Raw genomic sequence first — 104,682 nt, forward strand, 5'->3', positions numbered from 1 at the left:
TATTCAGATCACCTATTTTTTTTTCAAGCACTCTTTTTTCACTCCTGTTTCTGATACACATGTGATGCCAGACTCATAAGAAACACTTACGCTGGGCAGAAATCTTGGGGTATTTTCCTGGACTACCTCCTTCCCAGTGCCAGCAAAGAGATGTCACTGTGCTTAAAATTCTGACAAGAAATACATATTTGTATATATAAAATAAGCAAATACTATTAAAAATAATTCACAAGAAAAAATTCATCAAAAAAATAAACAAAAACATAAATAAATAAAAAGTAAAATTTAAGAAAAAAAAAAACAAAACAAAACCAAGCCCTAACCACCTGGAAACATCTGCTTGGAGTCACATTTTATCCAAAAGTCTAATTCAAACGAACTGCCCAACTGCCACTTCCTGAACCACTCTTGTTGATGGTGTCTGATGTGCATAATTCTCCCCAAGAGTCCCAGTTTCATGTCAAGAGCTCAAATATGAGGAAATGCAACAATGCAATGTCCTTTATCTGATCCTCCAGGACTGCTGCAAGTTCTGTTTGGTTTTACCATGTTCCACACAAAATATAAACTGTATAAAGAATGCTGCTGTTGATAATTATCTAATCTTTTGGATCTTGACACTTAGTGTGAAGGAATTAACACAGAATTTGGCCATAGTTGCGAATACTTCACCTGCTAAGAAAGATGCTACCCATGAGGAAGCAGAGCTGTGCATTGAAAAGATTATTGCTTGATTATTGCTTAATTCTTTCCCTCTCCCTCATAGTGCAAGGACTCCGTGACAAGTGAATTGTTAGGCACAAGTTAACACCTTTCTGAGGCTTTCTCTTTGTCTTGACATGGAAAACTGCCTTCAGGTGGTAAGGCCTAGTTTGTTACCAGCAGTTGAGCTTTTTCCAGATTTGGAATGAGATGAGGAAACAGTATAACTCAAAGCAAATACACCTCAGTGACTTAAGGCCCTCACTCTCCTTGTTCTCAAGAGGCACAGATAGACCATGGCAATTAAGTTCACATGTATTGAAACAGAAACTGTTTAAACAGGAGTTGGAAGCCTTAATATTTCAGGGATGTGGGTCAGAAGGACCATTTTAAGTCCCCAGAGGTGCTTTACTTGCAAAGGGGCTGTGAAGGTTAAATTAGTTACCTTGAGGTTGAGACCTCCTAGACTTGCTATTGCACTCTAGTGCATAGCAGAATCATAGAATAAAATCACAGAATGGTTTAGCTTTGAGAATATCATCAGGTTCCCTCCAGCACTGCCAAGGCCACCACTGCCCCATGTCCCCAGGTGCCACATCCACACGGCTTTTAAATCCCTCCGGGGATGGGAACTCCAACACTGCCCTGGGCAGCTGCGCCAGGGCTGGACAGCCCTTTGAGTGAAGAAATTTTCCCTTAATATCCAACTTAAAGCTCCCCTGGTATATCTTGAGGCTGTTTCCTCAAAGCAAAATAAAAAAAAAAAAAAAAAACCCTCAGCTTCATAGCGCTCACCATTTAGGTTGGAATATACCTGTAAGATCATTGGCATGAGGATTTCCCACAACAAATTCAAACTCTTAGAAGGTAGCAACAAAATCAATCCTGTCAGCAAACAGAAGCACCTATGAGGGAAAATACAGCTCAGCTGGACTTGGAATACTGGAGCAATTGCTTCTACTTTTAGGACCAGTGACATCATCAACAGTAATTTTTTGAGTAAAATAAAACTACGTATGCACAGATGCATAAATGGGAGTTCAACTGCAAACACTTTTTTAGGAAGTCTGTATTTTTTTCCCTTTTGCCTCTCATGAAAATATATAGATTAGAAGAAAATGGACAGGAGCCATGGGCTTAGGAAACTGACTAACTACAAATCCCTTCACTTTAAATTAAACATTCTTGGATTGGTCATCAGTTTAATCGGATAAGGCTGAGATCAGTGGGAGGTTAAGGATCAGATTTGCTAATTAGAACACTTAGAGAAATAATTCTAGGAAAAGTGTGCCCCTTTTCCTTTCCTGGGAAGGAAAAGAAAGAATTTTTTCAAGTGGAATTTTCCAGCAAACAGTCCTGGTGCCCCAGTCATGAAGCAGCTACAAAACTCATTGTAGTGTATAGTTTTGGTGGGGGAGGGTGGGACACTCTGTAGGAAAGTGCAGGTCCAGAGGAGACCATGGAGATGCTGCAGGGCTGGAGCCCCTCTGCTCTGCAGCCAGCCTGGGACAGCTGGGGGTGTTCAGCTGCACAAGAGAAGGCTCCAGGGAGAGCTCAGAGCCCCTGGCAGGGCCTAAAGGGGCTCCAGGAGAGCTGCAGAGGGACTGGGGACAAGGCATGGAGGGACAGGACACAGGGAATGGCTTCCCAGTGCCAGAGGGCAGGGCTGGATGGGATATTGGGAAGGAATTGCTGTCTGTGAGGGTGGGCAGGCCCTGGCACAGGGTGCCCAGAGCAGCTGTGGCTGCCCCTGGATCCCTGGCAGTGTCCAAGGCCAGGTTGGATGGGGCTTGGAGCAACGTGGGATAGTGGAAGGTGTCCCTGCCCATGGCAGGGGGTTGAACAAGATGAACTTTAAGATCTAATCCAACCCAAACCATTCTGGGATGGATTTGTTTGTGTTGAGATGCTAAAACCAAAACAGGGCTCTCAGCAAGCAGCCAAGAGGTATCTGTGCAAGGCGTCTTCACTGCTGGTGTACAGAAATGCTTTCATCTCATCTGGCAGCCCTCATGAACCGGTTATTCACCTCATTAGACATCCTGATGTTGATCACCTTCTGTGTGGGTAAAAAGGACAGATGAGGTTTTGTTAGTAACGGCAAAGAGACCACAAAAGTAGTGGCTGGTGTTACATCTGTCTCCCCACAAACCCTCTTTTGTCTGCAGAACAAGAAAATAAGAACACTTCCTGTATCTGGAATTGTGATATATTTTTCACTACACATTCCCAGGTCATCCACATCTTCCCTTTGTTCTTTGTTGCTTTCCTCTACTCACATGACAGAGAACACCTACAGCAAGTGGAAGCAAATGCAGGACACTTGGCCACATCCCACTGTCTGAAATGTCCTGGCTTTCCTCTCAGCCAGAGGAAGATACAGCCCCTCCCTGTGCAAAAAGCAGCAGCTTGGATATGAGAACCCAGGAGGATAACTCCACTGGCACACCTCTCCGATTCACTTCAGCATAACCCAACACCTCACTTATCTTCAGCTCACCTTTATCCAAACTGTGTGGATGGCTCAGCCCTGCCCACACAAAAAATACCTTAAAACACAAACTCTCCCTCCCCACAGGGAGAAATCCCACTCACCAGCAGGTGTCCTGTGGTGGTGGCTTAGCAACAAGAGGCACCTCTGTGTAGCTTTTCTGCCAGGCACTTTGAGCAGTGAGCAAGATTGCTACATGAATAAACCAAAGTTCTATCCACAGAACAAACAAACCCCCTGGGGGATATTGAATTTCTGTTCTTTGCCCCAAGAAATACCTCCTCTTTTTGGCTATCGCATCATGAATGGTTCTTTGAGCCATCATTCCCTTTTCCATTTCCCCAATCCTGGTTTGCTTGCAGTGCATTGCTGGTGATGGACATGGCCACCAAGCCCTCTGGGAAAACATTCTATCTTCTCCAGAACCACTAAACATTTCAAACTCGCTAATCCTTTGCATTCTTTAACCACAACACCCTCCAGTTCCTACCAGAGCTTATTCAGTGACTCCTTGCACCCACGTCCCTACCACAGCATTGTCCCTCCACAGGCATCCATGAGCAGGACCCTCACTGGAGTTCACTCCACCCCTGCTGCCCTCAGCATCTTGTTGGAAAGTACATACCATTCCTTTCTCTCCTGAAATACTTAAAGGCACAGAATTACATTTCTGTGGGAAGGAGAATGATGAAAAACATGTATCCTGTCAAAAGGCTCCACAGCACCAGCAACTTGCTCCATCCAGGTGCAGGATCAGCATTCCCCAAAGATCTGGGAAATCAACAAAAGTATCACTGAGGCATTCAGAAAGGGCAGATTACATGTCATCTCATACATTTCAATCTCATGATTCAGAAGACACTTTCAGATTACACTCATTTAACTGGAGAATACCCCAAGAATGGATTCAAGAAAGAAAGGATCCACACAGAAGTGTAACAAAAGACCAAAACATAGTGGGATTTAAATAAGAGAGCAGAAGATTACACATAGCCAAAACATGAGTTGCAGAGGTACAACTTTGAGATGAATTTGACATGTTATAGTTTTTTATTTTACTCAGACAAAGGTGAATGCTGATTCAAGCTAGAGAGAGGAAATAGAATAGTTTTGAAAGGGCAAATGCCCCTAATAAACCAAATGAGAGATGTTTGACATGGCCTCAGGTTGTGCCAGGGGAGGTTTAGCCTGCATACTGCGAAAATTTTCTTCACAGAAAGGACGGTAGGGCACTGGAACAGGCTGCTCAGGGCAGTGGTGGACTCTCCATCGCTGGAAGTGTTCAAAAGGCATGTGGCACTCGGGGACATGGTTTAGAGGTGAATTCAGTGCTAATTCAGGTTAAGGGTTGAACTCTATGATCTCAGAGTTCTTTTCCAGCCTTAATGATTCTATGATTTTACATTGTGAACTGAAAGCCCTGCCGGGGAATAAGAGCAGAATAGCAGGAACAGAGCAGAAAAGGAGATCTGTGCTTGTCCCTGAGGTGTTGGCAGATGTGCTGAGAAGCAGCGAGGGAGGTGTCACAGAAATGAGTTACATCTAACATGCAAGAGACACAGGCTGAGTGAGACTGAGACATCCAAGCTTTCCCCACTGAGTATCAAAGGCTTTTTTCTTTATTACAGAAGTGTTCATTGTTTCATATTTTGACTTCAGTGAAAATTCCAGAAGAACATTTTCCCCCCGACTCAAACCTCCTGAAAGCGGGAGCTGTCTCTCATCTTCAGCATCAGCAAGTGTCAAAGGAGGAATTACACACGAGGGATGCAATCTGCACAGCTGCAGCCTAAACTCTACTGATACTTTGTGGGATGGTCCTTCACAGCAAATCAAACCATCCATCAGGTCCTTCACAGTGCTGGAAATCTCAGCTGCAAGCACGTGACTGCCTCCCAGGGTGGGAACTCTGCAGGGAATCCACCAGGCTCACATACACCATCCAGACAAAACCAGTGCCACCCCTCAAGCTAGAGCATGCGGCAGGCCAGGGAATTTTGAAGCCCGAATAGCTGAGGAGGAATGTCCACAAGAACTCCGTGCAGGAGAGTCACATTGTCCATACAACAATGCTTGTCTCAGAGGCGCCTCCTAACTTGTATGCAAGGTTTAGGTAATAAACCTAAGGAAGCAACAGAAGCCCCATTTGTGATGATGATAATCGTGCCAGCAATTTTTGCCCATTCCTTTGTTCCATTTTCCTTCCAAAGAGGGATGGTTATTTGTAAGTCTTGCAGAAATGTGTGCTTTTAGATGAAGCTGTGAGGAAGCAACAAAAAAAAAAAGCACCCAAAGAGTCTGACCTCAGACATGTGGGGCTGCTCCTGTGCTCCCCATGTACACATAACCAAATTTTCCACTGGTCACAGGAGGGGTAACCACAAACCTGAGTACAGGAGAAGACAGCTACCTACAGGCATGTTACAAATCCATCCAAGATTTAAGTTCTCCTGGGAACTTATCCAAAAGCATTCAAAAGATAACTCAGAATTGTTTATATACTCAGAGAAAAAAGGGCAAAAGCCCTGACTATTCAAAATAACTGAACCTGACAGACAAATGAATGATTGCACCTCAGAGGATGTACATGTCTGTTCTTCCTCTCCTTGCTAAATCATGGGCTAATCTTTCCACAGTATGATTATCTGTTACAAAGCAATGCCCTTTTTTTACAAGAACTTGGCTCTGTTTCATCAACGTGGGCTTAATCAAAATTTCTCTCTATGACCATACTGGCATGGGTTGCCCAGAGAAGCTGTGTCTGGCCCAACCCTGGCAGTGTCCAAGGCCAGGTTGGACGGGGCTTGGAGCAGCCTGGGACAGTGGAAGGTGTCCTTGCCCATGGCAGGGTGTGGGACTGGATGAGCTTTAAAGGTTCTTTCCAACCCAAACTATTCTATGATGCCATGACCTGCATTCTACTCCTTAAAAGCCTGCCTGTGGATGGCCTTAGTCACCCAGCTCCCCAATGGAAAGAGAAACCTCCTTTCCCGTCTCATGTGGTGGGAAATACAACGTGGGCAATCCAGGTTCGCATGTTTTTAACTGTTTGCATGCTTAAGGACATACTGCAACACGGCAGAGGGATTTTCCAGCTCCCCAGGGTAAGCCCACACCTAACCCACTGGATTGTGGAAACCCCAGGAAGAGTTTTCCTCCAGGGACTGCAGAGCCTCTCTGGTTAACTGCACCAAGGTCTCTGAGGATGTCACATGAGAAGCAGAGCGTTGTGAGAAACCTGCCTGCCCTGTCTGCCAAGAAGTGCCATTAACTGCTCTTTCCATCCATCATGTCCACTCCTAACCAGCACAGTCCCTTCACCACCTGCTTTGCCTGACCCCAGCTTCAGACTACCAGTATTTTATCTACCCTGCAGCGTGACAAAATTTCATCGCGCTGGTGCCTTGGCTCCATCCTGCTGTGCTTTAAGGCAGTCTCTTCACAAAGGTCACAATCCATAAAGGGGGCTCAGGACCAGAGAGCAGAGAAATCACTATATGGAAATGGCAGGCACTGATCTCTGCTCTCTGTGAGCAGGGACAGGACCCAGGGAACAGTTGGAGCTGTGCCAGCAAGGTTTAGGTTGGATGTCAGGGAAAGGTTCTTCCCCCAGAGGGTGCTGGGCACTGCCCAGGCTCCCCAGGGAATGGGCACAGCCCCGAGGCTGCCAGAGCTCCAGGAGCATTTGGACAGCGCTGCCAGGGATGCACAGAGGGGATTTCTGGGGTGTCTGTGCAGGGCTGGACTCAATGATCCTGGTGGGTCCCTCCCAGCTCAAGATATTCTCTGAAGCATCCTCCTGCAAGGGTCCATCCTGCCCTCAGCTCCCAGGCTCTGCTGTTCCCTGACACTGCAGCATCACCTCCAACCCCAGGCTGCACCCTCTCCTTCACCCCACTTTCCCACCACGCTTCCTCAGCTTCCCTCATTTTGCCACCTCTCTGTCAAGCGTCTTCCCTCCTCTGGTGAAGCTTCCCTTTCCAATCCTGCCTGGACAAGAACACAGGGCTTCCAGCAAGCTGCTGCCAGGGAGCCAACAGCCCACGTGCACACACGGTTGTGAGCTGGGAGTATTGAGGAATGTAAGTTATCTATTGTTTGCTCCAACCCGCATGAGGTGAGAGCTGATATGAACAATGCACTCCCCACAGCACTTCTCTTCTACCTTATCAGCCTGTGATCTTAATCCCAGGAGTCAATGCCATCATCCATCACTGTTAATGAGAGCGAGCTCCCCTAGGCAGGGGCCTTATCTCACTCTGTATCTCAAGAGCTACATGAGGTTGTGTCAGTCGTGCAATTAAGTAAAGGTTACACTGGCCTGAAAGGGTTAGCACCGGCTTTTTGGGAACACTTCTGTGCCATCAGAGACCAGAGGAAGCAAAAGAAAAAATGAAAAGTTGTCTTCAAACTGAAAAAGAGTAGGTTTAGGAAAAAATTCTTCCCTGTGAGGGTGGTGAGGTACTGACTGACATAGGTTACCCAGATAAGCTGTGGCTGCCCCCTCCCTGGAAGGGCTCCAGGCCAGTTTGGATGGGGCTTGGAGCAACCTAGACTAGTGGAAGGTGTCCTCATACCTGGCAGGCAGGTTGGAACTAGGTGATCTTTAGGGTCCCTTTTACCCTAACCCAACCCATTCTCTGAGTCTATATATGCATTGTTACATGCTACAATTCACATGTCACTTCAACTTCTGGGACATCCTGACCCAGCAGATACCAGTACCAGCAACACAGAAACAGCTGGATTTGGACACTTACCCACATTTTGCCATCTACTCCCTCTAAATTTTCCATTTTCTACCAGAAATGTTTCCTGAGGCTAAAGTAAAGAAGTAACTCTGATTCTGTGAATCCATATTTCTGTGATTTTGATTTAGTATGTCCTCTGTAGCCCTGCTGCCTGTATCAGTCAGAAAATCACACCCACTGAGAAAACCAAACTCTAAGAACAACCCCAAGGAAAGTTAAACTGCAAGAGAATCCCACCATCAAACTGCTTTCTGGGGAACCCCTGCCATGGGGCAAAAATTACTCCTTCTCTTGGCTCTGCCAGAGGCAAATAACTCCATCAGGGCAAGGGAAGTTGATGCCTGCATCTCCCTCATCTAATTCCTGTCCCAGCTAGAAAGGAGCTGATCTTGCACTGACAGGCTCTGCCAAGAATTGCAGTCAAGGTCTCCTGCTTCAATAGTAGTTCAGAACACTGCTTACTCTTCCCCCAGGTCATGTGCTACCTACAAAAATTATTTGTAGTGGTCTCCTTAAAGGCACAAGTCTCTACAATGCCATTAAAATACTCTTGCCTCTGCTTATAACTCAGCTGCAGATTTAACAGCAGCATAGACGATCCAGGGACAATCAGGCCAAGGCTGTCAATGAATATTGCCTCTGGACACAGTCCCTGGGGAAGAGTGGTCACTCAGCCTTGCCTCATTTGTTATCTCAACAGCTTGGCTTCAGGCCTGCAGCTTTCCTCCCACACTTGCCCAGTGCAGGGGCTGTGGGAGCTGTGCCTTTCCTCACTCCTTCCTACCGCACATGCTAACTCAACACCCAGGTCAGATCCAAGGTTTGGAATTCAGTTCAGGAGAAAAAGGATGAAAACTCTCTATGCTATGCTAGAAATTACACAGCAGAACAGATGCAGTGGTGTCCGCTGGCCTTTATTAGTTTCAAACACATGCTGGGTCATATTTAAGAGTAGAGATGATGGTGAGGCAGCCTTGCAAGGTGGAAAACCTGTGGATGATGCTTACAGATGCTGAGGAGCAGTCAAAGCACTTGTGGAGCCACACAGCAACAGGTAATGCCAAGTGGAGAAATTCAGCTGAAGTTCACCAGCAAGGGGAAATGGCTGAACAGCCCAGATTTAACCACCAAAGTTCCAAAAAAAAACCCAAACCCAACAAAAAATCCCACAAACTAAGGAACAACAACCAACCAAAAACCGTGACAACATTCTGATTAAATTTTGCCTTTAAATCAGTGAAAACACTACAGGCTACCACAGATTAGGAAGGACAAAGGACAACAGGATGGAACATTTCTCAGAGAAGATGCCACAATAAATGTCACTCTAAAGGGCACAGGATCTCAGGCAAGGCAGGGTCTGAATGAGCGAGTGACAGCAAGAGGTGTAAAGTTATTCTCCAGAGGCACATCCTAGACAGGTGCCCACATTCATCACCACAGATCTCATTCTAAGTGCTTTTGAATCTGTTTAGAGCCTGTGAAGCAAGGCAGTACACAAGTGATCAAAGCTCAGACCATGCACCAGACCCACCCCTTCACTGACAAAGAGTGTCCTGTCAAGGGAAAGTTCAGGATGTGCTTCAGATATTGTGTGGCCTGGTGGATAAAACCAGCCCACGCTCCCTCCCAAAGGAGAGCAGCTCTCATCCAAGAGAAGAGCTATGGAATCTACAACCAGAGGAGCATAAACCTCTTAAATCACCAGCTGTGCCCATTCAGCAGGGAAAGACAGAGCACAAAAATCTCCAAAGGCTCTCTTTCAGCAGGAAGGGTGGGCAGGGACTTCTGTTCTGGTGGCATTTCAAGTGCCTTTAATCAGACACGTGATTTGGATTAGTCTAGAGGGATGTGCAGCGTATCTGTCCTGCCAGCTTGCTCAGCCCCTGGCTCAGGCTAATCCCAGCGTCACACAGAGACCAGGCCAGACCCTCTGGGTGACAGAATGGCCAGGCCAGGAGAGGACACTCAGTGGCTGGTAAGCTGGCAGGGGTCTGAGGAGTGTTGGCAGTCCTAAAACGTTCCACAGCTGTCATTAAGCAAGTTGGTACAGATCCCTTGTGAGTCAAAGGTCTCTCTGCTGCGGCCACCTCAGGCTCGTCAGCGTGAAGCAGTGGTTAGAGCAGGTGTATCTACACTGCTGGCTGGGCTCCGGACCAGGACCAGTCTGGAGGAGGTGAGCACCAGCACTAACTCGGCCCCAGGATCATTCCCTTAATGGCTCTGACCTGTCTTGGTATGGGCAAAGCAGAGACCACCAGGCTACTGCCTGTCTGCGGGTGTTCCGTGGTCAGAGCAGAGCAGAGGATGTCAACAGGCAGCAGCAGGGACAGAAATGCAGCAGTTTGGGAGATCAGAGCTGTTCATCCACCTCAATGGATGTGACCGAAGAGTCAACAAACGACTTAGAGAGAGACACTTCTCTTGTCTTCTTCCACCCGCCAGGCTCTGCCCATAACACAAGCTGTTTTTTGCCGCGGTGCCGTGCGGCTAGCACGCTGTCCTGGCACCGGGCAATCTTCTGCCTGCACTGAACGGGGGTGGACGGAGCCGACTGCGGCACAGGAGGGCAGGAGAAGCTTCGGGTCGGGATCACCTTGCCCACCGATGGTGAAGGTGCGAGAAAGAGGCAGGAAAAAAGCAGAGGGACTTTCTCCTGGGGGAAGGGGTTTATTGAAGAAATGGGAAATCCACGGAGAAAGCCGAAGAAATGTGGCTTGCAGGGGGTCTTGTACCCCCACAATATGGGCATGGAAACCACACAGTTACCAATGGAACATCAGCCAGGGGTGTTACGGAGGTGGGAAGAAGGAATTACAGCAAATGGGAGAAGGGATAGGCGGGGAGGGATAACAAAGGCCAATTAACTACCAAGGCACATAGAACTCTCTGGAAAGAGAACCAAATATGAGAAATAAGGGGAGGGGAGGGCTGCAGCCAATGGTAAGGGACAGATTTATATGTTTTTCACAGCCTTTTGAATGCTCAGGGCTTTTGGGCTGGGGCAGCATCAAACCAATGGACCTTTGGGTCCACTTGATCCGGCTGACCCTGGCTTTGGCCGTGGTTCACCGCAACAGTTTTTCATGCATTAATTGCCCACTAGGTGCAAATTACCCACTTATACACTTAATTTGCTTTAGTTGATGTTCACCAGAGGCAACAAGGGCTCACCAGCACCCCTGTTACAGCTCCATGAGCCTGCCAACACAGCTTCAGTGATGGAACAGCCCCAGACCTTGGAGCAATGGGATGACAGGCAGGAGAACTTCCCAGGTCAGGAGCATGGGTGAGGGGCTGAGCAAACACCACAGGCAAGTGACTGAACCTGTAGACTTTCCGACTGGATCATCAGGAGCTTGAGGCAGTGGTGACAGTGTTCTGCAGCAACACTCAAAGCCAGGAAGCAGGATCAGTGTGGCCATCAATAATGGTGCCTGCACTTTACACCCTCCATCCCTTTCTTTCCCTGCTCTGTAGGTTTACCCATAATTTTTTTCCTGCCTCTAGCTTGGTGAGGATGAAGTGGATGCAAAGGGAAAATGGGCAGCCCACAGCAGCTTCCCAAAAAGGGGAGCGTGGCTCCACTTTCTGCTGCTGACCGGGACTAGACAGAGGGAAAGCCCCTCTGGCCTCCCAGCTTCAGTTCCCAGTACTTCACAGAGCCAACCCCTTCAGGTAAGAAAGCCAGATGTGACAAAACACGAGGCTTTTGCTTTGAATATGTGCAGGTTGGCACTCTCGGTGGACTAGGAGCACACATGATGCTGAAGTAATTGAAGTAGAAAACCTTGGAGCTGAAACTAAGACCTAAAAGGGAGGGAAGTGGGAACACCTGCCTTCACTCTGGTCCCTGAATTAGTGGGTGCATTGTCAGCACAGGTACAGCTACACAAATAACTCCTTGCTTCAGTCCTCAGTGACAAACCTGGGACCAGGAGGGACGAGTTCTGCCACGCTCATCTCCAGCCACATGTTGCAACCTGGGTGCAGATCACCACCCAGCCACAGAGTCTTGGAATAATTTAGGCTGAAAAGCCCTCTGAAACCATCCAGTCCAGCCACTCCCCCAGCACTGCCAAGGCCACCACTGCCCCATGTCCCCAGGTGCCACATCCACACAGCTTTTCAACCCCTCCAGGGATGGGGACTCCACCCTTGCCTTGGGCAGCTGTGCCAGGGCTGGACAACCCTTTGGTGAAGAAATTTTCCCTAACAGCCAATCTAAACATCCCCTGGGGCAATCCCTCAATCATTCGTCACAAAACACGGCAGGAATTTCTTAGGGAGACAGGAAAAATGTCATTTTTTGCAGCCTTTAGATTTACCAGTACTAAAACAAGTATTTGATAAATATGGATAGCATCCTGGTTTTGGTGTTGGACCAGAAGCAGGCTTCCATACTGAAATCTCACATATTATTTAAGCACAGACCAGGGAAAAAAGGTCGCAGAGTCTGTGGATCACACAGCAATGGATGATTTTGTTTGCAACATTTTTTGGCTGATTCAAATAGTTGTAAATTTTTTCAGCTATACATTATCAACTCTGTATTTTAAACACTCAAATGCCTCATTCCAATAGTCATGGTCCAAAAAGAAAATCAGTCCACAGATAAAACTCGAAGGGTTTGTAGTTCTGCTCTCATTTACCAGATACTTTTCTAGGAGATGCTGCAGTAAAACATTAAAGAGGAAGAGGATCATACTGGTGTTAACTGCAGCTATCCTTTACATGAATCATTTATGCTGCACTGTAACAAGATGTTTTTAACATGGATTTCACTTTAATCTTTTACTTCAATCCACTGAGTCCCACTGTGCCATGAGTGGTGAAATGCTTAAAAAGAGTCACACCACCAAAAACTTTACATCACAAATAGATAGAATCAAACCACACATAGAGGAAGAAGGGGGAGGTACACAGAAAAGGCACATATCACAAATGTGATAGGGATTACAGGTCTCTTGCTTCCACCACCCTTGCCCTCAGGTTTCTCAGCTGCTGCTGGCATGACTTACGTTTTACAGCTGCTAAGGACAGTTTGCAAAGTAATTAGACCACTGGGTCCTAATGCTCCTACTCAAGGATGACATGCATAGGGACTGGGCAGGGATCTAAGCCCGTATTTGAAATAATAACACTCTTGGCCGAGTAGCAACAGGTCCAAACAACCATAAATAAGAGCTGCATACTCTCAGAGCCTCCTCCAAAAAGCCTGGGGAAAACAGAAATCTCTCTCTTCACAAACACTACAAACAGAAGAAAGAAAGGGATCAAAAAGCAGCGAACACACTTCCCACTATCACATCTCAAGGTCCCTCTTCTAGGAGGCTTTCCTCAAGTTCAGAAGGGAACAGGGCGCTGGTTCTGGGCACAGAGAAAGTGGCAGCGGCGACTCAGCAGCATCTTATCCTGGCTCTGGGAGCCCTCCAGTGGCTGCCGGCAGCGGGTATCACGGAATGCTTTGGGATGGGAGGCGCCTGGAAGCTCATCCCGTTCCACCACGGGCAGGGACACCTTCCACTATCCCAGGTTGCTCCCTGTCCAGCCTGTCTGTGAATCCTGCTGCTGTCCCCGTCCCCGTCCAGGAAGGAGGCAGAGGGGGCCTACAGCAGCATCCCAGACGAGGTGAGATTAGTCAGGACACACCATCCCTCCCTCCCTCCCTCTGGCCTGAAGCAAAGGCAGCAGACCTCAAGCTAAACCCAGACAGGGAATTCGTGCCCCAAGGATAAACTTAGTCCCGGGATCACCATAAGGGGGATGACGAGGGGGAAAACACGGTCAGCTCCCCACAGGCCCCGAGCTCTGCAGATGAGCAAACTGCACAGTTAATTTGCTAAAGCTAAACCCAGAAGGAAAACAGCGAGCATTTGCACAAGGATGCTGGGCAAAAAGCTGGAATTCAGCTAATTTCAAAGGAGGGAATGACTCATCGCTCATCGGGGTCATGTGAGTGTGAACAGAGCAAGGTGCCAGGGGACAACAAACCACTCATCTACCAGTGAACCTTGGCACAAGTGACTTCAAAAGAAGAGTGGTTTGAGGTTTTTTTCTATACCTAGGGATGAAAACAACCAGTGAGCACAAGGAGTAAAGCACAGCTAGTTTGCAGGCTCCAGGTTCAGGAGGAGGAACTGCCTGAAGCCAGGACAGCAAGAGTCTTGCTTGTCACACCCTCAGGCAGATTGCAAGGATTTCCTCCAGCCTGGTGAGTTGGTAGCACTGCAAGGCCATCCCTTCTTGCCCAGTCACACACATGGCATGGGTGTTTGCAGCCCCAATCTGCAATCCCCTCCCTTTAGCTGGAAAATGGTTAATACTGTGATTCCTTCTGGTGTAATTTTCATATGACTGACCACAGAACTATTAATATCTGAACCCGGAGCTGGTTCAGCTAAATGACTCATTCACTCCAAGGAGAAGAAAACCACAACTTCTTCTACCCCTGGAAAAACCTTTTGTGACTGCAAGACCAGTAGCTCAGATGTAAGGAGATGGTTCTGGTTTGCTGATGCCCCTCAGGGGAGAACATCAACCAGCATGAGAGAGCTCGGCTTGGTTCTGCTGTGCCTGCTTCGCATCTCCAGGAAGGGTGAGTTCTGAGCTTGCTGTCAACCCCTGTCTGATCACAGCTTCTCCTCTCACTCTAGTCCGAGTGCCAGGGAACTGCCTGCTACAACAAACTCTCCAAGAATTGCACCCTCCATCACGCTGCTTAAAAGCATCCTGAAATTCCAAGTGCATGTGACAACCCTGGGAAACTCAGACTCAGAGAGGTCCTCAGTTTGTGGGGGATTTTTGCATTTTTTTTTTTGTTTTTCTAACTTGTGCAGGGAATTCATCTAACTTTTCCCCAGCTTTGTCAGGTGGATGCAGCATTTTCATCACCACCCTCCTTTCATATTCCTTAGGAGTTATTATGCAACAGACGCAGTATTTTCCAGTTCCACTGAGCACTTAAGCTCTCATTTAACTTCAAATATGCTCTTAAATTCCATTAAACTCTCTGAGATTTGCTAGAGACACTGTTAAACAGCATTTTCCAGAGCAAGGGTAGTGCCTGGGCTGGACCCCAGCTCTTGCTGTTGTCTTCATGACCTTTCCCACTGACAACCAGCAGATTCACTCACCTTGACAACCCTTTTTTGGGAGTTACTTTCTGTAAGGTGGGCAGGCTATTTGCCTCTCTGTTTCTTGTGAGAGCGTCAGTTCCAGGAACAAATGGAGCCTGGATATAACAAAAGGAATATGGCAGGCCTACCACGCTGAAGCTTTAGAGTTAAGGGTAAATTATACACAGAATGTTGACAACTCCCTCCACTCATAACTAGGCAAACTGTGTTTCCATGGAAATGGGCGGAGATGTTAGCATTAAAAGCACTTATTTTTAACATTATTTTTCATCTGGAAGGCAAGGGGGGGCTTATGTGCCAAAAAAAAAAAAAATGTTCTTTGCTTAAGATTGAAAACAAAGAAAAAACTAATCAAAGGGGTGGCAGAGAGAAGCAAGTTGTACTCAGAAGCACATAATCTACAGTTCTCCCAAAGTAAAGGTTGCAGTGACATGCTGCAAAAAAGCTAAAACAAGAGCAAATAAGCTAGAAAGCAATAGCAATTACAGTTTTCAGTGCCAGGTCCTTGTGCTCCAAACCCATGAGCTTCACGAAGCTCCTGCAGTGCTGCAGCATAGTTTATTAGATTACCTGGGCTGGAAAAGGTGCCCATATCGTTATTGTGTATGACAGGGCAGCACAACTCCAGATCTCAGTAATCAAAATACTGGCTTGGAGCTGACTCGATGTAAATACCTGAACAGAGAACTGGCCCTAGGACGGCCTTTGTCCATTGTGTAGCACACAATAGATGAATACAAGCTGCACTGCCACAGAGATATTTGTCAAGTGTTATGGTCCACAGATACAGGAACAAAAAACAAATCTTATCTTTGAGTCTGCAGGAGTAATCTGACAGCTGAATGCCCATATGGTGAAGCCAGCAAGACCAGGAATGGGTGGAACTACTTACAGGACACTTTTACATTTCACAGGTATCCCCAGCTACTGAGAGCCCCTGATCTAATGAAAGGAGTTTTTCATAAGACAGGAATGCCAGCACAGATGTTTCTGAAGCCACAATCTGCTGCTACAGCTGGTGGTAGTAGCAGAACAGTGGGTGGATAGACGTGTCTATATATTAAACTGAAAGAGGGGAGATTTAGATTAGATATTAGGAAGAAATTCTTGGCTGTGAGGCTGGGGAGGCCCTGGCACAGGTTTCCCAGAGAAGCTGCGGCTGCCCCATCCCTGGAAGTGTCCAAGACCAGGTTGGACAGGGCTTGGAGCAATGTGGGATAGTGAAAGGTGTCCCTGCCCATGGCAGGGGGGTGGAATGAAATGAATTTTAAGGCCCCTTCCACCCAAACCATTCTGCAATTCCATGATCCCTTCTTGCTTGTAGGTGTGCAGTGCAATGGCTGGTCTGTCCACGTCCCCTCTGACGTTACTGGAGAGCTTGGGAAGATGGCTATCCTGCCCTGCACTTTCACACACCCCTACAAAACATTTGACCGGGCCCTCACGGCCATTTGGAGGATCAAGGAGCCTTACAATGGCACGATAGTCTTCAAGTGTGTGAGCCAGAGCAGCAGCGAGCTCTGCAAGACTGCCATCAGCCACAAGAGCAAGTACAAGCTGCTGGGCAACCCCCGGCACAAGGACCTGTCCATCAGGATTGACAACCTGACCTGGAGCGACAGCGAGAGGTACTTCTGCCGGGTGGAGCTGGCCGGAGACATCCACAACAAGTATGAGAGCAGGAATGGGATAAAGCTGCATGTGATTGGTAAGAGGGTGCGAGAGACAAAGGAGGCAAAGCCACCCTCTAGGGAAGAGCCACAGGATGTGGGAAATGACAAATGGTAGCAGAAGTTTACCTGAGATGGTTTTCCAAAGGGTTGGCTTTTCTTTCTCCGTTATAGCAGGGAATATTCACTGTGCTCCTCAGTCTTCCAGCATAAGACAATGAGCACAATGCAGGGAAGGGAATAGGAACACAACCAGTAAGGAAATGGCGAGGCTCTGGCAGTTGGGGTGAGAGCCCACCAAAAGCTGAGCATCCCACTTAGTCCCTGCAGCACAGGAGCAGGGCACGCAGCAGAGGCAAGCTGGGGTGAGCCAAGATGGGGTTAAAGACATCCTCTCCATCAGAACCTGAACTGGACAGCCCAGGTGCTGACCACACGTTCACAGGCGCTAGCACAACAGGGCGTGGGTGGTAGCAGGGGATTGGAAAGACAAGATACCTGGTACCCAGGTAAAATAAATCCAGAATCCTCTGGAGCGTGAAACATGAAGTACAAATGTCCTGGAAAGCCAGCTCAGAGCAACAAATGTCAAATACTAATCCCACTTCCCAGGGCAAGCTCACAGATCAAGGGGGAGCTAGGAGAGAGGCCTCAGAAGCAGACTCAGATCTTACCCAGGCCATGAGGTTGGGTGATTTTGCTTTTGAGAGGGAAGTTCCTTACGCCTGCTGTGCAGCGTGGGTGTCCAGATGGGACCCAAGGATGAGCTTGGTTGTTTCTTGAGAAGTTCTGCACAGTTGAGGCTCTCCTTCAGTTGCCCCAGCTCATGAGCACCCACACACAGCAGGACCAGGCCAGGATGGCAGCAAGACCTGTCTCTCAGGGGATTTTAACACCAGAGGAATGATAACACACACACAAACAGTACCCTGCTTGGGAATGGGCCCTGACGCTGTGATTGGGAGGGGTTAATTAATGCTTAAAAGGTTAATTTAAAAACCAAAACACAGAGACCCATGACACACAGCCTCAGATTCCTCTTGCACTGTGTGGACGAAGGGGAAGACGTGCTGTAGGTGGTTGTAAACTCTATTTTTGTTGTCTAGTCTGAAAAAAAATGAATTCCTGCTCTTCCTCTGTAAGGATACTCACTTAGTGCCCTTCATTTTCTGTAGCACCTTTTTGAACACTTCCAGGGATAAGAGCTCCACCATCTCCCTGGGCAGCCCCTTCCAATGTCTAATCACCCCTTCCGTGAAGAAATTTCTCCTAATGTCCCACCTAAAGGTGATCTGGTCACTCTGGGGCTGGAAAAAACCACCAAAAATAGGTTGTGGCAAGAAGCAGAAATTTTCCTATAACTAACCTGCCAAATCTGGCAAGTCCCAGGCACTGAGCAAAGGGCTCACACAAATGGGTCCATCCACGTGCGCTCTGGAGGTCAGGAATTGAAGGAACAGCCAAAAAATACTTGTGCAGAACACTGTGGTTGACATGTCCTGGACCACGTGGACTTGCAGCCAAGTCCAAAAAGGTCACCAGCTGCACCTGTGCCTACAATGGTGGGTGGTACTTCTCTGCCTTCTGCCACCAAGGAAGGGCACAACAGTTGAAGTTGGTCAAGGTTCAGAAAAATGAGTGAGGCATTACTGGGATAAAACAAACAGAGTACACATGCTTGCATCCAGGCTTTGCTGGGTGAATCCTTTTGCCCCTCTATCCAACATGGGCTGGGTGGGGGAATCTAGGGGAAGAAAGTGCCAAGAAAAACAAGGAAGGAGAGGGCTGATCCAGACATCTATAGAGTCATAAAACAGTTTCAACTGAAGAGAATCTTTAAAGCTCATCTCGTCCAACCCCCCTGCCATGGCCAGGGACACCTTCCACTAGACCAGGTTGCTCCAAGCCTTGTCCAACCTGGTACTGGACATTTCCAGGGGTGGAGCAGCCACAGCTTCTCTGGGAAACCCCTCTTTTCAAAAAATTTCCTCCTTACATCCAATCTAAATCTCTATTCTTTTAATTCCGAAACATTAATCCTTGTCCTGTCACAGCAAGTCCTGTCCCTATTTTGCTTGGAGCCCCTTTAGGCCCTGCCAGGGGCTCTGAGCTCTCCCTGGAGCCTTCTCTCGTGCAGCTGAACACCCCCAGCTGTCCCAGGCTGGCTGCAGAGCAGAGGGGCTCCAGCCCTGGAGCATCTCGGTGGCCTCCTCTGGACTGGCTGCAGCAGCTCCAGGTCCTTGTGCTGTTGTTCCCCAGGGCTGGGGCAGCTCTGCAGGTGGGGTCTCCCCTGAGCAGGACAGAGGGGCAGAATCCCCCCTCCCCTGCTGCCCACGCTGGGGATCAGCCCAGGGCACGGGGGTTCAGGGGCAGGGCAGGTCCAGCTCTCCCCCACCAGTGCCCAACTTCACCCTGAGAGAACAATGCTGAGGGTCCACCAAGACCAAAACTTCACTCCGGGTGTTTTGCACCAGACCTGCCTTTGCAGCCTGACCCACTTTCCCTCCCCTGTTGCGATTCCCACAGCCGCCCCCAGGATCATTAACATCACGGTCAGCTCCAACAGGGACCACACCTTCCAGGCCCGCTGCACGGCCGAGGGGGAGCCAGTGCCCGCCCTGACCTGGACCGGACCCCTCTACGGCAACCCCAGCTCCACCAGCAGCTCCGGCCACAGCGTCACCAAGGAGCTGCGGTCCCTGACCCACGACGGGAAATACACCTGCACTGCTGTCAACAGCCACGGCAGGGCAGAGGGGGCCCTCTACTTCTACAAACTCAGAGCCTCCGACAGCTCCTCCTTCATGATCCTGATCTTTGTGCCGCTGGGAATCAAGGTGCTCATTTTGCTGTTGATGCTGAGCTTCACCGTTTTCTCCAGAGAAGGTCAGTGTCCTGACTTCCCTCCAGCCGACTGGCAACCAGGGATGGATAGAGCAGAAACAGTCAGGCAGTGTGTTTGTTTGGGGGGGGGGGGGGGGGGGGGGATATTAATGATTTTATTATTTTCTACCCTAGGAGGATAATTCTAGCAGGAAGAGCCAAGAGCTCTTGGCTGGCTGGTCACAGCCTACTGACACAGGGGGCCTTTGAAAATTCAGAGGGGGCAGGAGTTTCCCTGTGCCCAGGAAGAAATGTTAATAAACCAACAGAGGGGAGATTAGTGGAGAAGCCACGGCCTACATAACCAGATTTTTTTTTTCCTTGAAGCAGGCTAATTACTTCCCCTGTAGCTCACAGCCAGGATTTCCCTTTGCTGCATCCCACACAAGTTTAATCTCTTGGGATGAGCACCCTCATTTTACAGATCGCCCTTGTCAGTCCCCCAGGGTCTCACTACCCAGTAGCCAGCATTTGAGAAATCCCACCTTCCAGCCACACCAAGGCTGTGAGATCAGGGAATGCCCAGCTTACAGGAGATGAGGATCAGCCCATGGACTGACGGATATGACATCCCAAGCAGCCAGGAGGCCACTGGCCCCCAGCAGCACTCAGTGCTGCTGGGTGGTGGCATCGACAGGAGGGGACTGAGGGGAATGAGATGTCCCACCGCTGGGACTCATCTGTAGGGACAATCTGATGTCACACTCATGGAAGCCACCACTTGATTTGAACAGTAGAAGCTGTCAAACCAACCAAAAATGCTTTTGTTCCTTATATTCCAGTGCCTAATTCCCAAGAACATGAAGAGGGCCACACACCTGACATCAGGGCTTCTTCCCACTCACTGGAGTGTCACAACCACCCTCCAGTGCAGCTTCCCAACAGCTCTAGGTCACTCCTGGCTTCCCAGCCCACTCTGATCTCATTGCTAACCCACATCACCCTTCCCACTTCACAGGTTCCCCCTCTGCTCCATCCAGCCTGGCCAGGTAAGGATGTCTTGCCTTCTACTCATGTTATCCTGCAGGAGAGTGAGGATGGCCCAGGTGAGAAGTGCAGTGTGTCCTTGGTCTTGGTAACAATTCTCTGGCCTCAGAGCAGGCTCCTGGGGCAAGGAAAGGGTTCAGCTGATGGCCAGGTGAGCCAGCATGAGGGAACAAGGACTGGACACTGCTGGGAGGAGGTTCTGGCTTGGGCACAGCTGAGAGGAGACCCCAGTGGTGTGAGGACAAGGGACTGGGCAGCAGTGTAAAGACCACAGCACACGGCTGCTACACCAGCAAAGGGCTAACACAAGTTTGGATGTGCCTTAAGCCCAGAGCATGGCTGGAAGGCTCCAGGTAGGCTGGGAGAGCTGGGGGTGTTCAGCTGCACAAGAGAAGGCTCCAGGAAGAGCTCAGAGCCCCTGGCAGGGCCTAAAGGGGCTCCAGGAGAGCTGCAGAGGGACTGGGGACAAGGCATGGAGGGACAGGACACAGAGAATGGCTTCCCAGTGCCAGAGGGCAGGGCTGGATGGGATATTGGGAAGGAATTGCTGTCTGTGAGGGTGGGCAGGCCCTGGCACAGGGTGCCCAGAGCAGCTGTGGCTGCCCCTGGATCCCTGGGAGTGTCCAAGGCCAGGTTGGAGGGGGCTTGGAGCAATCTGGTCTTGTGGAAGGTGTCCCTGCCCATGGCAGGGGATGGCACTGGATGAGGTTTGAATGATGAGGTGCCTCCCAACCCAAACCATTCCATGGTTCTGTGATGCCACGTTAAACTAACAATGGATCATCCACCCAAGGGAAAGGCCAGGGATGGGGTCTGTGCTGACACTGTCAAACAGAAATCTTCCCCTCCCTCTACACCCCAGTTTGTAATGGAGCAGAAGCAGCTGCCACACCAAAGCTGATGAGCTCAGCCAAGTGTGCAGGGAAGGTATGGAGACAGCAAACAGCCCAGCTCGGGTGTGACAGGGCCTGATTCTTGGGCTGGCATCCACAGCATGCTCCCACAAATCCCTGGCATTTCCCATTACCCAGCACAACACTGATCTTGGACACTCCTGACAGATAGGGTGGCCAAACTACTGGGATGGGAAAAAATAAATTTAAAAAAAAAAAAATTCCCACCAGAAACAACCTTTGGTCTAATGGTACAGAAGATGTATCTGAGGTCAAGGATAATTACATCTGCATGGGGCTGCCCCCTTTCAATCTGAGTAGTTTCATTTCTTTGTGATACCGCCCTCCTGAGTTACCCCTACATGTCTCCTTCCCTGACCTTACCCAAGAACAATGGCCATGGCCATCCCAGCAGGACAGTCAAGCATACAGGGCACAACCAAAGAAACAACAAGGAATTTAATCCTACAGTCAAATTTGTAACTACTTGTAAAAAGGCATAAAAAAAGCATAGTTTTGCGGATTTATCAGGGTAAACCACACTGCACCCTGGGTTATATTTGCATAGATACTTACATAGATAAGAAGGCTTAAAGCCAACACTTACATAAGAAGATCCTTCACAGGAGAGGTTTGTGACAACCTCCCGAGGCTCTGAGCAGGACAGTAGCACAGTGGATGCTAAGGGTGCAGATTGTTCTGCATACTTTAAGATGTAAAAGCTTTTAAGCTGTAAAACAGCAGTTGCAACTCAGACCCTTAAAAACTACTGTGAAGTAGAAGAGGATCTGTCTCAGAGTGTCACAGATGCTCTGACATTCACTGGAGCCACTCGCAAAACCCGCAGCAGCCTGAAACGTGCCCTCACCTTTCCCACATCTCCTCCTGCCAGGCCACAGCTGCCAGAGTGCACCTACGAGAACTTTGACCGCAGACACGGCGGCAGCCAGACCCTGCCCACAGGAGGGGCCATGCCGAGGCACAGCTGAGCAGGGGACGTGGATCCATCCCCACCCGCTCCCCCCACGGGTGTCCTTCCCCAGGGAACACAGAGCTGGCCTTGGCTGAGGCACAGAAGGTCAGACCAGCCTCGGGGAGGTTGGAACTGGATGATCTCGACGGTCCCTTCCATGATGCTGTGAGTTCCAGCCCTGCTGCTCCTCACAAGTGAGAGCAGCCTTTAAGGGGAAACAAGAAAAAAAAGAAGGGATGGAGCTGGAAGAGCAAAGCACAGGATGTCAGTTTTACCCTATCTGTGTGTTTTTAGCCCGTATCAGATATTTAGCAAGCAGGTGACAGTATAAAATTGTTTCACAGCTTTTTGCTTTGGTATTTTTCAAACATCACTCCGAAAAGCCGTTTTCACCACTCCACTTGTCCAACCACATCCAAGTGGGCTACTGACATGTTTCAAATACTAGCTGTGGCAAAACACTACTGGAGTTTCTGATGGGGTTTGTTTCCTTTTTTAAAATTATTATTATTATTATTCCTAAATGTCCAGAAGAGTTTATTTAAGAGTTTAAAGGAAACCTTAACTTTAAAGAGGCATCCAAGCAAAAAAGGAAGATGGTTTCTAAAAACTGGTAGAGCTGAAGGCAGGACATAAGAAGTCTAAACTAGTCTGTGTTCTAACTTTACTGCAGCTCTGAGTGCCCAGAAACTCAGAGCTTTGTGATAAATGTGCTGTGAAAATGTTCCAATACACCCAATTTTTGGGTCTAAACCATTTCCATCCCTGTGTTACACAGAGAAGTTTTTTTAAGGCCTGACTACTCATCTCTTAAATCTCTCTTCTGAGATGAAGTCACTAGTACAAAGTCACAAAAAGGCCAAGCACAGACAAATCTCTAACCCAACTGTAAACATCCTCCAAGGTGAGGTGAACAGGCCCAGCTTATGGTATAGGGCAATGTGGGTCAACCTGGAGTCCTGCAGAGGCAGACAGATGCCCAGGATAAGGCTGGAAAGAGCAATACATTGGCTTAGATGAGGAGGAGGAGAAAGAATTAAGAAAGAGCAAGTGGCTTGAACCTACTTTCACGTTTCTACTGCTGGATTTGATGCTCTGTGCAGCCATCCCAGTGCAGCAGCTCCAAAACTGTTCCGTGCACAATCCTGCCCCTGGTAACAACCACCAAACTGCTACTGAAATACCATCAAGCCTGCAAGCTCAACCCCAGGCTGGGAATCATTATTTTAAAGTTCACCCCTTCGTAATATCTGCACTGGAAAAGCAAAGCAGAATTTTAAATTACTTGGCCAGGATGATAAGGGGAGAAAAGAAAGAAATAGATGCAAGGATATACTTGAACCTGATCTTTTAAATCCCAGCTTAAAATCCCAGCAGTGACAAAGCCAGATTTAATAAAAGTAAGAAGAGATGCAAAGAGAAAAGGGAAGTTAGAGTAGACAGTGTAGTCACAGATCTGTGAGCTCGGTTTCACAGGTGTCACAGAGGAAAGAGACCTCAGAGATATTAGCTGGACAAATTGAATTGGATTTCTGAGCCCTTATGATTTACAGACAGAGTAATGAGAACACACTTCTACCTGTGCATGAGATTGAGGCTTGGCTTTCTGAATTTTTCTTTCAAAAATTACTTCTTTTAACTCAACTAGTTTGGGTCCAGACAGAAGCATCAGACCAACTCATCAGACCAACCCAAAACCAACTCATTCCCCCTGGTCCTCATGGGAGACTCAAACACCCACTCAAACCAGTATAAACTGGAGGGACAGTGCACACACCAGGAGGCTTCAGGTACTGAACTCATCTGGGAGGTGCAGGGAATGCCAAAGTCTTTCCAGTAAAACTAGAAAGAATAAAAAGTCAATTTATTGGTCACCACTTGGAAAATAAGGCCTCAAGCTCTGGAGTTCACACTTGCACAGAGAACTACAATTCAGGTTCAGACTTCAGCCACTGCCACACTGATCATGAAGCCAGAAGACTGGTCTGTGGTGACAGATACAGCAATTATGTGTTATCTGATGTGGATCCTTCTACCAGGTTGAAAATACCACAGTGTCTGTTACAAATTGCTTGATTTTCCTTTTTTATTTTGCATGGTCTTTGCAGACAGAGCATGTTATAAATACAACATTTGTAAAAACTCAACAGCTGAAACAATTCCTCATTTTGAAAGTGCATGTCAAACACATATTTTCTGACTTCTTCACATTTATATGCAACTGATCAATAACATTGAGCCTAATAAACCCAGTGGTTTTAAGTCTTTGGGGGCAAAAGCAGCAGAATGTATTCCTCCAGACATGAATTTTCCAAAAGAGTCTGTTAAAAACCATGCTGCATTGGTATCTGGTTACTATATAGGGGGATGTACATATATATATTTATTTATAGGCTCGCAGATAGAGCAAAGAACTCTAAGACCACATTAAAATGACGGTGATCTAATGACCCAGCTGGCATAATTAGCAGAATCTGCCAAGAAGGAAAAGGTGATCTGTCCTCTAGCACCAGAACCATGGTTTAAGAGCAACAGTTCAAAGCATCATTGACCAGACAGCAGGTAGCACATTTCTATCCCCTATTGACCAGAACTCATGTTTTAACGTGCAACCGTGTCATAAACACAAAGGCACAATTAATGGAGGAAGAGAAAAAGCGATCAGTTCCTTCACAGAGCTGTAGGGACTGGGACTGCAGGACCTTGGGACAGCTCAAACAGATCAGTGATTAAAGGGACATCAAACAAGTACCGGGAAAATTCTCCTTCTGCTTTTCCTAAACAAAAGTGCATCCTATGATCAGACAAGGCAACAAAAGCAGTGATCATTCAGATGAAACAACAGATTTACAGGCTCATGGTTCATGCTTTGGCAACAGAATTGTAACAAGTGATCACCAAATTTAATACAACAAAAATGCCTCTTCACAGTGTCATCTAAAATCCTGTCATGTCATGCCCAGCTAGGCAGAAGAGAATAAGCTTAAGTGGTGGTTGTTAAACATTTCCTAAACAACCAGACTTTAGTAATTAAGGAATCCTATTTAACGTGATCATAACTGACTGTTCCCCTCTCAGACACTGGAGATCCAGAAAATATGTCTCTGGATTTAAATCCCCTTGAACTTGGCTAGAAGTTACTTGCATTTAATCAAGCAATATAGATGCAGACACACTAATATTTAGAAAACAGGAAAAAAAAAAAAGTTCTTTAGTTCCTATTTTTGTTGGTATTTACAGAAGTGGTCAAAGATTGTAGGCATGCCTCTAAACTACAGATTTCTGTGGGATAGCAAAAAAGTCAAGATTTAAAATACCATCTTGTCAAATACAGGGATTTCACAAAAATCACTAGACACACACTCAGGTAAGACTCAGAGGTATCCTGGTTAAGAAAGTCAAACCTCTTTTACACACAGTCCTCCATTCACTTTGAACTGGTCTGAGTGATGACACACTGGAAAATAAAAAAAGGCACCAAGCAAAAATTTCAGACACTACAGGATGAGCTGTGCTGACTAGTGATTTGTACACCTATCCCCAGGCACCCTTCTCTTCAAAGGGCACCACGCACAGAAGATACTCAAGTGCTTTCAGTCAAAAAAAAAAAAAAAAAAAAGAACAAACCACCAAAAAAAGCCCCAAGAAACCCAAACCATTAAGCAATTCCACAGGTCTAAAATTCAAAAGGAAAGCAAGAAAACCTTGAAGTGGAGAAAACTTGACAGTGTGCAGTTCCTATTCACAGGTCTGACTTAATTAAAGTGGAACTCTGAAGGTAAAAATCAGTTGTGCAATAAGGACGCTGTTTGTAAACCAGAGCCGCCGCCGGCCCCGCGCGCCCAGCGCCGCTACCGAATGCTGTCCAAATAATGCACTTCTGGGTACAGCGTGTTCACGAGCAGGGACAGGAGGTTATTGCCATCCCGAAGGCAGTGCTCGGGGTGCTTGATGAACAGAGAGGCCTGGGAGAGCTGCTCTTGGAAATCCATGTATTGTTTGTTGGATGACATGGCTTCGAGAGCATTCAGTGCCTACAGGGAGAAGGGAAGATGCTGTTAGCTGTGTGTACCTCGATCCGTAACACACCACCGTCTGCACAATTCCCCTAAAGGATCCTCACCTCCACAGAGTACTCAGAACAAAACAACTGTAAACTACAATCCCATAACAGTGTTTCAAGTCAACTTGTATTTGTCAAGCTGTTCTCTCCCCAAGATCAACACAAAAACTGTCCTATTAAGGCTTCCTAGGATTCTGTAACCCAAATGTTGTAAAATATTTACTTCATGAACTCAAGACATGGTTTCACAGAAATTATGTCAAACTACAAGCTGCAACACACTTAGATCTTCACTTTAGGTTGTTCTGAATATACTGACTTTCATAAAAGTATTGTTTTGTTCCCATTAATAGTATTAAAGTTAGATATTAACTGTCAAGTTAAAAATTTTATGTAGAGAAGTCTACGTTGGCAAGTCTAGCAAGGGAAAATGTAGAAAATATTTCTGAACAAGTTTTGTTCTTTTCTTAGAGAAACAAGTTGTACTGAGCTACTTTGCTTTGGTTTCCAACCAACTGCTCCTTCCTCTTCTCAAGAGCTTACTGAAAGAACACCACGGTCAGTGCACATGCTAAAGGAGGAATGTTTATTTGTCACAGGACTTTTAAGCCCTGACTGCACATAAACAAATGTCAGTGTGAATGTAGCCCTGCTTTATCACTGAAAAGCAGTGCAAACCACAGCAGCACTGTTTTTTCCTGTTTGTTTTAAATTCCTTCTACCTGCTATGTTCCAAACTTTCTGAAGTCGGGTTTTACAGACATATGTTCATCCTTTAATTGTGTAAGATTAGAAAACGGTGCCTTCATATTAATGCAAAACACTGTAAGTTTTACCCAGGATCACTTTAGGACAGAGTCAAACACACAGTCCTGCTGCCGAAGTTCAACAACAAGGTGAGAGCAGGATTTACCTTGAAGAAATGCTTGCAGTGACTCTTACAAAGTTCACCCCAAAAGCTAAACAAGCATGCAGAGAGGGCACGTCAAGCAGCCAGAGATGGGCACACCTCACCTGCTGAGCCTTCTGAGACAGCCTGGGCTCCGACCCAGCCTTGAGGCGCACCTGGCTCTCTGCAGGGATCTGCACCAGGAGGAAGGTGGACAAACTGCGGGCAACCACCCGAAACCTGCACGGGGAGAGCACAGAGGGACAAGGTGACACCAGATTTTCACATCTCAGCAGCAGATAAATTGTAAGATCTAACCATGAGGTATCTACTGCATGAGGAACGAAGTAAAGGCTTGAGAGGATCTATTCCAGTGCCACTTCAATATCACAGAATCCCAGAATGGTTGGGGTTGGAAGGGACCTTAAACCTCATCTCATTCCACCCCTCTGCCATGGGCAGCAACACCTTCCACAAGAACAGGCTGCTCCAAGCCCCGTCCAACCTGGCCTTGGACACTTCCAGGACTGGAAGGGGATCCCAGCTTCTCTGGGTATACACACAACAGGACACAACACATACTAGAAGATAACAAAATACCCTTCACATGAAAAGTTGCATCAGTTTCAAGCCTAGCTGAAATACTCCTCACCTCACATCTGAAATACTCCTCGGGTGACAGAATATAAAACATTATTACAGCCCAAATCAAGGGATGAGTTGAATGACACCAAAAATTCAGGGCAATTTGAACAGCACTGCATCCCAGAAGGTCTTTATAAACACAAAGTTATGTTTAGGTGCAGGGTTGAATTGGTGTTCCACAAACAATTATGGGATTTTTTCTCAGCATTCTTTCCACAGTGAACTTGATTTTGACACCTAACAAACTTAGTGTCTCTCTGTAGAAGGTAGACCGAATCACAAGCAAGCACATGCTCCTTTGAGCTTCTCTTAACATTTCCAATACCTCAAGGTTAGGACAGAAAATGCAATGTGTCTGCTTTTAAACAAAATCTTGTGAAGTCTGTGTAGAAAGCTGAAGCAGTTTTCTACAGACCAGCTGGAAGTATCCCTCTAACTAACAGTTCAAATACGAAGTTTGTATCTGCCTACAAACTTTGCTGGAGGTGGACAGAATCAGAACTGCATTTTCTTTCCTTTTTCACCACCTTTGCAGAGGTTCATACTCGCTTCTTAACCTGATGAACACACTCTCTTGTGCTTTTTCTGTGATAGGTCCAAACAGCTTTACAGATCTGAAGGCAGCCTGGATTCTGATCACCTTCTGACACTGCACTGGACATTCTGACCCAGGCTGCAGTTTCTTCAACACCATGACTCAAACCAATTGACTCACCACAGTCTCAGCCCTCACCTGGGTGACAAAGGAGACCTCCTGCCTAGCCCAATAGCACCAAGCAATCCAGAAGTGAGTCTCTCCTCAGCCAGCTGGCTCTGCCGGCCCTGGATGGACAGCAGGGTTCGGATGACAGATTCAATCAGAACAGGGTCATCTTGCTCTAGCTGCACCAAGGATAACTGCATGGCTTTATGCCACCAGAGAAACAGCTTTGCCTCTTCCTTTGCTGAGCTTTAGGGAAGATGTACGGAGAAAAATTAGAGAAAATAAAAAGAGTCTGATGCATAGGTTAAGAAGTTTATTTCTCTCCCCATTAGATCCATGAAGAATTCAGATTGTTAATTAGTGACAGCTAATTTTATTACATGAGGATAGCATAAACTATACTAACCCACCAGTTATTATACTGCTGTAACTGCTACTGTTAGGGATTTGATCCACCAGCTAGCAGGTTTTAAGGGCCTGTAAGAGGACAAAGAACAGTGCTTCCTTTTAAGCTTTACAACTGGAAATAAATGATACTGCGGTCGTAAGTGGATTTAAACTTGCCTAAGACTTGGCACAAAAGGAATTAAGCTGTATCTTTACTTGTTTGTTCTTTTTTTTACTTACGAATAAAACACTTTAAGAAGCACTGGATGTTGTTACCACAACAATTTAGACTTTTAATATGATCCTTGAGATTAGGAAACATTGAAGATTTTTGTTGAGTAAAGCCCAAAATGGAGTTCCCCCTATGCTATTTTTAATCTTTCCCCAAACAGCTGGCAGTTCAAGTTAACAAGCTCAGATTTTCCACATAAAGCACCAGCATGAGTTTCCTGCATCAGACTATCCTCACATTACTCCTCCCAGTCATTTCCTATCCCAGGCAATCTCAGATCTGATGTTTAGAGCAAGGTTTAATCTGCTTTATATGGTGGCTTTGCTGTCTCCTTCACACCTTGGCAATCAAATTACTACAGTACGTACCACAGTGAAAGTGTTTTTTGAATTTCAAGAAACAGTGGGAACATACCTTTTCCCAAATTGTTCTTTTACAGAAAATATGAACATTATCAACGCTAACACAGAAAAATGGTAATCAGGATTGCTAAATCCTGGCAACTTCAGCAGCAACTCTAACTACAGTTGTTACATACGTTAAGTATTTTTATTTTGACCCCAAGGCTATGCATCCTTTCCCCACAGAACCCAGTTATCTGAGAAGTTTTACAGCAATACAGGCCACCAACCCTGGGCATCCCACCAGATCCACTGGCTCCAGACTTGGTTCAGAGCTGCTGCACAGGCCCCATCCAGCAGCTTTCAGCACCAGGTCTCTCAGAATGCCAGACTGAATATTCAGCACATAACACATCCCACCTTGTGGACACGCTGGGAAGTGGAACCCAGAGTGATTCAGGGTTTGCTTTTGGTCATTTTAACTGAGCGCAAATCCAGGCTGTCATTGAAACCGAGCTCATCTGACTGAAAAATGACTGAAACTTACTAATTTGCTAGCAAATTAAATTTCTTCTTCTCTTAAACCACCACAACTATTTTCTGTTGGCACTGCATATGGGTAGACTCTGTATTAGTAGATAGAGAAGGACAGGCCATTTCATCCAGCAGCCTGTTGAAATTAACTTAATTAACCAGGGCCACCTAATTATACCAGCTACACAACTCTAAATAAACTTTAATATAAATAATAATAATCTAAAAGTTTGGGCACATTCAGAAGCTTCAAGTTTCATACCTGGGGTACACTTGCTCCAGCCATTTGCTGATGGTCAGCAGGATTTTCATTTCATTGGTAAGGGTTTGGTCAGTGTTCAGGCATTGCAGCAGGTAGACATAGAGGGTCAAGTAGCTTCCTAAAGACAGGCACTCCTGCAGGAATTCTTCCATGGTTAGCTCAGGAACTTGGAGGGAGGCAAGTATAGGGCCCCAGCCTAACTCCTGGTGATGAGGGGAATCTTTGAAGAAAGCAGAAGAATAAAAAGCGTGTGAGAAAGCAGCACTTGGTAAAACCTAAGAACCAGGGCTACTAGTTAAGAGAATCTGGGCTGGTTTAGGTGTTTTTCAGGGAATCAGCATATCATGCAACTGATGGAGAGGAAAGAAAAATTCCACTATCATAGGGCACCTCCTTGAGGTCAAGGTGAGATTATTTTCTCAGCATTCAGCCAGGACTAAAATTTGAACATTTTAGCAATGGAATTAGAAGTATTTCCCTCAGGTGTACTGAAATCTTCCACAGAGTGAAAGAAACAGAAATGTAGTTCCACAAGGATTATGTAAACAGAAAAATAGAAGAAAAAAAAAACCAAAGAAAACCACGCACACCACACTTACAGAGTTTTACCAAACCAGAGTATTTTTTTCTTAAATTAGCCTACAGAACACCCTACAGAGAAGGGGAAAAATGTCTTTTGTTCTCCTGGGGTGATTTTTTTTTTATGAAGTCCTCCACTTTAGCTGGAAAAACAGCAACACTACACAGAGCAAATCGGTTTTCACGGAGACAGGTATGGATATTAAGGAAACACACAATTAGAGCAGCTGTAAAACCCAAACCACAATCACAGAATCACAAAATAGTTTGGGTTGGAAGGGAACTAAAAGACCATCTTATACCACCCCCGGCCATGGGCAGGGACATCTTCCATTAGACCAGGTTGCTCCAAGCCCCATCCAACCTGCCCTTGGACATTTCCAGGGATGGAGAAGCCACAGGTTCTCTGAGAAACTTGTGCCAGGGCCTCAACACCCTCACAGGGAAGAATTTCTCTCTCATATCCCATCTACCCTGCATCAGCATGAAGCCATTTCCCCTTGTCCCTACCCATGGCAGAGGGGCCAGAACAAGGTGATCTTTAACACCCTTTCCAACCTCAAGCACTTCATAATTCCAGACGATTTGTGCACAGTGGCATCCCAGACTGATCAGAGGCAGTGACACAGAGACAGGCTCCTACCCTTGCTGAAGTAGGAAGTGATGCAGGCCTCTGTGGTCTCGGCCATGTGGCGCACGGAGGCCAGGCTGTGGCACGCGGCCGTGAGGAGGGGCATGGCCAGCAGCCCCTGCACTCTGCTGTTGATCCACTTGCGCAGGCTGCCCCGCAGAGACTCGGCCGTGGTGATGCTGGAGTTGTTCAGCATCATCAGCGTTTCCGTGAACAGGCTGCTGAGGGCCAGGTGGCGCGTCTGCAGATCCATGTCTGCAAGTCAGAAAGCAGAGAAGCATTTCAGTAAAGAGACACTGGAACCCAGGTTCATCTTCACCACTGGACACTTTGTGTGGACACTGGTCTTCCTCGTTACACATCTTTGTGGGCCATGGGCAGAAGAGACACAGCCCCTCACAACCATTTCTGCGGACTACAGCGAGACACAGTTTTCACCTGAACTCACAGTTTGACAGAGGAACCTCAAGATAGTACTGGTACTAAAAAGGAGATCTAGATAAATCCTGTGTGTCTGGACACACCATACCACTAGGGTACACCAATATACCTCTTCTATGTCAATACTGTCAAGTTTTACTAGTTTTATGATTTAGAACCATTTGTGAGAATCCACTCATAGAATCATAAAATGTTAGGGGTTGGAAAAGACCTTAAACATCATCTAGTCCCAACCTTCCTGCCATGGGCAGGGACACTTTCACTAGACCAGGTTGTTCAAGGACTTATCCAACGTAGCCTGGAGCACTGCTAGGGTTGGGGCATCTACAACCCCCCCTGGGCAGCCTGTGCCAGTGTCTCACCACCCTCAGAGTAAAGACTTTCTTCCTAACATCTAACCTAATTTTCCCCACTTTAAGTTTGTAGCCATTACTTCTAATCGCTCAGGACCAAGAGAATGGATTTGTGTCATTCCTCCCTTTAAAAAAGAGGTAAATGACAAGTAAAATAAAAATTAGAAAACACCCTAAACCACCAGATGACAAAGAAATTTATCCCTCAAGCTCCTGTGTATCAGCCAGTTTTATTCACAACACAACCCCTGTTTTTAATGTTGGTTCTGTCACTCTTGACAGCTCCGTGGAGTAAGATTCATATTTTTGCTTTGTGCTAATATACCACTTATATATACATCACCAAAGCACCATGCCCTGCTGCCTGTAAGGGACACATGACAGTAATGCAAATAATTAAATCATCACAGATCAATCTACTCAGCAGAACAAAGCATTGAACAGCTTTAAGGTGATTTGCCATTTCTTCAACACAAACCTGGGGGACTAAAGATGACTACATCATCTAGCAACTTGGCCATTTCTTGTTCCAAAACTGCAAGGGTTATCTTTCCACTTTGTTCTAAGGTGCTGAGGAACTGAACCACCTGGCGAATGTATGCTCGGCACTTCAGTGTTGCATCCTGTCAAACAAAATTAAAATCAATTAGGGGACCAAAAAAAAAAAAAAAAAAGAAAAATCACACCTAGAACTCTTTCCTTATTCTGTAATATACACAAGCAGAACTTTGCAAAAGCCAGGAACAGCATGGAGATGCTCCAAAACTAGTTCAACTCACAAGGTGTATGTGACTATCCGAAGATGCCCCAAAGCCTGCTGAGATTTTCAGGAGCTTCACGATCAGTTCAGCTCCAGCATCCTTAGCAAGGATAACAGAGGGAGGGTAGTGACTGTTGCAGTAGCTGATGATGCTTTGGTAAGATGAAATGCCCACAAGCTGCCAAGGAAGGGAGCTGGTCTGTCCAAGAAGATTTATGAGTGGAGATTCCTGAAGATTTAAAGACATCGGTTTAAGCTACACCTTCTTTGCAGTTTTCAATTCATATGCACCGTACTCAATACTGGAAGGAAGATCTGGCTTCAGAATTTGAAGGAGATGGAGCAGAAAAGCCACAGAAATAGATGACCATTGGGAGTCTGTCTGAAAACCAATTCCTTATTCAAGCAGTAAGCTAACACATGTATTTCATCTCTAGCATTTGCAAAACTGTATGCAGACTGTTGCAGTAGCTCTAATCAAGCATGAAAGTCAGTGGAAAAAAATGTTAAAATCTGACATGTAAAAACGTAAAGATGGCTAGAAAGATATGGAGACCCTTCAAGTTAAAGTCACTTCAGTACAGGTTTAAAAGAGGCATTAAAATATTATTTTTAAAAATAGGTTCATCTAAGTTCACAGTAGAAATTATGTCCCTAATTTTTGATTCAGTGAATCATCCACCAACCTGGGAGACTCCACATGTGCTTTTTCTCATAAACACCATCCTAAACAGCACAGCAGGGATGGAGACACAGCTCACATAGGCAGTGCAAGTCAGCAGATGGAAAGCTGTCTGTTTACAAGCAGCTCTCATCTATTCTTAAATATCTGCAGTAAAAAAAGAGCCCCCTGGACACAGAGAAACACCAGCTGGCATGGAGCTGAGTCAGGAGAGGTGCAGGATGGGTATCAGGGAAAGGTTCTTCCCCCAGAGGGTGCTGGGCACTGCCCAGGCTCCCCAGGGAATGGGCACGGCCCCGAGGCTGCCAGAGCTCCAGGAGCGTTTGGACAGCGCTGCCAGGGATGCCCAGGGTGGGATTTCTGGGGTGTCTGGGCAGGGCTGGGAGTTGGACTCCATGACTACTTCCAACTCAGGATATTCTATATCCTACTCTATGTTTCTACAGGTTTTAGAATGAACAAATACTAGAATTGTGCTGACAATCCAGAACTAACACAAATTACACTACTTCTACAGGAATGTGACACTGGTACAACAAGTACTTCTCAAGTTGCTCATGCCCTGGAACACAGGGCTGAGAAAGTTTGAGATTTAGATCAAGGCGTCACAAGAGTGCTCTGGGAGGCAAAAACCTCCTGACAGTGTGTCAGTTTAACACACTGCTGGAGGGAAGGAGGGAATTCCTGAGGCTGACTCACACCATGTGCAAACAGCTATCTTCTGAAGCTTGAGAAGGTTCTGATAAGCAAACACGTTCAGGTCAAAGCACATGAACTCTGGTAATTTTCCTAAACTGAAATACAATGATGGTCAAAGGCTGCTGGTGACATCTTGATGTGGCATCTTGTAATGCCTCAGAGGAAATGGAGAACAGAAGATGCTGCAAGTGGAAGAAAGCTGACAGATGTGAAATGGGACTTCTTGAAGACAATCAAGACCCTCTGCAGAGTCCTCCAGAAGCAATGAACTGGACTTAGTCACATTGCATGTCCCTTCTAGTAAAGGATTATTTTTCTTTTAAGAGATGGGTAGGAACCTTCACAAAAATTACCTCTTTGCCTATAAGCTGTTCCTCCTTTGCCAACAGTACCATCATATACAGCAAACAGACAATCATGTTGTGAGTCTGAGGGTGAGGGTTGGGATTCCAAGCATCAGAGAGGACACTGACCCAGTTTATTTCACATAAAACATAACCCAAGAACAAGAAACAACTCTTGGGGCTGCCTCTTTCAATCTAGAAAGGAGAAAGGGAAAAAGGTGCGTAAAACAATGCAAGTACAATGTAAGATGTAAGTACTTTCATACTTTTTAGTTCCCTAGCCAACTGTAAATCTACAGCAGCATTTTAGGTCAGCAGAAGAGTAGACAAATGTCTTCTCTCCATCATTTCATTCCCCCTCTTGCAGCTTTACCTTGTCTCAGATGACTTGGAAGTGAGAACAACATGGCACTAGCAAAATATATTAAATCTAACTAAAAACATTATATACATAAGCAATAAATGAGACATTCAAGCACATCAACGAAAAGGGAGCTGTACAGCTCCCCACAACTTTGTCTAGGACTCAAAAGCACTCCTTTTCAAAAATCCATCACAAACTGAGCAGCTGTGAATGCTACAAACAAACTTTAAAAGCCTACTTGCTAAAAGAACTGTCTCTTGCTCTCCAGCTCTTTTCGAGGGCAGCACTGACTACAAACTTAATTCAACAGTTCCCATGAACTCACTTTAAAGAACTCTTCCATAAGCATCTGGTCGGGATGCATTTCCTTCCATGGAAGCCTTCTGAACTCAGTGTGGAAAGCATAGAGAATAAACTCTGGCATTTTGGGGGCTGTGCAACATTCACAGTAATGCATTAGGTGTAACCAGAGAGCCCCATGGTGGCTTGGCAACAGCTTTTCTAGAATCAAAGAAAATTGCTGAATTAACAACAGAAAAAAATTCAGATAAAACTTGCTTTCAGAAGAAAGTCTATTTCTGAAGATGAAAACTTGTGAGTTACACTAAAATACACTCAAAGAAAAAAATGCACACTAAATTTCTGTGGTTTTTTTCTCCAAATCAGAAGTGAGGAGGTTAGGATTTCATGCTCACCTTTAAAGCTCTCATGCAAAAGCTTGATGCAATCTGCAAACAAACCGACCACGGTGGAGGCTACAGGAGTGTCACTCTCCAGCCAAGGGTAGCAGGGCTGGCTACTGAAAACAGGCACAACACAAATTTCAGTGTTCAGTTACCTGATCATAAACATTTGCAATTTAAATATTCTAAAGCAGTGAAGTACAAGTATCAGCAGTTCTCCCACTTTCCGCTCTTTGGGACTCTCTTCTTCTTCCTTAGAAGAGCTACATAGTTTACTATCCCACTGAAGAGTAACCAGAAATTACTTGTTTGGTATTTCATGATGGAATTACAACAACAGAGTTTCTCAGTGATATTATTCAGCAACTGCAGACAACCTTCTAACTTCAGTGCTGATGGTGCATTCACAACTCCAAAAGCTTTTAATTTTGAAAGAAAGCACAATTTGAATGTATAGTAGCATAACTAACTTTTCACGTGAAGGCAGAGGTACACAAGGCAATAGATCATCACAGCACTGATTTAGCCTGAAGTTTCTTTACATACCACTGGCATTTGGGGTTATATTTGTTTGGCTTTTTTGTTTTCTTTTAAACAGGTATTATAGATATTATGGAAGCTAAAAAAAGGGAATCTGAAATTCAAGTTTCAGTGTTTTTAAAACTGAGTGAAATCCTTCACATAATCAAGCTCTGCTCATGTTATTATTACAAGATCTTTGTCATATCTAAAATAATTATTCTATCCAAACCTTGGAAAATTTGATGTAGGTCATTAATTAGTTCTGTAATTATTAAGGAAATGACAAAGTGAGACCTATTTAAATGGAAGGCAAGACAGTCACAAATTATTAAAAACCAGGTAATAATGACAGTCATTCTTACAGGACTAAAGTCCCTACTTTAGCAAAAATTAATTTAATTTTAAAATGCAATACATACCTTGCATCTTCTTTATCCAAGACCAGTATCCATGGTTTAAAGAGTCCAGCAATGACTGAATACAAGGACTGCAATGCTAAAAGGATACAAAACAAAGTTGCTTTTTTCTTTCAAATCAACAACAGTGAACATATTATACTTTTCTAAATTTGCATATAATATCCTTTTCTCACTCTAACATTCACAGAATTATAGAATAATTAAGACTGGAAAAGACCTCTAAGATCATTGAATCCAACCATTCAATCAGTCCTTTCTAGTCAAATAAGAATTTAAAATACAATATGCTTGATAATAACTGTTAACAATATGGCTGTATGAACAACCATCACGAGCATTTTGCATTGTTAAGATGTTTTATTAGTATAATTTTAATAATACACCAGAGATTGTGGGGGTAATGATGATCCACACTTTAAACCTCCACATACTAAAATGTTTTAATTAAAATTTAAATTAAAATTAATTAAAAATTAAAGTAAAAGCCAACTTTCTCCAGATCTAAATCATGCATGATGAAATTCAGTAGTATCTCCTTCCAAACCTCTGCTCAGTGCAAAAGACTATTTTTCTTGAAGAAAGTGCAATCACCTCATAAAATAATTTTGAAGCAAGCTCAAATATAAAAGAGCTTCCTTCTCAGATTATAAAGCATAAAGTCCTACACGGCCACAAAGTAGCATCAACATTTCCCATCTGTATTTTAATACAAATGCAAAGTAAAAAATTTTACTGTTTATTTAAATGGCCCTTAACAGGCAGAATTAGAGAAATTAGGTACTTAAGTAATTTGCTTTTAAGACACATTACCTGCTAAAATTCTGCTACTCCCAATAGGTTCTTGGGCTAAATTGTCAACTTCAGTGTCAATAAGTCGTTTAATGAGATACTCCAGGAATTTGTTCATTTCAGCCACATAAGGAGTCCATTTTGAAAACAGGCCGAAAGTCCTGAAGTCCACCGAGGCCAGTCGAAGTTTGCAGAAGGATGTAGAAAGCCATTCTATTGTCTCTCTGACCTGTAAAAAGAAGGAAGCTGTTAATCAGCTGCAGAAAGGCTGCACAGCAGTGCTATCTGTCACTGGAGGGAAGCTGTTTCACCTGAAAAATATCAATCAACCCAAGAGGCACCCACCTGTTCTGTAGAGAGGAGAGTTTTTGCAGCCTCCCTCACCACAGGAGCTTCAGCAGAATCACTTCTCTTGACACTGCCCTGCTCAATCGCCAGTGAATCACACCCCAAAGCTCTAAGTGATGCCTTCCAGCAGTCAGGGCTTAGAAGCTGCTCTGATGAGCCTTAGGAGAAAGAAGGGAATGCACGCGTGAAAACCACAAAGTTAGTCCCCTTCTCTCAAAAAAGGCTGAAATTAGAGCTCCCTGCTACACGAAAAATTAGGTAACACGGGAGTTTGAAAGCCCCAAGTTTGAGAGTGAGAGATTATCTCTAATTTGCAAATGTAATCAACTTAACATTTCCTTTTGGCATCTACATGTTTCTCTCCTTAGAGATCTTCCCAGGCACTTTGTACATCCCTGGCCGCAAACACACATTTAGAGACAGCTGGTACCTCAGCAGGTATGGTATGACAAAGAGAAGTACTTTTGCTCTCATTTGAGGGACACATCAGATTATGGGTGGCATCAAATGTCAACCAGGACATTTTCAGCAGATTTCAGTGTCAGTTCCAGGTCTTCGTATTTCCAGTTCTCCACCTGATATTGAAGGGTGATCAAAAACCCTTTGGTTTTGGTTTCTGCATTACAGACTGTGGCATAACCATAATTAATAGGTGCTTCCATTAACAGGAGACCACTCCTCCATCCTTCTCCTGCTACATGGGCTGAAAAATCTGTTGTCATGGATGTGTGTGCCCTGAGCCACAGAAGAGCTACAATATGTCTAATAAAAATACATCACATAGCAAGGCACATGAAAGTGCCCACAGAAACCTAAGGAAGTCTAAGTTGTACTGCATTTGTTGCTGTTTAACTCTACTGCACAGAGTTCACTTTTTTAAGCCAGAAGGGTTCTGCACAAGGAGCTTAAAATGCATCACCTCAGATACTTACTTTGCACAAACAACCTTAAGAAATCACTGTAGTGGTCAGGGAACTGATACTGGAGAAGGTTAGTCCAATGCTTGCAGAAGATATTAAATGGCATCAAAATATCTTCTTCAGGTTCCAGGCCACATGCATTGAGGGCCAAGTGAATGGACTCCAGGAGCTGGGTGCGCTCCGAGAGAGGCGGCTTGGCCACGCTCAACCACTGCGTGAGGTCAAACTAGAACAGAGCACAGGGAGCATTCGCAAGCACAAGATTTGACAGCCACAACACTTCTGGGAGAAGGGAGAAATCGCCAGGGAAATAAAATCATGACATTTTTATGTGTTTAAGAAAACCCTCATGAATGTGCATCTTGTTAGCCCTAGCTCCAAACCTCACTCTCCAAAGGCTATGATTTAGCATACCGCAGAAGTCCCTAGATTTATTAAACAGCCCTTGGCAGGGGGGCTCAGATTAATAAAGATGCATATGAGTTTCCACACAAGCATTAAACTGGACCTGATGTCCATAGTCCATAAATTTTTAGATGGAGGAGCAAAGCTTTCGTAGCCTCTTGAGCAGCTGCTCAGACCTCGGTCAGCAGGGACAATGCTGGCCACTGTCACCACGGACAGCTCAGAGTCCTGCCCAGGACAGACTCTTTGCTGCTTCCAGCTGTCACCCTGTAACTAAAGAGGAGAATCAGAGCAGTATCAAAGGCCAAGTGTTACACTAATTTCTCCACTGGCAGTATCATGAGTAACACGATATGTGTAAATCACTTGCTATTACCTAATTCAGTTTTAAGACAGGCAGGAAGGACGTGGGTGCCAAACAGAGCTGGCAAATGCAGACACTGTTCCAAATTTTGTTATAAGATACCTGGCATTCACTGGCTACTGTGATGAATGTCGCTGCAGAGATAATCAGGCAGAAGAAGCCATCAAAAGATGGTTTTAATTTCAGCACTAAGCCCTGGGAAGCACATACTGATACTATGTGTGCTAGAAAAGGCTATTTAAGCTATTCTCTTTTGACTCCAGCACCTCTTGAGCTTAAATTACTATTCAGTATGACCAACACAGCTCTACAGAACCGGTCAATGCTATTTTAAAATACCAGATTTGCACTTCTTTCCTCTTTAGCCCAAAGACAAGGTCTTCAGGGGAAGAACACCCACAGACCAGACTTTACCTTTGTCAGCAGCATGAAGACAACATCACTATTATCCTCACTCAGAAAGGCCACAACTTTTTCGTATAAAGTCACAAATTCACTGGGAGAGGCAACAGGAGTGAAGTAAGGAGAAAGGAGAGTACAAAGCCTTCGATTCTGCAGGATTGTCTGGAGCAAACGCTTGCACTCTGATTTGGTCCCACTGATGAACACCTGAGAAAAGTGGGAATGGTGGAAAATATAACAGCCAAATATGAGCCAACTGGGAAATACATCTCTTAAGCTAGTTGTTTCGACAGTCACAGTTTTGGTCCTTTTATAAAAGGGAAGATTTTCTCAAAAACAAAACACTGTATGAGATTAACATCAGCTAAATGCTGTTGGTCCACAAGATATAGCACAAAATAAACACATCTCCCTAGCACATTTTAAAACAGCATTTATGATCACATATGTTGCCTGGAAATACCATTTTTTTCTGATGGAATAGTACAAGAAAATGAATCCTGATCTGACCAGCCGTGCTTGATAATAGGAAAAATTTAACTGAACTACAGCTCTGAAGAACTTCTCATCACTTCAGCTGTTAGAGGTGCTCAAGGACAGCTGCACATGGAAATAAGCTGCATCTAAGATAAAAATAAGGATCTTGACCCAAAGCAGAGGCTAATGATTTTTCTCAGTGCACAAACACAGCAAACATTATCACCACCAACAAGCACTTATCTTCTCTTCCAGCATACTTCTGGTATAACTCACTACACAGAGAACACTGCAAGGCTGTAGAAGAAAACGTCTAAATACAGAAGTTGACAAGATGTACATCAACCAGAAAGCGACAAGTAAAAGCAAAGTCTATGCTGAAACACACTTCTATGAACTGAAAGTATCCAAACCCTAGTTATCTGCCAAACTCTAGCATTTAACTAGCACAATGACAATTTATTAACATTAGGCAGGCACCTCAGATCAAGTTTTTATTTTGCTTAAATGCAAGCCTTGCCTTTCCTGAAGACTGTGCATATTACACAATTAGTTGAAAAGAAAATGGGATAGAAGCTTAGAAATTAACTTTCAGGCTTCTGAACATGTTACACCTCCCAATGTCAGCAAGCAATTTGAATAAGAATAGGCATCCAAAAATCAAATTTTAAAAACTTAGAAAAATATTTTCATATTCAAGAAGTAAACTCACTTGGCCCAGAATCTCAATGCAGGACGTGAAGAACTGTCTTGTGGGAGGATTGCGTTGAGTTTCATCACACACATATTCTACCAGTGTAAAAAACAAGCCAATTCCAACTTTCTTGATTGCAGGCATAGGCTGCACCTTGTAGATATTTATGAGGGCCCTAAAAAAATTAGGTTAAAAAGGCAAATTAAATTTACACACGGAGAATAACCTGTGACAATAAAGAAAGGTTTCTTGCCAATATATAGCCTTGAGATGGGTATTTGTGATATCCCAAGTATCCCTCCTTCTCATATCCAGGCTGAAAAGTCACAGATTTAGCTCATGTAATTTTGCTGCCTGAAATGGATACTTCCAAACCTTAGCAAGTCTCTATAACCACAGTCAGAAAGTGAACACTGAAAGACTTCCACAGCAGAGTTCCACTGGATTATTTCTCCCTCTAATCAAGTAATCATCATATTCTGATGGCATCTCAACTACCTTTGTACTGCAAGAAAAATTACCTCATTTTATTTCACAGGCTCAACAATAAAAGAATTAAAACAGAATCAATCTTTTCTTGTGTATTGCCAAGTAAATGTTTTGTTGAGATTAAATCCCTGTCTCCACTGAGTCTGAATTAAAAGAGCTGAAGAAGATGCAGTTTCACAGATGTAAATCCCAAGGACTAGTTCATCCACAGAATTTTTCAAATCAACGATCAAGAATGAACAAGTAGAAGTAGTAAGTAAATCCTTTTACTTGTACAATCATTACACTCTGTAGCGAACCAGCTACACTAAGAGAATCCCAGCAGAAATTTGGAAAATTGAGAATGAAGTTGCAAAAGTGGACCTCTGGAAAGAACTGTAAAAGATCTTCAAGTGAGCAAGAGGGCCTTGGATGACCCCATTTTATCCACACTCCCTAAAAGAGTGGTATTATCTAGCCTGCTTCCACTGCAACATTTTGTTTCACAAATTGAAAAACTACTTCAAATTATAGCACTCTATTAAAGAATTATGCTCTGCACTATAATACAGAAAAACCCATAGAGAGTCACACTGGAATCATGTAATTTAGCCTATAGCTGAGACAGCTGTGGTACAAGTTTGCCACTTCCTGAAGTTTAGCACAGCATCTGTGTCATGACTCAAGTGTGCTTTTACAGGATTAGGAAGGCTGTTATAAGGCACAGAACAATAAAAAGAAGTAGAAAACAATAAACAGAAGTACAACACAATAGTGTGTGCCCTGTTGAGCCTCAGTGACCCTCTGATAATAAGAAATACTCCTTTAGAGGTCTCAGGATTGTTGGCCCAAGCTGACAAGCATGAGGGAAAACACATGAACAGATTCCACATTTTAACTCCAACATACCAAAATGGAAATACAAACACCCCTGCCCAGAGCAGTGTCTGAACAACCTACGTTATGAAATTCTCCACGTGAACAGCTGCTTCCACAACACCCAGAGAAGGTGGCTTCATGGCTTCTGCCTGCAGTTGTCTCACTTCTTTGCGCAAAGCATGAAGCTGCTGGCTCACTGCTTCATTTTTGTGCTTCCCTTCAAACTAAATGACAAAAGGACACATACTCATTTCAGAATTAACACGGTTTTGCTAAAACTCTTCCATGTTGCAGCTATTCATAAAAACAAAGCACAGTCTAGTCAGAGAACTCTGAATTTGGATGGTTTTCCCCCTGAGAGCTTTGATCAGATTCAGTACATTGTGCCCAAGCACACATCTTTGGACATGTTCCTAATTAATTATCATACGCACTAATATAATTCATGTCTTTTATCTAAGGCTTTTAATCCACAGGGACTAAAACTTAGAGGGGATCAAAAAATTCATTTACTAAGCAACATCTTTAAACATTTTCATGCTTCTATTCCTATCAGCAGGCAAATTCCCACATCCATACACTGGGAAGCAGTTTAGAATGGATACCATGAGCAAAAAAAATCATGCTACAACTTATTCTTCAGCTCTTGATCTGCTTCTCCTTCTGAGCATTACACATGAGGTGTTTCAGATCACTAAGATGTCTGTGGATTTATTTGGTCACACACTACCATTTTTACAGTAATTCAGCCATTTCACACTCATCCTCTATGTCCAACAGCCCCAAAACAGAGGTGATGCTGTGCCTCTAACCTGGATGGTGAGCTGAGCTGCTCCCTGGCAGCCTTTATTTGAAGTTCCCCTGCACTCCAGGTGGAGGGTGATCTGCTCCTCCCTGTTGACATACAGCTTAGGCACCGTGTCCAGTATCTCACTGTTCAGAGCAACATGCTGAGACTCCCAGAGAGCTGCAGTTCTGAAAGGCATTTATTAATAAAATTACCACAATCTTTCCCGGAAACGGCAAGGCTAAGATTTTATAAGCAACAGAGGAGACTTCAATTTGATGTGCTGTACAAAGACTCATGACACCTTCCTGGAAAACATAAAAGATTATTAAATGAAATTGAGCTAAAACTTCAAAGTAATAGCACTTCAAAGTAATAAAAAAAACAGGTTCATAAGAACAAAAATACTCAAGTATGTGTGAGTTCTTTTGAATTACTTTAGATGACAACCTGGAAGGACACTAAACAGAATAATCTCTGTAGGAAACGTAATTTTCCACCAGACAAAAAAAAAAAAAAAAAGCTGGAGTGTGATGATTCAGTCAGAAGAGGGAAAAAAGAAAGAAAAAAGAGAACCCACCTAAAATTAATGCTGGAATTGTTTAGACACAGCCTCTCGTGGGCTTAGTAGTTTTTGTTCTGGTTCATAATATCGTTATTAAATGACTACAATGAGTAAGAATGACTACAGATTGACCAGTTGTGATTGAAAACAATTCAGCTGGATATCTGAGTAGGAATATTAAAAACAGAAAGTCTCTTTCATTCGCAAAGCTAGCAGAACCAGAAATCAGATTTCTCTCCTGGGTGCTTCATATTGCAACTACTACATCAGTGCCAAAGGGTTAAATAACTCGTTGTCAACAAATCTAGCCTAAAAGGAGGCTTTATTTCAGGAAATACGACAAATGAGAAAAGAAGTTAGATGCTGTCTGAGGTAATCTCGGTCATTAGATAAGACTTGTGCACTCTTATCTCAGTTGAAGAAGTAGAATAACAACATGATAGACCAGAAGAAAGATAGAACAAATGGGACAAGAAGCAGAAATCAAGTATTGACAGTCTTGTGCCAACACCACAAATGAGGCTGCTGTGAAGGGCATCTTCAGGAAGAAATTGTTCCCTCTGAGGGTGCTGAGGCCCTGGCACAGGTTGCCCAGAGCAGCTGTGGCTGCCCCAGGATCCCTGGAAGTGTTGGACATTGGGGCTTGGAGCACCCTGGGATAGTGGAAGGTGTCCCTGCTCACAGCACGGGGTGGAATGGGGTGAGCTTTAAGGTGCCTCCCAACCCAAACCATTCAGAGACTCCATGATCATTTTAAGGCACTGCTGGACACACTGCTGAGGCACAAGGAACACAGACATGACTCACCTGGCGTGTTGCTGCAAGATGTTCAGGTCCGTGCGCATGAGCTGGATTGCATCTTTCTGACTCACGAGACTGGCAGAGGAAATCACCGGCACAGGAGCCTTCATCATCTGCAGTGGCAGAGGGGGCTTGGGAGTATCAAACTTCTTCAAATTATTCATGATCCTCACTTTGGCTACAAAAAAAAAAAGGAGAAACAAGTTTGGTCAATAAGAAAACTAGGAGAAGCTGAACAAAAACATTTATTTGCATGAAGCATTTTTAACTGTGGACAAATATTTCTCAGGATTCCCCCTTTTAAAAAGAAAAAAAAAAAATCACTCGACTAATCTTCCTATTTTTGCCAAAGTTTATTTCACACAGCTAATTTTCATGACCAGCTCTTCCATCACACAAAGATTAGGATCAAAAGACCCAATGGTTTCCTTGTTTTCCCCAAACACTCCTATCGTCCGGTTTTCCTGTCACCCCATTTATTTTACTCGTCTGACAGAGGCTCCCAAACAAAATTCTAAGCAAAATTCATGTTCCTTTCCCTACAGCTCATCCTCATCTTTAGTCTTGTCAGTGCCAATTCCTCCTCAAAGCACAGCCTCTCTCCGGGTCTGCCCTCTCCTCCTGCTGATTTGCATTCAGTTTCTTTGTCCAAACAGTGCCACTTCACCTATGGAACTATTCCAGTTCCCTTCTATTCCCTCACTCCTTCCCCTTCTTTGGATCAGCCCCAAATCCAATCTCACCACATCCTTAATATACCAGTCATGACTATCACCCCTTCTGTGCTAGAACAGCACTTTTACCACACCAAAATTCCAGGGAAACACACTGGGAAAAACAACACTAAACAGAAAACAAACAAACAAAACAAAACTTAAAAAAAACAAAACAGAGAAAATATGTTTTCAGGTACAGCTGGTTTTACCTTTGCTTGTACCTGTCGCTGTCTGAACTTTGGGAAAATGTCTGGAGCATGCTCTGTGCAGAGGAATTTTTGGGGAGCTTGCCCATGAAGCCCTAGCTCTGCTCTATGACATGGCAAACTTGAAGCCAAAAAACATCAATGTTAGCCTCTCACACAAGAATCTTAGTGAGAAAACTGTAACAACTTCAAGGAAAATACTGTACCCATAGAAAACAAACCATATTAATAACTTTATTGACAGGCATCATCAAGCTCCTAAAGGAACCAAGGCTTTGACATCCCAGTAAGTCTTTAAGGCACGTTTCCATAACAGTATTTTCATCTCTTACCTGACAAAGGATTGGTGAAATCTGTTTGCCCTGCAGAAGCACAGGTTGTATGGGACTCAAGCTGAACCTGCAGCCAAAGGTTCAGAGCTTCCTGAAACTCATGGTGTATGAGTTCCACATTGACATACTCCATCCACAGATCCTGAAGCACAAAATAATTAAATTATCATCCCCATTTTGGTCATGTATCATGTGCTGTCCACCCATCCTAGGACCTGGGGAACTAAAGCAAATAAATAAAAATATACCCTGCAGTTTTAAGTCACACGAAATTTATTATTAAGGGCAAAAAATCTAAAATTAAAAGAAAAACTGAACACTTTTTATTACATATATAGATATCGACTGAAAAGCACTTGTGACACTTAGAGATGAAATCTAACACATGGTATAATTTCTGATAAATAAGAGGCAAAGGGAAAGAGAGATTACTAAAAATCTGTTCCTAAAAAGGGAATACAAGAGACCAAGATAGTTTAAAAGATCATGGCATGATTAACTGCAGCCAGGCTAAAGCAGGCTGTATTTCCAGCAGTCACATACACTGTAGGAGAGAAAACAAAGCAAGCATAAGGAAATGCCCTTCCAAAATCTCCCCTCTTGCAGGGTTTTGCTTATACTAAGTCTTTAGTCTTCAAGAACAGAATAATACACACTCACTAACTTGTATTTGAACCTTTGACATTTTACAGACTACCAACACAAGCACGTTTTGGCTTCCAGTCATTTGTTATTTAAAGTTACAAATTAAATTACCCTCTAATACTAATTACAGAGCAGTACAGAAAAAGTACTGTGCTGCAAGAAATGACAGATATGCAAGAAATTTACATCTGAGTCCTCTTTCAAACATAAAGGAAGGCAGTTTGGGATAGCACAGGGTTTTAGGAAAAAGGTTAGAGCCATGAAGGTATCATACATGCTGTATGTGTATTAAAGACCAGTGACACAAGTCACCCACTGACTTCAAGGACTCATTTTAGCAAGTAGATTTCAGATTGTCAGTGTTATTAGCAACTCACCTGTTGATTCTGCATGACTTTAGCAAGTCTGTGTGCATCATACTGCTTTGGTAAAGAGGGAATGTATGTATCTCCTTTCTGGAAACTCTCTTCTTCCAACCACAAAATTAAAACATTACAAAGCCTGAGGGAAGAAAAAAAAGGGAAAAAAAGGAAAAAAAATAAAATTAGTGTGAGTTTGATTGTTCTAAGGTTTAGAATTAAGGCAACAAATAATGCTACAAGGTAACATGGTTAAAAACAGGTACTTCAGGTGCTTTTTCACTCGTTTACTGTCAAGTTAAACACCAGCGGTGGAAAGAAGCTTCTTAGAGAAGTATGAACAGCAACAACAAAGGTAATAGGACAAATTCTGAAAAAGAAAACATTTATGCAAACTAGCATAAGACCCAGGACTGACTGTCTCTTACGTCAAGAAGTATCACCACAACCCCACTCAAAAGACCAAAGCAATAAACAGATTACATGTGAGCAAGATTGGCTTCTCACCCCACAACCTCTCTGCAGTGCCCGCTCCAAAAAGTCATGCCTGAGTTAAGCCACATCTTTTAATTTCTTTTCAGAGTCTCAATCATGGCTAGTTCATTCTCATTTCCTCCTCTGTTAAAATTGTAACATAAATACACCTTTTTCTTCAGCTGACATCATTCCACCCACGGGTACCATTTTCACTATCACACCATCCAAGCCTTCCTGACAAGGAAGGAGTAGAATGCCATTAAATCTTCACACTGTGGTATTAAATATCGCTAGCAAACTCCTGCTTCCTTCATCAGCGTCACTGGTGAAAAAATGGAAGTACACCAGTTCCAAGAATCAGCCCCTATAAACCCTACCAATAATTTCGCTCCTGTCTAGGAAACTAGGCAGGTCATTAAACTTCCTGAGCATAAGATTTATTTGGGTGCAGAGCAGTCTGGCTCTCTGTTGGAGTGGGAAACATTTTTTAAATGAAAGACTGAAAACATTAATCAAGTTCACCCAATGAGCATCTCTGGATTATTTTTCACAGGCAACCAGGTGGGATTTATGATCCCCCTTGTTTGTTTGTACAGTACCTACTGATTGCTGAGGGGAGCACTGAGCAGGAGCTCAGATTCCACACATCCAGGGTCCCTGAACAAGGGACTCTCTTCAAATCATCTTTTCAACTAGCTCCTGGGAATATTCACATACTGCCTCAAGTTTAGTGTGCATGAGGTATAGACAGCTCTTAGGAGCTACCATCCCTCAAAAAAGTGGGCATTCAGCAGCTGAGTGGCAGTGAGTGACTGTGTCCCTCTCTTTAGCCTACTCCAAGACAAAAAGGGAGTCTTGTGGCGAGGTTTTGGTAAGCAGATTTACCATTTTTCAGGTGGCACAGAAGACACTTGAGAGAACTCACCTTTAGGCTGCTAACTAAGTAAACTGCACTGAACCATGTGCTGAAGTCCCCAGTAAATTTCCTGATGAAGTAATCTTACTCAGACCAATTCAGGTCCTGGTCTGTGACAAACATGCATACACACCAAGTAGCCTTTTACATTTATAGCTAGTGACGTACATGCGAGTAGCAGATATGCCTAAATAATAAATATTTTGCCAGCATGGGGCTACCATTCATTAAAAAGCAAAGCTTTTTCCCTAAGGGGAGTGACAAATCTATCAATAATGTTTTATTTTTAGAAGACCAGCCCCCTCTCAAACAAGTTGTGCAAACAGAAGAATGGATTTGAGCACACCCATGCACTTGGGGACATGGGTTAGTGGCAGCCTTGACAATGCTGGGTTAAATGCTGGACTTGATCTTGGAAGGCTTTTTCAACCTGAATGGTTCTGTGATTTCATGCTTTTAGTAAGTGCCTGCAGTACATCTAAGGTCACATCCCTTCATTCCTCACACAGCTACAACTACGCTGTAGCAGTTACTCAGGCAGTTGCATTGATTAAGATGGAACTGGGCAGGCTTTTTTTACCTGACAAGTTCCTTATGCAGCTCAGGTGAAGTCAGGTAATCAGGTGAGCAGCTGGCCTTCTCTGGTGACCTCTCACTGCCCTCAGGACTCTCCACTCTCAGTGCTTTACTGGCAGCGTGGTGGAAGTCTGCTACCTCTGTCAGCCGCTGCTTCATCTCAGTCAGCAAGTTAACATGAGCTGCACTCTGGAAAAAGCGTCTTCCAATACAGCCACCTACAGGTAATCTAAAAATGAACAAAAAAGCACAACTAAGTCTTGTTGCAAATGTCAAATCAGCATCTCTGCAGATAAATTGGCTCACCATAGAAGCTGCTGGTACCCACTGCTTTCAGGTTCAGTCAGTGTAACGCACTTACTTTCACTTTCTTCTGTGCACTTAATGAGTGCTTGCTAGCTGCTGGAGCAGGTCAGACTCACCCATACTGTGGTCCTGGTCGGTGAAGGTACAGGAGGAAGAACTTCTGCCAGATCAGAGGCATGAGAGGGTGATCTGCAGGGGTAGCAAGGGCCTGGTGAGCCCAGCGGTAAATCATGAGCCTCTGAAGGGAAGGGACGATGGGCAGCTTCAGCTGGGTCTGGGCTTTCTGCAGAAACAACATTTCCAGACAAGTGTGGTGCTGTAACAGGCTGTCACAGGCTAACTGAGTGGATTAACACAGCGTGAACACTTGGTAATTACAGAGGAGAAAACTTTGGAAGCCGTCACATATCTGCTATGGGCCTTGAAGGATGAGCTGCCCATCTCACAGTTACGTTGGAGAGCAGACCTACACCTCTGATGTTTACAAAAACCCAGCATGATGGCTCTGACACCAGGCCAACATATGGGCCACTGGTGTTAATTACAGTTAATTACTGTTCTTCCTCACAGAAGTAGATGTCCCTGGTTTAGATCTCCAGCGTGCTACTTTTAGCTTTTTCCAGATTACATGTAATATACCTCTAGTGAAAATTCTAAATGCAAAGTATAACTAATGTGAAGAAAGAACACAGAAGCAAAAGCAGAACAAAGACAACGCAATGAGTAGCAGCACCCCATTTCAGCAACACCACAAATCCAGTAAATCATTAAACAGTCCCACTCCAAGCTCCCCTGGACTGTGCCTGAAGCAGGGGAATGGGAGGCTCTTCTGAGTTCCCAAGTCTCAGAGCAGACCCTGGCACTCCCTCATCCCCTACACCAGACTTCTGGCATCCTTTTCCACACACTGCCCACACCCGATTTGTTTTCCAGCTGAATCAAGCCATGCAAGCTAAAGAACAAATGTTTTCCAAACCAGCTCCAAGGATGCAAGACATGTACTGGACACAGCCCAAACAAACCTATTTTCACAGAGCTACCTCCTTCATTAAAACACACTGAAACAGCTGAGATGAAGGATGGGCCAAAAGTTACACTTTGAGAATGGACAGTTTTGGTTTTCACTTGCTTCACTCCAGAATTTATAACTGAATTTGGGCAAAGAAGCTGGAAAATGCTGCAATGTGGCCTGAAGTAGAGCTGATTAAGTGCCTTCTTAAAGGAGAGACCTGAACAGTTTTGAAAGCCTTGGAAAATAATTCAGAAAACAGAGGAAAGTAAAGGCCAGTCTCCTGTAAATTCATGTCATCTGAGAAATCATCTGTTTGAAATACAGACATGTTTTCCCATCTGAAAAATAAGCACTCCCCATATCAGGGGATAAATCCACTGAAGCTTGTGAGGCATTTAGATGACCCAGAAACTCATGTAAAAGCACAAATTAGTTTTCTGTAAATATTGATATAGTAAAATCAGATATTTCCATGGTAGCTTTTAAACATAGAAGAACTCAATCATACTCAAAATGTAAAAGAAAATTTCCCTGAGGTACATTTTCTCCTGCACAGCCAAGTAAAGCATTATTTATGCTTTTATCCTGGTAAGAAAGTAGTACATAAGAAAAAAAACTAAATGACACAAGGGAACCCTATTCCCCAGCAGTTCTCTCCAATAAAATAATAAAAAGGGATGAACAGTTCTCTCACCTTCAAAGCTTGATCAGGAGTTAAAGCATTGATAACCAGCTCCCCCTCCACAACTCTGCGAAGCTGTGAATCTTCTTCAAATATTGACTCCACATTTAACACCGTCCATGCAAACCAGACCTGGACAACCCAGAAATAAGAGAAATAATTGGTAACAAAATGGCAGGGGGCAGCATCAGGAAGCTTGATGCTCTCTTAAGAGGAATAGGTGTTTGACAGATTCTCACTGCAGAGTTGCAAAAAACAGTATCACATCTCAACAACAAAACCTCTTTACCCTTAAATTCAAACTTCCCCTTCGTACAATCTTGGGAAAGAAGGGGAAAACCAGAGAAAACTGACAGAACTACCCAGAGAGTCTCTGTAAAACAAGATCTCCTCTCTTCCACCTGCACTACACATCTCTGTCTGGGGTACTTCAAGGGTTTTTTCCCTTTTTGCTTGAATAAGGAGCTCACTTAAGCAGAGAGAAAGCAGCTGGAATTCAAAACACTTATCAGATAAAGACTGATCTAATAGAAAAGTCTGGCTTTACAGATTTTGTCTTCTTAAACAGATCAAGAATAATACCAGATTAGAAGAAAATTTAACTATCCAATCCTATTATATGAATTCTTGGATGCAGATTAGACAAAACTCTACCCATGTAAAATATCCATGTTCCTTTTAGTGCAACAAACCCACAGTATTCTCTTAGGCTAAAGCAGGATTTCCTCGCAAGAAAACTCTGGGATAGGAAGAAAAAGTGACCAAGAAAGAGATCTTAAAAAAAAAAAGATCCCTAGACCAGTATGCTGCTTTTCCCATCACACAACACCATCATGGCACTCACCTGAGAGGAGTTGGCATTGCCCTCCACAAAGGATGGTGTGACATTGCCTGCCACGATCCAGCTGACGAGAGAAGACAGCAGACCCTTGTCACAGTGATAGCCCAAAGCGTTCTGCATAAAACAGAAAACATCTGGGGTTTTTTTTGTGAGCAGGTAATTTAGAAGCTACAGGTGCACCACTCAATCTTCATCCAGGTTCCTTTCCACCTCCTGTTGCTACTTTCCAACCTCAGCTCAGCCAGGCACCACTGCTTGGACTGTCTTTTTCAGTGAAAACATCCCGTTACAGTGACAGTGTCTGGTTTTTCAGAAGAAGCTCCGTTTTTGTTCTAAACAACCAAATATTTGAAATGCAAAGAAGACAAACTACAACAGAACTCATATGAATCAAAATTGTATAGCAAATTGGTTTTATTAATAATTACTATCATTATTATTAAAATATCAGACATTTCATTAATTTTGACCCACTCAGTAACAAATCAGATAACCCCATCATCACTCATCATCACGACTGGTTGTCCAGAGAAGTTGTGGCTGCCTCATCCCTGGAAGTGCTGAAGATTAGGCTGGACAGTGCTTGGAGCAACCTGGTCTGGGTTTCCCTGGAAGGTGTCCCTGCCCATAGCAGGAGTGGAACTGGATGGGCTGTAAAGGTGCCTCCCAACCCAAACCATTCTAGGATTTCACAGCCATTCTTGTTGCACTTCAGGAAAATACATTCACCTCAAAATCAGACTGTGCAACACACGAACTGACCATTTACTCAACAGCCACACCAAAACACCACAGCTATTTACCTTGTGCTGCTGGTAAAGCAGCTTTTGCACACAGTCCTCTTGGCTGTACTGAAAAGCAGCTTTGCACAAGTCATCCAGCAGGCAGAGCGTGGCGCGGTCCCTGTGCCACAGCTGCTGGCTGGTAAGGACCTGCACCCAGAACTCCAGGACTGCAGCTGGCCCCACTCCATTTGGCTGGTCACTTAGAAAGATGTGAGTCTGACAAATTAAAAGGTAAAATTAGTCAACAGATTGCAGCTTTGAGTAAAGCTTAAGAATTTATTGGAGAACTATATGACTTGCTTGAGGCTGTGGGCCAATCCTTAAATTAAATAATTTACAACAACAGTCTCTGTACCCAAGTAAGGACAGCTTTGTCATCTTCAGCCTCCAATTTTCTGCAGATTCTGAAGTCTGAAGAGCAAAGGACCTTGTGCAATCAGCAAAAACAGACACAGAAGCCTTAAGCAGGACCCCTGCAGGCATAAATAGCACCTATTTCTAAAGTCCAGCCTGCTGTTTCTGCAAAAGGACTTCCCAGAGTAGGTGTGTGTTGGAACCCTGGATTCTGAGAATTTCAGCCTGTCAGTGCTGAGAGGCAGTGATCCTCAGAAGTACTCCATCCAAAACCCTGGGAAAAGTTTCCCAAATTGTGTGATAACACTGAGGTTATTGCTGTGTAATTAGAAGTCTTATCACTGGGTGAAATATGTAGAAATGTAGAAAATTAGGTTTAGGGGATATAGGTGATAATAGGTTACAATATGGAGGATTTTGGGTGTGGATTTGTCTTCTTTCTCCTTCTTCACAAATCTGAGTGCTCTGTCATTGGGTCAAAAGTTCCGCACTGCAGAACATGAAAAGTTAGTAACTGGGTTGTAAGTAAAAACATATTACTTAGCATTTCATAATTGGTTAATTTAGACTTTAAAAAACCTTGGAAATGAGAACTCACGGCCATTTTCCACCCTGCCAACCAAGAGGCACACACTGTGCAGCTGTATTACTGCTAAGATGTAATAAACAACTAAGACCAAACAAGAGTTCTTGATCTTCTGCATCTTAATTCTAACTCTGAGTAAAGGAACTCGAGATACAAAAACAGAAGAAAAATAATAGGTCTGTTTCCATTGCCCCCCTCTAATCTTGGAGAGCTTTGGGTTTTGACCTCTCTGAGCTTAAAAAAATACTACTGCTCCCTAACTCAGGAACATTTTTCCATTCCAGAGCCCACATTAATGGCCAAAAGCAAAGCTTTCAAACATTAATATATCTGCTGCATTCCTCAAATAACACAAACAAGAAAGTAGTGCTGCATATTACATTCCCTTTTTTAAACAGTTTTGACCTGGTATTGGGATATGAATTTTCCAAGAAGTCTGAAAGGCAAATATTGTTGTTAGTGTCACATGCACGGCCAGATTTAGGCAAGTTTCAGCAGGAGAATTTCAGGAAACCAAGCCCAACTACTAATATTTGATACCAGGTACTCTGTGACTGAACTGCCAGGTTTAGTATCCTTTCTAACCTTTAACACTAGCTCAGTCAAATAAGCCTGCTTTTAAACACTCTCCCCTCCTTTTCTTTTTTAAAAAATCTTTTTACCTGTATCATACTACTGAGCAGCTTAACGTTTTCTCCATACTTCACTCCTGTCAAGTGCTGTGTCACTTTATGGGTAACCTGCTGGGTCACTCCTTGAGGGACTCCACTATCCAGATGAAGGAACAGTTCAACGTAAGATAAAAACCTAGGGATGTCAACAAACGAAATTAAAATATCTCCTACTGAATAATAAATAGAAAACCTGCTTCCAGAGAATTTTAAACCAGCTCAATAGCACCAGTGAGATACATATAGAAAGGCTTTGATTCACAACCACAGTGCAGATTTAATTGCTCCAGTTTAGCAATACAGTGGGCACAGTATGAACATTTCACAGCAGACTGTAATTCAAGGCAGCTCATCAGGACTAAACACAGTTCTTGATCTACATCAGCACCCAAATCTTACTCAGAATTTGTCTGGGAGACTGTCAGGTGGTCTAAACCAAAACATTATGATTAACTTCCGCTGCAACTATTAATAAATTAAGTAAATAAATATATAAAATTTTTAAATGAACATATTATGAACATATCATGCTTACTGTTCATTCTTCAGGAGGTAATACTGGCAAGAATAAAACATGGGTAAAATTTTATCCAGCACATGGACTACTGTTCTCAGATGTCTATTCTGGACAAGTACACCCAAAAGAGGGATCCCTTCAGCACAGAACTTCTCAATGCTGTCAGAAAACAAACAAAAATAAAATTAAGAAAAAAACATTGACTATCAGCAGAAAGGAGGACAAGGTTTTGATTTCATTTTTATGAACTGAGATGTAAATACATTCATAACTTTATACTTTATTTTGAAAACCTAAGTAGCTAAATCCAGAGGTTTTTTCTTCAGCTGCAGGAGTCACTCAATCGCTGAGTGATTTTCTTAGTATTTCCTTCTCAAATATCTGCTAAGTATCTCCTTCCTTCACAAATTCTCTTCCAGGCATCAGTGTCCTGTCTTCCAAAACTCACTGGAGATGCAAGTCTTCATCAAGTTTCTATCACTTTAAAGCTCACTGTTCTTGCCTAACCTGGACAACTTGCCTCTCTCTCCAGGGAAAGGGAGAGCCAAAGGCCAAACACAGAAGGTGCACTGGAACAGACTAAAGAGATTCTTTGGTTTTTTATTCCATGCTCAAAGTTATAGAAAAATTTCCACTCTCAACCCAAAATACCTTCATATCAGTCTCAAACTACTCCAGTGCTTGGAAGTATCTATGACACAATCTTACCCTCAAGCCATGGCTTTCTTGGGTAAGGAGAAGAAAGCCCAGATAATTTTTCATTTAAAGAGTAACATAATATTATATGTAGAAAACAAGTTAGTGAAAATTTTGAATAGTATAACGCATAACTACAGAGATCACAGAGTCAAGGAAAAAAGTTCTGGTGAGAATTGATCAAATTTTGTGTGGCTCTGTACCTTAATCAACAAGTACATTTGAATACATCCAAAAGCCTTACTTACAAATTTGCTAAAAGCACTGGAAAAGACTGTGTTGGACACAGTCATGGCTAAGAGGTTCACTGCTCTTACAATGCTCTTTATTTACCATTCCCAGAGTGAGTGGGTTTTTTCTCCTCCCTATTTTCTGAATGCTGTGCTGCCCTAATAAAAGAAATGACCTCCAGAACAACCCTTTCAGTAAGTGTGGTTCAAAGCTACTCCTGTCCAGAGAAATTACGTTAACCCCTAGTTTCAGTCCTATTTCTTATGACCCTAAAGTGCAGAAGGCAAAAAAAACTGTTAGTAAAATAAATAGCACGTTGTTTGAAATAATTCAGGAAGAATTTCTTCACAGAAAGGACTATTAAGCAGTGGAACAGCTGTCAAGGGAGGCAGTGGATTCCCCATCCCTGAAGGTGTCTAAGGAATGACTGGACATGGCACTCAGTGCTCTGGACTGGGTGACAAAGTGGGGATTGGTCACAGGTTGGACTCAATGACCTTGGAGGTCTTTTCCAACCTAAGTGATTCTGGGATTCTGTGCAACTACAGTCACAGAAGCACAGAGCATGGGGGTTGCAAGAGACCTTGAGATTATCCAGTCCAAACCCCTCCAAGGCAGGGTCACCCAGAGCAAGAGACAAAGGAACGAGTTCAGGTGGGTTTGGAATGTCTACAGAGAGAGAGAATCCATGACCTCCATGGGCAGCTGTTTCAGCTCTCTGCCATCCTCAATGCAAAGAAGTTCTTCCCCATGCTGAGCTGAAACTTCTTGTGTTTTAGTTGTGGCCATTGCTCCTCATGCAGTTGCTGGACACCACTGAAAAGAGTCCAGCACCATTCTCTGGACACCCCTTTGAGATGGCTATCTCCATTAAAGAGATCCCCCTCTCATTCTTCTCTTCTCCAGACTAACCAGGCCCAGCTCCTCCTCATCAGAGATGCTGTCCCTGACAAGCTGCTCGATCCCTTGCATCACAAGTCCTTCACTCTTTAAACATGCACAGAGTTGTTAACAACCCTCAGCTAAGCATTAGAGAGGCTGCTCAGTCCCTGGGGCCATCCACCCAAGGCAAACACCCAGAAAGCCCTCACCTGTGCCCCAGGGTGGTCATTGCCAGTGCCAGGTAGCAGCCGATGGGGATGTTTGCCTTCACAGCCTTGAGCAGGGGGTGCAGCGTGACCGAGTCGGCCGTGTCCAGCGCAGTGTCGTACACGGGGACAGCCAGCCCACTCTGCTGCACCCCACGGTCATTCCTGTGCAGCTTCAGCCTCAAAATCAAACTCCATGCCCACTGATTGAAGGAAGTCTCTGGTGTTTCCCCGTAGCGAACGATGCTGGCCAGGTAGGAGACCTGGAACAAAGCAGCAGGAGCAGGAATGAGAGGAAGCACAGCTGTGACACAGCACGTGTGGCACTGGTCTGGGACTTGGCCCATGGAAAGGGAACTAGATGACCTTTGGGGTCCCTTCCAACCCAAATCTTTTAGGATTAGACTAACAGCAATCATTTTCTAGACATACCATGTAGTTTATCTAAACACTCTTCCTGTGGCCTCGATTTCTACCTCCCTCTCCTACCCCCCATCTCTTCAGATAAAGGCTATCGACTTACACTGTCTGCTTAAATTTTTCCAAGCTAGATGTTGACCTTGAATTAAATTTTAATTTTAATACAGGAAAAAAAATTAAAAGCCAGACACAACCTTCCATAATGCTTAAAACATTTAAGACTGCTAGTGAAAGGAAACATAAAAAACCTATGCAAAAACACTATCTGTCAACAAAAAGCCTAAAACCTGGCAGCCTGTCCCTAGAAAAAAGCCTGCATGTGGACAGGCAGAGATATATGTATACGTGTCCACTGTCACAAAGACCCTGTCTAGGTCAGAAGGAATGATAAATCTCTGGGAAAAAAAATACTGTACATGCTCTGACAGAGCAGTGTAAATTGCAGAGCTGGAGGGCAATGCAGATATTTCATCCTCTCTGAGTAGCGGTACAAGAACCTAAGCACTATTTTCTCTCAAATTCTAGTTATAGGCTCATGCAAGTAAGGACTGATTCACCAGCACAAGTGGCAACTAGGGCTGACACAGGCTTAAAAAAGAGGACTCATCTGGCTGGCACAGGGAAACAAATCACGGTTAAGTAGTGCAGAGAAGCAAGTCAGAACAGAGCAGACAACAAAGAACATTCAGAGTGTGGGAAGAAAAGGCTGGGGGAAAAAGCCACAGAGAAGGAGAAAACACCGCACAAGAAATACTGAGAAGACAAAGCCCAGCACAGTGCTAAAACCTCTGAGTAAATAAATAGAGGCATCTTGGACTGAATATCTGAAACAGGGATTTTTTAATCTTGACTTTTCTATCCTTCCATTTGCCTTCTGTAACTTGGAGCTATCACTTCGCGAGTCCAGGGTGCTGTAAAACCAATTTAATAAATGTTTGTGGTGTGCTCAGGTCACACAGTGCTGCCCACTGCTGAGAAACTCCTAAAGGGATTAACACTTGAATCTTCAAATAAGGTTAAGAGCTGGACTGAGTTTTCTTATGCTCACCAGCAAAGGAGAAACAGCTTTTCATTAATCAAGTACTGTCCACCTCTGTATGAGTAAAGGAGGAGCAGTGTGTGACTATACACAAACCTGCAAGTGGGTCAAAATTAAAATGTCTATTTCAAGAGAGACAGAGAGAGACTGTTTATAAGAGCATGGAGTGGCAGGACAAGGGGGAATGGTTTCAAACTGACAGAGTAGATTAGAGCAGATATTGGGAAGGAATTCCTCCCTGTGAGGGTGGGGAGGCCCTGGCACAGGGTGCCCAGAGAAGCTGTGGCTGTCCCATCCCTGGTAGTGTCCAAGGCCAGGTTGGACGGGGCTTGGAGCAGCCTGGGATAGTGGAAGGTGTCCCTGCCCATGGCAGGGGGTGGAACTGGATGAGCTTTAAGGTCCCTTCTACCCAAACCATTCTGTGATTCTCATACAGATGTGCAACAGAAGCCTAACAGTATTTTCAAATAGCTCTGTGGGTGCAAACAACAATGAGTGTTGGTATGTTATGAAATTCTATTTGCACAGAGAACAGCTTTAAAAAGAAGAAGAAAAAAAAGAGAAAACAAGGTCTTGCCCTGCAGCTTTTCCCATTTATAGCCATCCATCCGAAACATAGATTTAGAAGAAACATAAAGATTTTAGTTATAGGCTAGCTGTGTTGGTATTAGTTGGAATAGGAAAGAACTTGGGCCCAGTGAGAGTTAATTAAAATAGTTAGGAGAGCTGGACCTGAAATGGGTTTTAAGATGTTAGTAACTGATTGCCAAATAACTGATGATCTGTCATTTGTATGTTTGCTTAGCTGTGCTTAGAACGAGGAATAGAAACATCGATAAGTTGGTGTAGGGAACAAGGACAATTACCAATTTCCTCCCTTTGTGGGAACTCGTCCAAAAGTCACGCAAGAAGAAACTTAGAGGTCACTGAAGTAATTAGGATTGTTAAAACTCAGAAAGGCAAAAAGGTCAAAGTGAGGAAGAGGAGTTACTTCATCTTCCTTAGGACCACTGACCCAATTCAAGACCATCGACTCAATTCAGAACACACACTACGCATGCCTAATGACATGTAAGCTCATTTCCCTATGAAGTGGAGAATGGGAGGTGTTAACACTATGAATATGCATTTGTATTTTGGATATTCATAATATTTGGGAATAAAAGGTATCACGTTTGCTTGTATCGGGGCCTGTGTCTTAGGGAGCTATCCCACGCAAAAATAAAACATACACTTTCTAACTCTAAACTGTTAGAGAGTTTTTGTCTGTCTCAGTTGGATATCGATATTAGATCGATATTCATATTTTGGTAAATCACATAAGCTATTCCTCGTAATTCAGAAGAAGGGATACCTGTTTTATGCTTTCAGAAAGCAGCCCAGCATATGGTTTCTGGGAGAGATATTTCTGATATGCTTCCAGGACCATCAATGCAACTTCAGAATGGACAGCCGGATCCAGGTGAAGAGTATTCTGCTAAAAACAGCAATAGAACACATAGCTTTGAGTCATTTACAAGGTCTCTACAACTGTACATTCAGCTGCACTACAGAGAAATAAATCCTAATCTCTTCCTGGATCTTCAAATTAATTATTGCATTATCTAGGCAAAAATCTTGCCCAGTGAAAAAAATTCAGCTCAATGATAAGAGTACCAGGCTCACACAGGGCAATACAAAGCCCAACAACTAGATTATTTTTTTTAAAAGGCATCATAATATTCACTTTCCATGTGCATTTTATGAACATATAATAATTAATCAAAAAATCCACAGATGCCATTTTAAATTACATAATACAGACACGTGAACTCTTCCTTTTAAAAACAAAACCAAATCACATCACCATCTTTTTTGTAGGAAAACATAGCAATTCCTCCATCAATTGCCATTAAAGAGCCATTTTTCCCCACATCAAAGGGAACAGACATGGCATTGCTATTCCACAGCGAAGAACTGTGTTAATTTTCCCTAACATTCATTTTTCTTTACACGTTCACAAGAAACAGGGAGAAAAAATAAATATTCATGTAAAACCATCATCATGGCAAAGAGAAGAGTTCAGGATGATCAAATGCACAGAATGCAATGCTAAAACTGTATCACTGAACACAGGCAATAGGATTATTCCCCCAACCTATTTCTGTTTTTCTCTGAAACAGCATTCACCCTCAACTGAATCCTGAACTCATGGACCTCCTGGAGCAACCCAGTATTATGGAATAAGTTCCAATAATTTAAATTATGCTCAGGGTTTTGAAATGTCTCATTTCAATCATTACTTTTCTTGCACTGTAAAAAACATACCTAGATACCAGCACACAAACTACAGTCACACCACTCTCCTACACATTTTTTGGAGGATTCCTCTGTTTCTGAAGCCAAAAGCATTTTATTCATGTGACTCATAAAAATTGTCTGGTCAGCTGTTTCCTCTTGTTTAGAGAGAAAAAATTCCTGCTTAAATATCTCTTTTAAACTCAGGTGCAGCACAAGCAAATCCTCAGGCAGAGTGCTGTAAAATTATTATGAAATTCACATTTTGCACCATTAGGTGTACAGCCATAATATAAAAGCATATCATTAATTAACTGTTTTCTAATTCTGCTCTGCTCCCAGGTCGAGTTAAACTTTTGCTCTGAAAAACTGAGGAGGTTCAAGGCTCCTGTTTTCAATACATACATGCTCACCAAATCCCCAGTTCAGCCCTTCCAAAATAATGCAGGCCAGTTTATTCTCCACTGTTGTAAGGCTGCAATTTAACAACCAGTCACGGATCAGGGCTATCTCAGATGAAGAAGGCTTCCACAGGTACAGTGGCAGTTCTTTAAACAGATATAAAGAAACCTTTGAGGAGAGAGAGCAAAAAGTGCAAATCAGGACTCAGCACACAACAATAATCAGCACTGTGCCCTGCTATCTGAAAGGGTGGTATGACCAAAACACCCCACAGACAGACCTTTTAACACATCCACTCATACCAAGCCATGTCTTATCACACAGCCTGGTATGGCCTGTAGGTTTAATTAGGTGTCCGATTTAAATGATGGACATCAGCACTTACCATCCCCACCTTCTCAAGGGTCTCTCTAATCCGATCCAGCAGTATAGAAATAATCTGTGTGTGGATGCTGGCAATGGCTCCCAAGAGTTCTCGACCAACCTTGGAAAATGTCTCTCTTGTGGAAAGACTAACGTAGGATACCTGAGAAGATGGGAAGATGAGTAGGGAGAAATTACTGCTTCTGGCTGACCTCCACTGACACAGAAATAAAATGCCTTTTGGAAACTACAGGACTAAATTGCTCTTGGTCATCATACAAAGTTGATAAATGCCAATATGAAAAGAGAAACTGACTGGCCTAGAAGATCAGGAAAGTTCTATGTCACCATGCCAAAAAAAAATGTCCAAAACTAAACACAGGAACAACATGGGCACTAAAAAAAAATCCTACCAAAAACAACAGAAAAAACACCAGGTAAGGAATTTCATAGCTATCAGTTAGGCCTGCATGAGAAAAATAGAACAAAAGAAATATATTTTTGTTCATTTGCTTCACTCTTGCTTTGCCTACAGAAAAGCTGTTCTTTTTGCCAGAAAAAAACAAGTACTTCAGGCAATTTTAATTCAGTACTTTTTTAAAGTAGCATTTTCTTAATTCCATAGTAGAATGAACTACAGAAGCCATGAAAGTTTCACACCTTCCACTGTTACAAATAAAAAGAGAATTTTCCTTCTTTTCCTGAATGGACCCAGTAACATTACTAACCTCATATATCTCCAAAACAATGATTTTGATAAAATCCTCATCAACATCAGCCCGTTTGGTTTGTGCCATCTGAGCAAATGTGGTGAGCAGACAGATTTCTTCTGAGCAGTTCATTGATTGGAGATACTTTTCAAACTGTTCAAGGTGCTCCGGATCTAGAAAGAAAGTCAAGTGAAAGAAACATTATAAAAGTGCAATAGGACACACATCAGCAGCATCTATAAAGTTATTCACTCAAATCCTAGAAAAGTGATCTGTGGAGATCATTCCATGCCAGCTACAAATAAAAATTCTGCAAGGACCTAGCCCCAGGTCTTGATTATGCCCAAGAGCTACAAGGAAAGGCAAGTTTTAGTTTCCCAAATACAATACAAGAAAAAATACTGGATGCATTTGTTTGGAATCTATCTCTGAAAACAGAGAACTGAACCTGCACAGGGGGAAGGCTAAGAGATGCTTTCACTCAAATTCAAGGCAGGTTTCCTTTTTAAAGCCAAAAGAGATACTGCCAAAAGCAAAAAAATATTCCATTCCTCGGGGTATGGGACAACAGGAAGGTAAGGATACAAAAGAACCTGTAAAGGGCTTCAAAATGTTTTTTGGTTTTTATTTCTTCCAAATAAGTTTAAACAGAGACTGTGCAGCAAAACAAACACTGAAAGCAGGATTTGAGCTGTAAAAAGTTTTGGAGAGTGATCTGCCTTCTCTGAACCACAACATGCCAGAAAACACTGCTTACAGTGATTTTATCGTGGCAGTTGAATATACAGAAAAAGCACCCATTGTGGCACTCAGCTACCTAACCTGAACAGGCATGTGCTCACCGTGCTTGTGATCAAACACTTGCACTTAGGTTACATTCTATTTTAAGGGCTTTCAAGAATTTTGCAACTGTACTCCAACCTGAGAAGGTCAGGCTTGTATAGGCAAAACAGTTCATGGAACAGCATGTTAGAGGATTGTGCAACTTAGGAAAACAGTTTCTTCCAAACAGTAAGACAACCTACCCTCCTGCTAGATACAGCAGACAAACAGGGGGTGCCTCATCCATTCCCCTCCCTTTCCTAATGCTACTTTTTTATTCTTATGGCAGAAGTTACAGACAACTGTGTTTCCTCTTGTACTTCAAGGTTTTTTCAAGGTGATGCAGAAGGACATCAAAAATGACCACACCATCACTGTATCTAATAGCATAGCAGAGTGACCCACAGTGAGGAGAAGGGGTCACCTGTGGACTCCACACCAAGCCATAGCCTGGGACTGAAGGATAGGGACAAGAAATAAGGAAAGCAGAGAGACTCCGCCTAAACCCTGTCGTCTCACCGTGGAGAAACAACATCTTCACCATTTACTTGCTACTTGGCCCTATTCCCTTCCAGAGACACACTAAAAATCAGTGGCTCCTCAAATCTTGGTACTGGCAGCAAGGGAACTGTGACCAGAAGCAGAATCATAGAATCCTTGGATTAAAAATTATCTTAAATATTAACTAGTTCCAAATCCCTGCCACAGCAGGGATGCCACTCACTAGAACCGCAACTATGTTCCCACCCCTATGGATTTGATGCCAAAAGCTTCCATCTATTACCAAGGCTTCATTCCACCTGCAGATTCACCATCCTTTTCTCAAGCTTAATTTGGGAAGGAAAATCATTAAAAAAGGTCCTCTCCCAACAGAAAATTAATGTCATGGTCTTCCAGGGTATGAATTACAGTAAATTAAGCATTAATTCATTAAGTGTCGGTTAAAAGAAGATATTCCAGAAGATTAGAGGGATTTCACTGAAAGAACTGCTGATATTCCCTGTCTAGACACTGGTGAAAAACAGTATTATGCTGACATAACCCACTGAGGAGAATGAAGAGGATAAAGAAATTCTGCATCAGCATACCAGGGATTTTGAAACATAAAAGTTAGCTAGAAGCAAAACAACGCCTGAAAAAAAAATTATATATTTAAAAAAAAAAAAATCTGTGTTTGTTACTGCAACACGTGATAGATACAGTAAAAAATTTCTAGCAAAACCAAAAATAAACACGTTCTACAGAAACAGTGTAACAGTTACTGTTTTGGCTGGCAAGTGCTTATCAGATCAGCACTTCATCAAGTGTAAACAACTATAGTCTTGGTATCTCTCTCCCACTCTGTGCAAATTGCCTTAAATATTAGCTGAGCTTGCACAGTCAAGACATTCAGTAACGTCTCAGGACCACCATTGTCTCCTGCTTCTCCATCAAAAGACTTGGCAGATGGAGTAACAGCTACCTCAGATACCAGACAGCTGAGAAATCAAACTGACAGAAACAAGATTTTCTCTCCCTGAAGACCACAAAGGAGCCATGAAGTAGGGAGTTACTGCTTGTTTACCTGTCCCCCTGTCAATCAAGTTCTGAAATATTACCCATGAATGCAGCAGCAAAGGGAAACTAGCATTCCAGCTGGCCTCTAAATAGCTCTGCTACAGCTGAAGACACCACAGTCACTGTGAAGATCAACATGGGACACAAGTCCAGAGGAAATAAAAATAAAAGGTGCCACTTAGGACAAGAAACGTATCAAAAGAAGGCTTGAGATAAGGGAAACATCATTGTGGATGATAATGTGAGTTACTGAAACCAAAACTAGCAAGTTTAGTGGAAAAAAAGAGGACTCTAAAAATACTTTATAGAACTATCAACAATTCAACAGTCAACCAGTCACAAAAAAAAAAAAAAAAAAAAAACAAACAAACAAACCCAACCAAAAAACTGCCACACCAACCCTAAGTGATACAGAACTCTGCACTTTAGGATTTAAACCTCACTCTCCAAATACTATTGAAGGTCAAGATGGGAGGTGATATGAGAATACATGAGGTACCTCCTACATGTCACTCTTGCAGCTCTGAGGCAGCCAGAGAGAAAACCAGGACAGTAAATCTATCAATTGCTGTTACAATGACGACTTGGACAAACAGCTACAGGAAAACCATGAACTGCCCAAGACATTTCTAAGGCCACTGGACCAGTCATGCTCTCAAGGGTGTATTTAACAATGCAACCTGCAAAGAGTTAAACCCATAGCTGACGCAGCAGCAGCTGAATGGATTAGAATTGGTTCTGTGTGGGGGCATTTTACCTTTGAGTCTTTGCCTGTAGTCAGCAGGCTGCAGAGTAGAGCAGAGCTGCTCCAGGTGCTCGTTGTCGGCACAGTGCATGACAAAGAAGAGCCTCCAAAGCATGCTGCTGGACAAGGTTCCGTAAGGCATCTCGGACATGAACAGCCAGACTCCCAACCTGTTGGATTTGAAGAGGCAGATAGGAACAGGTTCCCCCTGATAAATCCCAACATTTGAAAAGGAGACATCTCCTGCCCACACCTCTGCTGTGCAACAGAATGAGGAATGTGAGGATGGGTATCAGCACCTCAGATTCTGAGCCAACCTCATTCTGAACTGACCAAGACTTCAGAGCTTCTGTCAGATGCTACAATCCATGGCATAATTCCTCCTCATCTTGATGCTACCAATGCACTGAAAAATCCTACTTATTTCAGTCTTGTTTAAACCTTTAAGTATTTAAAGCTACTCCAAAGCCCAGTTTCAAGTATTCAACTCCTCCAAGATGAAGCCAGTAATGGGACAACCCACCTTTTTGCCTTCAGAACATGTAGAACAGCTCTAAAAAACAGCTCATCAAACTCCAGTTGCAATTTTTCCACGGAGTAGGGGTGTTCTAGTGATCCGTATTGTTTATTGCCACTAACATACTGGGCCCAGTGGTCACTGACATGACACAGTGTCATCCTACAGAGCAGAACAAACAAGCCAAAGGATCATTAAGTATGTCACCACCCCATGAAAACACAGACAAGGACAACCAGATCAGGGTCTAGCCACAAGAGACATGCCCAACATTCTGCCCTCTGGGTTCCAGAGGTTTCTATATAAATTGCATCAGTCAGATTTCTGTGTTCTCCTTCCCTGGTTTTGCAAGAAAACAAGGCTTAACATTCTGTTACAGCAAATTAGTTTGCGTGTGACCTTTGGAGCCTTGAGGTAACTATACAGGATGAAAGCTCATACAGGAAAAATTACACTGAGAAAGTTACTCCCTACATAACACAAAGAAAAAGATTTTGTTTCTGATTTGACTGTATTCCCCCTTAAGAACACACTCACAGAAGCCATACAGAGGGAATGCTAGAGATTTAAAAATAAAGAGCAACTTTTAGATTTCAATTACATTTACTTACTGCAAAACCAGGATAATTTGCAGGAAGCAAATTAAAAACCCCAAAGCAATTCTGGGCAACAATGGAAATAAAGCAGTAACATTGGTTATAGACAGAGGAAATTCAAAGAATTTCTGTTTGTTGGGTTTCAGTGACTACCCAAGACAAACCTAATCACATCACTGATGGAAGTCACACTGGTGTTCCACAGCTCACCTGGCTCCTTTGTACCCACAGGATTCAGAGTTTGCAATTCCCCGTTTCAGATTCTCAGACTGGCTAACCCTGAACTGACCAACTGTCAGAGCAAAACCTACCTGACAATTGTTTGGGTGGGGTTTGGGTTTGTTTTGGTTGTCTGATGGTTGGTTCTGGAGCTTTTTAGCAACTCTGAATAGCAAATACATGTATAAAACAGATTAAATCACACTAGAGAGAAAAATTCTCTTACTTGATGAGTTGGCCAATTCTCTTCACAAATTGTCGGTACCGTGCTCTGTTAAATGTTTCTAACCCCACTGACAGAAGTTCCACTAAGGAGTTTGCAAAGGCAAAAATCTTCATCATCTCCTGGGGAGATGTTTTTTCAGGAAAATAAGCACCTAAGACGGAGACACAAAAATAACAGTAAAAAAAAGAGAAGTGTGAATTATGGATTTTTAAATAATTTGACAAGCACTCAAAGCAACAATTCACCATATAGTGAACTGAAATGTATGCCTTGTTTATGACATGAACAATAAATACCTGCTAAGTATGCAACTACAAATAAACTATGGAGGTAATAAGACCTCTGGCAAGCAATTGTCTTCGTGTACTTCCCCAGAGATTTCGAAAAAAAAATCAGAGAAAAATCACAGTAACATTACAACTAAGAGACAAGGGGGAAAAATGGTTCTGAAAGCACTTCTGGCAACCAAATCCAAACTAAGGGAAAAGACTCCAATGTTTAGCATGCATATTGCTACAAGGTTTTTATTTTTCCCATACACATGGCATATACTTCCATCTCATCTCTTTAGCCTGTGACCTGTTGCACAGGTTCATTATTACTTCTCTCAGAGAGTTCCATGATGCAGTAGCACTCTCGGCAGTGGTAGTCATTAATATAATTAGCATAAGCATAAGGAAGAATAACTCTTTAGCAACAAATTTACCTCCAGACTTAAACCCAAGGACCTGCTGAAAGAGTTCATGAAATGGGAACTGTGACAACAGAGCAATCAAGTCATCTTCCAAGAGTAGAATCCAGCTTGTTTCGGGATCCTCATCCTATAGACAAATACAAGGTGTTGTCAGTAGCTTTACAGTAAAACCAATAGTAAAGCGCTTCACTACTGTATTAATTACAGCTTTGTAAGGAGTAACTGAAATATTTGAATTCCCTCTGCTAATACTCACTACTGGAAGCTCCACTCTCTACAGTTATACCACAGAGATAGAAGGAGAGTAAAACAGAAGTAAATTTCAAATCACGCTTTTTATCTTAACAAGTCAGAGTTTCTTCACCCATTTCACAAAGATCAATAAGCTTGAGCAAAAGCATAAAGGACAAAAAAAAGAGAAACAAAAGAAGTGTCTGCTGTACCTCTTCTCCTCCTTCATCTACCAGAGTCCAGTTCCCAGATTCCTTCCCAGATGAAGAGGAACTTTTCCTTTCACTTGGTTTCATATGGCACATGAAGTCCACACGATTTCTGGTTTATAGTAAAAATCAAGTGCAAAAGATTAGAAAATTAAAATTTTTGAATTAATTAGTATTTCAGTTAAGGGAGGATATTAAAAAACCCAAATGCAAGAGGAAGAAATTAGCAAGTAAAGCAGAAAGGCGCCTGGCAGAAAAGGCCCTGGGGGTGCTGGTGCCAGCAGCTGGACATGAGCCCAGGGGTGTCCAGTGGGCAAGAGGCCAGTGGCCCCTGGGCTGTCCCAGCCAGGGTGTGGCCACAGCCCCAGGGCAGGGCCCGTCCCCTGTGCTGGCACTGCTGAGGCACCTCCAGTGCTGGGGACAGCTCTGGGCCCCTCAGGACAAGAGAGACATGGAGGGGCTGGAGCGTGTCCAGGGAAGGGAACGGAGCTGGGAAGGGGCTGGAGCCCCAGGAGCGGCTGAGGGAGCTGGGAAAGGGGCTCAGGCTGGAGCAAAGGAGGCTCAGGGGGGACCTTGTGGCTCTGCATAACTCCCTGACAGGAGGGGGAGCAATTGGAGCAACTGGGCTCTGCTCCCACATTACAAGTGATAGGACCAAAAACAGCCTCAAGTTGCACTAGAGGAGATTTAGGTTGGGTATCAGGGAAATTTTTTTCCTGGAAACATGGTCAGGCACTGCAACTGATTGTCTGTGGCAGTCGTGGAGTCAGCATCTCTGGAAGTGTTCAGAAGGCTCATGGATGTGGCACCAGAGGACATGTCAGCAGTGAACGCAGTGGTTCTGCATTAAGGGTGGACTCAACAACCTTAAAGATCTTTCCCAAACTAAACAATCCTGTGATTTCAAATGACTCTAGGATAACCTGGTTCCTGACATTCAGGACCGGAACAAGATAAGATAACACATAAGCCTCAGCTCTTTCAGCAGTAAGAGCAGACCCTGTGGAGGCTCTGAGTTCTGGTATCAACATTTACAACGTCAGCCCAGACACATTAAGTTAGCCCTTGCTCCAAACACAAGTATCAAAAGGCACTGGCAACACACATTCTCTCAGGATACACTGGTTTCCCCAGACAGAAAGGAAATGTGAAAATAAAATCCTTTAAAGTAAAAGCTTTCAATAATCAAGACTCTCACTTAAGTAAGAGACAGACTATCAAGATCACAGTGACAACCCTAAATACCAGCAGTTTGATTCCTTGACCTCAAAATTTGGGCAGGGGGAGAGGCAAGTTGTGTATTTTATCTGGAGAACATAACAGATTTCACTAATGACTAATGTCATTAACTAGCTTCCCCATGCACCACATTCCTTCTACATTTTAAAAATTAAAAAAAAAAAATAAAAAGGATGGAAAATAGATCAAGAGGTCCAACCAGTGTGTACACCAGCTTAACACCTTTACTCAGGAGATTATATTGCAGAGACAATATAAAAAACAGGCCATGGTGCAAAGCAAGAGATACTTCAGAACCCACAGTAACAAAACCTGTGGGTCTGTCAGCCTTCACAAGCTATTTCACAGCTGAAAGAAAGCTGCATCATACTGTGTACAGCACAAGGAGGTACTGCCAAGGCTGAATTTTAAGATGAATGAGTAAAACGAGTTTGAATTAAACTGTGAATCTATTTGTGCCCACTTTTATGACTTTACCTGCAATGAACTTTTGGAGTTTTACAAGGAGATTGTGTTGCGTTTTCTACTCTTAAATAATCAGAACATGTTTAAAAGTAAAGTTCATACTTACTTGACAGGAGACATAAGCAAGGCAAGAGACTGCATGAAATGAAAGACACCTGATGGGTTATCCAAGACTTTGATCTGAAATTAAATGCAAAAATCTAAGTAAATCAAAATAAGCAAAGGGCAAATTAATCTTAGCAGAGAAATCCACAACTCACTACGTTTTTGTTAACACTAAAAAGAATCCGTAACAGACAGCACCACACCCTGGTGAAAGTATTGCCATGGCAAAATATTGTGACTTGTCCAAAAGAATTACTTATAAGAAGTAAAGGAGGGGGGAAAATAAAAACAACACATCAAAAAAAAAAAAAAAAAAAAGACAACCTCTCTCTTTGTTCCACATGTAGGTGTGGGCACCAGGGCTAATTCAGACACTGAGCACAGGTGAAGTCGAAATCCTACCACATTAGGTTGATTGGACTCAGTGACATTAAGGGTCTTTCCCACCCTAAATTATTCTATTCCATACTTTTATTGCATTGCTTGCCTTTCCTCTCAGTGTATTGAAGCCCTTTTCCTCTGGCTGTATTTCCAACATTATCTCCTCTTAGAGGAGCAAATATGTTCTTTGAAAGAACATCCTGGTGCCTTTGGATATCTGCACTCCCTCTGACCTAGACAAAGTGAACCCTTTCCTTTGCCTCTGAACTTCCCACGAAAACCAGTGCCATTTCAATGTACAGGATATAAAAACATCTGCTCCTCCTGATCCCTCACACATCACAGACCTGATTCCAATCTCACTTCTCATATACAGCTGCTGCTTCAAGTCTAAATACACTTTCCACTTTTTGGAGAACACTCCCAAAACCTGGTGCATGAGGCCTTGACTCCCTTTCATATGGAATCTCTCCATTAAGAGTGCAGTGTGTTCTGCTGTTACCTGCACATGGCTGGCCTAACATCGATAAAAGCTGCCACCATGATTCCACACACCTGGAAAGGCAGTGTGGGTCATGAGAGATTGAGCACACACAAGACACTCTCCTCTTCTACCCACGCCTCTCTCACTCCAACCTGCTGACGATAAAGAATTAAACATTCACACCTGAATGAATGGACAAGCCCAGTCGCTGATGCCAGCCGGACACCGAAGGATGTGGTTGAAGAGGAAGAGATGGTCACCTGGACAGCCAATTCTCTGCAGCACAGACACCTAAAGGGATGTATATAGAAATCAAGTAAATAATTTCGAAGTTCATTTTCTCACAGTTTTGCTAACTAGAGTAATACAGCTCCTTTCTTTTCTCACACTTTCTAACAAACCTAAATTTTCAGAGCATGTTACAGGAGAACAATATTTAAAATCTGCTTGCTTGCCTTATGAGCCACAAACCATTTTCTTCAGTGTAATTATTTTTTCTACACCTGCATTAAAATCTAATTTATTTAGAAATTGGCAAGAACAAAAGTTTCTCAAACATGACAAGTCTGAACAGTTCTACTTTCAAAATAAGTGAAAGCATACTGAGTATTATTAAGTTCACTTTGAGCAGTGCTGGCTGCTCAGGTGCCAGTCCTCACTAATGCTGCTTGACTTTATCAGATAAGGGAATCAATTCTAAACGTCTGCTAAGATATTTGGTTCCTCAAGTAGAACAAACCCCACCAAAAAAATCATTGCCCATGTGACAGTAAGAGAAAGAGTAACACTTCCAGAAATTATTCTCCAATTCATCCCGTGTGCTGGATCAGACATATCCATGTATACTCCCTCACCAGTCTCTGCAGCCACATGAGAAGGTCACTGTGAAACTGAGGATCTTCAATAACCCTGCGAGTGAAGCTGAAAAGGACACTGATACATTCCTTCAAGTGGCTCAAGTCTGAAGAGAGATTTTCTGACTGCTTTGAAACTGTAAATTAAAAACAGAATTAAAGAAGCTTTGACAAGAAGTAGCAACATTAACAGTGGGTTTGGGATTGCATAAAAAATTGGTCTCTGTATCTGTAGATACCAATATATTTCAACACAGCTGCTTACTAAATCTGTAAGAGAAGAATACTTAAGAGTACTTTATTTAATCTTATAATTAAGCTCTGGACACTAATTATAAGAAGAATATATTATGGTTACTCTCACAAGAGGCCTTCCCTCAACATCAGCTTTGTAAGAACCACCATTTACTATGCACATAAACTATCTGGGAGTGCAAAGGGAAGAGCACTAGGAAAGAAAAATATCTGGGGCAGGAGAAGGGGAAATACTTTAGCTAAAAGATTATATTGGCACAAACTCAAACCAAACACTTAGGATGAAAACCAAAAAGATTAATTCTAAGCATTAATAGTTTAAGATGTCAAATGGCCTTCCAAGAGGAAGTCAAGCAGGAAAAATATCCAGCTCATTTTAGAATTAGGAAAAAGAACTGTATTAGATATCGCCTTGGACAACAAAAGATTGGGAGTTTGGGTGTCCCATCCACACAGTGTTTCTGTACAGTAATCAGTGTCAGTCTACATCTCAGACAGCAGAAGTCACTCCTGCATTCAGCTTTTACTGCCCAGATGATAAAGTTAAGGGAATGGGAGATTTTCCTGTCAGAAAAAAGTTTCACTGATCCCTACATAAGATCAACTGTTTTTTGTATCAGAAGACAAACACTTCAGTACACAAATTCCACCACAAGACTCCAAAACTGCAGCTGCACAAGATGCTGGGCACCCTGACCAGGACTGGGAGCAGTCCAGACCAGCAAACACACCTTGTTCTTGCTGCTGCAGGGCCACAGATCTCAGCAGGGACGAGCTGCTGAGCAACCTGTAAACATAGGACTCCACTTGCAAGCGGGACAGCACCGAAGTGTAGGAGTGCAGTGCCAGGGTCTGGTGCACGTGCTCTGCTTTGGCCTCAAACAGCTTCTTCAGCTCCCCCAGCACGCTGTCGTTCAGCTCCACTGTCTGGTAGCGGTGGTGACCCGTCACTTTGCACTGATCTGCACACACACCCTGAAAAGAGAGCAAATATTTTATGTCAGCAGTTCTGACATTTTGCCGGGTCACCGTAACAGAAATCAATCATGATATAACCCTCTCCTAAACGGATTTCAAAGCCTTCATAAGAGGGGACATTTCATAAATGGAAAATACAAACATTTGGCAATATCCTCTGTGCTACTGATTACTGAAGATTCATATCCTTGGCTTCTGAAGAAAAAATATTTTATAAACCCTCAGTAACTCAGGTTTAGAAACAGCCAGAAGTTACATGCCTGCAGCACTGAGAGATGTGAACAAAACCAGGTGTCTCACTCCCAGTGAGTACACCTGCTTCTTAGTTTATAGATTTTCATAAACATTTGGATCTGCTGTTTTAAAGCTAAAACATGTACTGGAAAAAAACAAGTATTTTCATAACTCCCACAACTGATAATTTGCAACAATTCTCCACTGCATGTTTAAAATGTTCAGAAATTACCTACACTCTAACCTTTACCCAAACTGAAATTAAAAGCTGAAGTCAGTTTTCCTCTGCCGTCTCTAATTCTTCAGCAAAAGAAAACTACAATAAGTAACATTCTTGCTATTCTTTTCATAAATAACATTCCTGTTAATCTTGTATGCAACCAAGAAACACTCCTCAGAACTAGCACTTTGAAAGCTTAGCTTGAAAGCATCCCTGTGTTTCCTAAATCAGAAGAATAAGAATTTTAAATTGGTATAAAGACAACAATTATTCTGGACATAAATATATGTTGAACTGGGATGAAATAAAGCAAGTAGAAATCTTAGACAACTCTGTGATGACCTTAGAGGATGCAAGAGTAAAGCCAAAATTGCTTTCAGTACAAAAAATGATCCCTGCAAACCTGAGAATCCAGTGAGGCTCAGTGTTATTCCCCAAGAAAAAGGGAAGAATTGAGATCAGTTCAATTCCTCAACTCTGATGAACTGCACTCGCAGAAATAGTAAAATCTACCCTATGCATAAGTGTTCAGCATCTTCAGACAATTTTGATGATGTGTGGGCTATAAACAGCATCAGAACATTTTCATTCACTCCCACTGTAATGCTGAGCTCTGAAGGGAAGTGTCACAGGAGGAGTCTGGGGGAAACTTTTCTGATGTTTGCCCCAAAGAGCTCCATAAACCCCTCTGTTTTGCAGACAAAAATGTTACAGAGTACCATGACCACTCTGGAAGTAAGAAAAACCACAGCTACACTTATGGAACAAGTTACTGCAAGTGGATGGGCCTACACACCCTCTGAGCTACGGGGCTGCTCCTGAGCATGACTCGAGCTCCCCTGCAGCTGCCACTCTGACAGCAGGAATGACATCAATGGAAACTGTCCCTACAGTTGGCAGCAGGCCAGATGGGACATCACTGCTACAGTCACTCCACCACGTGTCCCCCACGCCTGCACGGAGTGCTGTGGTACAAACTTCACCTGACACCACGGGCAGAACTGGGTGTACACAGCTCATTCTTTCTGACCCCAAAAGAGACCACCAATACATCTCCCTGCGCCCTGCACATGTCAGAGGTTAAAAATAAAACAACAAACTTAAGTCTCAAGAGGATGATATTCTGAAGTATTGAGGGTTAGTGGAGAGACAGAAAGCATACGCAATAATCTCTGGACATGGAACTGTTAGAGCAAGTCCAGAGGAAGCAAAGAAGCTGGTAAGAGGACTGGAGCACCTTTCCTATGAAGACAAGCTGAGAAAGTTGAGACTGCTCAGCCTGGAGAAAAGAAGGAGCATGGAAACCTCGCAGCACCTTCCAGTATCTGCAGGGGGCCTACAGGGAAGCTGGACAGGGACTCTTTGTCAGGAACTGTAGTGACAGGACAAGGACTAAAAGGATTAAACTGAAAGAACAGGAAATTTAGGTTAGATACTAGGAAAAAAAAACTTTACAGTGAGTGTGATGAGACATTGGCACAGGTTGCCCAGGAAGGTTGCCCCAATCCTGGCAGTGCTCAAAGCCAGGCTGGATAAGGCCTTGAACAACCTGGTCTAGTGGGAGGTGTCCCTATCCATAGCACACAGGGTTGGGATCAGATTTTTAAAGTCCCCTCCAACATGTAACATTCAGTGATTCTTTTACAACAAAACAGCTTAAGTACAATAAACCTGGCAGCAAGTAAATCAATTTCCTATTAGTTTGGGTTCAAAAGTAGGTTCAGCAACAGCACCTGCACAGTTTTCTGTTGTTCCTTGAAAGTCCATAATCTCCCCTTCACATTTTGGCAGTCTGTTGTCATGGCCTGCAGCTCTGCCTCAGCCAGCAGCAGCTGCTTCCTGCAGCGCATGTAGTTCAGAAGCAGCTCGTAGAACTCGTGCCTGTCCTGGTGAGCCACACTCTCGAATTCCTCAGCATAGGAGTCAACGTTCTCCAGCCACGAACAGGGCTCAAAGATTTTCAGCTGCTCCCTGGTGAATGGCACCAGCTCTGGCTCAGAGGGGAGCTCTGGGTATAGCCTCTCGTGGTGCATCAGGGGTTTTACTGCCATGATGGTGGGTCTCTCGTAGGACAGTTCCGAGGACAGGTCTGGATAAACCGACCTGAATCCCGGCCGTGGAACACGTGACTTGGATTTCTCAGAGCGCTGTGAGGTGCTGAGAGGAAGCTTCTCTGAAGAGCAGACGAGAGGATTTCTAACATCTTGTAGGTTTTCAGCTCCTCTGTCCCGCACAAAGCCCAGCACTGTCTGAGGGCCAGCAGCACTGGACTGAAAGGTACTACTCAATAAATCAGAATTTCCTGATCCACTAGCAGCTGCCTCCACAGGGCTGTGAGGTTTGTCCAACTTGTTCTTCTCACTCTTCTCAACATCCCCCTCACATTCCTCCTGGGAAGAACCAGCTTTGACCTCTTCTGCATGTTTGGGAGGCTCCAGAATGACTGCCAGACCCCCTTCATTTGCTGAAGATAAATGACTTTGGGGGATGTCAGACACATCATTTATAGTTTTCCTATTGTCTACTTCATCTCCAAGTTGAATTTCTGTAAATTCTCCAGGATGTTCCATTTGCACTCTCCCGGCTTGAGAAGACCCTTCTGCCACAGGAGGCAGGAAGACATCATCAGGCTCTTGTACCTGGGGCTCCTCAGTACTTTTTTTCTTTTTTTCCTAAAAAACAAAAAAATTAACAGTGTCACTGCCAAGTGAATCTCTCCATCTTGCATCCCAAATCCCACCAACACCAAAAGTAGCACTGGTCAGCATTATGACTCCAAAAGCCCTTTTTAATATACTAATTTTTGTAATATTAAAGATAAAAACAAATATACCAAGCAAGTCTTTGTTCTTTAGCTGCCTGCTGAAGACTGCCTATCAATGTGTATTTTCTCGGTCAGCTCTTGCACAAGGCTTCAACATTTCTAAGTAAAAATCTATAAATATCACAGGACAAACTGTTTCATTAACACAGAAAATAATCAACATAACAGGACCCTGATACCTAAGAAGAGTCAGTCAATTTCACTGTATTGCTAAAAAAAAAAAAAAAAAAAAAGTTACTCTGTGATCCAGATCCATGAAAAATATTTTCAAAAAAGTAATTTCAGAACAAAGTGAGTCTGGAATGTAACCCCTAGCTACATTCTAAAACCATCATGATATTTGAACAATTACTGAAATACCTATTTTCAGCAGGCAATACACACTAGAGATGTAGAAAAATTTAACAGTGCCATTAAAATTGTAAATCAATTGAAAATTAAAATTAGTTTGAGGGTAAATAATTCCCATAAACCTAATCTAAAGTGTACATTAGCCTCCTTCCCAAAAGCATAGCACAGAAAATGAACAAAGATTTTGATAATCCGTAAATCATGTGCCAACTTGTAAAACAAAAACTTGGCAAAGTGATTAGCCAATCTGTAAACTGTGTAGAACTAGCAGTTTATTAGGAGCAAAACTGAGGAGTTAGGTCACAGCGCTCCAGTTTTGGATGACCCAGATAACGTAACAATGAACACAGGTGAAATGAGTACAAGCTTTTAATATGGGGAAATAATAATGGGGAAAAGACAACAGTTTCGGAAACTTGCTCACAGTATCACATGTATTTTTACTAAACATCTGAATGTCTTTGCCTTAAGAGAAAGCATAAATGAACACAGCTCAAATCAAGGCACTAGTTCACCTTGATCTCAAGACTAATTTTACTCTGAACGTATGGTCACAGATCCTTTACAAAAAAGGAATTACTCAGGCTTTGTTTCATACTGTTTTCTGGTATATTAAAACCTGTAAACACTTCTGATCACAAAACAGCTCTGACTCACTAACTAAAGCTGCAGGTGAGAGGTTAAAAATACATCAGCGCAATTTTTTAAAGCTGGGACTTGTCATAATTAACATCTCCTGACAATTACCTCAAAGTCAGTAACTTCCACAGGATACTGTATCAGTAAATCATATTTATACAGGGTATTGATCCACACACTTTACAAACACATGCTGGTCCTCTCCCCTCTACAATCTCAACGTTTCCTCTTGCAGTCCTCATACAGAATAAACTCCCTTTAGCTCTCATATCAGCCTGCACCCCTCCCGGACACAGCTGTTTTTAAAATTTATGAAGTGCCTTTCAGTTCTCACTCTCCTAGCCAAAAAAAATGGCATAATCATTAAATGGGATTTCATCTGAGAAAGAACGAGAGAAATCAGGTTCTGAACTAACATGGAAGCAAAATCTGCTTAACCCACAGATCAAAGAATCCCAGAACGGTTTGGGTTGGAAGGGACCTTAAAGATCATCTCATTCCAACCCTTTCCATGACCAGGGACACCTTCCACCAGACCAGGTTGCTCCAAGCCCCATCCAACCTGGCCTGGAACATTCCCAGGGACAGGAAGATGGCACCTGCTCATTAGCCTTGCCCCATGCCTGACCACCCTCCTCTCCTTGCACATCATCAGTGACCCTCGAATTCTAAGGACACTTACCACTTTTCAGGAAATATCTCTGAAGTAACCTGAGTGCCACCCACAGAAACAAACAGACAGAGAGCCTCCTCATCACCTTTTCCAGGTGCACTGGCATTGCCACATCACTGTTTGAATCAGTCTGGTGCTTCACAAGTTTAACTTTGGGACTACTATTGTCAGAAAGCCCTGGGCTCCATTCCACCACTTGGCAGCTCCACAGCTGAGCCAGCCTTTCTCTCAGCTCACAAGAATTCCAGCATTTCAAAGGATTACAGCTTTTTCTGTGGCATGGGAATGGAAAAGTCCTTAATGTGACTGACCCACAAACTGTATCCTCAGGCACGCCCGGGTATTAACAGAGGTGAGCACAGTAATAGCAATAGAAATACCAGAAATGGGTCATGTGTAGTACTGGAGAATTCAGGGTTCTCACATGTGACACCTCCAGTGAATTGTTTCACAGTGAATTTCACCTGGCAGAGATGGCTAAAGACTGGAGTCACCACACACGTCCTTAACGAAATACCAGCGTGTCATCCATGACTCACCACCTTCCTGCAGGGAACCAATTCTCTTAGGCAGCAGTTTGAAGGTTTGACTGCCTTGCCCACGCCAGGGCGCTGAATCAAAACCAAAACAATGACACAGTATCTCTCCTGGGATTGCTTTTCCGCCAAATCTTTACTTGCCTTCTATTCAAGAAGCACACCCACACCTGACACTTAGATTTAACCCTTGTTTTACAGAACACTGGTCAATTAATTCAGTGTCTTCAAAGAGCTTTGACAGTCATTACTTCAATGCCCTTGCTCTATATGGTTGTCCGTAGGGACAACAAGAAAGAGGGAAACATTTCCACTTTGTGAGGTAGTTCAGATCACTCCCACAAACATTCTGTGTGAAGAAAACAAAGCTTTCAGAAAGCTGTCAGTACTAATACCACGAGCAAGGAACACAATCAAAACAGGATAAAAACCTAGGAAGAGTGATACTTAAAAACTGCAGCACCAACTTAAGAAGAAGCAGCACTGTCATGAGTTACACGCGGCCTCGTGTTCTCAGCATTTCAAAGCCAAACCTAGAGGAGATGTAGTATCACAGAAGCACTGAATGACTTGGGTCGAAGGGAACTTAAAGACCATCCCATTCCAACCCCTGCCGTGTCCAGGGACACCTTCCACTATTCCACGTTGCTCCAAGCCCTGTCCAATCTGGCCTTGGGCACTGCCAGGGATCCAGGGGCAGCCACAGCTTCTCTGGGCACCCTGTGCCAGGGCCTGCCCACCCTCACAGACAGCAATTCCTTCCCAATATCCCATCCAGCCCTGCCCTCTGGCACTGGGAAGCCATTCCCTGTGTCCTGTCCCTCCATGCCTTGTCCCCAGTCCCTCTGCAGCTCTCCTGGAGCCCCTTTAGGCCCTGCCAGGGGCTCTGAGCTCTCCCTGGAGCCTTCTCTTGTGCAGCTGAACACCCCCAACTCTGTCAGTAGGACTGTCACCTCACAGTACACTATAACACTGTAAATGCACACAAGTTCCACTGCTGCACATTCCCCCAGCTCTCCCACAGGACACGGGACCCCTCAGGAGGCCGTAGGACAACATTAAAAAAAAACCTTGTTTACATCCTGCTACAGCACAAGGCCTATCACACCCGTCACCCGCCCGGCAAACACGACAAATCCATGGATACGGAGTGCAGAACAGCAGGAAGCAGCAGTAATCCTTCTATGAAACAAAAAAAAACTCCCACAGCAGCATCACCCACACACGCTCCCCCACTCTCCACCCTCCACCATGAGAGACCGCACAAACACGGATGTAAACACGGCCCGGCGCGGCCACCCCCATACGCGGGACACCTCCTCGCCGCCCCCTCACCCCCGCCCGCGGGTGACGCCCCTCGCCCCCGTCGGTGCCGCGTTACCTTGGCGCGGGCGCGGGCGCGGCGCGGGGGTCGCACGGCCTCGGCCATGGCCCCGCTGCCCCGCGCTGAGGCGGCACCGGGCCGCGCAGGGACGGGCGGCGGGACACGCCCCCCGCGGCACCGGCCAATCACAGAGAGCGATGGGCGGCGGGACACGCCCCCCACGGCACTGGCCAATCACAGAGAGCGATGGGCGGCGGGACACGCCCCCCGCGGCACTGGCCAATCACAGAGAGCGATGGGCGGTGGGACACGCCCCCCGCGGCACTGGCCAATCACAGAGAGCGATGGACGGCGGGGCACGCCCCCCGCGGCACTGGCCAATCACAGGGCGCGGCTGCGGTGGGGGCGGGGCCGCGGCCGTGAGGGCGGGGCAGGGTGAGCAGCTGAGGGAGCGGCTGAGGGAGGGGCGGGGGGCGAGAGGGGCGCAGGTGGATCGTCCGTGGGGACACTCACACTGTCCATAGGGACCCACAGAGCACCCATGGGGACTGACAGACAGTCTGTGGGGACACACAGACACTCCGTGGGGACTGACAGACCGTCCATGGGGTCACACAGAACAGCCATAGGGACCAACAGATCACGACAGGGACTGACAGAGCGTCCGTAGGGGACCCACAAGAACGTCCATGCGGACACACAGAGCGCCCGTGGGCACACAGACCGTCCGTGGGGGCCCCACAGACCATCCATAGGTGAGCGGGATCTGCTGTAGGGACCCAGAAACCATCCATAGGGATCCACAGACTGTCCATAGGGACTGACAGACACTCCATGGATGAGCAGGGTCCACTACAGGGACCCAGAGATCATCCACAGAGACACACAGATCATCCAAAGCGACTGATCTATCGTCCACAGGGGCAAACAGACCCTCCACAGGGACACACAGACTGCTATAGGGACCCACAGACTGTCCATAGGGACCCAGAGATAGTTTATAGTGAACCAGAGACTGCTATAGGGATTCAAAGACCATCCATAGGGTCAGCCCAAGCTTCTGCCAGAGGGAACGTGGGATGAGAAGCCAAGCCCCACTAGCAAGGATGGGGAGTGTGAGGTCGCTTCTGTCTGCCCCAGGGCCTGAGACACCTCCAGCACAGCGGGAATGCTGGCTCAGCCCCAGGCCTGGAACTGCTGTCCCTCAGATCCTCCCAGTCACCCCCAGGGAGCAAAAGCTGGAGCAGGGCCTGAACCCCACTGGGACAGGAGTGACTTCTCCCAGTCCCCAGGAGGATGAGTGCGCCCAGCACTCAGTGGCACCTTGCAGAACACATCACAGTCCAGTTAATGGCCTTGAATAGGCACCGTTCTCTCCGTGGGACCTTGTACTTAGGGCTTGAGAAGTCCTCATGTTATTAGCGTAACCTGGAATTTGTACTATCTATGGGAAAGGTAAACTGTATGTGGGTCTAGGGAGAAACCTTCCCCAGCACCCCTATTTTGGGATTACTTCTGTGCTCTTAGTAAATGTGCAAGCCAAGTTTCAGCCTCACTGGGGACCTCTACATCCAGAAAAGCCTAACAGCAACTATTGTGCTCAGTTAGTGGAAAAATCCCAGAAAATAAACCATGCAAGTTATTGCAGAGCAGACACTCTTCCAGGGCAAACAGCCTTGCGTGGTCTGCAGCTCATGGCTAATCATAAGCACTTCTCATGCCATTCTCTTTTGGGGTGTTTTCTCACACTACTGTGTTGGTATTGAGCAAGGTATTGAAATAAAGGTAAAGGATGTGATCTTGTAGGTTTCCTTCTAGAAGAGACTAGGATGCTTTGAATGGGTCCCAAATCTATCCCCAACAGAAAGTGAACATGACAACTTTTAAAAAGAATGCATATCCACAACACAAGACTCAAAACTTATTTTTTAATATATATATTTATAGAACTAAGACTACAGCAGGCTCCTTCAGAAGAGTATTTGTGTCCTTGGTCTTTCAGAAATAAAATAGGATAGTCAATTGCTTGGCAAGTGCACTTCACACAACTCACTGTGAGGCAGCAGGGCAGATTTTAGAGCTCGCTGTCATCTTCCCCACACAAATAAATACAGTAAAAGACCCTAGGACTGATGGGCTAAGGCACATATTGAAGCCATGCAGATGCAACTTGAAAAACATCATAAAAACAGCAAATCCTGTTGCTCCAGGTTAGTGACCTGGCACCAGGTTTAGACAAGTAAACTGTGTGTTTATCCCCATGTCCTGTGTCCCTGTGTGCAGTGTCATAAGGCAGTGAGGAGCAGTGAAGCAGCACTGCACACAGGGACATCAGAGAGACCAGCAGCCCTGAAGCACGTAAGCTTCTGAATCAAAGACATAATCATATCTATATATATATATGGTACCAACAAGGGCAGAAACTTTCAGGAGATCTGCTCAGAAAACAAGTTTCACGGCTCCAGCAGTAGGTAAGTTTGTTTCCAGTGGTGCATAGCCAGAACAAGTCCAAAGTTTAGAGAATCACAGAAGTTAATTAAATCATGGAATCAGAGAATCCCAGGACGGTTTGGGTTGGGAGGGATCTTAAAGGCCACCTAGTTCCAACTCCCTGCTGCTATGGGCAGGGACACCTTCCACTAGACCACGTTGCTCCAAGCCCTAGTCTCCAAAGCTTACCAGGGACAACCTGATGAACCTAAAAGCTCACAAGAACCTCATGGCAGAGGTGGTTGGAAGAGTTGAACTAATTCCTTCAGATCCTTCCTGGGACCTCCCAGCAGGTTGGATGTGGTACAGCCCCTCCCTGGGTAGATGCAAATCAGCTTCGAGTGTCAGCGCTTAAGCCTGGAGCACACCTACAGCTAAGCCAGACATGCAGTGGAACGGCTGGTGCCCCTCTAAGTAAGATTTCTGAGAGATACGAGTAAAATTTGATCTAAATGACAAGTTTAATCCCCACTAATGAAAGACTTAAGAAACAGGCAAAAGACTTTAGGAACACACAAAACCTGAGATCTGAGAGGGATGTACATACCCTGAACACAAGCCAGTGTGCCCAAAGCATCATGCAGCACTGCTCTCGGCACATACAACCTCTTAGTTATCTACAGAGTGGGAGGCTCCAGCCTTTCTAGATGGCTGCACTTTAGAAGAACTTCAAATAAAAAACTTCTTCTGACACAGATCACCCCTGGTGATCTGGTCCTTTTCTTCCTCTGAGTGTGAAGATCCATCCAAGGAGTTTGCTGATCAAAGGCACAGATTTTAGTAAGCACTTTCTGAATGTAAAAATAAATACTGGAGTCCTCAAATATTCTCTTTAAAAGCAGAAGAACTTCAGCTCTGTGTGTCTGGAAATAACTGGAAACACCACCTCTGCCATGCTGGTCAGACCAACAGTGTCTTCTGCCTTCTGGAAAACCTAGAGAACAGGATCAACAGTGTCTAAACCACAGCTCCAGCTCAGATAAGTGATGGGAGGGCTGACAGGAGCATCACTTCCAGTCACCTCAAAATGTCATCCCTTAACCAATGACCTTTCTTTCTCCACTGTCCCTCTTCTGTGTAGTTTCATCTCATTTTAAATCCTTTCTTACAGAATCACAAAATGGTTGGGGTTGGAATGGACCTTCAGGACCATCTAATTCTAAGCCCCCTGCCACGGTCAGGGACACCTTCCACTATCCCAGGTTGCTCCAAGCCCCATCCAACCTGGCCTAGAACACTTTCAGGGATGGGGCAGTCACAGCTTCTCCGGGCAGCCTGTGCCAGGGCCTCACCACCCTCACAGGGAAGAATTTCTCCCTGCTAACTAATCTAAATCTACCCTCTTTTAGTATAAAACCATTCCCCCTTGTCATTTTACTATCTGCCCAGGTAAAAAATTCCTCACCCTCTTTCTTTTATGCCCCATTTCTTCATCAAAAGTGGGTACTTACTGTGACTGTTAGAAATGTACCAAGCTGTAGCCATCAACTGTGGCATAATCAGGCTCCCCTGAAACACAGAGCACAAAAAAACCCCTTCAGGTTTCCCATGAAAAGTGCTCATTACATGACTTTAAATGGAACAGAAGCACCACACACTGGCCATCCATGTTAAAGGGATGGAATGCAAGAGTGAATGAGGCTCAAGTCAGGGTGAGAGAGCTGGGGGTGTTCACTTGGAGAAGAGAAGGGTCCAGGGAGACCTCAGAGCTCCTTCCAGTGCCTAAAGGGGGTTCAAGAGAGCTGGAAAGGGACTTTGGGCAAGGGCTGAAGAGAGAGTTCCTCTGTGGGGCCAGAAAGCCCACAAAGCAGTAACTCACCTGGTGCGCTGGTCGGGGTGGGCAGGGGTCCCCTCCTGCAAGAAGGAAACACAGAGCTGAGGATCTGCGTGGCTAAGGGACTCCCTTTGCCCTGGTTCTGCACCCCCAGCTGCCCTCGCAGGGCTGGTGGGAGGGCAAGAGGTTTGGCCAGCCTGGGCTTTATGGAAACCTGACAAAGCAAGTCATGGTGGGCTCATCACCCACACGCCGCTTGGCAAACATGGGAACTGAACCTGATACAGAGGGGGAGAGGAAAAAATAACCAGAAAGCACTAACTCAAGGAAAAATTCATGAGTGAGCCTCAGGGTGCATCTTTGTACATGCCTTTGCCCAGAGTGAGACATCAGGAAGCCATAATTGAACATGACTCCTCTCCCAGTGTGGCAGCCAAAATGGCAACTCATCCTTAGCATGAGCCTCGGCCCCAGTCATTATCTTGCCCCCGGCAGAAAAACCCTTCACCGTGTCCTCCCTGCCCAGCTTCTGTCCCACAAGACTGAATCCGGCTCTGCAGTTCCTCCCTCCACCCACAAATGCTTTTAACTCCCCTCAGACAGACAGATCACACCAAGAGCCATGCAAGCAAACATTTTTCTCTAATACCCTCAAGGCAAGCTTCCAATAGACTGAAAGGAACAAAATATGCCTGTTTTGGGGGAGCGAGCATCATTTGCAGTAACAATTGCAGTTGTACATGTTACACTCCTTACCTTGATATAGGTACAGGAGCTGGACTTCTCACTGGAGTCACATTTCTCTGGGCATTATAGTAGTTTTCATAAACAACAGGAGCTAGGAAAAGTTGACAGCAGTAAAGTACAGGCCTCTTATAGACATAAAATACTTTTTATACCAACATTCAGCTGCTAAGTCTTTCCCCTCTCTGAGAAAACACCTGATCAGGAAACTAAAAAAACAGGACTATTATCTCCAGGGGCTGTCAAAAGTGACAGAGACTAGTGCTGCATGGCAATGAATGAAATGCAAAATGAGTGTTTTCTGCACACAAAAAGATGCTGACCAGAGCAGCCAGCTCCATGAGGAGTACAGAGCAGTAGCACTACTTTGTCAGATTCTACTAAGCTCTTACCTGGAGCCAAACTTCCAGTTTTGCGTAAATTTACGAAAAAATCAACATCCTTCTCAATGCTGCACATTTCTAAACTCTTGCGGATTTCCTCATATTTCTGCAAAAGGGAAATAAAATGCATTTCTATACATCAGGTCAAAAAATAAGGTTTTTTCCCAATTGCTTCCCACACACAGTGAAAGGCCAGTACTCACGCAGCACACAAGCTTCAGTGTCACAGGAATCACAGAATCCAAGAATGGTTTGGGTTGGAAAGGAACCTTAAAGCCCATCCCATTCCACCCCCTGCCATGGGCAGGGACACCATCCACTGTCCCAGGTTGCTCCAAGCCACGTCCAACTTGGCCTTGGACATTTCTAGGGATGGGGCAACCACAGCTTCTCTGGGCACCGAGTGCCATGGCCTCACCACCCTCAAAAAATGTGGGAATCCCAGAGGAAACCCCATTTGCAACAGTTTTGGCCAATCCTTCTGCTTGCCCGCTCATGCTGGTATCTGTGGTCAGTCAAGGGCCGCAGCCCAACTTGGACAGAACACAGCTTAGGTGCCCAGGAAAACAAATTTGACTTTGCCTCCCATGCAGAAAAATTAAGATTTTCAGTTGAGGTACCTCATCATTCTGGACACAGCCCAGGGAGAGCTGGTTGACGTGGAGCCAGAGGGCATTACGGAAATAGTTGATCCGCTCACACTCCTGAGTCTCAAAGAACTGAAACGACACAGACAAAACTGTCCAAAACATCCTTAAAACGAGGGCAAATCTCTTTTGTCCTGATTGCTTCTCACCCCCACGTGTCACAACAAAGATAACTGCCTAGAGCAGTTGGTGTCGGTCTTCTGCAGGAAACAAGGAAGCCATGAGTTCTCTGGTTCATCCCGAGGAGCAATGATCCCTCTATGCAACCAGGTAATTCAAAGGTGAGTGCTAAGCTTGAAAATCTGCAGGACTGATGTGGAGGGGACCACCCTGCACATTGCTACCTCTGGGGAGACCAACCCAGCTTCCTAAAGGCAGTACAGGTTCCCAAGGTACCCTGTGCTCCTGTGGTCCCAGCCCACTTCCCTTACACAGGTACCCTTGTGTCACAGAATCATTTAGGTTGGAAAAGCCCTCTAAGATCATCGAATCCCACTGTTACCCCTGCACTGCCAAGGCCTCCACTAACACATTTCCCCACGTGCCACATGTACTTTTTTTTTTTAACATTTCCATGTTCCAGTTATGGAGCAATATAAAAAGCACTGGGGATGTATGAAAACACAGAATCACAGAATCACAGCATCACCAGGTTGGAAGAGACCTTCAAGACCACTGAGTCCAACCCATGCCCTAACACCAGCTCAACTAAACCATGGCACTGAGGGCCACATCCAATTTTTTTTTAAACACATCCAGGGATGGTGACTCCACCACCTCCCAGGCAGACGATTCCAGAACTTTATCACTCTTTCAGTAAAAAACTTCTTCCTGACATCCAACCTAAATTTCCCCTGGTGCAGCTTAAGGCTGTGTCCTCTTGTTCTGTCAGTTGCTGCTTGGAAAAAGAGACCAAGCCCCATCTGACTACAACCACCTTTCAGGGAGTTGTAGAAAGTGATAAGGTCACCTCTGAGTCTCCTTTTCTCCAGGCTAAAGAACCCCAGCTCCCTCAGGCGTTCCTCACAGGGTTTGTGTTCCAAGCCCCTCACCAGCCCTGTTGCCCTCCTTTGGACACGTTTGAGCATCTCCACGTCCTTCCTGAACTGAGGGGCCAAGAACTGGACACAGCACTCGAGGTGTGGCCTCACCAGTGCCGAGCACAGGGGAAGAATGACCTCCCTGGTCCCGCTGACCACACTATTTCTGATCCAGGCCAGGTGCCATTGGCCTTCTTGGCCACCAGGGCACACTGCTGGCTCAGGTTCAAACAGAGGTGTATTGACTGGTTGGTCTTCTTGCTCTTTCCAGCCCAACCCTTTTCCAAGCAGGTTTAAACCCTTTTGAAATCTGCTGCCTGGTACACCTCAGTTTCACATGCTTTTATATATTTCCATGAACATACACACTTGCTACCGCTTATGACCTTTTCAACACGTGGAGAGGAAAACCTCCATGTGATCCACCTGCAAAAGTGAAACTGCTGCTTTCCACTCCCCACCACAGAATCGTTAGGGTTGGAAAAACTGTCTAAGAGCATCGAGTCCCACCACTAAGCCAGCACTGCCAACCCACCACTAAACTGTGTCTCCATCCTAGAGACTTCCAGAGAAGACATCAAAAGTACACCAGCACAGAGACACCCACACACACCAGACAGCAAATTCCAGTTCAAAAGGGAACAGTAGAATAGCAGCCTGATGAGAGGTAACTTGGAAAGGGATCAGCACAGCTGGGAATGGGAAAGCTGGTTGCAAGCCTGAAGCAGATCTGGGATAAAATCTCAATCTTCGCAATCCCTCCATCCCCAAGTCACAGATCACAGGCCAGCAGCAGAGCAGCTGCTCAGCCCTCTCGCTACCAGTCTGGAATTCCCCAGCATGTGCTAGAAATCCCTGCTGGACCACTTCTCTGTGAGGCAGTCTGCTTCAGGCTGATACACCCACTCAGAGGGTTTCCCACACTACTGCACAGTCTGTGAGACACAAGCTGAACAACTCCTGGCACAGCTTGCATGTGGAGATGGCTTCACCTGCATCCCCCACCACCACCAGCCTCTGCTGAGAAGTCATCTAAAGTCTTCCAGAGTTTCAGACAGACTCTTCCAGTTGTTGTTGAGGCTCTAGGATGTACTGGCCTGGAGACACTGAGTATCCAGAGGTGACCACAGCTGTTCAAGATGACAGCCACACCAAACATGCACGCAGGTAATGGGCAAAAATGTCACTACCTTGACTCTGCCAATTTTAAAAGGTGGTGGAAAATAAAAATAATAAAAAAATAGTGGAAACCTTGAAGCAGTGGGGCCTTGAATCCAGAAGCCAAGCTTGAGACAGACACCCAGGGTTAGCTGCAATACATCCTGCTGCTTCACTGCCAGGGGAATACTCAGAAGACAAATCTGCACTGTCCCTGAGGCCTGCAGCCAGTATTGCAAACCCAGAGGACCACCCTTGTGGAGGTGTTTAGGGGCATTTACCTCACAAGCTTTGATGTGCTCGTTCTGCCACTCTTCCCGGATCTTCTCCAGTGTGGTCACACTCTGCTGGTAACTCCTGTCTGTGAGACAAATCACATTTCAGCTGAAGGTGTCTCTGCCCAGGGCAGTGGGGTTAGAACAATATGACCTTTAAGGTCCCTTCCAACCCAAGTCATTTTATGATTCTGTAATTCCATGATTAACATTCAATAAAAAAATCCCTTCACTAGAAGGTAAAAGGCTGGGAGATGAGAGGTAAAGCAGAAGGACACGGCCTTGGTGGGGCCATGCAGGCTTCTCCAGGGAGGTTGCCCACTGCCAATACCTTGGGCAGGTGTTTTTGAGGAGCCGTGTCTGACCAAAGGGCTGGAGCTCCCCCACAAGCCACTCCACAGCTTCACAACCCACTGCCCCTGGAAACACTTCCCTTGCCCTCCCAGCATGGTATTTCCACACTCACCAGTGTCCTCCAGTGCTGATTTCGTCTGAGCCAGCTTCAGGAACAGCTGCCAATAACGGGAGAGAGAAGGAAGGTGAAGCAGAGCCTGGGTGCATCACCAATGGCACTGCAGCCCCACTGGGGAACATCACCAGCCACCTCACCTCACCCCAAAACCCAGAGCTAGGAGAAGAGCTGTGGGGCAGGAGAGCTGCAAGGAAAGACATCCCTTTCCCCCTACCCCCCGGCCACCCACTTCCTGTACCTTCTCCTGCTGCTTCTGTGTGACCAGGTTGGCGTTGCGGTGCACAGCCTGCTCTGCCTCATCCTTGTCCCGGCACCGCTGCTCGTACAGACGCTTGGCCTAGGATAGACACCGGGAACAGCGAGATGCAGACACACCTCAGGGGGAGGCCTTGGGGAAAAGCTCAGCCTGAGAGGGAACAGGCTGCCTGCAGAGCAGGGAGTGGCACAAAAGGTGCCCTGCAGCTTGGGAAAAGCCTTGCAAGGCAGGCTGCTCTTGGATTGCAGTGAAAAGCTAGTGGCAATCAAGTCCATGAACATGTCCAGAGAAGGGCTGGGTAACAGGCAGGAGCACAAGTTTGATGAGAAGCAGCTGAGGGAGCTGGTGGGGCTCAGCCTGGAGAAAAGAAGGCTCAGGAGGGACCTTCTGTCTTTCCACAACTCCCTGACAGGAGGGGGCAGCCAGGGGGGTGTCAGGCTCTGCTCCCAGGGTGCAAGGGATAGGGTAAGAGGAAATGGCCTCCAGTTGCATCAGAGGAGGTTTAGAGTAGATATTCAGAAAAACTTCTTCAAAGACAGGGTTTTCATGCCCTGGAACAGGCTGCCCAGGGCAGTGGTGTAGTCACCATCCATGGAAGTGTTCAAAACAGGTGTGGGATGCGGCACGTGGGGAGATGGGTTAGTGGTGGGCTTTGCAGTGCTGGGCAAATGGTTGGACTCAAGCATCTTAGAGGCCTTTTCCAACCCAGATAATTCTCTGATTCCAAATCATCTGTATCCAACCCTGCAATGCTATCACTGGCCTTGTCCTTGGCATGTTCCTGAGCACAGCCTGCACACCACTCGCACAGACACAGCATTGAGTCACAGCAGAAGAGGAAACCCTTCTCATTTAAGCCTGTCCCAGCACTCTGTGTGTCTGTGTGTGTGTGAGCAGCATTAACCCACATGGCAAGAAACAGCCTCAGATTCGGTTTACCTCCATGGTCTTCTTGTACTGCAGATTCCTGTTTTTGTGAATCGCCTCCATTATCAGCTCGATCTGTGAAGACAACAGACCTGGGGTCAGCACATCACTGACCATCAAAGCTCCAGGACACACCGTGTGGTTTAGAAGAGGAAGAGCCACACTGAGATGTGTTTAAGGACCTCCATTAACACAAAACATCTTCACAAAACTCATCTTTTATGCTTCTGCCTAAGCCTTGAATTGTGTACGCAAAGGAGCTCTACAAACTAAATCCTAGCAATATATAGTACTGTATCACCTCCATAGACTCTGGCAAAACTGGGAAGCCCACTCCCCTCTGCTAGGTACAAGCCAGTCCCTGGCTCTAGCAGTTTCCCCTGGTTTTCCAGACAAAGGAATCTCAAGCCAGAGGAAGTTAAAAGGCTTGGCTGTTTTAGCAGCCCCTATGGAGATCATACAGCACTATAAACAAATGCTTTAAAAACATTCCAGTGCTGCGGCTGACCCCAAAAAGCACACGAAGAAGACGTGGAAGTGAGAAGAAGGAAGTTGGAGGTTACTACACAGTCGAACACAGTTACTACACAGAGGAAGGAACTCAGCACTTCCCAGCAGCGGGGATGTGGTGGGGGCTGGGGCAAGGCATGAGACAGCACCGGGATCAGCCCCTTGCTGGGGCACGATCAGCACCCTGCAGGAAGGCACATCTTCCCACAGTGCCTGACCTTTTTCCGATGCAGCTTTTGCTTTTCCCTGAAGTCCTCCATCTTCTTTGCTTCCTCCCGAAGGGTTTGTGCCAGCTGGATGTGACCTTGTCCCACATTGTCTATCTCTGCAAAAAGAAAATAAATTCAGTATCTATATGTATATTCCTAAAGAGACTGTTTCTCATGTCAGCTTACAACACATCACACATCCAGTCTCAGAAACATGAAAAAGCAGCAACTTGTTTGAAGCAGCCTCCAAGCAGTGCTTGCCAATGTAAGGATCAATCCTGCTGGGACCTGCCCCCCAGTTTGAGAAAATTCTCCCCCTTATGCAGATAAATCTAGGCATGTTTCAACACATTGCACTGCCCCAGGACAGCAGGCACCAACTTGGAGCACAGAAAAATGAAGGCTAAAACAATCTCAAGCTGCTCTTGCTGAAAGTGAGAGGCCACACCGTGAAACACCACCCCAGCAAGCTCACCATGGGAGTGGAGCCAAATGGCAGCTCATGATTCAACCCCCAAAGCTGCTCCAAACACACAGCTGTCAACAGTCAGCAGTGGTGAGGGCAGAGCCTTTTTAGGGAGGTCCACAGGGGCAGCAAAGAAACCTGTATCGGGCAGGGGGTGGACTGGGCACAGGATAGCAGATTCTCACCCTCGAGGCGCTGTGTGATGGTACCCTGGCAGGATGTGACACATGACAATGCGTGGCAGCCAAAGCACCATCTTTTACATGCTCCAGTTAGAATCACACAATCATTTAGGTTGGAAAAGCCCTCTTAAGATCCTCAAGTTCAACCATTCCCCCAGCACTGCCAAGGCCACCACTGGCCCATGTCCCCAAGTGCCACATCCACACGGCTTTTAAACCCCTTCAGGGATGGGGACTCCAACACTGCCCTGGGCAGCTGGGACAGGGCTGGACAACCCTTTTTATGAAAAAATTTCCCTAATATCCAACCTAAACCTCCCCTGGCCCAGCCTGAGGCCGTTCCCTCTCCTCCTGTCCCTGTTCCCTGCGAGCAGAGCCCGACCCCCCTGGCTGCCCCCTCCTGTCAGGGACTTGTGCAGAGCCACAAGGTCCCCCCTGAGCCTCCTTTGCTCCAGCCTGAGCCCCTTTCCCAGCTCCCTCAACTGCTCCTGGGGCTCCAGCCCCTTCCCAGCTCCGTTCCCTTCCCTGGACACGCTCCAGCCCCTCCATGTCTCTCTTGTCCTGAGGGACCCAGAGCTGTCCCCAGGTCTGAGGTGTGAGTTACTGTGTGTTTGTGAAGAGGACAAGCCTAACAAACTCCAGATGAGCTTCCTATGTGCAACATAAAGATGACCTCTGAGCTGCACCTGGATCTGAAAGCCCAAGAGATCCCCAAAATGATTCCCTGTGTGTCTCCTGTCCCACCTGTGCCCTGGCTCACTTTGTCCCAAACCCCACACGCTGGGATGAGCCAGGCCAGCAGTACAGCCTATGCCTGTCCTCAGCACTGCACAGCTTTAGAGATTTCCCTGTTATTTTCTTCCCAAGCAGTTGCCTTCAGGCTTTGGCGCTGCCAAGTGTCCTGGCAAACACAAAGAATTACTTACGTTGCTTGAAAACATCAAGGGATCTCTTCAGTGTGCTGAAAAACATGGGCAGGGCATTAAAAAGGGTGGGAAAGCACAGTCAGGCACAGGCATCAGCAGAGCACCTCTCCCAAAACAGAGCTCACTCAACACTGACCAAAGTACCTCAAAGCACATTTATTTACCCTCTTAGCACCTCCAGCTTTTTCCCCCTCTCAGCAGGTATAACACAGTTCACTTGGTTTGAGATATACTTTATATTTTTCTGAACACTGGATGCTATTAAAAATTCAAAGTTTCATGACAAATGTTTCAGGCAACCTCCTAAAACCATCATTTGGAACAGATGAACGATTTCAACGTGGTGCATTTGCCAGTGGCTGGAAAAGTAGGGAGCTATTCTCCCTATTAATATTGCACAGTAAAGATGTCAGAAACATTTTATGTGACACCTCAATATAAAACTGTAAGTAAATGACCAGGGAACATCAGTCTGGGCTTGTATAAAGCACAGAAACAAAAGAGGAAGCAGAAGGCGCCAAGGGTCACTTGGGAAATGGAGTGGCCACAGCATTCTGGACTCTGAAGGTCCACCAGGTTTGAGTCAAGGAAGTACCTGTACTTCCCTCTGGCACAAAATCTGTCTAGAGCTAACCCAAGGTCTCATGATCCTCAGCTTTCTGCTGACCCACCAGCCCACACCCCCCCGAGCGTCTACAGTGCTTTGGTTAATCTGTGGCTGGTGGGAACTTGGTGGGGTCCAACTCAAAGAAAAGCAGAACCCAGCGGGGCATTGTTCATTCATGAGAACTATTTCAGCTCATCTTCTGAACACTCCAATCACATTTCAATTCTGTTTTGTCTCCCACAGCTTCCTTCCTTCTCTTCCTCCTTGGTTGCTCCAGAAAGACCCATAAACACAGAAGACTGTGAACTTACTTCAGCTCTGTCTGCCCACAGGGCTTCTTCTTTGACAAGTTAATGAGCTCCTTGCCATACTTTTCTTCTATAATTGCCCTGTTGAGAAAAGAGAGAAATTATAGAGTCACAAATTATCGACTGGTTTGGGCTGGAAGGGACCTCAAAGCTCATCCAATTCCATCCTGTGCCATGGGCAGGGACATCTTCCACTATCCCAGGGTGCTCCCAAGCCCCCTCCAACCTGGCCTTGGATGCTTCCTGGGATGGGACAGCCACAGCTTCTCTGGGAATCCTGTGCCAGGGCCTGCCCACCATCACAGGGAAGAATTCCCTCCCAATATCCCACCTAACTGCCCTCTGTCAATGTGTGGTAGTAAGTACTCTCTGTACCTGGCACTAATCCTTAGGAAGAGCACCTGAAGAAGAGACCAAATCTTGTGAGGTGACATAAATAACACCCTTGAGAGACTACATTACCTCCCCCTCTTGGAAGAAAGGAAGGAGGAAAAGAGAGCCCATGTGTTGCAGTGTAAGAACAACCAGTTCTCTGCAGCCGCTTTGAAATCACTACAGACAACCAGGGCTGGACTTGCTTGGTCAAGTGTAGTTCTCTCCATGTGGGCAATCCTAGCTGTCTGCGGCCAGTGGAAAGGAACAAGTACTGCTAGAGGCTGCCATTAGAATGTCTACTGAATAAAACAAGTAACTTTCTAAAATGCCTTAACTTCTAACACAGAGGCAGACCCCTGGGTGGTTGATTTCTGGAGTTTGGCAGTGAAATTCACCTACCTTAACTCTAAAAACTCCAGAAGCTAATAGGGAATTTGAAAAAAAATACATATTACAGATCTTTTTTTTTTTTTCCTACCTAACAGCATTCCCATGAACTTTGTTTGAGACAAAACATCCAGCAGGCACATTCTCCATAGCTGGGACTGTGTAACAGCCATGCTGGACAGCGGGGCCAAGTCCAGGGAGTGGCAAACCCAGGTCCAGCCTCTGATCTCCTCCTGGCTAGACACTTCAGTGGCAACCTACACCTCCTTCAAGAATGAAGAGGACACAGGGTGTGAAGGAGGCTTTTGGCACTCTGCATTGTCATGGATGAGTGAGACGTGGTTCTCAGGGTCCACTTCCTCATTGGAAGGCCCAAGTTTTTCTGGAACATGGGATTACAGCCTGAACAGATGTCGGTGCATTAGGCACCTCTAAGTGCAGTTCTCCTCCTGTTCATGCCCATTATGTTTATTCCAGGCTGCTCTGTACCAAGTCATGCAGTCAGAGGTTGGTTTTCTCCAGTTGTCACTGCCAACATGACATTGATTCAATGTACAGTGTTCTACAATGCTCTTCACATTTAGCCACTCCTAACCAGGTGAACCATAAAGGCAAAATACATGGCCAGATCCTCTCAGCTGTTTCTGTAGCCACAGAACCTCTGCTTAGGTCATCTCCTCTGATTAATAACAGCAGTACCTAACCCTACCACTTTTTAACACTGAATCTGTGGGGCGTTCATAATGTACAAAGACAAAGTCAGGACAAAGCCGTGCCTCTCCTAGGCCAAGATCTTCCAACCTGATCTTCTGCAAGGTGAGCAGCAAGGTGAACTTCATGGGACAGCATTTTAACAAAGTGGACAGTTACACATGGCAGAAATCAAACTGGGAATACCAGGAGAAGGAGCAGTGCCACAGCATCACTTCCAGGCTCAACCCAACCTTCTGCCAGAGGCAGCTCCCTACCTTTCCTTCAGGAAGTCTTCAAACTCTTTGCAGTTCTTCCTGCCATCATTCAGATGCTGAATGATGCTGTCGTAGCCAACTGTGCTGGTCAGATCCGTGCTCTGAAAACACAGGAACAGGAGTCATGTCCTTGTCAGTGCAATCCAGGGCCACTGCCACCTCCTGAGGCATTTGCACAGGCCATGGCTCAGTGGGAGAAAGCATGCAAGTGCCTCTTCAGGAAATAAAATCTTTTCTTTTAGGGGTGGGAGAGACTTCAGAATAAGAGCAATGGTGGCAATTTGAAACAAGGTACACCTATGCCATTCCCACTTGCTAAAGACTTCTGAAGGGTCAGTGTTTTCTTGCAAATTATTCCTAAAAACATATATTGCATTGATGCATGAAGAAGAAGAAGAAGAAGAAGAAGAAGAAGAAGAAAAAGAAGAAGAAGAAGATGATGAAGAAGAAGACGAAGAAGACAAAGAAAAAGAAAAAGAAGAAAAAGAAGAAAAAGAAGAAAAAGAAGAAAAAGAAGATGAAAAGAAGAAGAAGAAGAAGAAGAAAAAGAAGAAGAAAGAGAAAAAAGAAAAACAAAAAAAAAGAAAAAGAAAAAGAAAAAGAAAAAGAAAAAGAAAAAGAAAAAGAAAAAGAAAAAGAAAAAGAAAAAGAAAAAGAAAAAGAAAAAGAAAAAGAAAAAGAAAAAGAAAAAGAAAAAGAAAAAGAAAAAGAAAAAGAAAAAGAAAAAGAAAAAGAAAAAGAAAAAGAAAAAGAATAAGAAAAAGAAAAAGAAAAAGAAGAAGAAAAAGAAAAAAAAGAAAAAAAGAAAAAGAAGAAGAAAAAGAAGAAGAAGAAAAAGAAAAAAAAAGAAAAAAAAAGAAAAAGAAATAAGAAAAAGAGAAGAAAAGAAAAAGATAGGTGCAGCAATGATGTAGGCTGACTTACTCTACCCCATTCTTTCCCCATTCCCATGCATTGAAGCACCTTAGGACAAAAAATGGACTTTTGCCCTATGACTGTTGGGAATTTACCACCCCAGGCTAAGGGCAGGGCTCCTAAGTGCTTTGATAGTGCAAAGACCATGAACTCTCCCACTCTGGACAGAACCTGAAGCAGAAGCAGCAAGCCAAGCAGAAGGTTCCACCTGTTGTCTTCTGGAACAAAGACTAGTGCCACATCCACGTGCCTTTTGAACACCTCCAGGGAAAGAAACACAGGGAGAAATATAGGGGAAGAGGATGCAGAAAGGGAGCAGTAGTAGGAGCAGGTATGAAGCTCAGCAACAGGAAACAAAAGCCACAGAAGGTTATCGAGAAACCTGAAGAGGAATAGTGGCAGGATGGAGAGGTTCAGGACATGGTTCAAAGCCAGGATGAGAGTATGCAGAGATCTGGCATTAAAGTGCGGGCAGCAGAAGAGGGGATTTCTCAAGAGCTTATTCCTGGTGCAATAAATGAGGAGAACAGGGCTGGTATTTGCAATAAAGGAAGGATTTAATTAAGAGGAATTCCCTATTCAAGTACTTGACTGCCAGTGACCAGAAAGCAAGAAGTGAAGGGGAGATCTGATGGAGTGGGACTGACAGGAAATCCACAGGGATCCCAGATCAGCTCTGCTGTGTCTGTGGGATGCACAGAAGACCGGACTGTGGAGCAGGACTGAAGCAGAAACCAAACTTCCTTTACAAAGAACCAATGTCCCTCCAAAATGAGGTTAGTACTGGTAACAACCAGCTCTCAGGTTGCTCTACATCTTCACTAATCAGGTCTGTGAAAAGGAAACACTGCACTGAAGTCAGTCTTCATTACATTTGCAAAATGAACAGCCTAACTTGAATTCCTATCCCCCGTTTCAAAGGAAACAAAATGGATGCAGAGCACAACTGCTGGTCACTGCAAGCCCAGGCAGGAGGGAGGGTCAGAGCCCCATCATTGCATGTCCAGGGGCACCCAAAGGCTCCTGCATCCTGCTCTGCTGCCTGGGACTCTTGGGCTCTCTGTGCCAGGCAGACGGGTCAAGGGGAAAACTGGGAGTATCCATCAATAATGTGCATTAAGCTCCTTGTTTTATCACTCTTCCTCCTACAGCAGAAGGATTTGATTCCAGCACATGTGTGTTTCCTAAGCACCCAAGGCTGGACCAGACCCCAGGGTGCAAGGTGTTACATGAAACACAGAACCATAAAATCATTTAGGTTGGAAAAGCCCTCTAACACAATCAAGTCCAAACATTCCCTGGCACTGCCACGGCCACCACTAACCCATGTCCTCAAGTGCCACATCGACATGGCTTTTAAATCCCCCTGTGAGAGGCTTCCATGGGAGGAACTCTGGTCCCAAACAGAGCTGGGCAGGGCTGTATAGTGTGAAATCAGCCTTTGCAGCACCCTTCTGAGCAGGTTTGGCAAAGGAAGAGTCAAAAGGACCAGCATGACTGGGGGTGTTCAGCCTGGAGAAGGCTCCCAGGAGACCTCAGAGCCCCTGGCAGGGCCTAAAGAGGTTCCAGGAGAGCTGGAGAGGAACTTGGGACAAGGCACGGAGGGACAGGACACAGGGAATGGCTTCCCAGTGCCAGAGGGCAGGGCTGGATGGGATATTGGGAAGGAATTGCTGTCTGTGAGGGTGGGCAGGCCCTGGCACAGGGTGCCCAGAGAAGCTGTGGCTGCCCCTGGATCCCTGGAAGTGTCCAAGGCCAGGTTGGACAGGGCTTGGAGCAACATGGGACAGTGGAAGGTGTCCTGCCCATGGCAGGGGGTGGAATGGGATGGTCATGAGGGTCCCTTTCAACCCAAACCACTCTGGGATTCTGTGACTGCAAAGGCAGGGCTGGTGACAGCAATGGAAGTGCCACACAGCAAGAACAGAGCCATGGGAACAGAGAAGAAGATTTAAAAACGTAATAAACTAACCCAAAGACAGGTATGAAGGACGGGGAGTGTTGGGGTTCCTCCCCGCCTGCCATGGGGTCCTGGGAGAGGGGACCCTGGGGTAGAGGCATGGCCTAGGCATGGGGTCTCCCTGCTCCCTGGTCACATGTGCCCTAATCCTGTTCCCCATTGCTTATTTTGTGTTCTCCTGCCCAGGGAGGACCCTGCTTGTCTGGTGATTGCTCGATTCTTCAGCAGTCCCCCGGCCATGTGCCTGGAGAATAAAGATCTCTGAAACTTCTATCAAGAATTGCTCCCTATTTCTTTCCACGGGCCTCGCTGTCTAATGCATGTTGCAGGAGACCCCGCTGCAACAGGGGAGTTGCACCAAGCCCTGCCCAAACAGAGCACGAGGGCCTCTCCTGCCACTCTCCAGCAGACATCTGTCCTGGCCCTCCCTGCTGGGCAGAGCTCTGAGCCCATGTGCTATTTAGAGGACAGCCTATGGAAACTGCAAACGGATGATTTCAAGGTGACAAAGCAGCACCTGATGTTTCCCGAGCCTGCAGGACATGCACCCCCCTTCCTGATCTGCTGCCTGGATTTGCACCCAATGGACTCAGTAAGGAGAAGGAATTTGCGTGCTGCTTGTGATGTTTTGGGATTTGGTTACATCTTCAGCCAAAAGAGGGGCTAAAATGCTCTGGTGGGGATATGAAAGCACGTCATGATCCTGTCTGAGTCACAGCAAGCTGCTGACCTTGGTGTTTCCATCTTCTGCCCCACTTTACACGGAAAACCCCTGCAGACACACACCCTATGAAGCAAATGGCACTGGAGAAACATAGAAACACAGAAATGTTTAAGTTGGAAAAGCCATCCAAGACCATTGAGTCCAGTCACTCCCCAGCACTGCCCAGCCCACCACTGTCCAACCCATGTCCCCAAGTGCCCCATCCACACAGCTTTTAAATCGTTCCAGGGATAGGGACTCAAACACTGCCCTGGACAGCCTGTTCCTAGGATTAATAATCCTTTCCATGAAGGAATTTTCCCTAAAATCCAGTCTAAACCTCACCTGACTCAACCTGAGGCCATTCCCTCTCCTCCTGTCCCTGTTCCCTGCGAGCAGAGCCCGACCCCCCCGGCTGCCCACTCCTGTCAGGGACTTGTGCAGAGCCACAAGGTCCCCCCTGAGCCTCCTTTGCTCCAGCCTGAGCCCCTTTCCCAGCTCCCTCAGCTGCTCCTGGGGCTCCAGCCCCTTCCCAGCTCCGTTCCCTTCCCTGGACACGCTCCAGCCCCTCCATGTCTCTCTTGTCCTGAGGGGCCCAGAGCTGTCCCCAGCACTGGAGGTGCCTCAGCAGTGCCGGCACAGGGGACGGGCCCTGCCCTGGGGCTGTGGCCACACCCTGGCTGGGACAGCCCAGGGGCCACTGGCCTCTTGCCCACCTGGGCACCCCTGGGCTCATGTCCAGCTGCTGGCACCAGCACCCCCAGGGCTTTTCCTGACACTTTCCAGCCCCTCTGCCCCAGCCTGGAGTCGCAGGGCTTGGTGTGGCCCAAGTGCAAGATCTGGCACTTGTTCTCATTGCCCCTCACACCACCAGCCTCAGCCCATGGATCCAGCCTGCCCAGATGCCCTTGCAGAGCCTTTTTGCCCTCCATCAGTCTGTCCCAGCCTTCCCAAACTGAAAGGTTTGGGGCACTGCACTTGTTCATGAACCATCTCTTGAAAGATCTATATTTATTCCAAGCTCTCAGTACGTTTCCTCAGCCTTGTGTGCTTAGAGAAAGGCACCAGAAGCCGGTGACTATTTTAGTAGTCAGAAACACTGTGCAACTGTAACTGGCTGTGCTGTCCTTGCTCAGGGTGCAGCCTCAGAATCGCTCAGTATCCTGCAGAAGTTGCTGAGACAAAGAGAAGTGCTTATGCTGGTGCCTGCGGGGAGTAGAGTGAGGAGAGCCTGCACAAGGTTGCAGTTCCTCCCCACCCCATAACCAGGAGGGTACAACAGGACAGACAAAACTCATTGCAGGGAGGAAAAGGCCTCACTGCAAATCCACCCACCTCGGATCAGTATTCCTGCAAAAAGCAGCTTTTTGATTAGTAATTTTCCATTTGAAGTTTCCTCCCCCTACGCCAACACCTTCCCTGCTTGTCCCAGAGAAGCCAAAAGCAATGGACCATCCTGCCTTGACGAAACGACCTCTTCTTCCCACAAACCCTACCTTGTTCCTTTGAAACAATGACCTGGGGATTTCACAACACTGCTAAGTTTCACCAAGCCAGTCCCCGTTTAGAGAAGGACAAGCAGGGGAAAGGGGAAGTAAAACATCCAGCATCACATCATCAGTCAGCAGCCAGGGAATAAACCCAAGAACCCAGGGCTGCGTCCTCCCCAGCCATGGGTTGTTTTAGCAGCATCTCTAAATACACTGCAGGGAGCAGAGCATTGTCTCATTAAAACCAAATGACCAAAATTCCACTCTTCAAGTTGCAACCTGTTAACCCACAGATCAGAATTAGAACGGTTCTTAGCATTACTGTCATTTCTATTTTTACCATATGGTTTTACAGCACCAAAGTGCAGTGATGAGACCCAAGGCTGTTGGGTTACCCGAAATACGTGCAAGAATCAGCTTGTGGAGAACAAGGCATGTAGAAAGAAAGTGAAAAAAAGTGAAAGAGAAGACCTCACATAGTGAAAGAAGAAGAGCAGATTGCAAAAACAAATGAAAACAAAGCGTCATGCTTGCCCAACTTGTGGCAATCACTACAGGCAGGGCAAAGACAAACAAACACAAGCTTTGGGGTATTTCTGGTTTTGCACAGCTCTCTCACAGGCAGGCAGGACACACAGCTGGTGGGAGGGAGTGACATGGGAGCTGGAGCATGCCGGGCAAAAAATGTTCGGCTTCAGGCATGTCCGGACTTCAGTCCCTGAGCAAGCAGGAGCTGCAGTGGGGTGCCAGAGAGCAAACCTCTTTATTTAAGAAAATTTATCATCTTGTGTTGAGACCCAAGAGCAAACTTCAGCGCAGAGAGCCAAGTAGCCCCGTGCTTTCCCGACAGAGCACATCAGGAATATCACACCATCAGCTCCAGCAGGGAACAGGAGCCAGTGCAGGAACAGACACAGCACCCACCGAAGGAACCAGAACTGGTGGGGTTTAAAACTAAATCAGTCCCCAGGTGAGGCTAGAAGCACAGCCCTGCTACCCCGACAGAGCAAAGGGTGGGCTGCAGCTTAGCATACAATCACAGAATCCAAGAATGGTTTGGGTTGAAACAGACCTTAAACCTCATCCAGTCCCACCCCCTGCCATGGGCAGGGACACCTTCCACTATCCCACGTTGCTCCAAGCCCTGTCCAACCTGGCCTTGGACACTGCCAGGGATCCAGGGGCAGCCACAGCTTCTCCGGGAAACCTGTGCCAAGGTCTCACCACCCTCACCCTTATCATCCTATCCACACAAAGAAATTTGGAGGTCATCACTCACAACCAGCCACATTTCAAAGCTGGAGGATTCAATACCAAAACTGGCCTAGGTTTTGAGGGCCTGGACATTTTTTAGACTCTGTCTTGTCAATTGGAGCATGTCTCCCCTGGAGCACTCCCAAAGTCTCCTCCTTCTCATCAGGCTGTCCTAACCACTGAGAAATTTGCCCCCACCAGAATAACATACATTTTTCCCAGTATTTAGGGATTCTGCAGGTAGTGTGGGATGATGAGTTAATTTGGGGCAAAAAAAAAGACGTGGACATTTTGTTGGACCAGCAGACCTGAAGCTGAGCCAGCATCACCACTGAAGAACAATGTGTGGCAGCATCTGCCACCTGCCCAGAATCATGCAGCAATGGTTCTCTTGATCTCACCTTATCTGATAGGTGAAGAACCTACAGAAGATGAAAGTTGTGCCTCACCAAGCTCTTTGTAATGATAGGACAAGGAATGATGGTTTTAAACTAAAAGAGGGGAGATTCATATTAAATATAAGGAAGGAATTCTTTGGATTGTTTCTGATGAGGGTGTTAAAACACTGGCACAGGTTACCCACACAAGCTGTGGCTATGCCATCCCTGAAAGTGTTCCAGGCCAGGTTGGACAGGGCTTGGAGCACCCTGGTCTAGTGGAAGGTGTCCCTGACTATAGTAGGGTGGTGGACTAGATGGTTTGTAAGGTCTTTCCCAACCCAAACTGCTCTATGCTTCTTTGATTCTAAGAAATCACTTGCTTTGGCAAAGACTTCTTCTATTTTTGCCTTACGCAAAGCCATTTAAGAGGAAAATTGCAGGAGGAAGTGCATACCCACTCACAGCACTCAGCAGCAGGCAGAAGCTGGATGTGCAGCCCTCCACACCTCATCTTGATTTGTTTTTTGCTTCCTGCCCTTACTCCCCTCCTCCTCCCCAGCCCTCACAGCTGATGCACAGTCACCAGTACGTGGTGTGGCAGCTGCTTGGGGTGGTACCTGCCTTTTCCATGGGCCCAATGACCGCAGAGGGGCCTCAGTCTCTCCACTGAGTCACATCCATCACGTTCCCAACCAGTCCAACCTCCACCCCAGCTGCCTGCCCCAGGCACATTTCCTCAGTCAGGGGGCTTGGAGCATGAAGGCTTCAGAAAGAACAAAAACCAGGAAAAATCCCTGGCAGCACCAAGTGTTTTGGGGCTCAGCAAGAACCAGGGATTGTTCAGGAAATAGCCGTATTTGCAGTAAAAGGGGTCAGGCAAGAGTGAGCGCCCCACACAATGCCCCAGATCCACCTTGCCCTGGGAGCTGGAGGCTGCTCCTGTGCTGGTGTTTTCTCCTACTGAGCCCCCTCCTCCAGGATCCTCCTTCAAAAAGCACCACACCACAGCTGGAGAGGAACAAACTAGACAGAAGAAGCTGAAGTCAGCCCTGCGGCGAGCAGCTCTTCTTCAATGCAATGTGCCACTGAGGCGTGACAAACCTTGTCTATTCAGCCTTCCTGGCATCACAGTTATTCCCCCAGCCTGGGGGGATGCTGCCACCACCCTCAAAACCTTCCCTCTGCCTGTTTGCAAAGCAAAGGGAGCACCTTGGAAAACTGCTCTGCAACAAATAGCTGGGAAGCAGCAGCCAGATGCAAAGTTGGCTTTATTCTCCACGTATTTGACAACCCTCTGCCAGTTAACTCGCTAATGATGCTGGGTGAGCCTGGTGTTCTGCACTTATTCCTCAACACTCAGGAGCCCCAAACCCGGTGCCAGCTCTTCCTGGGGCTTGTGCTTCTCTTCCACATCCTACAAGATGGGAGCAGCTTTCAAGCAACATCTGGGAAACCCCAAGTACCATTCACAGATGAAGGTTTTCAGCCCCAAAAGACCAAATTTGGTAATTTACTTCCTGGTTGCCAGTACTTGGAATGAAGGTCCACCACAAGAGGAACTGAGTAGCCACAGAGCTGAAGTTTTGCAGCAGATATGTGGGTTTCCTGCACTTCTCCTTTTATAAAAGCATAATTCAGACTGAAAAGAATAAATTGTGGTTTTCTCTGAACCGTGGGTTTTCCTCCATGGCTCAGCAGCTGGTAGCAGCACACACCAAGTGATTTGCTCCTAGTCCGGGATTAGCTCCACATCAAGAGAACATTTTTGGCCATGGTGTCTCCAAGTAATTCACCGATGGCCAATTAATGTTATCAAATCCTTCAACCTGGCACTGACTTCCTCCAGCAAGGCAGCAGCTACTTGCTGGGATTATTTTGGCTGCATGGAGCAGGTTGTAAAGCCAGAACTCTCAGGAGTTCTGTGCATGGGTGGGCAGTGCCTGCTGGGCATCACAGAATCCCAGAATGGTGTGGGTTGGAAGGGACCTTAAAGCCCATCCTATTCCACCCCCTGCCATGGGCAGGGACACCTTCCACTATTCCACGTTGCTCCAAGCCCCATCCAACCTGGCCTTGGACATTTCTAGGGATGGGGCAACCACGGCTTCTCTGGGCACCCTGCGGCAGTGTTTTACCGACCCAGAGCACTCAGCAAAGTCACCCCACGACCATGATCGTTGGCTTTGGAGCCAACTCTAACCAGAGAGCAGTGATCCCTCCACTTCCAGCTGCGCCCCCTCGGCTCTGGCTGGCTCTGCCCCCGCTGCCCCGGTCCCGCAGTGCTTCCGCTCACCCAGAAGTGGTCCCTGAACCGCGCCTCCCTCATCCTGCTGCCGCCGCCGCCGCGCTCCGCCGCTCCCTGCCCGGCCCGGCCCGGCCCGGCTCGGCCCGCCCCGCGGAGTCCCCTCCCACGCACGGGTGCTCCCGCCCCAGGATCGTCGCGGGCCGAGGAGCGGCCCGGGCTGCGGCGGGCGGGTGCTACGGACGGGGAAGGGAGCTCGGCATCCACGGGCCGTGGGACAAACCCATCCGTGAGGGCCGATCCCGCTGAGCCGCGCGGCTTCCCCAAGGGAAGACGGAGCGGAGCGGGAGCAGCTCGGCCGGCGGCTGCACAGCCGTGCCCACGCCACCTGCAGTGCCCTGCCCGCCTCGGAGCTGCAGGAGTATTTTGGGAAGGTTTCATGGGCTCATAGAATTGCTTAGGTTGGAAAAGACCTCCAGAGACCTCGAGTCCAACCATTCGCCCAGCACTGCCAAGCCCACCATTAACCCATGCCCCACACATGCACAGGATTTTTAAATACAAGGATGAGGACTTTACCACTGCTCTGGGAAGCCTGTGCCAGGGCAGGAAAACCCTCTAGGTAAAGACATTTTCCTAATATCCAATCTAAACCTCTCCTGGCACAGCTGCAGGCTGTTTCCTGGCCTGTACCTTTTACCTTGGGAGTACAGCCCAAACCCTCCTGGCTTCTCCCTCCCGTCAGGGAGTTGTGCAGAGCCAGAAAGTCCCCCCTGAGCCTCCTTTGCTCCAGCCTGAGCCCCCGCAGCCGCTCCCGAACGCACAGAGCCCTCCTTCACAACACACATCCCGTGTCACTCACAGTTTATTAGGGGCCATTGCCTGACACAAGGCACTCCTTGACGGACTTCAGGGCGATGCTTTGAAAATATGAAAGCAGAGATATGAAACTATGTGCTGAAATGCCTCAATCACACCCACTGCCCTCACTGCTGCCTCTGCTTGAACACAGGGACAGCTAAAACACTCCAGTAATGTAAAAAAAAGCATTTTCCACTTACTGAAATAAATCTGCTCAATTGTAACCTGAGGCTGATTTAGGCAGACTAACCCTGTGCAGTGTCCTGA

The 104,682-nt window shown here is 45.3% G+C and overlaps 3 protein-coding genes across 4 annotated transcripts; 1 reads left to right on the plus strand and 2 right to left on the minus strand.

Moving 5' to 3' along the window:
• Positions 1–14,490: 14,490 nt before the first annotated feature.
• On the plus strand, positions 14,491–22,505 carry SIGLEC15 (sialic acid binding Ig like lectin 15). Its single transcript, XM_048291359.1, has 5 exons — positions 14,491–14,542; positions 16,408–16,791; positions 19,280–19,639; positions 20,595–20,625; positions 22,409–22,505. Exons 1-5 carry the CDS (start codon positions 14,491–14,493, stop codon positions 22,503–22,505), a joined length of 924 nt encoding a protein of 307 aa, XP_048147316.1.
• Positions 22,506–24,557: 2,052 nt separating this feature from the next.
• On the minus strand, positions 24,558–79,650 carry EPG5 (ectopic P-granules 5 autophagy tethering factor). Of its 2 annotated transcripts, none has more exons than XM_048291586.1 (44): positions 79,564–79,650; positions 74,893–75,831; positions 72,459–72,702; positions 71,473–71,609; positions 70,802–70,909; positions 69,755–69,828; positions 67,948–68,056; positions 67,517–67,631; positions 66,811–66,961; positions 65,776–65,931; positions 65,265–65,422; positions 62,147–62,301; positions 61,441–61,581; positions 61,059–61,223; positions 59,731–59,850; positions 56,921–57,180; positions 54,921–55,061; positions 54,377–54,521; positions 52,793–52,990; positions 51,993–52,103; positions 51,161–51,280; positions 49,571–49,737; positions 49,153–49,377; positions 47,198–47,321; positions 46,176–46,317; positions 44,928–45,099; positions 43,581–43,743; positions 42,850–42,992; positions 41,440–41,596; positions 40,263–40,457; positions 39,092–39,305; positions 38,157–38,317; positions 37,833–38,040; positions 37,023–37,098; positions 36,094–36,197; positions 35,724–35,899; positions 35,044–35,229; positions 33,329–33,538; positions 33,028–33,172; positions 31,768–32,010; positions 30,546–30,765; positions 28,820–29,035; positions 27,567–27,681; positions 24,558–26,523 (listed from the first exon to the last, which is right to left on the minus strand). In XM_048291586.1, exons 1-44 carry the CDS (start codon positions 79,609–79,611, stop codon positions 26,341–26,343), a joined length of 7,740 nt encoding a protein of 2,579 aa, XP_048147543.1. In that variant the 5' UTR covers positions 79,612–79,650; the 3' UTR covers positions 24,558–26,340. The 2 variants fall into 2 exon arrangements, with proteins under 2 accessions (XP_048147543.1, XP_048147542.1); XM_048291585.1 differs by having other exon boundaries at positions 59,731–59,853.
• Positions 79,651–81,414: 1,764 nt separating this feature from the next.
• Positions 81,415–103,684, minus strand: PSTPIP2 (proline-serine-threonine phosphatase interacting protein 2). Its single transcript, XM_048292679.1, has 15 exons — positions 103,606–103,684; positions 94,611–94,711; positions 92,884–92,961; positions 91,966–92,000; positions 90,401–90,507; positions 89,685–89,747; positions 88,728–88,826; positions 88,484–88,529; positions 88,024–88,103; positions 85,518–85,616; positions 84,907–85,003; positions 84,527–84,608; positions 83,816–83,850; positions 83,448–83,505; positions 81,415–82,930 (listed from the first exon to the last, which is right to left on the minus strand). Exons 1-14 carry the CDS (start codon positions 103,636–103,638, stop codon positions 83,456–83,458), a joined length of 1,005 nt encoding a protein of 334 aa, XP_048148636.1. The 5' UTR covers positions 103,639–103,684; the 3' UTR covers positions 81,415–82,930; positions 83,448–83,455.
• Positions 103,685–104,682: the final 998 nt, after the last annotated feature.

Source organism: Corvus hawaiiensis, chromosome Z (genome assembly GCF_020740725.1).
Source record: "Corvus hawaiiensis isolate bCorHaw1 chromosome Z, bCorHaw1.pri.cur, whole genome shotgun sequence".
Lineage (NCBI taxonomy): Eukaryota > Metazoa > Chordata > Aves > Passeriformes > Corvidae > Corvus > Corvus hawaiiensis.

Coding starts and splice junctions, on each gene's coding strand:
- SIGLEC15 (XM_048291359.1), top strand. CDS start 14,491: ATGAGAGAGCTCGGCTTGGTTCTGCTGTGCCTGCTTCGCATCTCCAGG. Junction 19,640..20,594: donor CACCGTTTTCTCCAGAGAAG/GTCAGTGTCCTG, acceptor CCCACTTCACAG/GTTCCCCCTCTGCTCCATCC. Junction 20,626..22,408: donor GCTCCATCCAGCCTGGCCAG/GTAAGGATGTCT, acceptor TCCTCCTGCCAG/GCCACAGCTGCCAGAGTGCA.
- EPG5 (XM_048291585.1), bottom strand. CDS start 79,611: ATGGCCGAGGCCGTGCGACCCCCGCGCCGCGCCCGCGCCCGCGCCAAG. Junction 72,703..74,892: donor AACAACAGAAAACTGTGCAG/GTGCTGTTGCTG, acceptor CTCTCTTTTCAG/GGTGTGTGTGCAGATCAGTG. Junction 66,962..67,516: donor CCTTGGGTTTAAGTCTGGAG/GTAAATTTGTTG, acceptor TCTCCGTCTTAG/GTGCTTATTTTCCTGAAAAA.
- PSTPIP2 (XM_048292679.1), bottom strand. CDS start 103,638: ATGAGGGAGGCGCGGTTCAGGGACCACTTCTGG. Junction 94,712..103,605: donor GGTTCAGGGACCACTTCTGG/GTGAGCGGAAGC, acceptor CTGTGTTTTCAG/AGCACGGATCTGACCAGCAC. Junction 88,104..88,483: donor ATCAGCACTGGAGGACACTG/GTGAGTGTGGAA, acceptor TTTGTCTCACAG/ACAGGAGTTACCAGCAGAGT.